Here is a 117,321-nt window from a genome sequence, read left to right as displayed (position 1 = left end):
GTCCTGTTGCATCATCTAGCTTTGACTTAGCTTCAGCAGGTGGACAGCCACCCTGACATTATTTTGTAGATACCTTGATAAACAGTTTTGGAATTTATTTTCCCCTCAATGGCAAGCTGTCCATTCCCAGAGACAGCAAAAACCCAAATAATGATGCTCCCTCCACAGTGCATCACCTTCCATATGTTTTCATGAGGGTATGCAGTGCCCTTTATACATCATATGTAGTGCTGTATGTTCTTCCTGAACAATTCCTTAGTTACATCAATCCATAAAACATTTTCCCAGTAGCATTGTGGAGTCAATGTACTCTCTGGCAAACTGAGAAGCAGCTTCCTCCGTAGTGTCCTGCCATGGACACTATGCTACATGCAACCACACACCCTAATTTGCGTATGGTAGACTCATTGTTAGATGTTATCAAGCCCCAATGATTCCTCTCTAAAATTCTTGATTTCTTTAATCTCTTACAGCCTTTGTTTTATTAAGCCATGTGTCATTAAGCCATCATCCTCATGACAAAACAGTTCTATATCCATCTTCAGTAGTATGGAAAATGTATCATCTACCTTACAGTTTTACATCATCAATAAAAGATTTCTGTTTATTGCACCGTATTTTTTTTTTTTATTAATTGCTAGCATTTATTGCTATTCATTCCTTCAGTATCTTCTTGTCTTACAGCATCTACCTAAGTAGATACAGCTATTTTCTTCTCTTGAGAATATGTGTTTTATGTGTTTGTGGCTAAGAAGCTGTTTAAAGTATTTTTTCATTAATTCACTATTTAAGTACAAGTAAAATTACTGCATTCTAAATTTTACTTGAGTAAAAGTCTAAAAGTATCTTCAGCAAAATGTACGTAAGGAAAATGACCCCTTTAAAATGGCCCCTTTCTTAGATTTATGTATTATACATATTATATTATTGCCTTATTATTGTTGATGCACTGACACGTAAGTAACATTTTGATGTTGCAGATGGTGGAGCTGGAGCTAATTTTTATTTATAATAATGTTTCATTTTACGTTTTGTGTGAAAACTTTTAATCTGCAAAGAAACTAGTATATACAATACTATAATATACTATAGCATACTATATGTATTATACTGTAGTTGTCAAATAAATGCAGCAGATTAAAAAGTACAATATTATCCACTGAAATGTAGTGGAGTATAATTTATCATAAAATAGAAAACCTCAAGTAAAGCACTTAAATAGAATAGAAGTAAATACTTCCACCACTGATGTTACACTTGTTACATATAAGGACTTGGGATGGGAGGCATGTATGTTGTTTGACCAACGGTGGGACAAAATGAAATGGGAATTACATCCATGTTGGACAAATCTGCACATCACAATTTACATCCAATGTCAGTTTTTGGAAAGTAAAGGTTGGTGGATGGACATGTAGCACATCTGACTTTGATGCAGAAAACTGGAGCTTGCTTCATATCACAGACTTGTAACCTTTACCAAACATTTTAGTTGTATACTAAGCAAAGTTTATTTGTCATAATGACACTTATTCCCTAACCTTAATGTTGATGTTCATTAAGTTATCCACTGCACCCTTGTTTCAACAGGTTCCACAGGTTTAGTCTGACTGCATGTTAGGTATCAGGTAGGTATTAGGTATGTGCCAGATACATGACTCATGCATCAAGAGGGTGGTGCCATGGTGGAATGCTGACATGTGAATTCACTGTTGATTGGCTGGATGGCTCTCCATTCACTTACTCTGCTGAATAACTAGACCTGCCACGGATTGGCTGAGTCTATTCTTCATGTACAGGTTTCATTGTATTGCCTTCACATGATGTTTTAAAGCTCTGTTAAAATAATTAATGCTCTAACGTGTAAAAATAACAGTACAACAGTGTCACACAAGAAACATTTGTTACTGTCTTGGCTTTTGTCTTTTAGAAGATAATACAGCTTAGATAAAGTGGAAATCTGTGTCTCAATCACATAACTCAGTAATTTGATAATAATTTAATAGTGTTAGTGGTCTACTGTTTTAAACACTTGATATTTTCTAAGAAATTTAAAATGTTTTCTATTGTTAGTCTAATTCGGCAGGACATGTTACTTGTGAGACTACTCACAAGTAAGTCTGGGTCTCAGTGGTATTCCCTGCAGACAAAGACACTTATAGAGTAGGAGGTGAAGGAAAAAACTGAAACTCATCACCCATGTTTTATAACTGTGCCATATGAGCAACATGACCTAGGGTGGGGCAGATTTGTTTTTACATATGTAAGATTTCCCAGAGCTGTTCTGGAGGCAGAATATGTGATTAGTTGAGTAGCATTTCAATGTATGAATCACTACAGAAACATCTGAGGCCTGGTGTAAACAGGGTAAGGTAAAGGACAATGAATTCAGTTCATTACTTACTTCTCACTTGCCAGGTTATTATGAACTGGAGAATTACTTCCTTAAGAGAGCATGAGTGTGCATACATTTTGGATGACATTTTAATAATATGTAAAACAAATAAAAAAAAAAATAACATTAGCCCTTATATGCTGGTAGAGTTATACACTGGGATTAAATGTGGGGGGTTTAAGACTTTAAAACTCTAATCTGTACATGTCATTTTATACCCTTTTCCACCAAAATGTCCACCAAGATTAGCGGATATAGACAGGTAAACCCGCTATTAAAAGCCGTTTGACCCCTTTACCACTGCCAGTTGAGTGTGCCTTTCTGTTCGGACTGAGGACATGCAGTTGCATGTTGCATGCTGACCCTGTTACCTTCATTAGCTAGTCAGTTTGAAATTTGGCATCAACCCTACGCGTTCATGAATGGCATGATTATTAATGAATAAACAAATATTTTGTCTTTAATATGCATGTACTGCACATCAACATAAAGCTGGCTCATGGACAAACTGTAATTCCTTATGCAGGACTGAAAGATTTTCCAGCGTGCAGTGAATAAATTGTTAAAATAAGTCAATGAAAATAAAATGTTTACCCATGTACTATGCTTTGTACATATCAGATTATTCATATTTTTCTTTGCTTTTATCTTACTTTATACTTTGAGCAAGCTCTGTTTTTGCACTTTAATTTCAAGTACACTAAGATAAACAAAGGAACATGGGGTGAAACTTCTTAAGCTAATGAAAAAGACTTGGAAAGGGGACCGACTTCAGCTGTCTTTTAGATATTCCAACATCCATGCTTAGCTGCTGAAAGTTTTGTATATACCCGGATTTTAAAATTGCAGACTTCTACACCTGAGTGGTAGTATCAGAAAAGACAAGGTGTGACTAAGGTATAACTGCACCTTAACCACAAGCAACAAGTCAGACTCCTTTAGTGACTAAATGTGATTTATGTTGCTCCACCCAATGTACCTGCTTCACATCTGATCACAAGGCTCACTTTTCTCTGACAGAGCTAAGGAGAAGTGAAAGGAGACAGGTGAGCTCAACCTGTTTTACATCTTCTTATGGTTGATCTTATTGTCTGACATACTCTGCTACTAATTTCATCTCTAGCTTAAAATCACTATGTTGCAATAAAATAGTCAATGCAATCTCATGTTTAGGAAAAATAATTCTCTAAGCAACTTATAAGAGTGAAAGATCATTTTAATTTTTAGTTTTATGCAAAAATCGAATTACAATGTACAATGTAAAACTAAGATATGTAAGATAGTAAATGAAGATAATACAAATTCTGAAATTACATGAAGAGATGCACACTTTCTTTGCATAGTAGAGTGTAGTTTGTATTGAAACCTACAGTTAAATTAATTATATTGGACTGCATTTATTTTCATAAAGATGAAAAAATGCTGATTCTGTGATTATTTTCTTCTCTCCAAGTATTCTTCTTCCTCTAAACGGCCGTTTAAATAATCTGAAGATCAAATACAGTAAACAAATGAAAAGTTGAGCGAAACACCATTGTCACAATGGGTAGCCCCAGAACTTCAGCACAAGTTCTGCTGCTCTCAGTACTTGGAGTCGGTAAGTGGGCCCCTTTTTCATTGCATTCTCCCAAAATTCAGATGACAATGACCCACTGTTGTGCTGGTGCACATTTAAATTACATGTTTTTTTTCACTCTCTCAGTATGTCTATTGACACTCATCTCTGCAATTGTAAGTCTGTTTGGTTTTATTGCAGCAGTAAAAGTAATATACTGAGTTTTATATGTCTCACTTGTACAAAATACTGAATCAATCTTCTGTTAATATTTTGTATTTCAGCCAAATACGACACTGGGTAAGGACACATTTTTTACCTTAATAAATTCTTAATTGTCACATTAAGTATGTAATCTAAGTGTAGTGAGTCAGTTAATTCTATGTTCAGTCAATTTTATTTTGATATTTTCAGGGCCAGATTCACTGTCATCTGAAAACAGGTTAGTATGCACATTTCTAAGACTGTTATTTAACATATAATCTAACACATTCACACATCAATGTATCAGCAGGAATATGATTTCAATTATAATTTACTTTAATGTTCAAGGATTAATTTTTCTTTTCATTTTCATTTTATTTTGATCTAAAAGCAAAACCAATCCCAGCAATGGTTACCATGAACCATGCCAAGCAGTAAATTTACCAGATGCCAGTCACAGAGTAAGTCTTTATGTTTTCACATCAGTAGTAAATTTAAAATCCCAAATGCACCCAATAATCTGTGTAAAATTTCAAAGTCACCACCAAGCAATGTTGACAAATGACACCCTCTTGTGTTCAGTTGCCAAAATTAACACATGCCATTTATCTTCCACTCTTTATAGATAGCTGCTGCAGTGGACACACTGGCAGGGGAGCTCTCCTGTAAAAGAAGAGAAAATGGAAGCTCGACAGAAGACATGTCCAGGGAGTTGGAGCAAAACCTCAGACAGATTGTGGAGTTGACTTTAAAAGTCTTCTCTGAGCTGGTAAAAAAAAATAAATAAATAAATGTTATTTTATAGATTTTCCAAAAATTTCCAATTCAATTTAGTGTTACTACTGACTGATTAAGGACAAAGACCCACTCACAAACATTCACCTCCTTCCTTTGGTGGGAATTACCAAAAATCAAAGATCAGTAAATGTCTACCCTACGTGGATTATCCAAGCTAGTTAATAACATTTTGTCTAAACAGTAACACCTATTTGGTTGAACATTTGTATGAATTTCCATTAAATTTTAGTAACATTCAAAAGATGCAAATTTGGCAAATATATAAATGTATCTTTTATCAGTGGTTCAGTTCAACTTTGTTTTATAACAGGGCACCAATGAGTCTGGATTCAGTGTTCTGGATATATTTGGCGTCTTGGACAGTCTAAGTCTGGGTAACCACAGTGACTCAAGATTTATCAGACTGTGGTTCTCCCTAAAGATGGCTCCTCTTTTGTCCCATGTTGACGAAAATTTCCTCACCCAGCTAAGCAGTCTGAACTTCAGCTGCAGTTCCTTCCAAGAATTGTAAGTGATGTCAATTTCATTTTACTGATGTATGCAGATCAAGTCTAACTATTATTAAATTAACTGAATAGTTGTTATTGTAGCTAAAATAATAAACATGCACTAAACACATATACACATATGCACAAACATTCACATGGGGCCCTTTTTGTCAGTCTTGGTCCTGCTGCAAAAAACTAAACTTTGCTCAAATGAGTGCAATTAAAAAGACGATTAAAAAGAGTAAAATATCAGAGGTGTTTAAGGGAAAAAATTAAAAATAGTAGTAGGAGACATGTTGAAAAACGTTCTACCTCTGAAGACCATGCATTAAAAATAGCACAGATGGGATAGATGTTAGATGTTACAAAAGCAGACATCACTTTCAGGGGCTGTTAAAAGAATGGGCAAAAAGGTGACTGTGGCTAGCTTTAGTCCATCTGGCCCTTACTCATGTTGTTTTAACATGTTATTTTGTAATCACTGTTACAGAAAAACATTTCTCAGACATGTGAAACCCTTTAGAGAAGGAGATCATACATGCAGTTGTTGCACACCTTGTAAATTAGCAGATTAGCCTGTCCATGTGATCACTCATTTTGTCATGATAAGCAATAACCTGGCAAAACAGGTACACAGAAAAAAAATCAGCATTGATCAAAACAAAAAAGCTTCAGAATCTGTGTGGTTCCACGAAAAGGGTGCCTGGTAAATAAAAATGTTATTTCTTGTAAACATGCATATTGTTGTTACTCCCTGATGATCTACATTTTTGTGATGGGAGACAAAAGAATAACAAAAACACATTTTCAAGGATTGGGGCTATGAACAATGAAGAGGAGACATCTCAAAAGATGAGGGGAAACCTGATCTACACACACTTCATTCAAGTCTACCTATCAAGAAAGAACTTACCAGGTAAAAAGATAAGGATGTGTGCTAAATGTGGTAGAGAAGATGAATGAAAATTTTATTAAAATGTTGTTGGAACTCTATACACATAATCTTTCTTTGTGTTTGATCTGACCATGTCATCTGGTCGAAATGTGACATCTTACATATCAGGGATCTTACATATTGCTGCTTGCAGCTACATTTTTGTTTGTTTTGTTTTTGAACCCTGAACTTCTCCACTACACATTTTGTATTTGATGGTCTCATAATGCCCACGTTTTTCCTTGTTATCTCTGACATGGGGACCAAAGGGAGGGCAGGAATACTTTTGTTTATACAATTGTTTGTATCATGTTGGAGAAATTGCAAAACCTAATAAACAGAAAAGTAAAAAGTAAAAAAGAAAAGTTACATGCACATTGCACACTTTAAGAATCACAGAAACAGGATGCAAATGTAAGAACCTCAGGGGTTGGTAAAAAAGGCAGGGTGTTAATTTAAAAAAGCCGGTTTGGAACACAGGAATCAGTCCAAAAAGGCAAACACATCCAAAAAACTCACAGTAAGGGAAAAATAGTTAGAAAAACACACAAAAGACAAAAATGAAGAAATTGCTGAAATGTATATACCACTCAAGACTGACCTTGTTAACATAAAGAAAGTTGTTTTGCTTTTTTTTTTCATTGTTGTTTCACGCTTTTTACTCTTCACTATTCTAAATTCATAGAACCAGGATGCACCGAACATGTCAATGGGAGTGCAGAATGGTTGCAGAGATACCTTGGAAAGTTTTCTGTCTTTGCAAGTCTTGAGGTTCTTAAAAAGATTAACACCAATTTCTCTGCAGTGAGTGACATGTTATTATTTTAATTGACAAACAGATGCATCAGAAATAACCAACTTTATGTATTTCTTAGACTGAAAGGGATGCTGCATTAGTGAAAACAAAATGCTTTCATGTTTTCAAAGACAGAGGTTTTGGGGCAACTCTCACCAAAGCAGAAGGCTGAGCTGATCCTGGATCCAGGCAGCGGTGCTTTGGACAATGAAACCATCGTAAGGGAGGTGTTCACAAGCTTGACGGAGTCCCCTGATGATGAGCAGCTCAATCAGTTTTTCCAGGCTTTCACAAAGATCAACCAGCAGGTGAACACTTAACTTTGAGATTATCGCCAAATCTTTCCACAAAGTTGCCTGACAAACAGGTCATGTAAAACTTGTCCTGGGCTCAGGGAATGTTTGCAGAAGCCAATTAGGGGCCAAGATTAGGCTCAGAATGACACATTTCTGATATGCTTGGTGAGTGAATTGCTGTCAGTGATGCTTTAATTATGTTCCTCGTGCACTGAAGTACAAAGCTGTCACCAAGCTTGCTCTCATCGCTTCAATGAGTTAGGAAAGGTAAAACGTGCTCTCAAACTGACACGCAAATCCTTTCATTTCCAGAGAAACACCACCCTCATCGTGAATCCAGATGTACGAGCCACCATCCTGAACCTGACCTTGACAGCCCTTGCTCCTGAATTTGAGGACTTTGAGCCGAAAGACTTTGAGCTGTGGTTCCAGGTCAATTTGGCCACTGTCTTGGCCAGCCTCTCTCCTGGCAGCTTGGTGGTGATCCCCGGCAACATCAGCTGTGCATCCTACGCAGCCATGTAAGAGATACTTCTCACGTCCAAAGTCAGGCGCTTTGGGTTTGCATGAGGTCAATCTGTTCCGCTCCAGACTAGTCACAATGATTTGTGTTTTCATCCTGCAGACTCACTGGTCTTCAGCAAAGTTTGAGGTCCCTGCCACTGCACGTTTCACAGGGTGTGAGATCAAGCGCAGAGTCACTCAAGAAGAGATTCACACGTACGTTGACGCACTTTTTCACAAAAATCCAATTACCGCTGCCGTGATGATAGCTGTGCTGATGCCATGCCTTCATTTCATTTTTCTCTCAAACAGGTTGCTCGTTTGCAGATTCCCTCTCGGTAAGTACATTTCTGTGGGAGTATTACATGGATTCAAAAACAATTGCATTTGATCAAGCTTTACGCGGCACAAGTTTGGCACATGAATGTTTTTAAGGAGGCTACGATAAGCGGCCTTTGTCACTAAACTAACAGTTATGCTTTGCTTGTGTACAGTGCAATGAGACCCCGGTTGATGGTAAGTGTGAAAAATACCGCACCTTCCTATTGTGATGACAAAATCGCATTCTGAAGGTACAATGTCTAATACTTGAATCTGGTCCTTTCACAGAGAACCTCATCTGTGCTGCAGTCAATAGGTAGGTGTATTGCAGTTTTAACTGGTGCTGAGTTTGCATAGGTTAAGTCTTTTTTGTTTTTTGTTTTTTGAACATGGGCTAACTAAGGTGACATCATTTTCCTCAGATCACAACAGGAACAAGCCCTGTCTACCGGCAATTCCTCTGAAGCCCTGTGCAATTTTACCATCACCGCGCATGCCTGTTCGTCGGTAAGATTCTTTTTTTGAATAGCTGCAAATCACACAGAAAGATTTGGATTTTGCTACATTGCCATTCTGAGACAAATCTCCGTGAGATCGGAGAGTATTTGCTTTACTTCTTGTCTGTTTTTTCCCAAGGCCACTCATCTTACTCCGAGCAACGTGGCAACACTGATGAAATGCTCACTGGAAAGCCAAAGGACATACACGGTAGAGGTGTGGAAGCTTTTCTTCCAAAAAGCTTCGACTGCAATAGACCAGGCTCTTGAATCATTCGCCACCATGGTAAATCCAATCCCACAACTTCACGAAATCTGCGTTTCCCCGTGTGAATTCTCTCTAAAGACAAAAGTTACTTTTCCAATCTTAGGCCCCCAACAACAGCAACCCATCCCTATCGCATGCTCTCGAGGCTCTTGGAGAGGTGAGAATTGCCAACTTCAGCCAGGCACAGCTGCAGAATAATGACTTTGTCATCAACTGGTTCCAGACAAAGATCCGTCCATTTTTGGCCTCTCCATCTCCCAACTTCCTATTCTGCCTGAGCTCCAAGAACTTCAGCTGCAATACGTACCAGACTGTGTAAGCAAATATGTGATACGGTGCTCCGCTGTGAGGCAGATTTTAGAGGCATCGGCAGTTTTATACTTGTTTAGATGTTAAAAGCGCTCTCTCGAATTTTAGCATCCGGGCATTGGACTTCCGCAGGACATCCATGGACCGAGAAAGGCAGCGAGCAGTCTTCACTCATTACATCAAACCGTTCCTTTCAAGAAATGACTCATCAGGTAAAGGCAGGCACTCAGGCTCAGTTTGGTAAAGTCTTGGTCGCATGTAGTGGTTGTACCCTGCCAATGTCTTTGTGTCTGTCTTCTTTGCAGATCCTGGCTGTGTCTCAACCACCGGAGGCAGTGAAGAGTGGCTACAGGCAAACCTTGCTGGCTTCTCTGGTTTTGCAACCCTGCAGGATTTGCAAGCCCTCAATCCCAACTTCTCGAGTGTGAGTGGCAACTGCAATTGTAGAATTCCTCCCCTCCCACACCGAAACGTCTTAGCTGCGGTTTTGCAATTACTGCTGTTTGACGGCATATTGATTTCCTTTCGTAGGCCGAAGCCTTGTCAGCGCTCACTCCTGCTCAGGTGGCGCAGCTAACACTGAGCTCAGGGGCCTCGAATGACACAGACCAAATCGACCGTGTGTTTGAGCGACTCGAGGAGGGCAATGCTCTGGAAAACGTGGATGAATTCCTGACACAGCTGGCAGCAAGTGGAAAGGTTGGCTACTCTCAACACTGGGGGAAGAGGGACAATCCTGGGCTTTTGACCTAGCATAGGCAGTACTTAGATGCGTATCTAAACCTCTACAGCAGTTGTAGGGGACTCATTCATGTCACATATTTGGTGACATCACTTGTAGTGTCCTATATGGTGTACTTGCAGCATGTGAACTGTTTAGTCTTTCAACCCTCCCATGTCGTCATTTGACAGGACCCTGATTTCCAACCTGCGGTGAGAGATCGTGTGATGAACAGGACCTTCACCATCATCAGTCCCCACTTCCAGCAATTCAAGACAGACGACTGGTCTGATTGGTTCCTTGTGAAACTGGTTCATTTCCTCCCCAGTTTCAGTGCAGTGATGCTCAAGAATGCAACCTCAAATATAAACTGCACAAACTACCATGTTGTGTGAGTAGCATTTCAAAAAACAAGCAAGTTGCACTGCAGCAAAGTAGGAAAACACTAATGAGGGACTGCGTACAAATGCTCCTTTTCGCCTTTTGCAGTGTTCGTGGAATGGGCAAAGCTTTCCCGGCCATACCGTTGCACAGACGACAAGGAATCACGGACGTTCTGCTAGGCTACCTGAGAAAATCTGCCAGCGTCATCAACGCGCCAGGTAGGGCCGACGATGTAAAATGCGCCACGTGGCTGCACGGGCTTGAAATTGTGAAAAAAATGTGCTGAAATGGCACTGAGAGGAAAAATTGGCACTCAACTTGTTGCATGTGTATCAGTGAAAAACAATGCTTGCTGAATGGTGCGTATGCTAACATCCATCCATGGTCCTCAGTTTGTAGGCAGGGAATTCAGAGTGATGCCCAGTGGCTTGAGGCAAACCTGGGTCCATTTTCCCCATATACAACATACGCCAACCTCAAAGTCTTCAACCTCTCTGGGGTAAGTCATCCATGTCACTACCAATCTCCCTTGAAAACTGCAGCGCAATATTGTGAACTTGGAAAGTCTGCACACAGTGGTGGTTTTGCCGTGTCAAAGAGAAAAGCAGGTTGTGTATCCTCTGGTTGTGTCACCAGGTGGCAGTTGTGGACTCCCTCTCACCAAAGCAGAAGGCTGAGCTGATCCTGGATCCAGGCAGCGGTGCTTTGGACAATGAAACCATCGTAAGGGAGGTGTTCACAAGCTTGACGGAGTCCCCTGATGATGAGCAGCTCAATCAGTTTTTCCAGGCTTTCACAAAGATCAACCAGCAGGTGAACACTTAACTTTGAGATTATCGCCAAATCTTTCCACAAAGTTGCCTGACAAACAGGTCATGTAAAACTTGTCCTGGGCTCAGGGAATGTTTGCAGAAGCCAATTAGGGGCCAAGATTAGGCTCAGAATGACACATTTCTGATATGCTTGGTGAGTGAATTGCTGTCAGTGATGCTTTAATTATGTTCCTCGTGCACTGAAGTACAAAGCTGTCACCAAGCTTGCTCTCATCGCTTCAATGAGTTAGGAAAGGTAAAACGTGCTCTCAAACTGACACGCAAATCCTTTCATTTCCAGAGAAACACCACCCTCATCGTGAATCCAGATGTACGAGCCACCATCCTGAACCTGACCTTGACAGCCCTTGCTCCTGAATTTGAGGACTTTGAGCCGAAAGACTTTGAGCTGTGGTTCCAGGTCAATTTGGCCACTGTCTTGGCCAGCCTCTCTCCTGGCAGCTTGGTGGTGATCCCCGGCAACATCAGCTGTGCATCCTACGCAGCCATGTAAGAGATACTTCTCACGTCCAAAGTCAGGCGCTTTGGGTTTGCATGAGGTCAATCTGTTCCGCTCCAGACTAGTCACAATGATTTGTGTTTTCATCCTGCAGACTCACTGGTCTTCAGCAAAGTTTGAGGTCCCTGCCACTGCACGTTTCACAGGGTGTGAGATCAAGCGCAGAGTCACTCAAGAAGAGATTCACACGTACGTTGACGCACTTTTTCACAAAAATCCAATTACCGCTGCCGTGATGATAGCTGTGCTGATGCCATGCCTTCATTTCATTTTTCTCTCAAACAGGTTGCTCGTTTGCAGATTCCCTCTCGGTAAGTACATTTCTGTGGGAGTATTACATGGATTCAAAAACAATTGCATTTGATCAAGCTTTACGCGGCACAAGTTTGGCACATGAATGTTTTTAAGGAGGCTACGATAAGCGGCCTTTGTCACTAAACTAACAGTTATGCTTTGCTTGTGTACAGTGCAATGAGACCCCGGTTGATGGTAAGTGTGAAAAATACCGCACCTTCCTATTGTGATGACAAAATCGCATTCTGAAGGTACAATGTCTAATACTTGAATCTGGTCCTTTCACAGAGAACCTCATCTGTGCTGCAGTCAATAGGTAGGTGTATTGCAGTTTTAACTGGTGCTGAGTTTGCATAGGTTAAGTCTTTTTTGTTTTTTGTTTTTTGAACATGGGCTAACTAAGGTGACATCATTTTCCTCAGATCACAACAGGAACAAGCCCTGTCTACCGGCAATTCCTCTGAAGCCCTGTGCAATTTTACCATCACCGCGCATGCCTGTTCGTCGGTAAGATTCTTTTTTTGAATAGCTGCAAATCACACAGAAAGATTTGGATTTTGCTACATTGCCATTCTGAGACAAATCTCCGTGAGATCGGAGAGTATTTGCTTTACTTCTTGTCTGTTTTTTCCCAAGGCCACTCATCTTACTCCGAGCAACGTGGCAACACTGATGCAATGCTCACTGGAAAGCCAAAGGACATACACGGTAGAGGTGTGGAAGCTTTTCTTCCAAAAAGCTTCGACTGCAATAGACCAGGCTCTTGAATCATTCGCCACCATGGTAAATCCAATCCCACAACTTCACGAAATCTGCGTTTCCCCGTGTGAATTCTCTCTAAAGACAAAAGTTACTTTTCCAATCTTAGGCCCCCAACAACAGCAACCCATCCCTATCGCATGCTCTCGAGGCTCTTGGAGAGGTGAGAATTGCCAACTTCAGCCAGGCACAGCTGCAGAATAATGACTTTGTCATCAACTGGTTCCAGACAAAGATCCGTCCATTTTTGGCCTCTCCATCTCCCAACTTCCTATTCTGCCTGAGCTCCAAGAACTTCAGCTGCAATACGTACCAGACTGTGTAAGCAAATATGTGATACGGTGCTCCGCTGTGAGGCAGATTTTAGAGGCATCGGCAGTTTTATACTTGTTTAGATGTTAAAAGCGCTCTCTCGAATTTTAGCATCCGGGCATTGGACTTCCGCAGGACATCCATGGACCGAGAAAGGCAGCGAGCAGTCTTCACTCATTACATCAAACCGTTCCTTTCAAGAAATGACTCATCAGGTAAAGGCAGGCACTCAGGCTCAGTTTGGTAAAGTCTTGGTCGCATGTAGTGGTTGTACCCTGCCAATGTCTTTGTGTCTGTCTTCTTTGCAGATCCTGGCTGTGTCTCAACCACCGGAGGCAGTGAAGAGTGGCTACAGGCAAACCTTGCTGGCTTCTCTGGTTTTGCAACCCTGCAGGATTTGCAAGCCCTCAATCCCAACTTCTCGAGTGTGAGTGGCAACTGCAATTGTAGAATTCCTCCCCTCCCACACCGAAACGTCTTAGCTGCGGTTTTGCAATTACTGCTGTTTGACGGCATATTGATTTCCTTTCGTAGGCCGAAGCCTTGTCAGCGCTCACTCCTGCTCAGGTGGCGCAGCTAACACTGAGCTCAGGGGCCTCGAATGACACAGACCAAATCGACCGTGTGTTTGAGCGACTCGAGGAGGGCAATGCTCTGGAAAACGTGGATGAATTCCTGACACAGCTGGCAGCAAGTGGAAAGGTTGGCTACTCTCAACACTGGGGGAAGAGGGACAATCCTGGGCTTTTGACCTAGCATAGGCAGTACTTAGATGCGTATCTAAACCTCTACAGCAGTTGTAGGGGACTCATTCATGTCACATATTTGGTGACATCACTTGTAGTGTCCTATATGGTGTACTTGCAGCATGTGAACTGTTTAGTCTTTCAACCCTCCCATGTCGTCATTTGACAGGACCCTGATTTCCAACCTGCGGTGAGAGATCGTGTGATGAACAGGACCTTCACCATCATCAGTCCCCACTTCCAGCAATTCAAGACAGACGACTGGTCTGATTGGTTCCTTGTGAAACTGGTTCATTTCCTCCCCAGTTTCAGTGCAGTGATGCTCAAGAATGCAACCTCAAATATAAACTGCACAAACTACCATGTTGTGTGAGTAGCATTTCAAAAAACAAGCAAGTTGCACTGCAGCAAAGTAGGAAAACACTAATGAGGGACTGCGTACAAATGCTCCTTTTCGCCTTTTGCAGTGTTCGTGGAATGGGCAAAGCTTTCCCGGCCATACCGTTGCACAGACGACAAGGAATCACGGACGTTCTGCTAGGCTACCTGAGAAAATCTGCCAGCGTCATCAACGCGCCAGGTAGGGCCGACGATGTAAAATGCGCCACGTGGCTGCACGGGCTTGAAATTGTGAAAAAAATGTGCTGAAATGGCACTGAGAGGAAAAATTGGCACTCAACTTGTTGCATGTGTATCAGTGAAAAACAATGCTTGCTGAATGGTGCGTATGCTAACATCCATCCATGGTCCTCAGTTTGTAGGCAGGGAATTCAGAGTGATGCCCAGTGGCTTGAGGCAAACCTGGGTCCATTTTCCCCATATACAACATACGCCGACCTCAAAGTCTTCAACCTCTCTGGGGTAAGTCATCCATGTCACTACCAATCTCCCTTGAAAACTGCAGCGCAATATTGTGAACTTGGAAAGTCTGCACACAGTGGTGGTTTTGCCGTGTCAAAGAGAAAAGCAGGTTGTGTATCCTCTGGTTGTGTCACCAGGTGGCAGTTGTGGACTCCCTCTCACCAAAGCAGAAGGCTGAGCTGATCCTGGATCCAGGCAGCGGTGCTTTGGACAATGAAACCATCGTAAGGGAGGTGTTCACAAGCTTGACGGAGTCCCCTGATGATGAGCAGCTCAATCAGTTTTTCCAGGCTTTCACAAAGATCAACCAGCAGGTGAACACTTAACTTTGAGATTATCGCCAAATCTTTCCACAAAGTTGCCTGACAAACAGGTCATGTAAAGCTTGTCCTGGGCTCAGGGAATGTTTGCAGAAGCCAATTAGGGGCCAAGATTAGGCTCAGAATGACACATTTCTGATATGCTTGGTGAGTGAATTGCTGTCAATGATGCTTTAATTATGTTCCTCGTGCACTGAAGTACAAAGCTGTCACCAAGCTTGCTCTCATCGCTTCAATGAGTTAGGAAAGGTAAAACGTGCTCTCAAACTGACACGCAAATCCTTTCATTTCCAGAGAAACACCACCCTCATCGTGAATCCAGATGTACGAGCCACCATCCTGAACCTGACCTTGACAGCCCTTGCTCCTGAATTTGAGGACTTTGAGCCGAAAGACTTTGAGCTGTGGTTCCAGGTCAATTTGGCCACTGTCTTGGCCAGCCTCTCTCCTGGCAGCTTGGTGGTGATCCCCGGCAACATCAGCTGTGCATCCTACGCAGCCATGTAAGAGATACTTCTCACGTCCAAAGTCAGGCGCTTTGGGTTTGCATGAGGTCAATCTGTTCCGCTCCAGACTAGTCACAATGATTTGTGTTTTCATCCTGCAGACTCACTGGTCTTCAGCAAAGTTTGAGGTCCCTGCCACTGCACGTTTCACAGGGTGTGAGATCAAGCGCAGAGTCACTCAAGAAGAGATTCACACGTACGTTGACGCACTTTTTCACAAAAATCCAATTACCGCTGCCGTGATGATAGCTGTGCTGATGCCATGCCTTCATTTCATTTTTCTCTCAAACAGGTTGCTCGTTTGCAGATTCCCTCTCGGTAAGTACATTTCTGTGGGAGTATTACATGGATTCAAAAACAATTGCATTTGATCAAGCTTTACGCGGCACAAGTTTGGCACATGAATGTTTTTAAGGAGGCTACGATAAGCGGCCTTTGTCACTAAACTAACAGTTATGCTTTGCTTGTGTACAGTGCAATGAGACCCCGGTTGATGGTAAGTGTGAAAAATACCGCACCTTCCTATTGTGATGACAAAATCGCATTCTGAAGGTACAATGTCTAATACTTGAATCTGGTCCTTTCACAGAGAACCTCATCTGTGCTGCAGTCAATAGGTAGGTGTATTGCAGTTTTAACTGGTGCTGAGTTTGCATAGGTTAAGTCTTTTTTGTTTTTTGTTTTTTGAACATGGGCTAACTAAGGTGACATCATTTTCCTCAGATCACAACAGGAACAAGCCCTGTCTACCGGCAATTCCTCTGAAGCCCTGTGCAATTTTACCATCACCGCGCATGCCTGTTCGTCGGTAAGATTCTTTTTTTGAATAGCTGCAAATCACACAGAAAGATTTGGATTTTGCTACATTGCCATTCTGAGACAAATCTCCGTGAGATCGGAGAGTTTTTGCTTTACTTCTTGTCTGTTTTTTCCCAAGGCCACTCATCTTACTCCGAGCAACGTGGCAACACTGATGAAATGCTCACTGGAAAGCCAAAGGACATACACGGTAGAGGTGTGGAAGCTTTTCTTCCAAAAAGCTTCGACTGCAATAGACCAGGCTCTTGAATCATTCGCCACCATGGTAAATCCAATCCCACAACTTCACGAAATCTGCGTTTCCCCGTGTGAATTCTCTCTAAAGACAAAAGTTACTTTTCCAATCTTAGGCCCCCAACAACAGCAACCCATCCCTATCGCATGCTCTCGAGGCTCTTGGAGAGGTGAGAATTGCCAACTTCAGCCAGGCACAGCTGCAGAATAATGACTTTGTCATCAACTGGTTCCAGACAAAGATCCGTCCATTTTTGGCCTCTCCATCTCCCAACTTCCTATTCTGCCTGAGCTCCAAGAACTTCAGCTGCAATACGTACCAGACTGTGTAAGCAAATATGTGATACGGTGCTCCGCTGTGAGGCAGATTTTAGAGGCATCGGCAGTTTTATACTTGTTTAGATGTTAAAAGCGCTCTCTCGAATTTTAGCATCCGGGCATTGGACTTCCGCAGGACATCCATGGACCGAGAAAGGCAGCGAGCAGTCTTCACTCATTACATCAAACCGTTCCTTTCAAGAAATGACTCATCAGGTAAAGGCAGGCACTCAGGCTCAGTTTGGTAAAGTCTTGGTCGCATGTAGTGGTTGTACCCTGCCAATGTCTTTGTGTCTGTCTTCTTTGCAGATCCTGGCTGTGTCTCAACCACCGGAGGCAGTGAAGAGTGGCTACAGGCAAACCTTGCTGGCTTCTCTGGTTTTGCAACCCTGCAGGATTTGCAAGCCCTCAATCCCAACTTCTCGAGTGTGAGTGGCAACTGCAATTGTAGAATTCCTCCCCTCCCACACCGAAACGTCTTAGCTGCGGTTTTGCAATTACTGCTGTTTGACGGCATATTGATTTCCTTTCGTAGGCCGAAGCCTTGTCAGCGCTCACTCCTGCTCAGGTGGCGCAGCTAACACTGAGCTCAGGGGCCTCGAATGACACAGACCAAATCGACCGTGTGTTTGAGCGACTCGAGGAGGGCAATGCTCTGGAAAACGTGGATGAATTCCTGACACAGCTGGCAGCAAGTGGAAAGGTTGGCTACTCTCAACACTGGGGGAAGAGGGACAATCCTGGGCTTTTGACCTAGCATAGGCAGTACTTAGATGCGTATCTAAACCTCTACAGCAGTTGTAGGGGACTCATTCATATCACATATTTGGTGACATCACTTGTAGTGTCCTATATGGTGTACTTGCAGCATGTGAACTGTTTAGTCTTTCAACCCTCCCATGTCGTCATTTGACAGGACCCTGATTTCCAACCTGCGGTGAGAGATCGTGTGATGAACAGGACCTTCACCATCATCAGTCCCCACTTCCAGCAATTCAAGACAGACGACTGGTCTGATTGGTTCCTTGTGAAACTGGTTCATTTCCTCCCCAGTTTCAGTGCAGTGATGCTCAAGAATGCAACCTCAAATATAAACTGCACAAACTACCATGTTGTGTGAGTAGCATTTCAAAAAACAAGCAAGTTGCACTGCAGCAAAGTAGGAAAACACTAATGAGGGACTGCGTACAAATGCTCCTTTTCGCCTTTTGCAGTGTTCGTGGAATGGGCAAAGCTTTCCCGGCCATACCGTTGCACAGACGACAAGGAATCACGGACGTTCTGCTAGGCTACCTGAGAAAATCTGCCAGCGTCATCAACGCGCCAGGTAGGGCCGACGATGTAAAATGCGCCACGTGGCTGCACGGGCTTGAAATTGTGAAAAAAATGTGCTGAAATGGCACTGAGAGGAAAAATTGGCACTCAACTTGTTGCATGTGTATCAGTGAAAAACAATGCTTGCTGAATGGTGCGTATGCTAACATCCATCCATGGTCCTCAGCTTGTAGGCAGGGAATTCAGAGTGATGCCCAGTGGCTTGAGGCAAACCTGGGTCCATTTTCCCCATATACAACATACGCCGACCTCAAAGTCTTCAACCTCTCTGGGGTAAGTCATCCATGTCACTACCAATCTCCCTTGAAAACTGCAGCGCAATATTGTGAACTTGGAAAGTCTGCACACAGTGGTGGTTTTGCCGTGTCAAAGAGAAAAGCAGGTTGTGTATCCTCTGGTTGTGTCACCAGGTGGCAGTTGTGGACTCCCTCTCACCAAAGCAGAAGGCTGAGCTGATCCTGGATCCAGGCAGCGGTGCTTTGGACAATGAAACCATCGTAAGGGAGGTGTTCACAAGCTTGACGGAGTCCCCTGATGATGAGCAGCTCAATCAGTTTTTCCAGGCTTTCACAAAGATCAACCAGCAGGTGAACACTTAACTTTGAGATTATCGCCAAATCTTTCCACAAAGTTGCCTGACAAACAGGTCATGTAAAGCTTGTCCTGGGCTCAGGGAATGTTTGCAGAAGCCAATTAGGGGCCAAGATTAGGCTCAGAATGACACATTTCTGATATGCTTGGTGAGTGAATTGCTGTCAGTGATGCTTTAATTATGTTCCTCGTGCACTGAAGTACAAAGCTGTCACCAAGCTTGCTCTCATCGCTTCAATGAGTTAGGAAAGGTAAAACGTGCTCTCAAACTGACACGCAAATCCTTTCATTTCCAGAGAAACACCACCCTCATCGTGAATCCAGATGTACGAGCCACCATCCTGAACCTGACCTTGACAGCCCTTGCTCCTGAATTTGAGGACTTTGAGCCGAAAGACTTTGAGCTGTGGTTCCAGGTCAATTTGGCCACTGTCTTGGCCAGCCTCTCTCCTGGCAGCTTGGTGGTGATCCCCGGCAACATCAGCTGTGCATCCTACGCAGCCATGTAAGAGATACTTCTCACGTCCAAAGTCAGGCGCTTTGGGTTTGCATGAGGTCAATCTGTTCCGCTCCAGACTAGTCACAATGATTTGTGTTTTCATCCTGCAGACTCACTGGTCTTCAGCAAAGTTTGAGGTCCCTGCCACTGCACGTTTCACAGGGTGTGAGATCAAGCGCAGAGTCACTCAAGAAGAGATTCACACGTACGTTGACGCACTTTTTCACAAAAATCCAATTACCGCTGCCGTGATGATAGCTGTGCTGATGCCATGCCTTCATTTCATTTTTCTCTCAAACAGGTTGCTCGTTTGCAGATTCCCTCTCGGTAAGTACATTTCTGTGGGAGTATTACATGGATTCAAAAACAATTGCATTTGATCAAGCTTTACGCGGCACAAGTTTGGCACATGAATGTTTTTAAGGAGGCTACGATAAGCGGCCTTTGTCACTAAACTAACAGTTATGCTTTGCTTGTGTACAGTGCAATGAGACCCCGGTTGATGGTAAGTGTGAAAAATACCGCACCTTCCTATTGTGATGACAAAATCGCATTCTGAAGGTACAATGTCTAATACTTGAATCTGGTCCTTTCACAGAGAACCTCATCTGTGCTGCAGTCAATAGGTAGGTGTATTGCAGTTTTAACTGGTGCTGAGTTTGCATAGGTTAAGTCTTTTTTGTTTTTTGTTTTTTGAACATGGGCTAACTAAGGTGACATCATTTTCCTCAGATCACAACAGGAACAAGCCCTGTCTACCGGCAATTCCTCTGAAGCCCTGTGCAATTTTACCATCACCGCGCATGCCTGTGCGTCGGTAAGATTCTTTTTTTGAATAGCTGCAAATCACACAGAAAGATTTGGATTTTGCTACATTGCCATTCTGAGACAAATCTCCGTGAGATCGGAGAGTTTTTGCTTTACTTCTTGTCTGTTTTTTCCCAAGGCCACTCATCTTACTCCGAGCAACGTGGCAACACTGATGAAATGCTCACTGGAAAGCCAAAGGACATACACGGTAGAGGTGTGGAAGCTTTTCTTCCAAAAAGCTTCGACTGCAATAGACCAGGCTCTTGAATCATTCGCCACCATGGTAAATCCAATCCCACAACTTCACGAAATCTGCGTTTCCCCGTGTGAATTCTCTCTAAAGACAAAAGTTACTTTTCCAATCTTAGGCCCCCAACAACAGCAACCCATCCCTATCGCATGCTCTCGAGGCTCTTGGAGAGGTGAGAATTGCCAACTTCAGCCAGGCACAGCTGCAGAATAATGACTTTGTCATCAACTGGTTCCAGACAAAGATCCGTCCATTTTTGGCCTCTCCATCTCCCAACTTCCTATTCTGCCTGAGCTCCAAGAACTTCAGCTGCAATACGTACCAGACTGTGTAAGCAAATATGTGATACGGTGCTCCGCTGTGAGGCAGATTTTAGAGGCATCGGCAGTTTTATACTTGTTTAGATGTTAAAAGCGCTCTCTCGAATTTTAGCATCCGGGCATTGGACTTCCGCAGGACATCCATGGACCGAGAAAGGCAGCGAGCAGTCTTCACTCATTACATCAAACCGTTCCTTTCAAGAAATGACTCATCAGGTAAAGGCAGGCACTCAGGCTCAGTTTGGTAAAGTCTTGGTCGCATGTAGTGGTTGTACCCTGCCAATGTCTTTGTGTCTGTCTTCTTTGCAGATCCTGGCTGTGTCTCAACCACCGGAGGCAGTGAAGAGTGGCTACAGGCAAACCTTGCTGGCTTCTCTGGTTTTGCAACCCTGCAGGATTTGCAAGCCCTCAATCCCAACTTCTCGAGTGTGAGTGGCAACTGCAATTGTAGAATTCCTCCCCTCCCACACCGAAACGTCTTAGCTGCGGTTTTGCAATTACTGCTGTTTGACGGCATATTGATTTCCTTTCGTAGGCCGAAGCCTTGTCAGCGCTCACTCCTGCTCAGGTGGCGCAGCTAACACTGAGCTCAGGGGCCTCGAATGACACAGACCAAATCGACCGTGTGTTTGAGCGACTCGAGGAGGGCAATGCTCTGGAAAACGTGGATGAATTCCTGACACAGCTGGCAGCAAGTGGAAAGGTTGGCTACTCTCAACACTGGGGGAAGAGGGACAATCCTGGGCTTTTGACCTAGCATAGGCAGTACTTAGATGCGTATCTAAACCTCTACAGCAGTTGTAGGGGACTCATTCATGTCACATATTTGGTGACATCACTTGTAGTGTCCTATATGGTGTACTTGCAGCATGTGAACTGTTTAGTCTTTCAACCCTCCCATGTCGTCATTTGACAGGACCCTGATTTCCAACCTGCGGTGAGAGATCGTGTGATGAACAGGACCTTCACCATCATCAGTCCCCACTTCCAGCAATTCAAGACAGACGACTGGTCTGATTGGTTCCTTGTGAAACTGGTTCATTTCCTCCCCAGTTTCAGTGCAGTGATGCTCAAGAATGCAACCTCAAATATAAACTGCACAAACTACCATGTTGTGTGAGTAGCATTTCAAAAAACAAGCAAGTTGCACTGCAGCAAAGTAGGAAAACACTAATGAGGGACTGCGTACAAATGCTCCTTTTCGCCTTTTGCAGTGTTCGTGGAATGGGCAAAGCTTTCCCGGCCATACCGTTGCACAGACGACAAGGAATCACGGACGTTCTGCTAGGCTACCTGAGAAAATCTGCCAGCGTCATCAACGCGCCAGGTAGGGCCGACGATGTAAAATGCGCCACGTGGCTGCACGGGCTTGAAATTGTGAAAAAAATGTGCTGAAATGGCACTGAGAGGAAAAATTGGCACTCAACTTGTTGCATGTGTATCAGTGAAAAACAATGCTTGCTGAATGGTGCGTATGCTAACATCCATCCATGGTCCTCAGTTTGTAGGCAGGGAATTCAGAGTGATGCCCAGTGGCTTGAGGCAAACCTGGGTCCATTTTCCCCATATACAACATACGCCGACCTCAAAGTCTTCAACCTCTCTGGGGTAAGTCATCCATGTCACTACCAATCTCCCTTGAAAACTGCAGCGCAATATTGTGAACTTGGAAAGTCTGCACACAGTGGTGGTTTTGCCGTGTCAAAGAGAAAAGCAGGTTGTGTATCCTCTGGTTGTGTCACCAGGTGGCAGTTGTGGACTCCCTCTCACCAAAGCAGAAGGCTGAGCTGATCCTGGATCCAGGCAGCGGTGCTTTGGACAATGAAACCATCGTAAGGGAGGTGTTCACAAGCTTGACGGAGTCCCCTGATGATGAGCAGCTCAATCAGTTTTTCCAGGCTTTCACAAAGATCAACCAGCAGGTGAACACTTAACTTTGAGATTATCGCCAAATCTTTCCACAAAGTTGCCTGACAAACAGGTCATGTAAAACTTGTCCTGGGCTCAGGGAATGTTTGCAGAAGCCAATTAGGGGCCAAGATTAGGCTCAGAATGACACATTTCTGATATGCTTGGTGAGTGAATTGCTGTCAGTGATGCTTTAATTATGTTCCTCGTGCACTGAAGTACAAAGCTGTCACCAAGCTTGCTCTCATCGCTTCAATGAGTTAGGAAAGGTAAAACGTGCTCTCGAACTGACACGCAAATCCTTTCATTTCCAGAGAAACACCACCCTCATCGTGAATCCAGATGTACGAGCCACCATCCTGAACCTGACCTTGACAGCCCTTGCTCCTGAATTTGAGGACTTTGAGCCGAAAGACTTTGAGCTGTGGTTCCAGGTCAATTTGGCCACTGTCTTGGCCAGCCTCTCTCCTGGCAGCTTGGTGGTGATCCCCGGCAACATCAGCTGTGCATCCTACGCAGCCATGTAAGAGATACTTCTCACGTCCAAAGTCAGGCGCTTTGGGTTTGCATGAGGTCAATCTGTTCCGCTCCAGACTAGTCACAATGATTTGTGTTTTCATCCTGCAGACTCACTGGTCTTCAGCAAAGTTTGAGGTCCCTGCCACTGCACGTTTCACAGGGTGTGAGATCAAGCGCAGAGTCACTCAAGAAGAGATTCACACGTACGTTGACGCACTTTTTCACAAAAATCCAATTACCGCTGCCGTGATGATAGCTGTGCTGATGCCATGCCTTCATTTCATTTTTCTCTCAAACAGGTTGCTCGTTTGCAGATTCCCTCTCGGTAAGTACATTTCTGTGGGAGTATTACATGGATTCAAAAACAATTGCATTTGATCAAGCTTTACGCGGCACAAGTTTGGCACATGAATGTTTTTAAGGAGGCTACGATAAGCGGCCTTTGTCACTAAACTAACAGTTATGCTTTGCTTGTGTACAGTGCAATGAGACCCCGGTTGATGGTAAGTGTGAAAAATACCGCACCTTCCTATTGTGATGACAAAATCGCATTCTGAAGGTACAATGTCTAATACTTGAATCTGGTCCTTTCACAGAGAACCTCATCTGTGCTGCAGTCAATAGGTAGGTGTATTGCAGTTTTAACTGGTGCTGAGTTTGCATAGGTTAAGTCTTTTTTGTTTTTTGAACATGGGCTAACTAAGGTGACATCATTTTCCTCAGATCACAACAGGAACAAGCCCTGTCTACCGGCAATTCCTCTGAAGCCCTGTGCAATTTTACCATCACCGCGCATGCCTGTTCGTCGGTAAGATTCTTTTTTTGAATAGCTGCAAATCACACAGAAAGATTTGGATTTTGCTACATTGCCATTCTGAGACAAATCTCCGTGAGATCGGAGAGTTTTTGCTTTACTTCTTGTCTGTTTTTTCCCAAGGCCACTCATCTTACTCCGAGCAACGTGGCAACACTGATGAAATGCTCACTGGAAAGCCAAAGGACATACACGGTAGAGGTGTGGAAGCTTTTCTTCCAAAAAGCTTCGACTGCAATAGACCAGGCTCTTGAATCATTCGCCACCATGGTAAATCCAATCCCACAACTTCACGAAATCTGCGTTTCCCCGTGTGAATTCTCTCTAAAGACAAAAGTTACTTTTCCAATCTTAGGCCCCCAACAACAGCAACCCATCCCTATCGCATGCTCTCGAGGCTCTTGGAGAGGTGAGAATTGCCAACTTCAGCCAGGCACAGCTGCAGAATAATGACTTTGTCATCAACTGGTTCCAGACAAAGATCCGTCCATTTTTGGCCTCTCCATCTCCCAACTTCCTATTCTGCCTGAGCTCCAAGAACTTCAGCTGCAATACGTACCAGACTGTGTAAGCAAATATGTGATACGGTGCTCCGCTGTGAGGCAGATTTTAGAGGCATCGGCAGTTTTATACTTGTTTAGATGTTAAAAGCGCTCTCTCGAATTTTAGCATCCGGGCATTGGACTTCCGCAGGACATCCATGGACCGAGAAAGGCAGCGAGCAGTCTTCACTCATTACATCAAACCGTTCCTTTCAAGAAATGACTCATCAGGTAAAGGCAGGCACTCAGGCTCAGTTTGGTAAAGTCTTGGTCGCATGTAGTGGTTGTACCCTGCCAATGTCTTTGTGTCTGTCTTCTTTGCAGATCCTGGCTGTGTCTCAACCACCGGAGGCAGTGAAGAGTGGCTACAGGCAAACCTTGCTGGCTTCTCTGGTTTTGCAACCCTGCAGGATTTGCAAGCCCTCAATCCCAACTTCTCGAGTGTGAGTGGCAACTGCAATTGTAGAATTCCTCCCCTCCCACACCGAAACGTCTTAGCTGCGGTTTTGCAATTACTGCTGTTTGACGGCATATTGATTTCCTTTCGTAGGCCGAAGCCTTGTCAGCGCTCACTCCTGCTCAGGTGGCGCAGCTAACACTGAGCTCAGGGGCCTCGAATGACACAGACCAAATCGACCGTGTGTTTGAGCGACTCGAGGAGGGCAATGCTCTGGAAAACGTGGATGAATTCCTGACACAGCTGGCAGCAAGTGGAAAGGTTGGCTACTCTCAACACTGGGGGAAGAGGGACAATCCTGGGCTTTTGACCTAGCATAGGCAGTACTTAGATGCGTATCTAAACCTCTACAGCAGTTGTAGGGGACTCATTCATGTCACATATTTGGTGACATCACTTGTAGTGTCCTATATGGTGTACTTGCAGCATGTGAACTGTTTAGTCTTTCAACCCTCCCATGTCGTCATTTGACAGGACCCTGATTTCCAACCTGCGGTGAGAGATCGTGTGATGAACAGGACCTTCACCATCATCAGTCCCCACTTCCAGCAATTCAAGACAGACGACTGGTCTGATTGGTTCCTTGTGAAACTGGTTCATTTCCTCCCCAGTTTCAGTGCAGTGATGCTCAAGAATGCAACCTCAAATATAAACTGCACAAACTACCATGTTGTGTGAGTAGCATTTCAAAAAACAAGCAAGTTGCACTGCAGCAAAGTAGGAAAACACTAATGAGGGACTGCGTACAAATGCTCCTTTTCGCCTTTTGCAGTGTTCGTGGAATGGGCAAAGCTTTCCCGGCCATACCGTTGCACAGACGACAAGGAATCACGGACGTTCTGCTAGGCTACCTGAGAAAATCTGCCAGCGTCATCAACGCGCCAGGTAGGGCCGACGATGTAAAATGCGCCACGTGGCTGCACGGGCTTGAAATTGTGAAAAAAATGTGCTGAAATGGCACTGAGAGGAAAAATTGGCACTCAACTTGTTGCATGTGTATCAGTGAAAAACAATGCTTGCTGAATGGTGCGTATGCTAACATCCATCCATGGTCCTCAGTTTGTAGGCAGGGAATTCAGAGTGATGCCCAGTGGCTTGAGGCAAACCTGGGTCCATTTTCCCCATATACAACATACGCCGACCTCAAAGTCTTCAACCTCTCTGGGGTAAGTCATCCATGTCACTACCAATCTCCCTTGAAAACTGCAGCGCAATATTGTGAACTTGGAAAGTCTGCACACAGTGGTGGTTTTGCCGTGTCAAAGAGAAAAGCAGGTTGTGTATCCTCTGGTTGTGTCACCAGGTGGCAGTTGTGGACTCCCTCTCACCAAAGCAGAAGGCTGAGCTGATCCTGGATCCAGGCAGCGGTGCTTTGGACAATGAAACCATCGTAAGGGAGGTGTTCACAAGCTTGACGGAGTCCCCTGATGATGAGCAGCTCAATCAGTTTTTCCAGGCTTTCACAAAGATCAACCAGCAGGTGAACACTTAACTTTGAGATTATCGCCAAATCTTTCCACAAAGTTGCCTGACAAACAGGTCATGTAAAACTTGTCCTGGGCTCAGGGAATGTTTGCAGAAGCCAATTAGGGGCCAAGATTAGGCTCAGAATGACACATTTCTGATATGCTTGGTGAGTGAATTGCTGTCAGTGATGCTTTAATTATGTTCCTCGTGCACTGAAGTACAAAGCTGTCACCAAGCTTGCTCTCATCGCTTCAATGAGTTAGGAAAGGTAAAACGTGCTCTCGAACTGACACGCAAATCCTTTCATTTCCAGAGAAACACCACCCTCATCGTGAATCCAGATGTACGAGCCACCATCCTGAACCTGACCTTGACAGCCCTTGCTCCTGAATTTGAGGACTTTGAGCCGAAAGACTTTGAGCTGTGGTTCCAGGTCAATTTGGCCACTGTCTTGGCCAGCCTCTCTCCTGGCAGCTTGGTGGTGATCCCCGGCAACATCAGCTGTGCATCCTACGCAGCCATGTAAGAGATACTTCTCACGTCCAAAGTCAGGCGCTTTGGGTTTGCATGAGGTCAATCTGTTCCGCTCCAGACTAGTCACAATGATTTGTGTTTTCATCCTGCAGACTCACTGGTCTTCAGCAAAGTTTGAGGTCCCTGCCACTGCACGTTTCACAGGGTGTGAGATCAAGCGCAGAGTCACTCAAGAAGAGATTCACACGTACGTTGACGCACTTTTTCACAAAAATCCAATTACCGCTGCCGTGATGATAGCTGTGCTGATGCCATGCCTTCATTTCATTTTTCTCTCAAACAGGTTGCTCGTTTGCAGATTCCCTCTCGGTAAGTACATTTCTGTGGGAGTATTACATGGATTCAAAAACAATTGCATTTGATCAAGCTTTACGCGGCACAAGTTTGGCACATGAATGTTTTTAAGGAGGCTACGATAAGCGGCCTTTGTCACTAAACTAACAGTTATGCTTTGCTTGTGTACAGTGCAATGAGACCCCGGTTGATGGTAAGTGTGAAAAATACCGCACCTTCCTATTGTGATGACAAAATCGCATTCTGAAGGTACAATGTCTAATACTTGAATCTGGTCCTTTCACAGAGAACCTCATCTGTGCTGCAGTCAATAGGTAGGTGTATTGCAGTTTTAACTGGTGCTGAGTTTGCATAGGTTAAGTCTTTTTTGTTTTTTGAACATGGGCTAACTAAGGTGACATCATTTTCCTCAGATCACAACAGGAACAAGCCCTGTCTACCGGCAATTCCTCTGAAGCCCTGTGCAATTTTACCATCACCGCGCATGCCTGTTCGTCGGTAAGATTCTTTTTTTGAATAGCTGCAAATCACACAGAAAGATTTGGATTTTGCTACATTGCCATTCTGAGACAAATCTCCGTGAGATCGGAGAGTTTTTGCTTTACTTCTTGTCTGTTTTTTCCCAAGGCCACTCATCTTACTCCGAGCAACGTGGCAACACTGATGAAATGCTCACTGGAAAGCCAAAGGACATACACGGTAGAGGTGTGGAAGCTTTTCTTCCAAAAAGCTTCGACTGCAATAGACCAGGCTCTTGAATCATTCGCCACCATGGTAAATCCAATCCCACAACTTCACGAAATCTGCGTTTCCCCGTGTGAATTCTCTCTAAAGACAAAAGTTACTTTTCCAATCTTAGGCCCCCAACAACAGCAACCCATCCCTATCGCATGCTCTCGAGGCTCTTGGAGAGGTGAGAATTGCCAACTTCAGCCAGGCACAGCTGCAGAATAATGACTTTGTCATCAACTGGTTCCAGACAAAGATCCGTCCATTTTTGGCCTCTCCATCTCCCAACTTCCTATTCTGCCTGAGCTCCAAGAACTTCAGCTGCAATACGTACCAGACTGTGTAAGCAAATATGTGATACGGTGCTCCGCTGTGAGGCAGATTTTAGAGGCATCGGCAGTTTTATACTTGTTTAGATGTTAAAAGCGCTCTCTCGAATTTTAGCATCCGGGCATTGGACTTCCGCAGGACATCCATGGACCGAGAAAGGCAGCGAGCAGTCTTCACTCATTACATCAAACCGTTCCTTTCAAGAAATGACTCATCAGGTAAAGGCAGGCACTCAGGCTCAGTTTGGTAAAGTCTTGGTCGCATGTAGTGGTTGTACCCTGCCAATGTCTTTGTGTCTGTCTTCTTTGCAGATCCTGGCTGTGTCTCAACCACCGGAGGCAGTGAAGAGTGGCTACAGGCAAACCTTGCTGGCTTCTCTGGTTTTGCAACCCTGCAGGATTTGCAAGCCCTCAATCCCAACTTCTCGAGTGTGAGTGGCAACTGCAATTGTAGAATTCCTCCCCTCCCACACCGAAACGTCTTAGCTGCGGTTTTGCAATTACTGCTGTTTGACGGCATATTGATTTCCTTTCGTAGGCCGAAGCCTTGTCAGCGCTCACTCCTGCTCAGGTGGCGCAGCTAACACTGAGCTCAGGGGCCTCGAATGACACAGACCAAATCGACCGTGTGTTTGAGCGACTCGAGGAGGGCAATGCTCTGGAAAACGTGGATGAATTCCTGACACAGCTGGCAGCAAGTGGAAAGGTTGGCTACTCTCAACACTGGGGGAAGAGGGACAATCCTGGGCTTTTGACCTAGCATAGGCAGTACTTAGATGCGTATCTAAACCTCTACAGCAGTTGTAGGGGACTCATTCATGTCACATATTTGGTGACATCACTTGTAGTGTCCTATATGGTGTACTTGCAGCATGTGAACTGTTTAGTCTTTCAACCCTCCCATGTCGTCATTTGACAGGACCCTGATTTCCAACCTGCGGTGAGAGATCGTGTGATGAACAGGACCTTCACCATCATCAGTCCCCACTTCCAGCAATTCAAGACAGACGACTGGTCTGATTGGTTCCTTGTGAAACTGGTTCATTTCCTCCCCAGTTTCAGTGCAGTGATGCTCAAGAATGCAACCTCAAATATAAACTGCACAAACTACCATGTTGTGTGAGTAGCATTTCAAAAAACAAGCAAGTTGCACTGCAGCAAAGTAGGAAAACACTAATGAGGGACTGCGTACAAATGCTCCTTTTCGCCTTTTGCAGTGTTCGTGGAATGGGCAAAGCTTTCCCGGCCATACCGTTGCACAGACGACAAGGAATCACGGACGTTCTGCTAGGCTACCTGAGAAAATCTGCCAGCGTCATCAACGCGCCAGGTAGGGCCGACGATGTAAAATGCGCCACGTGGCTGCACGGGCTTGAAATTGTGAAAAAAATGTGCTGAAATGGCACTGAGAGGAAAAATTGGCACTCAACTTGTTGCATGTGTATCAGTGAAAAACAATGCTTGCTGAATGGTGCGTATGCTAACATCCATCCATGGTCCTCAGTTTGTAGGCAGGGAATTCAGAGTGATGCCCAGTGGCTTGAGGCAAACCTGGGTCCATTTTCCCCATATACAACATACGCCGACCTCAAAGTCTTCAACCTCTCTGGGGTAAGTCATCCATGTCACTACCAATCTCCCTTGAAAACTGCAGCGCAATATTGTGAACTTGGAAAGTCTGCACACAGTGGTGGTTTTGCCGTGTCAAAGAGAAAAGCAGGTTGTGTATCCTCTGGTTGTGTCACCAGGTGGCAGTTGTGGACTCCCTCTCACCAAAGCAGAAGGCTGAGCTGATCCTGGATCCAGGCAGCGGTGCTTTGGACAATGAAACCATCGTAAGGGAGGTGTTCACAAGCTTGACGGAGTCCCCTGATGATGAGCAGCTCAATCAGTTTTTCCAGGCTTTCACAAAGATCAACCAGCAGGTGAACACTTAACTTTGAGATTATCGCCAAATCTTTCCACAAAGTTGCCTGACAAACAGGTCATGTAAAACTTGTCCTGGGCTCAGGGAATGTTTGCAGAAGCCAATTAGGGGCCAAGATTAGGCTCAGAATGACACATTTCTGATATGCTTGGTGAGTGAATTGCTGTCAGTGATGCTTTAATTATGTTCCTCGTGCACTGAAGTACAAAGCTGTCACCAAGCTTGCTCTCATCGCTTCAATGAGTTAGGAAAGGTAAAACGTGCTCTCGAACTGACACGCAAATCCTTTCATTTCCAGAGAAACACCACCCTCATCGTGAATCCAGATGTACGAGCCACCATCCTGAACCTGACCTTGACAGCCCTTGCTCCTGAATTTGAGGACTTTGAGCCGAAAGACTTTGAGCTGTGGTTCCAGGTCAATTTGGCCACTGTCTTGGCCAGCCTCTCTCCTGGCAGCTTGGTGGTGATCCCCGGCAACATCAGCTGTGCATCCTACGCAGCCATGTAAGAGATACTTCTCACGTCCAAAGTCAGGCGCTTTGGGTTTGCATGAGGTCAATCTGTTCCGCTCCAGACTAGTCACAATGATTTGTGTTTTCATCCTGCAGACTCACTGGTCTTCAGCAAAGTTTGAGGTCCCTGCCACTGCACGTTTCACAGGGTGTGAGATCAAGCGCAGAGTCACTCAAGAAGAGATTCACACGTACGTTGACGCACTTTTTCACAAAAATCCAATTACCGCTGCCGTGATGATAGCTGTGCTGATGCCATGCCTTCATTTCATTTTTCTCTCAAACAGGTTGCTCGTTTGCAGATTCCCTCTCGGTAAGTACATTTCTGTGGGAGTATTACATGGATTCAAAAACAATTGCATTTGATCAAGCTTTACGCGGCACAAGTTTGGCACATGAATGTTTTTAAGGAGGCTACGATAAGCGGCCTTTGTCACTAAACTAACAGTTATGCTTTGCTTGTGTACAGTGCAATGAGACCCCGGTTGATGGTAAGTGTGAAAAATACCGCACCTTCCTATTGTGATGACAAAATCGCATTCTGAAGGTACAATGTCTAATACTTGAATCTGGTCCTTTCACAGAGAACCTCATCTGTGCTGCAGTCAATAGGTAGGTGTATTGCAGTTTTAACTGGTGCTGAGTTTGCATAGGTTAAGTCTTTTTTGTTTTTTGTTTTTTGAACATGGGCTAACTAAGGTGACATCATTTTCCTCAGATCACAACAGGAACAAGCCCTGTCTACCGGCAATTCCTCTGAAGCCCTGTGCAATTTTACCATCACCGCGCATGCCTGTGCGTCGGTAAGATTCTTTTTTTGAATAGCTGCAAATCACACAGAAAGATTTGGATTTTGCTACATTGCCATTCTGAGACAAATCTCCGTGAGATCGGAGAGTTTTTGCTTTACTTCTTGTCTGTTTTTTCCCAAGGCCACTCATCTTACTCCGAGCAACGTGGCAACACTGATGAAATGCTCACTGGAAAGCCAAAGGACATACACGGTAGAGGTGTGGAAGCTTTTCTTCCAAAAAGCTTCGACTGCAATAGACCAGGCTCTTGAATCATTCGCCACCATGGTAAATCCAATCCCACAACTTCACGAAATCTGCGTTTCCCCGTGTGAATTCTCTCTAAAGACAAAAGTTACTTTTCCAATCTTAGGCCCCCAACAACAGCAACCCATCCCTATCGCATGCTCTCGAGGCTCTTGGAGAGGTGAGAATTGCCAACTTCAGCCAGGCACAGCTGCAGAATAATGACTTTGTCATCAACTGGTTCCAGACAAAGATCCGTCCATTTTTGGCCTCTCCATCTCCCAACTTCCTATTCTGCCTGAGCTCCAAGAACTTCAGCTGCAATACGTACCAGACTGTGTAAGCAAATATGTGATACGGTGCTCCGCTGTGAGGCAGATTTTAGAGGCATCGGCAGTTTTATACTTGTTTAGATGTTAAAAGCGCTCTCTCGAATTTTAGCATCCGGGCATTGGACTTCCGCAGGACATCCATGGACCGAGAAAGGCAGCGAGCAGTCTTCACTCATTACATCAAACCGTTCCTTTCAAGAAATGACTCATCAGGTAAAGGCAGGCACTCAGGCTCAGTTTGGTAAAGTCTTGGTCGCATGTAGTGGTTGTACCCTGCCAATGTCTTTGTGTCTGTCTTCTTTGCAGATCCTGGCTGTGTCTCAACCACCGGAGGCAGTGAAGAGTGGCTACAGGCAAACCTTGCTGGCTTCTCTGGTTTTGCAACCCTGCAGGATTTGCAAGCCCTCAATCCCAACTTCTCGAGTGTGAGTGGCAACTGCAATTGTAGAATTCCTCCCCTCCCACACCGAAACGTCTTAGCTGCGGTTTTGCAATTACTGCTGTTTGACGGCATATTGATTTCCTTTCGTAGGCCGAAGCCTTGTCAGCGCTCACTCCTGCTCAGGTGGCGCAGCTAACACTGAGCTCAGGGGCCTCGAATGACACAGACCAAATCGACCGTGTGTTTGAGCGACTCGAGGAGGGCAATGCTCTGGAAAACGTGGATGAATTCCTGACACAGCTGGCAGCAAGTGGAAAGGTTGGCTACTCTCAACACTGGGGGAAGAGGGACAATCCTGGGCTTTTGACCTAGCATAGGCAGTACTTAGATGCGTATCTAAACCTCTACAGCAGTTGTAGGGGACTCATTCATGTCACATATTTGGTGACATCACTTGTAGTGTCCTATATGGTGTACTTGCAGCATGTGAACTGTTTAGTCTTTCAACCCTCCCATGTCGTCATTTGACAGGACCCTGATTTCCAACCTGCGGTGAGAGATCGTGTGATGAACAGGACCTTCAACATCATCAGTCCCCACTTCCAGCAATTCAAGACAGACGACTGGTCTGATTGGTTCCTTGTGAAACTGGTTCATTTCCTCCCCAGTTTCAGTGCAGTGATGCTCAAGAATGCAACCTCAAATATAAACTGCACAAACTACCATGTTGTGTGAGTAGCATTTCAAAAAACAAGCAAGTTGCACTGCAGCAAAGTAGGAAAACACTAATGAGGGACTGCGTACAAATGCTCCTTTTCGCCTTTTGCAGTGTTCGTGGAATGGGCAAAGCTTTCCCGGCCATACCGTTGCACAGACGACAAGGAATCACGGACGTTCTGCTAGGCTACCTGAGAAAATCTGCCAGCGTCATCAACGCGCCAGGTAGGGCCGACGATGTAAAATGCGCCACGTGGCTGCACGGGCTTGAAATTGTGAAAAAAATGTGCTGAAATGGCACTGAGAGGAAAAATTGGCACTCAACTTGTTGCATGTGTATCAGTGAAAAACAATGCTTGCTGAATGGTGCGTATGCTAACATCCATCCATGGTCCTCAGTTTGTAGGCAGGGAATTCAGAGTGATGCCCAGTGGCTTGAGGCAAACCTGGGTCCATTTTCCCCATATACAACATACGCCGACCTCAAAGTCTTCAACCTCTCTGGGGTAAGTCATCCATGTCACTACCAATCTCCCTTGAAAACTGCAGCGCAATATTGTGAACTTGGAAAGTCTGCACACAGTGGTGGTTTTGCCGTGTCAAAGAGAAAAGCAGGTTGTGTATCCTCTGGTTGTGTCACCAGGTGGCAGTTGTGGACTCCCTCTCACCAAAGCAGAAGGCTGAGCTGATCCTGGATCCAGGCAGCGGTGCTTTGGACAATGAAACCATCGTAAGGGAGGTGTTCACAAGCTTGACGGAGTCCCCTGATGATGAGCAGCTCAATCAGTTTTTCCAGGCTTTCACAAAGATCAACCAGCAGGTGAACACTTAACTTTGAGATTATCGCCAAATCTTTCCACAAAGTTGCCTGACAAACAGGTCATGTAAAGCTTGTCCTGGGCTCAGGGAATGTTTGCAGAAGCCAATTAGGGGCCAAGATTAGGCTCAGAATGACACATTTCTGATATGCTTGGTGAGTGAATTGCTGTCAGTGATGCTTTAATTATGTTCCTCGTGCACTGAAGTACAAAGCTGTCACCAAGCTTGCTCTCATCGCTTCAATGAGTTAGGAAAGGTAAAACGTGCTCTCGAACTGACACGCAAATCCTTTCATTTCCAGAGAAACACCACCCTCATCGTGAATCCAGATGTACGAGCCACCATCCTGAACCTGACCTTGACAGCCCTTGCTCCTGAATTTGAGGACTTTGAGCCGAAAGACTTTGAGCTGTGGTTCCAGGTCAATTTGGCCACTGTCTTGGCCAGCCTCTCTCCTGGCAGCTTGGTGGTGATCCCCGGCAACATCAGCTGTGCATCCTACGCAGCCATGTAAGAGATACTTCTCACGTCCAAAGTCAGGCGCTTTGGGTTTGCATGAGGTCAATCTGTTCCGCTCCAGACTAGTCACAATGATTTGTGTTTTCATCCTGCAGACTCACTGGTCTTCAGCAAAGTTTGAGGTCCCTGCCACTGCACGTTTCACAGGGTGTGAGATCAAGCGCAGAGTCACTCAAGAAGAGATTCACACGTACGTTGACGCACTTTTTCACAAAAATCCAATTACCGCTGCCGTGATGATAGCTGTGCTGATGCCATGCCTTCATTTCATTTTTCTCTCAAACAGGTTGCTCGTTTGCAGATTCCCTCTCGGTAAGTACATTTCTGTGGGAGTATTACATGGATTCAAAAACAATTGCATTTGATCAAGCTTTACGCGGCACAAGTTTGGCACATGAATGTTTTTAAGGAGGCTACGATAAGCGGCCTTTGTCACTAAACTAACAGTTATGCTTTGCTTGTGTACAGTGCAATGAGACCCCGGTTGATGGTAAGTGTGAAAAATACCGCACCTTCCTATTGTGATGACAAAATCGCATTCTGAAGGTACAATGTCTAATACTTGAATCTGGTCCTTTCACAGAGAACCTCATCTGTGCTGCAGTCAATAGGTAGGTGTATTGCAGTTTTAACTGGTGCTGAGTTTGCATAGGTTAAGTCTTTTTTGTTTTTTGTTTTTTGAACATGGGCTAACTAAGGTGACATCATTTTCCTCAGATCACAACAGGAACAAGCCCTGTCTACCGGCAATTCCTCTGAAGCCCTGTGCAATTTTACCATCACCGCGCATGCCTGTTCGTCGGTAAGATTCTTTTTTTGAATAGCTGCAAATCACACAGAAAGATTTGGATTTTGCTACATTGCCATTCTGAGACAAATCTCCGTGAGATCGGAGAGTTTTTGCTTTACTTCTTGTCTGTTTTTTCCCAAGGCCACTCATCTTACTCCGAGCAACGTGGCAACACTGATGAAATGCTCACTGGAAAGCCAAAGGACATACACGGTAGAGGTGTGGAAGCTTTTCTTCCAAAAAGCTTCGACTGCAATAGACCAGGCTCTTGAATCATTCGCCACCATGGTAAATCCAATCCCACAACTTCACGAAATCTGCGTTTCCCCGTGTGAATTCTCTCTAAAGACAAAAGTTACTTTTCCAATCTTAGGCCCCCAACAACAGCAACCCATCCCTATCGCATGCTCTCGAGGCTCTTGGAGAGGTGAGAATTGCCAACTTCAGCCAGGCACAGCTGCAGAATAATGACTTTGTCATCAACTGGTTCCAGACAAAGATCCGTCCATTTTTGGCCTCTCCATCTCCCAACTTCCTATTCTGCCTGAGCTCCAAGAACTTCAGCTGCAATACGTACCAGACTGTGTAAGCAAATATGTGATACGGTGCTCCGCTGTGAGGCAGATTTTAGAGGCATCGGCAGTTTTATACTTGTTTAGATGTTAAAAGCGCTCTCTCGAATTTTAGCATCCGGGCATTGGACTTCCGCAGGACATCCATGGACCGAGAAAGGCAGCGAGCAGTCTTCACTCATTACATCAAACCGTTCCTTTCAAGAAATGACTCATCAGGTAAAGGCAGGCACTCAGGCTCAGTTTGGTAAAGTCTTGGTCGCATGTAGTGGTTGTACCCTGCCAATGTCTTTGTGTCTGTCTTCTTTGCAGATCCTGGCTGTGTCTCAACCACCGGAGGCAGTGAAGAGTGGCTACAGGCAAACCTTGCTGGCTTCTCTGGTTTTGCAACCCTGCAGGATTTGCAAGCCCTCAATCCCAACTTCTCGAGTGTGAGTGGCAACTGCAATTGTAGAATTCCTCCCCTCCCACACCGAAACGTCTTAGCTGCGGTTTTGCAATTACTGCTGTTTGACGGCATATTGATTTCCTTTCGTAGGCCGAAGCCTTGTCAGCGCTCACTCCTGCTCAGGTGGCGCAGCTAACACTGAGCTCAGGGGCCTCGAATGACACAGACCAAATCGACCGTGTGTTTGAGCGACTCGAGGAGGGCAATGCTCTGGAAAACGTGGATGAATTCCTGACACAGCTGGCAGCAAGTGGAAAGGTTGGCTACTCTCAACACTGGGGGAAGAGGGACAATCCTGGGCTTTTGACCTAGCATAGGCAGTACTTAGATGCGTATCTAAACCTCTACAGCAGTTGTAGGGGACTCATTCATGTCACATATTTGGTGACATCACTTGTAGTGTCCTATATGGTGTACTTGCAGCATGTGAACTGTTTAGTCTTTCAACCCTCCCATGTCGTCATTTGACAGGACCCTGATTTCCAACCTGCGGTGAGAGATCGTGTGATGAACAGGACCTTCACCATCATCAGTCCCCACTTCCAGCAATTCAAGACAGACGACTGGTCTGATTGGTTCCTTGTGAAACTGGTTCATTTCCTCCCCAGTTTCAGTGCAGTGATGCTCAAGAATGCAACCTCAAATATAAACTGCACAAACTACCATGTTGTGTGAGTAGCATTTCAAAAAACAAGCAAGTTGCACTGCAGCAAAGTAGGAAAACACTAATGAGGGACTGCGTACAAATGCTCCTTTTCGCCTTTTGCAGTGTTCGTGGAATGGGCAAAGCTTTCCCGGCCATACCGTTGCACAGACGACAAGGAATCACGGACGTTCTGCTAGGCTACCTGAGAAAATCTGCCAGCGTCATCAACGCGCCAGGTAGGGCCGACGATGTAAAATGCGCCACGTGGCTGCACGGGCTTGAAATTGTGAAAAAAATGTGCTGAAATGGCACTGAGAGGAAAAATTGGCACTCAACTTGTTGCATGTGTATCAGTGAAAAACAATGCTTGCTGAATGGTGCGTATGCTAACATCCATCCATGGTCCTCAGTTTGTAGGCAGGGAATTCAGAGTGATGCCCAGTGGCTTGAGGCAAACCTGGGTCCATTTTCCCCATATACAACATACGCCGACCTCAAAGTCTTCAACCTCTCTGGGGTAAGTCATCCATGTCACTACCAATCTCCCTTGAAAACTGCAGCGCAATATTGTGAACTTGGAAAGTCTGCACACAGTGGTGGTTTTGCCGTGTCAAAGAGAAAAGCAGGTTGTGTATCCTCTGGTTGTGTCACCAGGTGGCAGTTGTGGACTCCCTCTCACCAAAGCAGAAGGCTGAGCTGATCCTGGATCCAGGCAGCGGTGCTTTGGACAATGAAACCATCGTAAGGGAGGTGTTCACAAGCTTGACGGAGTCCCCTGATGATGAGCAGCTCAATCAGTTTTTCCAGGCTTTCACAAAGATCAACCAGCAGGTGAACACTTAACTTTGAGATTATCGCCAAATCTTTCCACAAAGTTGCCTGACAAACAGGTCATGTAAAACTTGTCCTGGGCTCAGGGAATGTTTGCAGAAGCCAATTAGGGGCCAAGATTAGGCTCAGAATGACACATTTCTGATATGCTTGGTGAGTGAATTGCTGTCAGTGATGCTTTAATTATGTTCCTCGTGCACTGAAGTACAAAGCTGTCACCAAGCTTGCTCTCATCGCTTCAATGAGTTAGGAAAGGTAAAACGTGCTCTCGAACTGACACGCAAATCCTTTCATTTCCAGAGAAACACCACCCTCATCGTGAATCCAGATGTACGAGCCACCATCCTGAACCTGACCTTGACAGCCCTTGCTCCTGAATTTGAGGACTTTGAGCCGAAAGACTTTGAGCTGTGGTTCCAGGTCAATTTGGCCACTGTCTTGGCCAGCCTCTCTCCTGGCAGCTTGGTGGTGATCCCCGGCAACATCAGCTGTGCATCCTACGCAGCCATGTAAGAGATACTTCTCACGTCCAAAGTCAGGCGCTTTGGGTTTGCATGAGGTCAATCTGTTCCGCTCCAGACTAGTCACAATGATTTGTGTTTTCATCCTGCAGACTCACTGGTCTTCAGCAAAGTTTGAGGTCCCTGCCACTGCACGTTTCACAGGGTGTGAGATCAAGCGCAGAGTCACTCAAGAAGAGATTCACACGTACGTTGACGCACTTTTTCACAAAAATCCAATTACCGCTGCCGTGATGATAGCTGTGCTGATGCCATGCCTTCATTTCATTTTTCTCTCAAACAGGTTGCTCGTTTGCAGATTCCCTCTCGGTAAGTACATTTCTGTGGGAGTATTACATGGATTCAAAAACAATTGCATTTGATCAAGCTTTACGCGGCACAAGTTTGGCACATGAATGTTTTTAAGGAGGCTACGATAAGCGGCCTTTGTCACTAAACTAACAGTTATGCTTTGCTTGTGTACAGTGCAATGAGACCCCGGTTGATGGTAAGTGTGAAAAATACCGCACCTTCCTATTGTGATGACAAAATCGCATTCTGAAGGTACAATGTCTAATACTTGAATCTGGTCCTTTCACAGAGAACCTCATCTGTGCTGCAGTCAATAGGTAGGTGTATTGCAGTTTTAACTGGTGCTGAGTTTGCATAGGTTAAGTCTTTTTTGTTTTTTGTTTTTTGAACATGGGCTAACTAAGGTGACATCATTTTCCTCAGATCACAACAGGAACAAGCCCTGTCTACCGGCAATTCCTCTGAAGCCCTGTGCAATTTTACCATCACCGCGCATGCCTGTTCGTCGGTAAGATTCTTTTTTTGAATAGCTGCAAATCACACAGAAAGATTTGGATTTTGCTACATTGCCATTCTGAGACAAATCTCCGTGAGATCGGAGAGTTTTTGCTTTACTTCTTGTCTGTTTTTTCCCAAGGCCACTCATCTTACTCCGAGCAACGTGGCAACACTGATGAAATGCTCACTGGAAAGCCAAAGGACATACACGGTAGAGGTGTGGAAGCTTTTCTTCCAAAAAGCTTCGACTGCAATAGACCAGGCTCTTGAATCATTCGCCACCATGGTAAATCCAATCCCACAACTTCACGAAATCTGCGTTTCCCCGTGTGAATTCTCTCTAAAGACAAAAGTTACTTTTCCAATCTTAGGCCCCCAACAACAGCAACCCATCCCTATCGCATGCTCTCGAGGCTCTTGGAGAGGTGAGAATTGCCAACTTCAGCCAGGCACAGCTGCAGAATAATGACTTTGTCATCAACTGGTTCCAGACAAAGATCCGTCCATTTTTGGCCTCTCCATCTCCCAACTTCCTATTCTGCCTGAGCTCCAAGAACTTCAGCTGCAATACGTACCAGACTGTGTAAGCAAATATGTGATACGGTGCTCCGCTGTGAGGCAGATTTTAGAGGCATCGGCAGTTTTATACTTGTTTAGATGTTAAAAGCGCTCTCTCGAATTTTAGCATCCGGGCATTGGACTTCCGCAGGACATCCATGGACCGAGAAAGGCAGCGAGCAGTCTTCACTCATTACATCAAACCGTTCCTTTCAAGAAATGACTCATCAGGTAAAGGCAGGCACTCAGGCTCAGTTTGGTAAAGTCTTGGTCGCATGTAGTGGTTGTACCCTGCCAATGTCTTTGTGTCTGTCTTCTTTGCAGATCCTGGCTGTGTCTCAACCACCGGAGGCAGTGAAGAGTGGCTACAGGCAAACCTTGCTGGCTTCTCTGGTTTTGCAACCCTGCAGGATTTGCAAGCCCTCAATCCCAACTTCTCGAGTGTGAGTGGCAACTGCAATTGTAGAATTCCTCCCCTCCCACACCGAAACGTCTTAGCTGCGGTTTTGCAATTACTGCTGTTTGACGGCATATTGATTTCCTTTCGTAGGCCGAAGCCTTGTCAGCGCTCACTCCTGCTCAGGTGGCGCAGCTAACACTGAGCTCAGGGGCCTCGAATGACACAGACCAAATCGACCGTGTGTTTGAGCGACTCGAGGAGGGCAATGCTCTGGAAAACGTGGATGAATTCCTGACACAGCTGGCAGCAAGTGGAAAGGTTGGCTACTCTCAACACTGCGGGAAGAGGGACAATCCTGGGCTTTTGACCTAGCATAGGCAGTACTTAGATGCGTATCTAAACCTCTACAGCAGTTGTAGGGGACTCATTCATGTCACATATTTGGTGACATCACTTGTAGTGTCCTATATGGTGTACTTGCAGCATGTGAACTGTTTAGTCTTTCAACCCTCCCATGTCGTCATTTGACAGGACCCTGATTTCCAACCTGCGGTGAGAGATCGTGTGATGAACAGGACCTTCACCATCATCAGTCCCCACTTCCAGCAATTCAAGACAGACGACTGGTCTGATTGGTTCCTTGTGAAACTGGTTCATTTCCTCCCCAGTTTCAGTGCAGTGATGCTCAAGAATGCAACCTCAAATATAAACTGCACAAACTACCATGTTGTGTGAGTAGCATTTCAAAAAACAAGCAAGTTGCACTGCAGCAAAGTAGGAAAACACTAATGAGGGACTGCGTACAAATGCTCCTTTTCGCCTTTTGCAGTGTTCGTGGAATGGGCAAAGCTTTCCCGGCCATACCGTTGCACAGACGACAAGGAATCACGGACGTTCTGCTAGGCTACCTGAGAAAATCTGCCAGCGTCATCAACGCGCCAGGTAGGGCCGACGATGTAAAATGCGCCACGTGGCTGCACGGGCTTGAAATTGTGAAAAAAATGTGCTGAAATGGCACTGAGAGGAAAAATTGGCACTCAACTTGTTGCATGTGTATCAGTGAAAAACAATGCTTGCTGAATGGTGCGTATGCTAACATCCATCCATGGTCCTCAGTTTGTAGGCAGGGAATTCAGAGTGATGCCCAGTGGCTTGAGGCAAACCTGGGTCCATTTTCCCCATATACAACATACGCCGACCTCAAAGTCTTCAACCTCTCTGGGGTAAGTCATCCATGTCACTACCAATCTCCCTTGAAAACTGCAGCGCAATATTGTGAACTTGGAAAGTCTGCACACAGTGGTGGTTTTGCCGTGTCAAAGAGAAAAGCAGGTTGTGTATCCTCTGGTTGTGTCACCAGGTGGCAGTTGTGGACTCCCTCTCACCAAAGCAGAAGGCTGAGCTGATCCTGGATCCAGGCAGCGGTGCTTTGGACAATGAAACCATCGTAAGGGAGGTGTTCACAAGCTTGACGGAGTCCCCTGATGATGAGCAGCTCAATCAGTTTTTCCAGGCTTTCACAAAGATCAACCAGCAGGTGAACACTTAACTTTGAGATTATCGCCAAATCTTTCCACAAAGTTGCCTGACAAACAGGTCATGTAAAGCTTGTCCTGGGCTCAGGGAATGTTTGCAGAAGCCAATTAGGGGCCAAGATTAGGCTCAGAATGACACATTTCTGATATGCTTGGTGAGTGAATTGCTGTCAGTGATGCTTTAATTATGTTCCTCGTGCACTGAAGTACAAAGCTGTCACCAAGCTTGCTCTCATCGCTTCAATGAGTTAGGAAAGGTAAAACGTGCTCTCAAACTGACACGCAAATCCTTTCATTTCCAGAGAAACACCACCCTCATCGTGAATCCAGATGTACGAGCCACCATCCTGAACCTGACCTTGACAGCCCTTGCTCCTGAATTTGAGGACTTTGAGCCGAAAGACTTTGAGCTGTGGTTCCAGGTCAATTTGGCCACTGTCTTGGCCAGCCTCTCTCCTGGCAGCTTGGTGGTGATCCCCGGCAACATCAGCTGTGCATCCTACGCAGCCATGTAAGAGATACTTCTCACGTCCAAAGTCAGGCACTTTGGGTTTGCATGAGGTCAATCTGTTCCGCTCCAGACTAGTCACAATGATTTGTGTTTTCATCCTGCAGACTCACTGGTCTTCAGCAAAGTTTGAGGTCCCTGCCACTGCACGTTTCACAGGGTGTGAGATCAAGCGCAGAGTCACTCAAGAAGAGATTCACACGTACGTTGACGCACTTTTTCACAAAAATCCAATTACCGCTGCCGTGATGATAGCTGTGCTGATGCCATGCCTTCATTTCATTTTTCTCTCAAACAGGTTGCTCGTTTGCAGATTCCCTCTCGGTAAGTACATTTCTGTGGGAGTATTACATGGATTCAAAAACAATTGCATTTGATCAAGCTTTACGCGGCACAAGTTTGGCACATGAATGTTTTTAAGGAGGCTACGATAAGCGGCCTTTGTCACTAAACTAACAGTTATGCTTTGCTTGTGTACAGTGCAATGAGACCCCGGTTGATGGTAAGTGTGAAAAATACCGCACCTTCCTATTGTGATGACAAAATCGCATTCTGAAGGTACAATGTCTAATACTTGAATCTGGTCCTTTCACAGAGAACCTCATCTGTGCTGCAGTCAATAGGTAGGTGTATTGCAGTTTTAACTGGTGCTGAGTTTGCATAGGTTAAGTCTTTTTTGTTTTTTGAACATGGGCTAACTAAGGTGACATCATTTTCCTCAGATCACAACAGGAACAAGCCCTGTCTACCGGCAATTCCTCTGAAGCCCTGTGCAATTTTACCATCACCGCGCATGCCTGTTCGTCGGTAAGATTCTTTTTTTGAATAGCTGCAAATCACACAGAAAGATTTGGATTTTGCTACATTGCCATTCTGAGACAAATCTCCGTGAGATCGGAGAGTTTTTGCTTTACTTCTTGTCTGTTTTTTCCCAAGGCCACTCATCTTACTCCGAGCAACGTGGCAACACTGATGAAATGCTCACTGGAAAGCCAAAGGACATACACGGTAGAGGTGTGGAAGCTTTTCTTCCAAAAAGCTTCGACTGCAATAGACCAGGCTCTTGAATCATTCGCCACCATGGTAAATCCAATCCCACAACTTCACGAAATCTGCGTTTCCCCGTGTGAATTCTCTCTAAAGACAAAAGTTACTTTTCCAATCTTAGGCCCCCAACAACAGCAACCCATCCCTATCGCATGCTCTCGAGGCTCTTGGAGAGGTGAGAATTGCCAACTTCAGCCAGGCACAGCTGCAGAATAATGACTTTGTCATCAACTGGTTCCAGACAAAGATCCGTCCATTTTTGGCCTCTCCATCTCCCAACTTCCTATTCTGCCTGAGCTCCAAGAACTTCAGCTGCAATACGTACCAGACTGTGTAAGCAAATATGTGATACGGTGCTCCGCTGTGAGGCAGATTTTAGAGGCATCGGCAGTTTTATACTTGTTTAGATGTTAAAAGCGCTCTCTCGAATTTTAGCATCCGGGCATTGGACTTCCGCAGGACATCCATGGACCGAGAAAGGCAGCGAGCAGTCTTCACTCATTACATCAAACCGTTCCTTTCAAGAAATGACTCATCAGGTAAAGGCAGGCACTCAGGCTCAGTTTGGTAAAGTCTTGGTCGCATGTAGTGGTTGTACCCTGCCAATGTCTTTGTGTCTGTCTTCTTTGCAGATCCTGGCTGTGTCTCAACCACCGGAGGCAGTGAAGAGTGGCTACAGGCAAACCTTGCTGGCTTCTCTGGTTTTGCAACCCTGCAGGATTTGCAAGCCCTCAATCCCAACTTCTCGAGTGTGAGTGGCAACTGCAATTGTAGAATTCCTCCCCTCCCACACCGAAACATCTTAGCTGCGGTTTTGCAATTACTGCTGTTTGACGGCATATTGATTTCCTTTCGTAGGCCGAAGCCTTGTCAGCGCTCACTCCTGCTCAGGTGGCGCAGCTAACACTGAGCTCAGGGGCCTCGAATGACACAGACCAAATCGACCGTGTGTTTGAGCGACTCGAGGAGGGCAATGCTCTGGAAAACGTGGATGAATTCCTGACACAGCTGGCAGCAAGTGGAAAGGTTGGCTACTCTCAACACTGGGGGAAGAGGGACAATCCTGGGCTTTTGACCTAGCATAGGCAGTACTTAGATGCGTATCTAAACCTCTACAGCAGTTGTAGGGGACTCATTCATGTCACATATTTGGTGACATCACTTGTAGTGTCCTATATGGTGTACTTGCAGCATGTGAACTGTTTAGTCTTTCAACCCTCCCATGTCGTCATTTGACAGGACCCTGATTTCCAACCTGCGGTGAGAGATCGTGTGATGAACAGGACCTTCACCATCATCAGTCCCCACTTCCAGCAATTCAAGACAGACGACTGGTCTGATTGGTTCCTTGTGAAACTGGTTCATTTCCTCCCCAGTTTCAGTGCAGTGATGCTCAAGAATGCAACCTCAAATATAAACTGCACAAACTACCATGTTGTGTGAGTAGCATTTCAAAAAACAAGCAAGTTGCACTGCAGCAAAGTAGGAAAACACTAATGAGGGACTGCGTACAAATGCTCCTTTTCGCCTTTTGCAGTGTTCGTGGAATGGGCAAAGCTTTCCCGGCCATACCGTTGCACAGACGACAAGGAATCACGGACGTTCTGCTAGGCTACCTGAGAAAATCTGCCAGCGTCATCAACGCGCCAGGTAGGGCCGACGATGTAAAATGCGCCACGTGGCTGCACGGGCTTGAAATTGTGAAAAAAATGTGCTGAAATGGCACTGAGAGGAAAAATTGGCACTCAACTTGTTGCATGTGTATCAGTGAAAAACAATGCTTGCTGAATGGTGCGTATGCTAACATCCATCCATGGTCCTCAGTTTGTAGGCAGGGAATTCAGAGTGATGCCCAGTGGCTTGAGGCAAACCTGGGTCCATTTTCCCCATATACAACATACGCCGACCTCAAAGTCTTCAACCTCTCTGGGGTAAGTCATCCATGTCACTACCAATCTCCCTTGAAAACTGCAGCGCAATATTGTGAACTTGGAAAGTCTGCACACAGTGGTGGTTTTGCCGTGTCAAAGAGAAAAGCAGGTTGTGTATCCTCTGGTTGTGTCACCAGGTGGCAGTTGTGGACTCCCTCTCACCAAAGCAGAAGGCTGAGCTGATCCTGGATCCAGGCAGCGGTGCTTTGGACAATGAAACCATCGTAAGGGAGGTGTTCACAAGCTTGACGGAGTCCCCTGATGATGAGCAGCTCAATCAGTTTTTCCAGGCTTTCACAAAGATCAACCAGCAGGTGAACACTTAACTTTGAGATTATCGCCAAATCTTTCCACAAAGTTGCCTGACAAACAGGTCATGTAAAACTTGTCCTGGGCTCAGGGAATGTTTGCAGAAGCCAATTAGGGGCCAAGATTAGGCTCAGAATGACACATTTCTGATATGCTTGGTGAGTGAATTGCTGTCAGTGATGCTTTAATTATGTTCCTCGTGCACTGAAGTACAAAGCTGTCACCAAGCTTGCTCTCATCGCTTCAATGAGTTAGGAAAGGTAAAACGTGCTCTCGAACTGACACGCAAATCCTTTCATTTCCAGAGAAACACCACCCTCATCGTGAATCCAGATGTACGAGCCACCATCCTGAACCTTACCTTGACAGCCCTTGCTCCTGAATTTGAGGACTTTGAGCCGAAAGACTTTGAGCTGTGGTTCCAGGTCAATTTGGCCACTGTCTTGGCCAGCCTCTCTCCTGGCAGCTTGGTGGTGATCCCCGGCAACATCAGCTGTGCATCCTACGCAGCCATGTAAGAGATACTTCTCACGTCCAAAGTCAGGCGTTTTGGGTTTGCATGAGGTCAATCTGTTCCGCTCCAGACTAGTCACAATGATTTGTGTTTTCATCCTGCAGACTCACTGGTCTTCAGCAAAGTTTGAGGTCCCTGCCACTGCACGTTTCACAGGGTGTGAGATCAAGCGCAGAGTCACTCAAGAAGAGATTCACACGTACGTTGACGCACTTTTTCACAAAAATCCAATTACCGCTGCCGTGATGATAGCTGTGCTGATGCCATGCCTTCATTTCATTTTTCTCTCAAACAGGTTGCTCGTTTGCAGATTCCCTCTCGGTAAGTACATTTCTGTGGGAGTATTACATGGATTCAAAAACAATTGCATTTGATCAAGCTTTACGCGGCACAAGTTTGGCACATGAATGTTTTTAAGGAGGCTACGATAAGCGGCCTTTGTCACTAAACTAACAGTTATGCTTTGCTTGTGTACAGTGCAATGAGACCCCGGTTGATGGTAAGTGTGAAAAATACCGCACCTTCCTATTGTGATGACAAAATCGCATTCTGAAGGTACAATGTCTAATACTTGAATCTGGTCCTTTCACAGAGAACCTCATCTGTGCTGCAGTCAATAGGTAGGTGTATTGCAGTTTTAACTGGTGCTGAGTTTGCATAGGTTAAGTCTTTTTTGTTTTTTGTTTTTTGAACATGGGCTAACTAAGGTGACATCATTTTCCTCAGATCACAACAGGAACAAGCCCTGTCTACCGGCAATTCCTCTGAAGCCCTGTGCAATTTTACCATCTCCGCGCATGCCTGTTCGTCGGTAAGATTCTTTTTTTGAATAGCTGCAAATCACACAGAAAGATTTGGATTTTGCTACATTGCCATTCTGAGACAAATCTCCGTGAGATCGGAGAGTTTTTGCTTTACTTCTTGTCTGTTTTTTCCCAAGGCCACTCATCTTACTCCGAGCAACGTGGCAACACTGATGAAATGCTCACTGGAAAGCCAAAGGACATACACGGTAGAGGTGTGGAAGCTTTTCTTCCAAAAAGCTTCGACTGCAATAGACCAGGCTCTTGAATCATTCGCCACCATGGTAAATCCAATCCCACAACTTCACGAAATCTGCGTTTCCCCGTGTGAATTCTCTCTAAAGACAAAAGTTACTTTTCCAATCTTAGGCCCCCAACAACAGCAACCCATCCCTATCGCATGCTCTCGAGGCTCTTGGAGAGGTGAGAATTGCCAACTTCAGCCAGGCACAGCTGCAGAATAATGACTTTGTCATCAACTGGTTCCAGACAAAGATCCGTCCATTTTTGGCCTCTCCATCTCCCAACTTCCTATTCTGCCTGAGCTCCAAGAACTTCAGCTGCAATACGTACCAGACTGTGTAAGCAAATATGTGATACGGTGCTCCGCTGTGAGGCAGATTTTAGAGGCATCGGCAGTTTTATACTTGTTTAGATGTTAAAAGCGCTCTCTCGAATTTTAGCATCCGGGCATTGGACTTCCGCAGGACATCCATGGACCGAGAAAGGCAGCGAGCAGTCTTCACTCATTACATCAAACCGTTCCTTTCAAGAAATGACTCATCAGGTAAAGGCAGGCACTCAGGCTCAGTTTGGTAAAGTCTTGGTCGCATGTAGTGGTTGTACCCTGCCAATGTCTTTGTGTCTGTCTTCTTTGCAGATCCTGGCTGTGTCTCAACCACCGGAGGCAGTGAAGAGTGGCTACAGGCAAACCTTGCTGGCTTCTCTGGTTTTGCAACCCTGCAGGATTTGCAAGCCCTCAATCCCAACTTCTCGAGTGTGAGTGGCAACTGCAATTGTAGAATTCCTCCCCTCCCACACCGAAACGTCTTAGCTGCGGTTTTGCAATTACTGCTGTTTGACGGCATATTGATTTCCTTTCGTAGGCCGAAGCCTTGTCAGCGCTCACTCCTGCTCAGGTGGCGCAGCTAACACTGAGCTCAGGGGCCTCGAATGACACAGACCAAATCGACCGTGTGTTTGAGCGACTCGAGGAGGGCAATGCTCTGGAAAACGTGGATGAATTCCTGACACAGCTGGCAGCAAGTGGAAAGGTTGGCTACTCTCAACACTGGGGGAAGAGGGACAATCCTGGGCTTTTGACCTAGCATAGGCAGTACTTAGATGCGTATCTAAACCTCTACAGCAGTTGTAGGGGACTCATTCATGTCACATATTTGGTGACATCACTTGTAGTGTCCTATATGGTGTACTTGCAGCATGTGAACTGTTTAGTCTTTCAACCCTCCCATGTCGTCATTTGACAGGACCCTGATTTCCAACCTGCGGTGAGAGATCGTGTGATGAACAGGACCTTCACCATCATCAGTCCCCACTTCCAGCAATTCAAGACAGACGACTGGTCTGATTGGTTCCTTGTGAAACTGGTTCATTTCCTCCCCAGTTTCAGTGCAGTGATGCTCAAGAATGCAACCTCAAATATAAACTGCACAAACTACCATGTTGTGTGAGTAGCATTTCAAAAAACAAGCAAGTTGCACTGCAGCAAAGTAGGAAAACACTAATGAGGGACTGCGTACAAATGCTCCTTTTCGCCTTTTGCAGTGTTCGTGGAATGGGCAAAGCTTTCCCGGCCATACCGTTGCACAGACGACAAGGAATCACGGACGTTCTGCTAGGCTACCTGAGAAAATCTGCCAGCGTCATCAACGCGCCAGGTAGGGCCGACGATGTAAAATGCGCCACGTGGCTGCACGGGCTTGAAATTGTGAAAAAAATGTGCTGAAATGGCACTGAGAGGAAAAATTGGCACTCAACTTGTTGCATGTGTATCAGTGAAAAACAATGCTTGCTGAATGGTGCGTATGCTAACATCCATCCATGGTCCTCAGTTTGTAGGCAGGGAATTCAGAGTGATGCCCAGTGGCTTGAGGCAAACCTGGGTCCATTTTCCCCATATACAACATACGCCGACCTCAAAGTCTTCAACCTCTCTGGGGTAAGTCATCCATGTCACTACCAATCTCCCTTGAAAACTGCAGCGCAATATTGTGAACTTGGAAAGTCTGCACACAGTGGTGGTTTTGCCGTGTCAAAGAGAAAAGCAGGTTGTGTATCCTCTGGTTGTGTCACCAGGTGGCAGTTGTGGACTCCCTCTCACCAAAGCAGAAGGCTGAGCTGATCCTGGATCCAGGCAGCGGTGCTTTGGACAATGAAACCATCGTAAGGGAGGTGTTCACAAGCTTGACGGAGTCCCCTGATGATGAGCAGCTCAATCAGTTTTTCCAGGCTTTCACAAAGATCAACCAGCAGGTGAACACTTAACTTTGAGATTATCGCCAAATCTTTCCACAAAGTTGCCTGACAAACAGGTCATGTAAAGCTTGTCCTGGGCTCAGGGAATGTTTGCAGAAGCCAATTAGGGGCCAAGATTAGGCTCAGAATGACACATTTCTGATATGCTTGGTGAGTGAATTGCTGTCAGTGATGCTTTAATTATGTTCCTCGTGCACTGAAGTACAAAGCTGTCACCAAGCTTGCTCTCATCGCTTCAATGAGTTAGGAAAGGTAAAACGTGCTCTCAAACTGACACGCAAATCCTTTCATTTCCAGAGAAACACCACCCTCATCGTGAATCCAGATGTACGAGCCACCATCCTGAACCTGACCTTGACAGCCCTTGCTCCTGAATTTGAGGACTTTGAGCCGAAAGACTTTGAGCTGTGGTTCCAGGTCAATTTGGCCACTGTCTTGGCCAGCCTCTCTCCTGGCAGCTTGGTGGTGATCCCCGGCAACATCAGCTGTGCATCCTACGCAGCCATGTAAGAGATACTTCTCACGTCCAAAGTCAGGCGCTTTGGGTTTGCATGAGGTCAATCTGTTCCGCTCCAGACTAGTCACAATGATTTGTGTTTTCATCCTGCAGACTCACTGGTCTTCAGCAAAGTTTGAGGTCCCTGCCACTGCACGTTTCACAGGGTGTGAGATCAAGCGCAGAGTCACTCAAGAAGAGATTCACACGTACGTTGACGCACTTTTTCACAAAAATCCAATTACCGCTGCCGTGATGATAGCTGTGCTGATGCCATGCCTTCATTTCATTTTTCTCTCAAACAGGTTGCTCGTTTGCAGATTCCCTCTCGGTAAGTACATTTCTGTGGGAGTATTACATGGATTCAAAAACAATTGCATTTGATCAAGCTTTACGCGGCACAAGTTTGGCACATGAATGTTTTTAAGGAGGCTACGATAAGCGGCCTTTGTCACTAAACTAACAGTTATGCTTTGCTTGTGTACAGTGCAATGAGACCCCGGTTGATGGTAAGTGTGAAAAATACCGCACCTTCCTATTGTGATGACAAAATCGCATTCTGAAGGTACAATGTCTAATACTTGAATCTGGTCCTTTCACAGAGAACCTCATCTGTGCTGCAGTCAATAGGTAGGTGTATTGCAGTTTTAACTGGTGCTGAGTTTGCATAGGTTAAGTCTTTTTTGTTTTTTGTTTTTTGAACATGGGCTAACTAAGGTGACATCATTTTCCTCAGATCACAACAGGAACAAGCCCTGTCTACCGGCAATTCCTCTGAAGCCCTGTGCAATTTTACCATCTCCGCGCATGCCTGTTCGTCGGTAAGATTCTTTTTTTGAATAGCTGCAAATCACACAGAAAGATTTGGATTTTGCTACATTGCCATTCTGAGACAAATCTCCGTGAGATCGGAGAGTTTTTGCTTTACTTCTTGTCTGTTTTTTCCCAAGGCCACTCATCTTACTCCGAGCAACGTGGCAACACTGATGAAATGCTCACTGGAAAGCCAAAGGACATACACGGTAGAGGTGTGGAAGCTTTTCTTCCAAAAAGCTTCGACTGCAATAGACCAGGCTCTTGAATCATTCGCCACCATGGTAAATCCAATCCCACAACTTCACGAAATCTGCGTTTCCCCGTGTGAATTCTCTCTAAAGACAAAAGTTACTTTTCCAATCTTAGGCCCCCAACAACAGCAACCCATCCCTATCGCATGCTCTCGAGGCTCTTGGAGAGGTGAGAATTGCCAACTTCAGCCAGGCACAGCTGCAGAATAATGACTTTGTCATCAACTGGTTCCAGACAAAGATCCGTCCATTTTTGGCCTCTCCATCTCCCAACTTCCTATTCTGCCTGAGCTCCAAGAACTTCAGCTGCAATACGTACCAGACTGTGTAAGCAAATATGTGATACGGTGCTCCGCTGTGAGGCAGATTTTAGAGGCATCGGCAGTTTTATACTTGTTTAGATGTTAAAAGCGCTCTCTCGAATTTTAGCATCCGGGCATTGGACTTCCGCAGGACATCCATGGACCGAGAAAGGCAGCGAGCAGTCTTCACTCATTACATCAAACCGTTCCTTTCAAGAAATGACTCATCAGGTAAAGGCAGGCACTCAGGCTCAGTTTGGTAAAGTCTTGGTCGCATGTAGTGGTTGTACCCTGCCAATGTCTTTGTGTCTGTCTTCTTTGCAGATCCTGGCTGTGTCTCAACCACCGGAGGCAGTGAAGAGTGGCTACAGGCAAACCTTGCTGGCTTCTCTGGTTTTGCAACCCTGCAGGATTTGCAAGCCCTCAATCCCAACTTCTCGAGTGTGAGTGGCAACTGCAATTGTAGAATTCCTCCCCTCCCACACCGAAACGTCTTAGCTGCGGTTTTGCAATTACTGCTGTTTGACGGCATATTGATTTCCTTTCGTAGGCCGAAGCCTTGTCAGCGCTCACTCCTGCTCAGGTGGCGCAGCTAACACTGAGCTCAGGGGCCTCGAATGACACAGACCAAATCGACCGTGTGTTTGAGCGACTCGAGGAGGGCAATGCTCTGGAAAACGTGGATGAATTCCTGACACAGCTGGCAGCAAGTGGAAAGGTTGGCTACTCTCAACACTGGGGGAAGAGGGACAATCCTGGGCTTTTGACCTAGCATAGGCAGTACTTAGATGCGTATCTAAACCTCTACAGCAGTTGTAGGGGACTCATTCATGTCACATATTTGGTGACATCACTTGTAGTGTCCTATATGGTGTACTTGCAGCATGTGAACTGTTTAGTCTTTCAACCCTCCCATGTCGTCATTTGACAGGACCCTGATTTCCAACCTGCGGTGAGAGATCGTGTGATGAACAGGACCTTCACCATCATCAGTCCCCACTTCCAGCAATTCAAGACAGACGACTGGTCTGATTGGTTCCTTGTGAAACTGGTTCATTTCCTCCCCAGTTTCAGTGCAGTGATGCTCAAGAATGCAACCTCAAATATAAACTGCACAAACTACCATGTTGTGTGAGTAGCATTTCAAAAAACAAGCAAGTTGCACTGCAGCAAAGTAGGAAAACACTAATGAGGGACTGCGTACAAATGCTCCTTTTCGCCTTTTGCAGTGTTCGTGGAATGGGCAAAGCTTTCCCGGCCATACCGTTGCACAGACGACAAGGAATCACGGACGTTCTGCTAGGCTACCTGAGAAAATCTGCCAGCGTCATCAACGCGCCAGGTAGGGCCGACGATGTAAAATGCGCCACGTGGCTGCACGGGCTTGAAATTGTGAAAAAAATGTGCTGAAATGGCACTGAGAGGAAAAATTGGCACTCAACTTGTTGCATGTGTATCAGTGAAAAACAATGCTTGCTGAATGGTGCGTATGCTAACATCCATCCATGGTCCTCAGTTTGTAGGCAGGGAATTCAGAGTGATGCCCAGTGGCTTGAGGCAAACCTGGGTCCATTTTCCCCATATACAACATACGCCGACCTCAAAGTCTTCAACCTCTCTGGGGTAAGTCATCCATGTCACTACCAATCTCCCTTGAAAACTGCAGCGCAATATTGTGAACTTGGAAAGTCTGCACACAGTGGTGGTTTTGCCGTGTCAAAGAGAAAAGCAGGTTGTGTATCCTCTGGTTGTGTCACCAGGTGGCAGTTGTGGACTCCCTCTCACCAAAGCAGAAGGCTGAGCTGATCCTGGATCCAGGCAGCGGTGCTTTGGACAATGAAACCATCGTAAGGGAGGTGTTCACAAGCTTGACGGAGTCCCCTGATGATGAGCAGCTCAATCAGTTTTTCCAGGCTTTCACAAAGATCAACCAGCAGGTGAACACTTAACTTTGAGATTATCGCCAAATCTTTCCACAAAGTTGCCTGACAAACAGGTCATGTAAAGCTTGTCCTGGGCTCAGGGAATGTTTGCAGAAGCCAATTAGGGGCCAAGATTAGGCTCAGAATGACACATTTCTGATATGCTTGGTGAGTGAATTGCTGTCAGTGATGCTTTAATTATGTTCCTCGTGCACTGAAGTACAAAGCTGTCACCAAGCTTGCTCTCATCGCTTCAATGAGTTAGGAAAGGTAAAACGTGCTCTCAAACTGACACGCAAATCCTTTCATTTCCAGAGAAACACCACCCTCATCGTGAATCCAGATGTACGAGCCACCATCCTGAACCTGACCTTGACAGCCCTTGCTCCTGAATTTGAGGACTTTGAGCCGAAAGACTTTGAGCTGTGGTTCCAGGTCAATTTGGCCACTGTCTTGGCCAGCCTCTCTCCTGGCAGCTTGGTGGTGATCCCCGGCAACATCAGCTGTGCATCCTACGCAGCCATGTAAGAGATACTTCTCACGTCCAAAGTCAGGCGCTTTGGGTTTGCATGAGGTCAATCTGTTCCGCTCCAGACTAGTCACAATGATTTGTGTTTTCATCCTGCAGACTCACTGGTCTTCAGCAAAGTTTGAGGTCCCTGCCACTGCACGTTTCACAGGGTGTGAGATCAAGCGCAGAGTCACTCAAGAAGAGATTCACACGTACGTTGACGCACTTTTTCACAAAAATCCAATTACCGCTGCCGTGATGATAGCTGTGCTGATGCCATGCCTTCATTTCATTTTTCTCTCAAACAGGTTGCTCGTTTGCAGATTCCCTCTCGGTAAGTACATTTCTGTGGGAGTATTACATGGATTCAAAAACAATTGCATTTGATCAAGCTTTACGCGGCACAAGTTTGGCACATGAATGTTTTTAAGGAGGCTACGATAAGCGGCCTTTGTCACTAAACTAACAGTTATGCTTTGCTTGTGTACAGTGCAATGAGACCCCGGTTGATGGTAAGTGTGAAAAATACCGCACCTTCCTATTGTGATGACAAAATCGCATTCTGAAGGTACAATGTCTAATACTTGAATCTGGTCCTTTCACAGAGAACCTCATCTGTGCTGCAGTCAATAGGTAGGTGTATTGCAGTTTTAACTGGTGCTGAGTTTGCATAGGTTAAGTCTTTTTTGTTTTTTGTTTTTTGAACATGGGCTAACTAAGGTGACATCATTTTCCTCAGATCACAACAGGAACAAGCCCTGTCTACCGGCAATTCCTCTGAAGCCCTGTGCAATTTTACCATCACCGCGCATGCCTGTTCGTCGGTAAGATTCTTTTTTTGAATAGCTGCAAATCACACAGAAAGATTTGGATTTTGCTACATTGCCATTCTGAGACAAATCTCCGTGAGATCGGAGAGTTTTTGCTTTACTTCTTGTCTGTTTTTTCCCAAGGCCACTCATCTTACTCCGAGCAACGTGGCAACACTGATGAAATGCTCACTGGAAAGCCAAAGGACATACACGGTAGAGGTGTGGAAGCTTTTCTTCCAAAAAGCTTCGACTGCAATAGACCAGGCTCTTGAATCATTCGCCACCATGGTAAATCCAATCCCACAACTTCACGAAATCTGCGTTTCCCCGTGTGAATTCTCTCTAAAGACAAAAGTTACTTTTCCAATCTTAGGCCCCCAACAACAGCAACCCATCCCTATCGCATGCTCTCGAGGCTCTTGGAGAGGTGAGAATTGCCAACTTCAGCCAGGCACAGCTGCAGAATAATGACTTTGTCATCAACTGGTTCCAGACAAAGATCCGTCCATTTTTGGCCTCTCCATCTCCCAACTTCCTATTCTGCCTGAGCTCCAAGAACTTCAGCTGCAATACGTACCAGACTGTGTAAGCAAATATGTGATACGGTGCTCCGCTGTGAGGCAGATTTTAGAGGCATCGGCAGTTTTATACTTGTTTAGATGTTAAAAGCGCTCTCTCGAATTTTAGCATCCGGGCATTGGACTTCCGCAGGACATCCATGGACCGAGAAAGGCAGCGAGCAGTCTTCACTCATTACATCAAACCGTTCCTTTCAAGAAATGACTCATCAGGTAAAGGCAGGCACTCAGGCTCAGTTTGGTAAAGTCTTGGTCGCATGTAGTGGTTGTACCCTGCCAATGTCTTTGTGTCTGTCTTCTTTGCAGATCCTGGCTGTGTCTCAACCACCGGAGGCAGTGAAGAGTGGCTACAGGCAAACCTTGCTGGCTTCTCTGGTTTTGCAACCCTGCAGGATTTGCAAGCCCTCAATCCCAACTTCTCGAGTGTGAGTGGCAACTGCAATTGTAGAATTCCTCCCCTCCCACACCGAAACGTCTTAGCTGCGGTTTTGCAATTACTGCTGTTTGACGGCATATTGATTTCCTTTCGTAGGCCGAAGCCTTGTCAGCGCTCACTCCTGCTCAGGTGGCGCAGCTAACACTGAGCTCAGGGGCCTCGAATGACACAGACCAAATCGACCGTGTGTTTGAGCGACTCGAGGAGGGCAATGCTCTGGAAAACGTGGATGAATTCCTGACACAGCTGGCAGCAAGTGGAAAGGTTGGCTACTCTCAACACTGGGGGAAGAGGGACAATCCTGGGCTTTTGACCTAGCATAGGCAGTACTTAGATGCGTATCTAAACCTCTACAGCAGTTGTAGGGGACTCATTCATGTCACATATTTGGTGACATCACTTGTAGTGTCCTATATGGTGTACTTGCAGCATGTGAACTGTTTAGTCTTTCAACCCTCCCATGTCGTCATTTGACAGGACCCTGATTTCCAACCTGCGGTGAGAGATCGTGTGATGAACAGGACCTTCACCATCATCAGTCCCCACTTCCAGCAATTCAAGACAGACGACTGGTCTGATTGGTTCCTTGTGAAACTGGTTCATTTCCTCCCCAGTTTCAGTGCAGTGATGCTCAAGAATGCAACCTCAAATATAAACTGCACAAACTACCATGTTGTGTGAGTAGCATTTCAAAAAACAAGCAAGTTGCACTGCAGCAAAGTAGGAAAACACTAATGAGGGACTGCGTACAAATGCTCCTTTTCGCCTTTTGCAGTGTTCGTGGAATGGGCAAAGCTTTCCCGGCCATACCGTTGCACAGACGACAAGGAATCACGGACGTTCTGCTAGGCTACCTGAGAAAATCTGCCAGCGTCATCAACGCGCCAGGTAGGGCCGACGATGTAAAATGCGCCACGTGGCTGCACGGGCTTGAAATTGTGAAAAAAATGTGCTGAAATGGCACTGAGAGGAAAAATTGGCACTCAACTTGTTGCATGTGTATCAGTGAAAAACAATGCTTGCTGAATGGTGCGTATGCTAACATCCATCCATGGTCCTCAGTTTGTAGGCAGGGAATTCAGAGTGATGCCCAGTGGCTTGAGGCAAACCTGGGTCCATTTTCCCCATATACAACATACGCCGACCTCAAAGTCTTCAACCTCTCTGGGGTAAGTCATCCATGTCACTACCAATCTCCCTTGAAAACTGCAGCGCAATATTGTGAACTTGGAAAGTCTGCACACAGTGGTGGTTTTGCCGTGTCAAAGAGAAAAGCAGGTTGTGTATCCTCTGGTTGTGTCACCAGGTGGCAGTTGTGGACTCCCTCTCACCAAAGCAGAAGGCTGAGCTGATCCTGGATCCAGGCAGCGGTGCTTTGGACAATGAAACCATCGTAAGGGAGGTGTTCACAAGCTTGACGGAGTCCCCTGATGATGAGCAGCTCAATCAGTTTTTCCAGGCTTTCACAAAGATCAACCAGCAGGTGAACACTTAACTTTGAGATTATCGCCAAATCTTTCCACAAAGTTGCCTGACAAACAGGTCATGTAAAGCTTGTCCTGGGCTCAGGGAATGTTTGCAGAAGCCAATTAGGGGCCAAGATTAGGCTCAGAATGACACATTTCTGATATGCTTGGTGAGTGAATTGCTGTCAGTGATGCTTTAATTATGTTCCTCGTGCACTGAAGTACAAAGCTGTCACCAAGCTTGCTCTCATCGCTTCAATGAGTTAGGAAAGGTAAAACGTGCTCTCAAACTGACACGCAAATCCTTTCATTTCCAGAGAAACACCACCCTCATCGTGAATCCAGATGTACGAGCCACCATCCTGAACCTGACCTTGACAGCCCTTGCTCCTGAATTTGAGGACTTTGAGCCGAAAGACTTTGAGCTGTGGTTCCAGGTCAATTTGGCCACTGTCTTGGCCAGCCTCTCTCCTGGCAGCTTGGTGGTGATCCCCGGCAACATCAGCTGTGCATCCTACGCAGCCATGTAAGAGATACTTCTCACGTCCAAAGTCAGGCGCTTTGGGTTTGCATGAGGTCAATCTGTTCCGCTCCAGACTAGTCACAATGATTTGTGTTTTCATCCTGCAGACTCACTGGTCTTCAGCAAAGTTTGAGGTCCCTGCCACTGCACGTTTCACAGGGTGTGAGATCAAGCGCAGAGTCACTCAAGAAGAGATTCACACGTACGTTGACGCACTTTTTCACAAAAATCCAATTACCGCTGCCGTGATGATAGCTGTGCTGATGCCATGCCTTCATTTCATTTTTCTCTCAAACAGGTTGCTCGTTTGCAGATTCCCTCTCGGTAAGTACATTTCTGTGGGAGTATTACATGGATTCAAAAACAATTGCATTTGATCAAGCTTTACGCGGCACAAGTTTGGCACATGAATGTTTTTAAGGAGGCTACGATAAGCGGCCTTTGTCACTAAACTAACAGTTATGCTTTGCTTGTGTACAGTGCAATGAGACCCCGGTTGATGGTAAGTGTGAAAAATACCGCACCTTCCTATTGTGATGACAAAATCGCATTCTGAAGGTACAATGTCTAATACTTGAATCTGGTCCTTTCACAGAGAACCTCATCTGTGCTGCAGTCAATAGGTAGGTGTATTGCAGTTTTAACTGGTGCTGAGTTTGCATAGGTTAAGTCTTTTTTGTTTTTTGTTTTTTGAACATGGGCTAACTAAGGTGACATCATTTTCCTCAGATCACAACAGGAACAAGCCCTGTCTACCGGCAATTCCTCTGAAGCCCTGTGCAATTTTACCATCACCGCGCATGCCTGTTCGTCGGTAAGATTCTTTTTTTGAATAGCTGCAAATCACACAGAAAGATTTGGATTTTGCTACATTGCCATTCTGAGACAAATCTCCGTGAGATCGGAGAGTTTTTGCTTTACTTCTTGTCTGTTTTTTCCCAAGGCCACTCATCTTACTCCGAGCAACGTGGCAACACTGATGAAATGCTCACTGGAAAGCCAAAGGACATACACGGTAGAGGTGTGGAAGCTTTTCTTCCAAAAAGCTTCGACTGCAATAGACCAGGCTCTTGAATCATTCGCCACCATGGTAAATCCAATCCCACAACTTCACGAAATCTGCGTTTCCCCGTGTGAATTCTCTCTAAAGACAAAAGTTACTTTTCCAATCTTAGGCCCCCAACAACAGCAACCCATCCCTATCGCATGCTCTCGAGGCTCTTGGAGAGGTGAGAATTGCCAACTTCAGCCAGGCACAGCTGCAGAATAATGACTTTGTCATCAACTGGTTCCAGACAAAGATCCGTCCATTTTTGGCCTCTCCATCTCCCAACTTCCTATTCTGCCTGAGCTCCAAGAACTTCAGCTGCAATACGTACCAGACTGTGTAAGCAAATATGTGATACGGTGCTCCGCTGTGAGGCAGATTTTAGAGGCATCGGCAGTTTTATACTTGTTTAGATGTTAAAAGCGCTCTCTCGAATTTTAGCATCCGGGCACTGGACTTCCGCAGGACATCCATGGACCGAGAAAGGCAGCGAGCAGTCTTCACTCATTACATCAAACCGTTCCTTTCAAGAAATGACTCATCAGGTAAAGGCAGGCACTCAGGCTCAGTTTGGTAAAGTCTTGGTCGCATGTAGTGGTTGTACCCTGCCAATGTCTTTGTGTCTGTCTTCTTTGCAGATCCTGGCTGTGTCTCAACCACCGGAGGCAGTGAAGAGTGGCTACAGGCAAACCTTGCTGGCTTCTCTGGTTTTGCAACCCTGCAGGATTTGCAAGCCCTCAATCCCAACTTCTCGAGTGTGAGTGGCAACTGCAATTGTAGAATTCCTCCCCTCCCACACCGAAACGTCTTAGCTGCGGTTTTGCAATTACTGCTGTTTGACGGCATATTGATTTCCTTTCGTAGGCCGAAGCCTTGTCAGCGCTCACTCCTGCTCAGGTGGCGCAGCTAACACTGAGCTCAGGGGCCTCGAATGACACAGACCAAATCGACCGTGTGTTTGAGCGACTCGAGGAGGGCAATGCTCTGGAAAACGTGGATGAATTCCTGACACAGCTGGCAGCAAGTGGAAAGGTTGGCTACTCTCAACACTGGGGGAAGAGGGACAATCCTGGGCTTTTGACCTAGCATAGGCAGTACTTAGATGCGTATCTAAACCTCTACAGCAGTTGTAGGGGACTCATTCATGTCACATATTTGGTGACATCACTTGTAGTGTCCTATATGGTGTACTTGCAGCATGTGAACTGTTTAGTCTTTCAACCCTCCCATGTCGTCATTTGACAGGACCCTGATTTCCAACCTGCGGTGAGAGATCGTGTGATGAACAGGACCTTCACCATCATCAGTCCCCACTTCCAGCAATTCAAGACAGACGACTGGTCTGATTGGTTCCTTGTGAAACTGGTTCATTTCCTCCCCAGTTTCAGTGCAGTGATGCTCAAGAATGCAACCTCAAATATAAACTGCACAAACTACCATGTTGTGTGAGTAGCATTTCAAAAAACAAGCAAGTTGCACTGCAGCAAAGTAGGAAAACACTAATGAGGGACTGCGTACAAATGCTCCTTTTCGCCTTTTGCAGTGTTCGTGGAATGGGCAAAGCTTTCCCGGCCATACCGTTGCACAGACGACAAGGAATCACGGACGTTCTGCTAGGCTACCTGAGAAAATCTGCCAGCGTCATCAACGCGCCAGGTAGGGCCGACGATGTAAAATGCGCCACGTGGCTGCACGGGCTTGAAATTGTGAAAAAAATGTGCTGAAATGGCACTGAGAGGAAAAATTGGCACTCAACTTGTTGCATGTGTATCAGTGAAAAACAATGCTTGCTGAATGGTGCGTATGCTAACATCCATCCATGGTCCTCAGTTTGTAGGCAGGGAATTCAGAGTGATGCCCAGTGGCTTGAGGCAAACCTGGGTCCATTTTCCCCATATACAACATACGCCGACCTCAAAGTCTTCAACCTCTCTGGGGTAAGTCATCCATGTCACTACCAATCTCCCTTGAAAACTGCAGCGCAATATTGTGAACTTGGAAAGTCTGCACACAGTGGTGGTTTTGCCGTGTCAAAGAGAAAAGCAGGTTGTGTATCCTCTGGTTGTGTCACCAGGTGGCAGTTGTGGACTCCCTCTCACCAAAGCAGAAGGCTGAGCTGATCCTGGATCCAGGCAGCGGTGCTTTGGACAATGAAACCATCGTAAGGGAGGTGTTCACAAGCTTGACGGAGTCCCCTGATGATGAGCAGCTCAATCAGTTTTTCCAGGCTTTCACAAAGATCAACCAGCAGGTGAACACTTAACTTTGAGATTATCGCCAAATCTTTCCACAAAGTTGCCTGACAAACAGGTCATGTAAAACTTGTCCTGGGCTCAGGGAATGTTTGCAGAAGCCAATTAGGGGCCAAGATTAGGCTCAGAATGACACATTTCTGATATGCTTGGTGAGTGAATTGCTGTCAGTGATGCTTTAATTATGTTCCTCGTGCACTGAAGTACAAAGCTGTCACCAAGCTTGCTCTCATCGCTTCAATGAGTTAGGAAAGGTAAAACGTGCTCTCGAACTGACACGCAAATCCTTTCATTTCCAGAGAAACACCACCCTCATCGTGAATCCAGATGTACGAGCCACCATCCTGAACCTGACCTTGACAGCCCTTGCTCCTGAATTTGAGGACTTTGAGCCGAAAGACTTTGAGCTGTGGTTCCAGGTCAATTTGGCCACTGTCTTGGCCAGCCTCTCTCCTGGCAGCTTGGTGGTGATCCCCGGCAACATCAGCTGTGCATCCTACGCAGCCATGTAAGAGATACTTCTCACGTCCAAAGTCAGGCGCTTTGGGTTTGCATGAGGTCAATCTGTTCCGCTCCAGACTAGTCACAATGATTTGTGTTTTCATCCTGCAGACTCACTGGTCTTCAGCAAAGTTTGAGGTCCCTGCCACTGCACGTTTCACAGGGTGTGAGATCAAGCGCAGAGTCACTCAAGAAGAGATTCACACGTACGTTGACGCACTTTTTCACAAAAATCCAATTACCGCTGCCGTGATGATAGCTGTGCTGATGCCATGCCTTCATTTCATTTTTCTCTCAAACAGGTTGCTCGTTTGCAGATTCCCTCTCGGTAAGTACATTTCTGTGGGAGTATTACATGGATTCAAAAACAATTGCATTTGATCAAGCTTTACGCGGCACAAGTTTGGCACAAGAATGTTTTTAAGGAGGCTACGATAAGCGGCCTTTGTCACTAAACTAACAGTTATGCTTTGCTTGTGCACAGTGCAATGAGACCCCGGTTGATGGTAAGTGTGAAAAATACCGCACCTTCCTATTGTGATGACAAAATCGCATTCTGAAGGTACAATGTCTAATACTTGAATCTGGTCCTTTCACAGAGAACCTCATCTGTGCTGCAGTCAATAGGTAGGTGTATTGCAGTTTTAACTGGTGCTGAGTTTGCATAGGTTAAGTCTTTTTTGTTTTTTGTTTTTTGAACATGGGCTAACTAAGGTGACATCATTTTCCTCAGATCACAACAGGAACAAGCCCTGTCTACCGGCAATTCCTCTGAAGCCCTGTGCAATTTTACCATCACCGCGCATGCCTGTTCGTCGGTAAGATTCTTTTTTTGAATAGCTGCAAATCACACAGAAAGATTTGGATTTTGCTACATTGCCATTCTGAGACAAATCTCCGTGAGATCGGAGAGTTTTTGCTTTACTTCTTGTCTGTTTTTTCCCAAGGCCACTCATCTTACTCCGAGCAACGTGGCAACACTGATGAAATGCTCACTGGAAAGCCAAAGGACATACACGGTAGAGGTGTGGAAGCTTTTCTTCCAAAAAGCTTCGACTGCAATAGACCAGGCTCTTGAATCATTCGCCACCATGGTAAATCCAATCCCACAACTTCACGAAATCTGCGTTTCCCCGTGTGAATTCTCTCTAAAGACAAAAGTTACTTTTCCAATCTTAGGCCCCCAACAACAGCAACCCATCCCTATCGCATGCTCTCGAGGCTCTTGGAGAGGTGAGAATTGCCAACTTCAGCCAGGCACAGCTGCAGAATAATGACTTTGTCATCAACTGGTTCCAGACAAAGATCCGTCCATTTTTGGCCTCTCCATCTCCCAACTTCCTATTCTGCCTGAGCTCCAAGAACTTCAGCTGCAATACGTACCAGACTGTGTAAGCAAATATGTGATACGGTGCTCCGCTGTGAGGCAGATTTTAGAGGCATCAGCAGTTTTATACTTGTTTAGATGTTAAAAGCGCTCTCTTGAATTTTAGCATCCGGGCATTGGACTTCCGCAGGACATCCATGGACCGAGAAAGGCAGCGAGCAGTCTTCACTCATTACATCAAACCGTTCCTTTCAAGAAATGACTCATCAGGTAAAGGCAGGCACTCAGGCTCAGTTTGGTAAAGTCTTGGTCGCATGTAGTGGTTGTACCCTGCCAATGTCTTTGTGTCTGTCTTCTTTGCAGATCCTGGCTGTGTCTCAACCACCGGAGGCAGTGAAGAGTGGCTACAGGCAAACCTTGCTGGCTTCTCTGGTTTTGCAACCCTGCAGGATTTGCAAGCCCTCAATCCCAACTTCTCGAGTGTGAGTGGCAACTGCAATTGTAGAATTCCTCCCCTCCCACACCGAAACGTCTTAGCTGCGGTTTTGCAATTACTGCTGTTTGACGGCATATTGATTTCCTTTCGTAGGCCGAAGCCTTGTCAGCGCTCACTCCTGCTCAGGTGGCGCAGCTAACACTGAGCTCAGGGGCCTCGAATGACACAGACCAAATCGACCGTGTGTTTGAGCGACTCGAGGAGGGCAATGCTCTGGAAAACGTGGATGAATTCCTGACACAGCTGGCAGCAAGTGGAAAGGTTGGCTACTCTCAACACTGGGGGAAGAGGGACAATCCTGGGCTTTTGACCTAGCATAGGCAGTACTTAGATGCGTATCTAAACCTCTACAGCAGTTGTAGGGGACTCATTCATGTCACATATTTGGTGACATCACTTGTAGTGTCCTATATGGTGTACTTGCAGCATGTGAACTGTTTAGTCTTTCAACCCTCCCATGTCGTCATTTGACAGGACCCTGATTTCCAACCTGCGGTGAGAGATCGTGTGATGAACAGGACCTTCACCATCATCAGTCCCCACTTCCAGCAATTCAAGACAGACGACTGGTCTGATTGGTTCCTTGTGAAACTGGTTCATTTCCTCCCCAGTTTCAGTGCAGTGATGCTCAAGAATGCAACCTCAAATATAAACTGCACAAACTACCATGTTGTGTGAGTAGCATTTCAAAAAACAAGCAAGTTGCACTGCAGCAAAGTAGGAAAACACTAATGAGGGACTGCGTACAAATGCTCCTTTTCGCCTTTTGCAGTGTTCGTGGAATGGGCAAAGCTTTCCCGGCCATACCGTTGCACAGACGACAAGGAATCACGGACGTTCTGCTAGGCTACCTGAGAAAATCTGCCAGCGTCATCAACCCGCCAGGTAGGGCCGACGATGTAAAATGCGCCACGTGGCTGCACGGGCTTGAAATTGTGAAAAAAATGTGCTGAAATGGCACTGAGAGGAAAAATTGGCACTCAACTTGTTGCATGTGTATCAGTGAAAAACAATGCTTGCTGAATGGTGCGTATGCTAACATCCATCCATGGTCCTCAGTTTGTAGGCAGGGAATTCAGAGTGATGCCCAGTGGCTTGAGGCAAACCTGGGTCCATTTTCCCCATATACAACATACGCCGACCTCAAAGTCTTCAACCTCTCTGGGGTAAGTCATCCATGTCACTACCAATCTCCCTTGAAAACTGCAGCGCAATATTGTGAACTTGGAAAGTCTGCACACAGTTGCGGCTTTGCCGTGTCAAAGCCAAAAGCAGTTTGTATATCCTCTGATTTTGTTATCATGATTCAATTCATCTATTATTTAATTAATAGGTCTTGTAAGGTTTCCCTTTTTCACACAGCTAGCAAGTTAGAATGTGAACGTGAATCCCCACTTTTTGTTCTCGAGTCTGGCAGCTAATTTTAACAAGATAACAAATTGCCTCATGGTTTTTGGTAATTTTTTCATTTTTGGTTAAAACACCAAAATATTTCTGCTGTCCTAGTTTCTTTGGGGTTGTGTTTATCCTGTCAGCATGGGTTTTATTGCTAGTGTCCTTCTCATTAATTAGCTCACTTTATTGGTCAATGGAGTATGCAAACTGTAACTTTTGAATTCAAATATGTCATTAGTTTAAGAGATAAGAGAGACAAGTGGAAACTGTTAATGAACAAGCTGAGAGCACAAGCAAATGAATGAGAGTCCATCAAACAAAATGGCAACTTAACAGGGAAGTTGGAGCAGTCATGAGAGAAAGCAAGTGAATAAAGGAAAGAAAAGTTTTATCACCTCGGTGACATTTAAAGTAGAAATCAATCATTATCAAACATTTACCAGATTATTTACAGTAGAGACAGTGGTCTCCTTTTCCTTCTACTTGTTCTTCTCCATATGTCCTTTTTATTTATTGATTACATCAAACTAAAATAAACTTACAAAATGACATCTAAGTCAATGAATGACAGGATGACAGTTTTTTGTTTATTTAAGGCTGTCAAAGTTAACGCGTTATTAACGTGTTAACGGGTCCTGTTTTAAAAAGAAAGTGCCTGCTCTCCAGGGCCACATTGCTGCCCAGGACCCGCGTTATTAACGCATTAACGCAACATGCCTTTAACGGGATTAATTTTTTTAACGTGATTAACGCTTGTGACATTTGAACCTTGGGCCACTCCGTAGCTCGGGAAATCAGGAAGCAATGCACCGAGGTCGTTGCCGTCGTGAGCAGTAATGGATAAAAAAGATATTTTGAATGGCAAGTTCAGCTTCAAAGTCTTGCCAGATGGCTCTCTTGACAGGACAAAAGTAATTTGTATTTATTGTCGCGGTGAATTTATGTACCACCGGAGTACGTCTAGTCTCAAATACCACCTGTCGGCCAAGCACACAGCGGATGCAGAGAGCCCGGCGCCCCCTCCTCGCATGAAGCAAACCATATTTATTTCAGCATCTTGTTTTACAATGCAGTTTGCAGTTTAACTGTTAGTTACTTGAACTGAGAGTATTTCTCATTGTAGCAATAAATAAACATGATTTTTTTGCATAAAGTGTTTGTCTATTCTCATGTTGAAAAGAGTATTACAATCAGTTTAAGGTACATTTAGAACAGATTAAAAATATGCAATTAATCATGATTAACTATGATCATTCATGCGATTAATCGCGATTAAATATTTTAATCGACTGACAGCCCTAGTTTTTTTGTTTAAATTGTGCTTCAAATGCCATTACTGTTTTTAATCCATTATGGGACTCATTTGCCTGATCCTCACAGTTGTTCAAATGTCATGGAAACTCAAACAGTTATCCAACTTTTTGTTCCTCTTTTAGGTGCTAAGTATAGCCTTTGAAAAGCACTTGTAGACCATGGTTGTCCAGGGTCTATACATTATAAATGGTATGACACATATTTAGACTAATTCCTGCTTTGCAGAGCATAGATAGATAGATAGATAGATAGATAGATATTTTATTAACTTTGGAAAATTATGCTATACCATACTACTATTTCAAGAGCTCAGTAATGTATTCAGTTAGTAGTCTTAACAAATTCTTGTGTATGAGTGTGCGAGGATTAGTTGCCTTTACTGCCCCAATAGAGGGCTTTGTTTAGGATTATAGGGTTGCAAAGAGTAATGCTTGTCTGTTGAAAGTAATTTGAGAAAGATTTTGTTAAAATTTGATATTTGTTAAATATAATTCTTGTCTTATAATCTTCTCTTAGGTGACTGTACTAGACTCTCTTTCTTCAAGACAAAAAGCTGAACTGCTTCTTGAACCAAACAACTTGTCAAATGAAACCGTTGTGAGACTTGTGTTGACAGAACTTACTGTATCAACACGTGTGACAGACCTTGGCTCTTTCTTTGACAAATTTGTTAGTGGTGCTGCAGAGGTAAATATCTTCATCACATTTAGCTTGTTAATTTTTTCACTAGAAAATGCCTCCTAATAAATTTTTGTCATTTTTTTCTAGCAAAACTTGACAACCATCGAGCCAAGAGTGCGTGACACCATCCTAAATCTGACACTAATGGGACTTGGCCCTAAACTATCCATGCTAGATGCAGAGGGATTCAAGTTATGGTTCCAGGAATACCTTCCTCTGTTCCTTCCAAGCATTGATTCCAGCACATTTGAAATTATTCCAGTAAATATCAGCTGTGACTCCTATCAGGCGATGTGAGTTAAAACTATCATGTCTGACTCTCATGCTGACCAGAAGCGTTAAAAAGGGAATGGAAATAGAGAATGGGAATATTGTCTTGCACATTTCAGTGAATTAAAAAATATTTATTATCTTCACAGTGTCAAGGGATGCGACAATGTTTTCACTCTTCTCTCTGAGAGGCAAACCCAACAGGTTTTCACATTTGCAATGGACTATCTTAGGAGAAATTTCTCCTCAGGTAACTGTGATGGCATAATGGCATAATATTGCATTTGCTTGTACTTGTGCATGGTGTATACATTTATACTGCAACATTTGGTATGGCATGTTCAATTTCAAAATTCACCACTTTGATTCCTAGGTTTCTCCTGTGTTGAATCTATAAATGATGACAGACGTTGGCTTGAAGACAACTTTGGTCGATTCCGTGTGCATGCCTCCTATATCGATTTTGTGACCTTGAAGAACAATTTCAATGGAGTAAGTGTTGGATTTTAGTCCTTTCGTTTTCAGTAGTCAGTTTCATGTTCACACTGGCCTATTACAAATAAATTGGAGTTTTAGTGACCATTATCCTCCATTATCAATGCTACATGAACCCACATGTACAAATCAAGTCATTCAGCACTTTACTGAACCTTATGTGAACATTAATATTATCTGGTATTATTAAGAGGATGAAGCAATAACTGAAAGTTCCCACACTGACATGGTAACAAGCCATGACCAAGATGACCATTGCCATGATAGATTTAATAGTGTTTTAACTTTTGAATTTATGCTTAAAGCCCAGACAACAAAATGTACTTAAAAGTCAGTTTGAGCCAGTTATTTGATAAGGGTTTGATTCTAAGATGATCCAAATCTAACAGGCAAATGGGCAAAGGCACCACAATTGGTTGAAATCTGTCCATTTTATCATGTTACAGGTTTAAAATATTTGCTGTTTGTTTGGTGTTTTAGAATGATACACTCTAATAATACCCAATAATATTGTTTGCATGTTCCTTTTAGTTCTAAATATATCCAACAAGTGTCTGTGTTTTAATTATATGGGTTTATGTGTTGATGTCATAAATTACCTAAAAAATGTCCTAATTTCAGCCAACCCAGGACCCAACACCTAGCAAAAATTGCTTGCCAGAACCAACCCAAAATTTTAAGCCAGCGGTTTAAAGTTAAAACTCTCTCTCATGATATCCACCTTCCTTACTTTTCTATTTGTCTTTCTTACATGCTCTTTAAGCTCCAAGACAGGAATACTTTGCTGCTGTGTTATCGTATAATCATCATTTATGTAAACCATGAGGCCAACAGTGGTAGAGCTATACCACTCGCTAAGCATCAGCCTATTAGCCAACCATTGCATGCAAAAATCTTCAGGGCAAAATCTTCAAACACCCCACTGACAAAGCACACAACAATCATAACAACAAACCAGCAAACAATTGACAAGCAGCGTATACTGACACTCCATGTCTTGATGTGAGAGTAACAAATGCTCACAGAACAGAAACTCTTTATCTTTGCCAGTATGCAAATTTCTTTCATATTATACTCTGTATTTTCCAAGAATAACTAAAAGACACAACCAAAATGATTATCATGTTTTTAAGTTGCAATCTGTTGGATCACAGTCACATACGTATGAGAATCTGTGAGCATGTGTTTGTGTTTTTACATGAAGCTTGGACAGAAATTATGCTGCATTCAACGTGGTGCATGTGTGTAAGACACTTGTCTGTAAGGTGCGTGTGTCCACTTACTGAATTGTTGCTTATCCCTTTTAGGTGGAGGTTGCAGATCTTCTAACTGTCAGTCAGCTGGCTGAGCTTGCAGTGGCTCCATCACAGCTACAGACGATGCAACAAGTGACAAGAGTCATGACAGTCATCAATCCTGTTGACTTTGGTGCTTTCTTTGATAGAGTCTCACCAGCCATTCAGGTAAACATCTACTGATACTTTACTTTTTCTCAATAATACTCACACTGCTGGTTACAGTTGTAAATTTATATGAAATCGTAACTTTTCCAAATGAAATTAAAAACCTATTTTTTGCAACATTTAATTCATTACAGTGAATAAGGTGTGCCAAGTTAAAACCGATACAGTCAAATTCAACAACTCTGCAATTCCTTCATTAAGGTTCAGAAAATGTGGTTTAAAGAGGTGTTAAGTCAACCTAATGGTCAAATTTGTGATGCTGTTACACGTGAAAGTATAAAATAAGCTAATCTTAGCTAATCTAGGTGCCACCTTCTATCTACAAACATGGAGACACATTGAGCAGCAACATCCACCAGAAAGAATTACACTCAGTTAACTCATGTTGCAGGCAAACGTTTGATAGCAAGTCAACTGGCTGGGTTCTCCTGCTGGCTGGTCATTTTACACAAATATTTAATATTTTGATTAACAACTAAGTGAAGTTGAGATACACTTTTTTTGCAACATTATACTCTGAAATATCAATTACACAAACCTGTAATGAAATAATGCAATGTAATACAACAGCTCTGCAAGAAATCCTAGCTTCATAAAGGTGATGATAAACTGTTTCAGGGAGGTTTTGAATTTGATTAATATGAATTTTGAAGGCATAAGTTACTAAATCATATTTCGAGTGTACTAATACTTTTCCCAGCCATTGATATCAGAAAGCAAAACATGAGCACATTTTAGCTGTAATGCTTTTGCTTGTTGAACAAGTTAGCAAACAATAGGCTAAGGCTAGACAGCGAATTGATTAGTCTGCAGCAATTTAAACAGGTTTAGATAGTGCGATCATATTATAGTCCAGCTGGAATTGAAATGCACATTTTTGCAACACCATATACACTCCAATGGCGATGAATTAGGTACACCTAGCTAAAACTATGCAGGTTAATTCAACAGCTGTGCAGGTTTATAATGAATTGTTTTAGAGGGGTGATAGTAATATTTTGTCCACCTCACTGACAGTATATTACACTTCATTTTTGTAGCAGTGACATGAGTAAAGCACAACAGCAAATTTTAGCTTTCCAATGGACACATCCTGGCTTGCTAAACAAGCTAGCACACACAACAAGAAATAAAATAACATTTTAACTAGCCAGCTGCTGTATGCAGTATTTAAAAAAGCTTCAAACTTGTCTGGCTTTGAATGGAGTTGTCTCATTTCTTCAGAACACTCACACTGTTTTTGGGTTGTAACCAAGTTAGGCCACTCAACATTCACCTTCCCAGAGTTTTGTCTCTTCAGTTCAGTGGTGTAATCCATTTTGGTTTGTTTACTGTTGATTAGCTAAAACACGATAAGACAGTAGTTTGCTTTCGTTTCATTTTTCCTTCAGTAATCTGCATTTGCCCATTTTAAATGCGCAAAGAGCTAGTGTTAAGTCTATGACCCTTCTCTGGCTATGATTGGCTTACCCTGATGTTCCTATCCTATTCCCACCAGGCTCTCTCCTGATGCCTAAAACTAACCAACCCAACCCACAAAACTATGCCAGTTAGAGACAGAGTAGTGCAGATCATGACTTCGCCAGCCTGGGAAAAAGTAATACAGACAGAGAACGCACAGGGTGACTTTTTTTTGACACTTGTTGAGTTAACTGTCAGATTTCCCAACCCATTTTTTACAAAAAAAAGAAAAAAAAAGAAAAAGAAATAGTTCAAGTGCAAGTTCTGTCACAAAACTATGTTGTCATATATCCTTGGGCATTTTTAAGTGGTTAAACAGAAATTCTGGAGCTTTCTTAATGGGTATATGGCGTATACTGCATATCATGTAGACTACACCACTGTTTCAGTTGGATTTTAAAGGTAACAAAGGAACACATATCTTAGTTGGCTTTATCACATTTGACTCATAAATTTTAACATGATTCAAATGTAATATTTTTACTTTCATGTAAACCATTTAATTTCAGACTTCAAATTCTTATTAACACTACGTAAAAATCCCCTAGATCCACCAAGCCAACTACACAGAGGAGGTGAAATCCGCCTTTCTACAGGCAGTATTTGAGAGAGGGAATCTGTCTTCTCCAGCTGTCAGTGACATGGAGTTCCAGCTGTGGCTCAGGGTTCGGCTGAGCCCTCTCCTGGTCAATCTCTCTCCCAGACTGGTGACACCTTTATTTGACATTGGGAAGAACAGGAGTTGCAACAGCAGCCAAGAGATGTAAGTATTTCTGTGGTGGTGGTCATTATCATTGAGATGTATGTATTTTCTTAATTTCATCCAACTAATATTCATGTGAATTTAGGATGATGTTACTGGACACACTGCACATGACACTCAGCAACAGCACCCAAAGGGAGATCTACAAAAACACCCTCCTCTTCCTCCAAGGTCTGTATGAGAGAAAATATTACAGATAATCTTACAGATTACTGGTTACCTAGAGAACTACTATGACAATGCTTATTTATAACAAATGAAAATTTGTTGTGAAATGATTGTTCTGTTTCAGCTGTATCAGAATATAGAGTGATTTCATTTGTATTTAAAACAGGTCCAACGCCACTCAAGTGTTACAGTGGTGGAAGCTTCTACGTCTATCTCAGAAACACTTTCCTCAGCTTTGGCTTTCCAGATTTGTCCATGTTCACATCTCTTCTGCCACAGATTCGCAAATCAGAGGTGAGAAATATCTACTTACTTTATGCCTTTTTTAAAGTTCACACATAGAAGCAGAAGTTGAAACACATTTGTTGTTTTCAACAGTTGGATTGAGTATCATTTGATCTATGAGAAAATGCCTACTGATGATGTGCTCTCCCAGTAGGAATACAGCAGTGCTATCAAAATATTCTTCTGAAAGTTGTAATTTTAAAATCTTTTTCCCCCCTTTTTTTTCTTCAGCTCCTAAGTACCATCAGCACCTCAGAGCTGCGTCAGTTCCTCAGTCAGCCCAATGTGATTGATAACAACTCTGACATATGTATCATCTTCAACAACTACAACAACACTTCTGCCTTCCTAGAAACGGTATGTCCCATGTCTGAATGTTACCAAGTAACATACATTATTATTGATGACACACACCACTTTTAAAAGTTTACATGTAACTTGTTAGTAGTACGTTGTAATCTTATCACGTCTTATATGTATTTCTCTCAGTGAATTCAAGCAGCCATGAGAGCGCATATAACTCAAAACAAAACTATTGCTCCCTGCTTAATGAATATTATCAAGGAGCACATAAAACCCCTAGAACAGGGGTCGGTTCCGGAGCCGCATGTGGCTCTTTCATCCCTCTGCTGTGGCTCCCTGTGGCTTTGGAAAATAAATAATGAGTATTTAATTAAAATGTATTTTATTTTAGTTCGTTAGTTTTTTAAATGTAATTCTAAATTTGAAGATTATGGTGATCTTGTAACATTAAAATAAAACGTGTTTAATTTTTTGTCGCTCAAAATATGCGTCACAACCGCCAATGTGTGACACCCGCCGGCACGCGATCTATTGAGCTTTTCGACCCCCGGTAATTTCATTTTCTCTGTAGCAGTTCATTGATTTCATAGATGCAACGCACTATAGTTTTTCTTATACATAGCATAAAGGTAAAAAACGATATATGTAGTGTTATCTTCATTTTAGATGTCAAAAGGGTTTTGTGGCTCCCAGTGTTTTCTTTTCTGTGGGAAACGGGTCCAAATGGCTCTTTGAGTGTTTAAGGTTGCAAAATTAAGGTTTCAAAGGAAATTTTCTGAGTGTACATCTACCTAATCTATGGGAGGCAACAAGCATGTTGCAGTTTCCCTTGAATGCAAACAAAGCCTCTCATGTATAACTTAATATTATTGATTTCTCTAAGATGAACATGTGCTAAGATGCTAATAGCAAATATCCTACAACTAAAATAAACAACCATGACCAAGAAATAACCAACAAAAATGCAGGAAGGAAACATAGTCTGAACTGTCACCAGTAATGAATGAAAGTACAAGCAGCACAGCAGCAGATGTGTAGCCTAGCATTCATTTATCATGGCAAGCTGATGTCCAGTGAGTAGACCTCCGAGAGGGTGGACACAGTTCTACGGCAAACACAGAAAAATGTGGCTTCTATTCAACCTGTTTAAATTACTGTCTCTCATTAAATATGTAAATTCATGTGCCATTAGGAGGATGTTCCAGACAATGTGAAGATGGTGATCCTCCCCTGTGTATGGTCTTTGGCCCTGAGCAGCAACAGCAAATCTGAGGTTGATTCCTGGTTTGACCTACGTTTGAGGAACTACCTTAAATTCCTCAGCAAGAGCCTCATCAGCTCCACCGAAGTGCAGAATTCTTCATGTCTTGCCTTCCAGAAACTGTAAGCCTATTTTTCACAGTGTAAGAAAGCTCAGTGCCAAATGGACAATTACAGATAGATTAAATGATACAAACATTCTGTGGTTTTCCTCTTAATTAGGGTCTCTGTAATGGCAACTAACTTCACATACAACAGCTCTGAGTTTGGACGGGCTGATGTATACACCACCATCAGGACCTACCTGAGAACTGGTAAGATACATTTTTGAGAAAATGTTTAATGCATGCTGCAGATGTATTGTAGGTTTTCAAAGTAATAATTTAATCTGAGTGTGCAGCATGAATCTACAGAATGTCACCTAGGTCTAGTGCAGCTTTAAATGTTCTAAAACAAATATTTCATCTAAAAACAAGAAAAAAACACTTTCAGTCTCAGCTTTTATTATTTTACCAATTGTTTTTTCCCTGTTTCCATAGGTTCTGGAGCCAGATGCTACAATGCCAGTGATGCAGAACTAAACTCAACCTCCTGGTTTGTCAATTACATCGGCAGTTTTGTGACATTCATCACCCTGGACGATATTACCACCTTCATCTCCACCAGTCAAGTATGTCAAAAGGCGGTGATGAAGAAGCTAATGGCTAAAGCTAAGCCTCTCCAAAAATATTATGATTATTTCATTTTCCAATTGCTATTTGTATGCAAAAGATGCCATAGGTTATTATGGTGAGAGAGAGAATGAGCAAGCAAGACAGAAGGAAGATACTAGAAGCCTCTAGTCATTGATTATAACCGCTAGTTCACACAAAGATGCATGGTGCACAGGTGGGATTCTGGCTGCTGCTTTGGTTCATTTTATCAACAAGAGCAAAGGAAATACTTGCAGGGAATGTGCAGAAATAATAGAGTAATGCTTACAAAAAAACAAAAACACAACAAGTGGTGTGTCTGAATTGGCATCACAAATAACTTTTAACGTGGTTAAAGCAGGAACGCTGGTGAAGAAGTCTGCATTTATCTATAAATTAAATCAAGTGATTTTTTTACAGCACCTGCACTGTTGTACTGTATGAGGAGCTTCTCCTTCATTATATGAAATATGCCATTGTGACTGGCTCAGCTGTTAGCTGTCAGCTGTCAGAGCAATGACACCAGTGATAGGCTGAGATTGTATTTTATTACACATCATGTTAGCCTCCCCCCAGCATGATAGTCTATTATGGCACCACATCAAGTTTATGCTTAAACTTCAACAAAATATATAGTAGCCTATAGTTGTCACTTTAATTGGACCTGCCATAGCTTTAATATTTGTAATCTAGTTTTGTTTAAGTCTGTTAAATCATTTTACAATTTAATTATTACAGTTAAACTGAGAAAACCAACAACATTTTAAAAAAGCAATTAACTGACTTATTTATTTCTATATTTTTAAGACTGAAGTGTTCTTGGAGGACCAAGCCAACCTGGAGCTGTTTAACAACACAGCAATCCCAGAAAATGTCACCAACTATTACATCTCACAGCTATTTGCATTCAACCCAACTTTCAACCCAGTGAAGTGAGTATCCACAAATTTTACAAAATACGTCAAATCACACATATGCGTTTGTGGGTCTTTCTATACGTTATAATGCTTTAAATTGGTATTTAGATGAGGTTGAAGGATATGTCTCTTTCCATGTAGGCTTCCAGGCCTCTTCCTGTGCTCTTTTGAGGTCCCAAGTGAAGCATATTCTTCTGTGAATGAAGCAGATACCTTACTCATCTTGAGTGAGATGAAGAAATTCTGCAACACAACCATGGACCCAGAGGTACCAGCTCCTAAAGACTTTGCAGAGAAACAAAGTTTGAGTTTCACTTTTTTAAAATTGTCTTTTTCATAGATAATACACAAAAACAAACAAAATAATAAATGCACTAGTTATAGAGTTATGCATTTGAAACTTTGACTTACATTTTTTTGTATATTGTAAAGACCATAATTTTATTTCACATCCTTTGGTCAGTCCAATACAGAGTTAAAATGTGTCTGTGTATTTTGTGACAGGCTGGGCTCAACTTTTAAGCTTTATGAAGTGTTGAGGTTTGAATTAGTTTGGTGGGCTGAATTGGGTTTACAGGGTCTGACTGTGTAGTTTTGGGGACTGTAAAGAGTCCTCGGGTAAGAAAGAATGAGATGTGTTAGCACTATGATATAATGACAGCCTGAGGAGAGCTTTTCTATCTTTCATCCTGTGTATTATAGAGTCAGAACCAGTCTGCTTTGATTCTGAATAGGACTAGGATTAGACAAAGACAGACAGAATGTCTGTATAAAGGAGTATTTGCAAAAGGGCATCTTAGAGTTCCCCAAAGATGCAGCCTATTACTGAGTTACTGAGCCAGAAAAACTGAAAGGTGCCACCATGTCTCTGAGTACCTTAGAAATCCTTTATGGATGCGTTATGATATTATCAAAATCAATTAGATGATTGAAACTGATTTCTTAAGAACATGAAATAGTGGAGATATTATGGTTTCATGTCCAACATGAGGCTTGGTTGTTGTTGATTCTGCTTGGCCAAAAGCTGAGTAATTTATAAAATACTTTAGGTGTGAAACGATAATGAAATGCATTAAATTATTTGCAGCAAAGAACAGTAAACAGTCTTTATGCAGGTTTTCTTTTGCAACCTTGCTCACCATTTAAACATGTGCCTTTCTGATAATGCTTAAAAAGATACTGTGCATGATCGTGAGGTAGGGTTGCCGTCACAGAAATAACTTAAGAGAGACAAGAGCTTAAGCAGTATAAGATCTTTATCACTAATAACAAAGACCTGAGTTAGTAGAGCAAGTGGTAAGAGGTGAAGAGAGGACAGTTTTCTCCATGTTGCACACTCATACACACTATAGTGATACTTACTCTCTGTTAATTGATGTTAATTAATATATGGGCATACATGATTACTCCATATAAATATATGTTTACACATTACATATGATTACATATACATGATTACATGTGATTATGTCATGTGTGTTATGTCTTCACATTTTTCTCTGACATATCATAAAAGCTATAAAAGAGGTAAATGTCCTCAGTTAATATTTTTTTTTTGTGACTGGTGTATTTCTTTCTATAGGTGTCTGCTGCTCTGGCATCCAACATCCAGACTGTCACAGGAGAGACATTTGCAACTCTTGGCAGTGCCAGCGCAGGCCTGACCAGCAGCCAAATCACTTCAGTTGCCCCATCGGTGCTGCTTTCTTCTTTACCCACCCTGGGCACAGTTGACACCTGGAACCAAGAGCAAGCCACCACAATCGTCCAATCCATTAGTGCAACAGACTTCCAGGTGAAGGCCTGTCCATCTAGCACAGCTGATTATCATGTGAAATATTTAATGCTTTGAAGCACGCACCTGCCAGTTTTCTGTATTAATTTGAGTGTGTTTTTATTAAATATAAAATGTCCCTGAAGTACTTTGTATATTTACTGACCATGGCTTTGATCATTGCAATTTTTGTAAATAGCTCAACACTGGATCCTCCCTGGAATCCCTTGGCACACTTGTTACTGGAGTTCCTGCAAAGTCAATAGAAGATGCTCCAGCCTCTGAGCTACTCAGCATCTCCAAGAGCCCCACCTTTGTTTCCAACATGCTGGCAGCCCCAACAGTTGTCCAACAGACCTTCGTCAAAAAGGTACAATCACTTTCTGATTCTGCCACAACATACAATACAGTCCGGGTTTGATTCTCACATCACTGACTCAACTATCTGCAGGCATGGCTCTCTGTTATTTATAAAAATCTTTTTGAGGGAATCAGGGAGCAAAAGCAATATATTGAAGTATTTGAACATTTGACATCAGGGAGACATTGCTGATCTAAGATTGAGATAAAAACGCATTTGATACCAAATTGCCTATTTTACTGTGTTACCATACAAAGTACATACAAGTTTGTATTTCTATGTATAATTTTTATATTCTTATAGAAACCAAACCTGCACCCATGCAATTGAATACAAAAAGAATAGTTTTGAATGTGTTCCCTCTGAATTCTTATGTGATCTTGGTTTTAAATGCATTTAATCTCCTGGTAGATCATATCTGTGGACACAAACCCAGCCAAAGTGGTGCTGAATGTCCCCGATGCTATGGCAACCGAGATCCCACCATCCCTGCTGGTGTTTTCTGAGGAGACTGTGGACATTAGTGTGATCAACAGAAAGAAATGGACGCAGGATCAGGTCAGTAAATGGTTTATACACAGAAGAGAGTGAAGTGAAGTTTGGTTTTTGAAGTTTGATGCTGATATAGTTTGACTGAAATCTCAGAGTTGATTTTGGTGAAATTCAATTTACACATTTAGCACATAGTGTGAATCCACATTGAAATCAAAATGAGTTAAATTATTTTAGAATTATCATAGCAGTCCAGAGATACTTAGCAACAACCCATAAAACCTCTGATATATTTACATTGTACCATGGGGGAGTAAAGTGAGGTATGAGGTAGCATGAAGTTAGCTTTAATAGTTGAAAACACACAGCCAAAGCTCAGAGTAACTGACTTCTGACTCTAAACCTGGTCCCTTTACATTAGCAGGTGAAAGCTATTGAAATAGGTTGACATGCTTAGGTAAGAAATAACTTTCAACTTGCATTGAATTGTTCTGATTTTGTTTTTTTGTTTTTGTTCCTCTAGGCCGCCATGTTCTTTGGGACACTGGCTAAAACAAACTTTGACATTGAGCAGTAAGTGAACAAGTACCATAACTATTTATTTGTTGTTGTTTTTATCCCAAGATTATTCTATTAACTTTCTTTGTGGTTTTTTCATTCTCTCTCACAGGCTTTCTCCGTCTGTGCTGCAAGGCTTCACATGTACGTCAGTACAAAGAATGACAACAACCCGGATCCAGGGTCTAATCCGTGCTTGCAGACCGAGGAGAGGCAGGGCCAAGGTGGCACTGAAGGAAACACAGGTAAAGTCCAATGAAATCTTTGTGAAACTAAACTTAATTCAAACAATTTACTTTGGCTTGTTGTTGAAGTAGGATGTGAAATACTGGAGTTAAAGGTTTAAAAATGTTTAAAAATCATTTTCTACAGCTTACTTGCATGTACAACTTGCTCAATGGAAACATCTCCCAGAACTTCAAAGATTATCCCTCAGACATGCTTCTCTACTTAAAGTAAGTCTGTCTCCAAGCATTTTGTTAGACTGACCTCCTTAGTTGCCACTGACTTTCCATCTTCATGTCAATTTATTACAGCAACAAAGATGTCAGTAGGACCAACTGCAGGTCATATTTTACTGCTGTGGGTGCTTCAGACTTCTCTGTGGCCTCCAGCATTCTGAACAAGGACACACTGCTGCTTAATGAAGCCAGGACCTGCTTGGTGAGTGACATTAAAATTATGGTTTACCACAGCCAACAAAAAACATTAAATGCAGTAGAAGAATCTTTCATGTAAAAAAAAAAAAAAATCAGTTAGCGATGGCATATACCAAAAGTAAAGATACACATAAAGAATTTTATGTAGATGCATGCAATACACATTAAATTATTCAAGATATGTATTGCAAAGTATGTAAAATCAAGCAAACTACTCTGAAAAGTAGTCTAGGAAATGAATTATCATGGATATGAATGGTACATTGTGTGTCACACTGTTGCACGTTTTTAAAATAAATACTGTTTTCTGGACCATATAGGGCATAAATGGCTTGAGTCTGAGCAGAGACAATGTGGAGGTCCTGGGGAACATGGGTTGTACACTGAACAGCTCTTACATCCAGAACGCTGATCCTCTCATCCTGGAAAAACTCAAAGCCTGCAAAGACTTCTCTGACAGCCAGGTGGCTGCCATGGAGACGCTGCTGCTCTCTGGGAAAACACCTTACGGGTACAGGAATTAAATCATATTAAGAGCCATTCAGGCTACACTAAGGATAAGGATAAGCAATATTCTATGTTTCTCGTATTGTCAATAAATAAAAGCTCAAAACCAGCAATTAATTGATCAGTTGTTTTCTGTGTTGCCAAAACCTGACACAGGTTATTCCTCTGCAGCATAGAATTCCAGTTTGGGCTGAAAACTAGTAAAAACACATCAGTGACTCATACTGTTTAACTGTGTGACATGTTCCTTCATTACCATGAACACACACACACACACACACACACACACACTGTGGTTTATTTTGAGTCAGTCCCACATACACTACTGTAAATACTAACAAATGCACAAAATGCTGAAAATTGCCACAAACAAATACAGGAGATGCAGGAGAAAATAGACTTGAATGCCAGAAAATATTGAGAGATAGACAAGCACATTGTCTGTTTTGGTCTTTTGTGGGCTTTTATGTTAATAAGAAAAAAAGCCTGTAACTGTGCTAAATACAACATTTTATCATCTACACAACATCACAATTTTTTTTCTGGAGGTACTTTGAGTGGTCTTTAATGTCCATGCAATAAAAATATTAAATCCTCTTCTATTAAGTGGGTAGCAAGCCAGACTATGAGAATATAAATCTTTGTCTATGTTTTCAGAAATGTCACTACCTGGAACGAGCAAACACTGGAGAACCTTGGGATCCTTCCTCTATATTTCACAAGAAACATCTGGGGACAGTTCAAAAGAGTATGCTGTACTCTTTATGGTGTTTGGTGTTTTAGTAATGATACAGTTTTATGATAAAGTACCATGTAAGAGATAACTCATCCATTTTCCACTTTGTATAAAAAACATTTTCTGTAATGTTTTTTTTTTTTTTTTTTTTTTTGCAGAGTACAAAGAGAAGGTTCCTTAAGACCTTTATGCCCGGCCTGAGGAAAACAAAGACAAAGAAGCGAAAGCTCCAGCGGCTGTTTCGAGAGATCAGTTCCCACAAGATGAAACGAGGAGCAGGTAAAAGTAAATTTTTTGTGTTCAGTTTTACTATGTAGCTGCTGATAATGGAGCTGGAACAACTAGTCCATCAATAGGACTGTCTATTGAGAGGAGATTAATTGGCAGCCATGCTGATAATTGAATAATCAAAAGCAAGGCAATGTAACTTTTGCTGAACAGTGGGCTGCATATCTATATAAAGTTTGCTGACAGTAGCAATAAGACCTCTGAGTATGAAAGTGAACAAGCATGTTTTATTGCTTATGAACTCAACTTTTCATTTTTAAAGAGCAGAATTTTGGTATTTCTTCTTTTTAAAGTATGTAGTCTTACTCAATAGCACCCCAGTGTACTCAGTGTTGCATAGCATAAACTTTAAGCAACACCACTTCAAGTGTGAAGTGTACCAAATTAGCTATTTTAAGTACCTATTTGTTATGTTCTATTTGATGTACTGACATGACTACAGTATCACTGGATAACTTACTAAGGAGCTTCTTCTTTGATTCCTAAGCAGAGTTATCGACATTTATTTGCAGTTGTGTTATGTCTGTGAGTTTGGGTTTTACTGAATCATGGTTCAGATTTTTGACATAAAAATTGTGAGTTTCAGATGTTTTTGGTATAAAATGTTTTGGGATATTGATATTTGATTACTTGTTAAATTATTTTATTCGTCTGATTTGGTTTGGAGATCTTTTTTTTAAAGTAACATTTCAGACAAAACAAACACTTCAGCATAACCTCAAACTCTAAACATGGAATGCAGCCCTGGCTAACACAGTACGATATTTTACAAAACTAGTGAGTGTGTAAGTGAGTGGCACTTGCATGTCTGCATTCAACTTTTTTCTCTCATTGGCTCTCTCACGATTATTCACAAAAGGCTGCACCGTGGGCAACATCACCCAAGTGACAGTCAGCGACGCCTCCTTCCCCTTTGGCTACGACCAGACGCAGTTTGACCTCTGCCTGGACGTCCCTGTTCTGAAGGACAATCTCAACTCCATTTGCGAGAAAGTGGATGATGAGGACTTCCAGAAAATCATTCTGAAGAAACTCAACCAGGTAAATTTTGTATATGGAATGTGGGGTTTCCAGGAATATTATTGTCTGCTTAGTATGAAACATAGAATAGACAGATAGATAAAAGAGATTTAAAAAATGCATCAAATTACAGTATAGATATTAGGCATTAAAATAGACATAGTGCAATAAACAAGGGCCTCACTGGTTAATGAAACTTTTGGGAATTTCCAGGAATTTTGAGAGATGCCCTGACAAGGAGGGTTACAGGAATACACCAGAATATGTTTTATGATTTTAGACATAGCTGAACAAACCAAGAAGTTATCCTGATACAGCAGTCATCATGTCATGTGACCCTAGCAATGTGATTGTGGTAATGTTTATACTTGGATATTTCTATTAATTTCTATCCATATTCTCTGTTCTTCCAGGCATTCCCATCCGGTGTTTCTGATAATGAAGTCCAAGTGCTCGGATCAGTGTCGCGTGTGGCATCACTTGAGGACATCTCAAAGTGGAACATCACCACAGTTGATACCCTGGCAGCACTCATGAAAGCTGAGGATGGATCATGGGAGGCAGCAAAGGTATAATGTTGAGGGATTCTCAAAACCATGCAGCCTTATAAACTGAGTTATAACAGATCCCCATATCTTTATACATTTGCTCACTCAAGGTGTTTTCTTTAATGTTGTCTAGAGCAAAGCGATCATCACCAAGTATCTGAATACTTCTGACAACAAGCTTGGCAGCACTGAGCTCGACAGCATTGACTCCAACCTGTGCTCATTAGACACCAGCACACTGAAGAGCATCAGCCCAGACAGTATCAGGTAGGTTTTCAGCATGTAGCTCAAAGATGCCTAAGCACAGCCACTTGTGAGTGATGATTTAGACATAACACTACATATTACCTTTTTCTTGCATCTTGTCAGAAATGCCAAACCTCTGAATGTGGCGTCATGTTCGTCTGAGCAGAAGAGAATCCTGTATGAGATCAGTAACACTTCTTTCAGCTCACAGCGTGCAAGTCCGGCCACCTTTTACAATTTGATTAAGAGCTATATAGGTAAGAATGCATGTTACCTGTCTTTCTGGCTGTTTCTCTATCTCTGATAAAATTCCTCTCAAATTTCGGGTTTTCCTCTCTGCTCTGACAGGTGGAGCGCCTCTGTCAGATATAGAAGCACTATCAACTCAGAACATCAACATGGATATAGACGCTTTCCGGAGCCTCGACCCAAACGTGATTGCTGTAAGGATGCTTGTTAAAGAGTTGATTACAGAGTGTTTTATTCTTTTGCAAATATACTGCAACTGAGCTAAGGCTATGCCTTAGGATATCTTACTTGTAAACACTGTCATGTGTTTTGGGGTCTGGGGTCCAGGGTAAGTACAGCCTGAAGGATATTAGATAAGACTTCTGAATCCAGAATTAAAATAATAGTTCAACATATTTAATTTCTTGCCAGGAGTTAAATGAGAAAATTGATACCACTCTCATACTTATCCATTAAATATAAGGCTACAGCTGGTTAGCACAGCTTAGCATAAAGAACTCAAACAGAGGGAAACAACTAGCCTGGTTCTTTCCAAAGGTGAAAAAATCTGCCTACCATGACCTGTTAAAGATCACTAGGTAACATGTTATATCTTGTCTCTTTTAATCTGTACAAAAACTCTACAAGTATTAGTATAGTAAAAGAATAAGTATTAAAATGGCAGTTTGTTGTTTTACAAATGCTGTAGCATTGGCTGTAGCATTATATCTAACACCTTCTTAATAATACAAGGCTAGTTTACTTTTGTCTTGTCATGGTTTAGTGAGGTCTTTAAAATTACCACAGACTTCAAGTTATACAGTATGTGAGTCTCAGTAATTTGTCTTCTTGCTAAATGTGTGATAATAATAATTTTAAAAAATAATTTTCCTTCGGGGGCAGTAACCAATCCTAAGTGAAGGCCCAAAGCTGTCAGCTGCAGGGCTTAAATGTAATGACCATTTCTAACCACTTTCAAAACATTATCAGTAGTTTATACCAAAAGTGTCTCTAGAAAAAGACATGCAACAGATTTATTTTAAATCTATGATATTTTCATTGTTCCTCATTGTCTAGTGTGTAAAAACCAGACCAGTTCTCATCACTGTTTCATCTGAAATGCATAGGGTTTGACTGTGACTGATGTCCAAGGCCTCATGGGCAGCCAACTGCAAGATCTGAAGGTGTTTGAGAACGACCCTGTGATTCAGAGCTGGGTGAACAGGCAGGTGCAATCAGACCTGAACAAGCTGGGTCTGAACTTAATCACCAACAGAAGTGACCCAACCACTGTACCATCCAGCTCCAACAGCAACACAAATCCTACTACATTCGCATCTGCATCTGCATCTGCATCTGCATCTGCATCTGCATCACCATCAGCATCTGCATCTGCATCAGCATCAGCATCAGCATCAGCATCAACCAGCTCTGTGACAGCAGCACAGGGTAAAAATGCATTTCTTATTAAATGAATGTAGGCTTGGTGCTTACACAGTATTGCTAGTAGTAGTAAGCTATTTGCATTATATCGATTAAGAAAATTAGACTGTGGCAGCTGTACAGCTGCTACACAATTAGACAATTAATCATTAAAAACGGAGGGCTAAAACTTTCTGCGTTCCATCTAATTTTGTTATGTCTTACCTTTGTAACTATTTGAAAACAGGTTAAAAAAAAACATTTTCCCTTATGCCTCATAAAGTTGGGTCAGAATAACAACAAGAACACATTTATAGACAATTTTTTAAACAAATGACCTGCAGCCCCACAAGCTAGCACATTAAACAATAAATAACTGAGTTTCTGGACTAATAGTGTCATTGCTTGTGGAGTGTCCTCAGATTGCTCCATGGTTTTCAGCCACAAGAGGACGCAAGTGCACCACAGCCTGTGAACATTTCAGTGAACAATAAGTGAAGAGTATTCATAACAGTTTCATGATTATACACCTTGTATTTATTTAGCATGGCCACCATAACTGGACAATATGCCACATGATTAGGTGTTTGTTCATGCATCATTTGAATTCACATTCAGTTAATGATATGCAGTAAAGTGGTTTGACTGCAGATTAAGTAATACTGCTTGGTATTGTCTTATATAACAGTGCACCATCTAACTAGATTCAATCTCATCCACAGGAAACACAAGTGGCTCAAGTGCAACCCTGACAAACGGTGAGAAGCTACAACTTGTTTCTAATTTACAGTACCAGTTTACTCACTCTAGATAGATAGATAGATAGATATAATTCAGAAACTCTAAACTATTTGTTTAATCTTATGAAGGGTGGCACAAATATAAAGTCTGATCTGCTTTTCAACCATGAGAACAGTAGCAAGAGTTGTTAAGAAAATAATAAGATTTAGCTTCAGTGACATATGTCAATCCAGTCTAATTATATGATTTTTGCTTCTCCTAGCTTCAACCACAAGTGGGGGAACAGAGCTTGCAAAACACCCAACATCCATATTCCTGATTGCTATCCTGACAAGTGTGCTGCAAATACTACAACAACTAACCTAAATACATGTGTGACTTTAGCATACTAATCAATAATCAGTAATTATTCAATGATTTTTTCTTTAATGATCTTGAGTGTGATTCATTAATGTTATTGCCAATGTTATTTATTCAAGCCTAAAGAAAACCGCTTTATTGCAACTGCTTCACTTCTGCTTCACTCTATCTGTTCCTGGTGTACAACTATATTTGACAACAATCATTGGAATCAAAATCTATTACTATTTTAAGTTGTGATTTGGATTTTACTCTACATGCTTGATTTTTGAAATTATGTACTGCTAATAATAATATTTATTATTTAAACTGCATGAAAAATAAATCCTTTAAAGTTACTGAATTGTAATTTAAACTATTACTATTCCTTAAATTAATAAATACACACTAATATATTGATGCTTGTGTTTCTTTCTAGTGAAGTAGATTATAAATATTTTTTCTGGATTTTGCCCACCACATCTCTACACTCTTGAATAGCCTTCAAAGTAGTAGCATGTATATTGAAAAAACAATATCCATAACATTATCTTCCTCGCTAAGTTTTGACTCAAAATAAGACTATATATCTTTATATGGGACAGAAAGAACAGATTAATCCTAACTTCTATCTAGAAAATTGACTACACATCTCTAAAGCCATGATTTGTGTGTATGCCATGTTTAATAAGCTCATTTCACAAGGAAAATGTCTTGCCACATTTCAAGATATCTGCAAGGCGTTTTTAAGGAATGATATACACCAACTGTTTGGATAATGTCTTTATTTTCTAAAGTACAATGTGATTTTAAAAAATAGAAAAAGTCTATTCCCACCTAAAACAGAAAAAAATGTATTAACCCACTTAAAATGTAAAATATCCCATCTGAGACAGTGGCTAAAAACAAGAATCAATAGCCACACTAGCAGCACTATGAGACAGCACTTAGAGCTTTAAGGGAAGTGTCAATGTCACCATGCTAACATGCCCACACTGTCAGTGCTAGCATGCTGATATTTGGCAGGTATAAGGTTTGCTATGGCCACTATCTTAGTTTGGCACATTAGCATGTTAGCACTAGTAGTTTGGTGCATTTCTAATTACCACTAATCTAAAAGATAAGAGAGTATTGGACAGAGTAAATTTCAACTAACTGATGGCACCAGATGAAAAGTTAGGAGATCACTAAAGGGATTGCAATTCACCCTGAAGGGGCATGAATGTCTATACCAAATTCCATGGCAAACATCCAATAGTTGTCAAGAAATAACATTCAAAACCATCAAAATTTGGAGGATCACCAAAGTCATGTAGGCTTCATCCTCTGTACCAGTGATAGATGTACCAAATTTTATGAAATTATTTCAGTAACTGTTGAGATGTTTAAGTTTGGATTAAAGTGATGGACAACACACTGCTTGAATGGCTAAAAAAGAAAAAAGCTTATTCTCACCTCACAGTAAAAAAGAAAATGCAGTAACCCACTTAAAATTAATGAAGTACCCAACTACGTCTACGTCTGTTACACTGTGTGTGTTTGTCCCACTGGTCCACTCTACTTTCCGGTAGAGTAAAGTAAATGCCCCGTAGGTTCCAATCCATATAATACCTAATTTGCAGCACAGTGTATTTTGTATTTATTTTTCTTTCACATCATCATTTGCTGTAATTCCAAATGAATCCTCCAGCTCATCTTCTCTGCCAGGTTAGGTGTACATTGAAAGGTACATCCACTGTAAATAAAGACAGGACAGATTATTCATGTGCTTCAGCCTACTTGTAGCACTGCTTCAAATCATGATCATTTTATCACAGAAAACTGAAAATGTAGGGGGATGATATCTGAAACATAGCTTAAACTAAACTATCTAAAAATTTTAAGTAATGTTCAAGAAATGTTGAATGTTGACATGAAACTCTGAAAAGCTTTTATTACCTCTGATTCGTGAAGAGTCATGGTCATTCTGTCAGACAACTGGCTGAAGATTTCTATTGAAAAAGATACAAATTCTTATTACTCCAGAAACTGTGAGGGCAAGAAGTGAGAATCAGATGTAACTGTCACAAGCAGTAGCAGCTGTTCAAACCATCACTGTCATCAGTATGACCGCTTCAGCATGACTTATCTTTGCCAGTTGCTGTACTGCCTAACCCGTATGTGAAATAATGTTGTGCTGCCAACAGAATGCAATAGACACCCATTAACAAAGAGTAACCTTGCCTTGCTAACACAACACTTACTCAAAATTCCACAAATGGCAAGTTAAAGGACTTTATTGGGTGGTGAGGGAGACTGAACCTTTTATTTCACTTTATTAAAAAACAAGACCCTCCGCAGCATGATTAATGTTGCACCTCCCTTTGACTTAGGCCAGGAACACACTGCCTGCATTGCGTGTGCGTGGCAACTGCTGTTGCTGATCTGCTGCAGAGAAGCACGTGTGAGTGTTCACACCAGCTGTGTGTCTGCTGTGTCACTACTTCTGCCAGCTCTGTCTTTCTACATAGAGTTTGCAGGTTACTGGAATGTTGGATTTCTTTTCATTTTAAATTAATTTCTGATTTATTTTTTTGACAGGAAATGTCACTAAAATGCTATTGTCTCCACATGCAGCTGCTAAAGTGGTTAAAAAAAATATTTATATTTATTAGTGTCTGTGTCATATTCAGATTCAGCCTAGACATTTAAAACTATACTGAAAGGTGTCAGTTTGGTATAATGTTGCTGGTATAATGTTCATATTACTATCTTCTCTCATGACCCACACGTGTCATGCCTGAAAAATAGGCGAGATGTCACAAGGGCATTGTGTCTGCTCTAACCAGTTAACATGGGTGTGTTCCTGGCCTTAGAGAAAAAACTGTAACACATTTCAAAAAACATGTCATGTTTAATCATGTACCACACTTTAAAACCTAATAGTGTAATGGAACCTCTAATATGCACGACACAGGCACACATTAATACGAAGCTGACAAATACAAACTCAGGATAAGAAAATGACAGTATCCTCCCCCTTTTCTCAACCCTAAAGTACAGCTGAGGTTGATGAATGTCAGCTCTTCAGGTGTTTTATCGTGAACCAAAATAATGGACAAATGGAAATTTCATATCACTGAAAACTAAAATGTGAACTTCATGGTGGCCCTAGAGAAAAGGTCAGTGGACAGACACTATCCACGTTTTGTTCATAGAATAACTTAATGAATAAATGAGTTATTGTCTGAATCCACAGATGTTTTCCATCTCAAACGTTTTTATTACTAATTAACGTAGCACTATCTTTGTCTGTCTTTATCCAAATCTTCACAGTCTTGCACACTGAATTGTCCTGTTGTCTGCTGGTCTTTACCTGCCCACTAGCAGCCACCACTCAGTATTCCCCCCTGCCCATTACCTGACCAATCACCTCACTACCCAGCTGCATTTCATCACCAGTTAAACTCAGTCTATATACAGGGCAGTCCATCCTTGGTTTCGGTCTTCATTTAACATATAGTCAGTTCACTACTAGTAAACTGCTTGTTCTACCTTAATGCTTTCGATTACGTTTCTGTTGCAGATAACCCTGTCTGAATGTGGAGAAAAGTTGTTTTAACTATAGGACTGTTACAGAGATTCCAACTGCTTTTGCATTTACAGTGATAGAAACATGTTTTTCTTCAGGTTTTCATTCTAAAATGTTTGAATGAGTATTTCACTCCAAGGAGGCACCACTGACCATGACAGTAGATGTGCAGATTTACTTACGGTTCATGCAGTCAAAGCGCAGTACTAGACTGATGAAACTCTCCAGTGTTATGTGTCCAGAGGAAGCACCGTAGCGCAGAGCCATCAGATTCAGCATGTCATCACTGATCCTCTTTCCTGAACAACACACACAGGGCAAGAGTTCAGGCAACATCTTATTTAAGCAACGAACTATTATTTTCATTGATTCACCTACCGATTATTTCTTATTTTTCGAAGCCATGACTGTCACACTTTCATAGCTCTCTGGGACACTTGAATAGCACAGAGCCATGGTTAATGTATTAGTAATGCCTGTGCTTTTCCTGACAAATCCAAATGTCTGCTGTGAAAGACATCTAATGTGCTGCGACTGTCCATGTTTGCATGTGAATAATTCAAAATGTAAATGGGCTCTGGCTAAGTAATAAATTGTGTTCAGTTGTGTAATAAGTTGTGATCATCGTGTCCCTCATCTGTTTAAATCAGTCTGTCAAACACAAAAGCAGATGATGACAGCACAAAATCGAAATACAGATGACATGCTGTACAACCAGTTTTTAATTGAAAGTTTTGGAGTTTTGGAGGAACGACATGAAACCATTAACATTAACATAACATTAAGATTGTTCCTACTACATGTTTAATCTTTTCTTCCACAGCAGTGGAAATTTTGCGTGCATGAATAACTCTTGATGCATTTCATTCTTCATTGTTGTGATTAAAACCCTGTGCATGCACAAAAGGAGTCTAAATGTATAAAGACACATTGTCATTGTTGTGATGCACCTCCCTTATGTAGAAACCCTCCTTGCTCTTCACATGAGAAATAAATATTTCTACTTTGGAACAGCACAGCCTGTTCTTGTTCAAATTGAAGCAATTATGTTTTTTGAGGTTTATGTGGTTACTGGCTTCCAGCCACAGCTTTTTCTTCCTTGTTAAATGGTTTACATAACCTTTTCTCACTGTATTAGTTGAGGTATTATAAGAATTTCAACACATGTATGAATATCATAGTACAATATGTAACGTGTAATGGATTATGTGACATATTTCCATGGAAGAACTTTGTTATTCTTCTTTTCCACTCTATTAACCATTGCATGACCCCACAGATCTTTATCATTTGAGTTTGAATGTACAACCTTTACTTTTTGCAACTTTGTTGTATTGGTCCTTTTATTTGAGAATAAGATCTGAGTACTTCCACCACAGCTGGTGTGTACTATTTATTTGGTACCTGGCTTCATAGCTTTCCTTTGCATTAAAAAAAATCTAGCTTTTGTATTTGCTGTTTTTGTGCATCGTTCATTTAATTTAAAATGAGGGGTATAACTCCCAAGATGGTTAAATTAAATGTCCATAGTTGACGAAAAGACCTGGTTTGTTGTCTACCTGAGGCCATGATTGCATTCCTGAGCTCACTCAGTGACAGTGTTCCTGTTTGTGAAACATCAGTGCGAAAGAAAATGTCCTGGGTAAAGAGAAGACATTTAGTTATGTGAAACTCAACACAGGAAGAACCATGATCATCACACAAACCATGATGAGGAATATCATTCTGATCTAAAACAAGATGTATCCTAACCCTATATTAGTCTGTAATCAGTCATAATTTGTTTTATTATCAAATTTTTAATGTTCATTTGGTTCCTTTTACCTTGTATGTGACGACCTTCTTCCACAGACGTACAAATTCCTCACCATTCAGTTTGCCAGTGATAGATGTCTTTAACCCATCATTAAGGTATTAAATCACAACATGTTGTTTCACATCTTACCATGACCTTTAAAACTTTTCGTGACTGTTAAATCAACAAAAGGGCAGGCAGGTTTTGGCATGTAAACCATGCGGAGACTACATAGCGATCGGAGACTAGATAGGCAAGCGGAGCCAAACAACTGGCTACACCACCAACTGCCTGACCTGAGTCAGGTGCAGCTTGGCAAACACACATCTGTAGCTGGCTGTAGCTAATCACATGTCAAAGATCCCAGGACAATCTAGAAATACGCAAACATTAACGTCCAAAAAAATCCTGATCTCTTCTCTGCTTGACAAGCCTCAGGATTTGTCAACTGAACATGGCCATGTCCACAGAAATGAGAGAAATGATAAATGCAGCAGGAGAGAAGTGTTCAATTCCCATGTAAAAGTAGCAGTTTTTGTTGTTTCTATTATCCATGACAGTTTGACAAGGTTAACTACATTGTTATTATTGTAACCATGATAACAGAGATTGTCTAATGTTGAGGAAGTATTTTAACCCAAATCAAATCTTTTCCTAAACCTAACCTTGTAGTGTTAGTGCCTAAATCTAACAAGCCATGACCATTATTATAGTAATCATGGCAACGAAGGTAAGTTTGCTGCTATCAGTACAGTCTGCATGTTCATTATTGTAACCATGACAACCAAGGTCTGGTATGCCTGCTGCCATAGGGGCGCTATTTCAGCAGACACTCCTATGGGACGTATCAGGGGGTTAAAAAAAACGACCTATATTGTTGTTCAGGTTGGAGGACTGGTTGAAGAGGATACATCCATCAGAGCAACCATGCTGCGACAGGCATCAATGCTGAAGCCTCCAGATTTCAAGTCTCCTAAACAAAAATAAAATAAATAGCAGGACACTCAGTTTGGCCAAACCCAGGAACATAGTGGTGCCACAAAAGATTATTATATTTGAATATTTTTGTAACTAGAGTTTTGCAGTTCGAACCTTTCAGGATTTTGTCATTTAGAATCTTCTGTAGCTGCTCAGCATCCACTTCTTCATACTGGAAATGAAATGAAAAGAATGATAGACTCACATGATGATTGTCACTCATGATTTACATTGAGGGTGAACAATAACATGCTAGACTTTATAGCTGTTGTTAAAAGCATGTTTCTGTGATAAAATTCTGGGTATTTTTTAGCCTCCAGTAACTTCTTGGGATCTAGTCTACACTGGTGGAGATTGCAGTTGGGTCCAACTGCTACTGCACCTGTGAGAGTGTTATAAATCTTTTCATCTAACTCTAGGCAAGAAAACAAATAATCATATTTCCCGAAATGTTGAGCTGTTGCTTTAAGACACACAAATTACCTTGTCAGAGTATTGACGGAAGAAGGTTCTCTTATCATCGTCATCTGTTCCATTTTCGGTTGGTGAATGCTGCAGAAGAGTGAGTACTTTCAGCTTCAGATGAATTCATGCACTGGGCAATATGTATGTGTCATATACTATCAGTGTATTCAGTAGAATAAACAACATAGAACAAAACAGCTATACTGAAATAATATGAACAATCTACAATATATTTTAAAATCTTGCACACCTCTTCTTCTTCCACGTGGTTGTGGTTATGGCCACCAGAATTTTCACTGAGAGGACAGACAAGAAACATCAGCATTACTCGTGGCCAGTGACAGGAAGTAACACATTACTTAGCAATGTGGTAACTTGATTACTTTTTTCAAAAAAACGTAGTTTAAGGGTTTGGAAAACCAGAAATTAGATGATTAGTTAATATTAGTTTGGTCTCTGTGCTCGCTGTGTACAGACTGGTCCAGGACCTGCTAACGTTAGCTTGTTAGCCAGCACCTGGACAGCTAACTTTACCCCTTCTATGAGTATTCATATAGTTTAATTAAGAATTGGATGGTTGGATTTGAACAGCTTTACTGTGAAGTCAGGATTTCCGGCGTGTGGCACTGAGGCTAAGATAGCTCAGGCTAAGCTAGCTACTAGATGGTCAGTGAATGCCTCCAAATTGTAGGACAATTACAAGAAAGTCTATTTAGTTATTTCTACACATTAAATATGAAAGATGAAAGAATGGATGAGTGGGTGTAGAAGCCTGAGTTGTTTAAAAGCACCTGTGATGAGGCTGTGCTGGGCAACAATGTTGCTAATGTGTAATTGACTGCAGTTTTCAAGCCAAACATTGCTTATGGCAGAAGTGCCTTTTTTCAGTTAAAAGGCTGTAGTACATGTTCTGTAGTGCCTAGATTAACCAATCTTACATCTACAAAATTGCAAATGCTAATTAGTGAGTTCTGAGTGACTTACTGGATGTGGGTCTCTGCCTTGGACAGGATGGTCAGAATGAAGGAGGCTGTCTCATTGGGATTGAAGGTGGATGGCACAATCAGGTATTCACCAGGCTTTAGCATAAGCAACTCCATCACCTCACGTGCATTCATGTAGGTTTTAGATTGGGCCACAGGTCTGTTTCTTCTGAAGAAGGAGGCTGGGAACTTCCCCTTCTCACCCTTATACTGCAATGCCAGTAATAAGTAGATGTTTTATTTCTATGCAGCTTATCTCAATCTCCAGTATAGATGAGCAATGTGTACTGAAGACTGGGCTAAAAATGTTACTTACTTCATCAGTCACCTTGGATGAAATCCGAAGAAAACAAGTTTATGTTGGGGATAAAACAAAACAATTAGTTAAAGTGAAATCATAATATTATGGGGAGATTAAATAATGCAAATACAAACAAAAAAATTCAAGCAAAAGCAAAATTTACCTCAAATACTGAGAATCCAATGTGGAGATTTTGGACCAGGCGTCTGTTCCTCTTGTCAGGCTTTTGCATGAGAGACACCAGCATGTTGTTTTCACCCTGTGTCTCAGAACATTCACTGAGTAATTTGTCGATCTTGACCCGATACTGTGGATTAGTCCAGAAGGTGTCTGGGGGACAAAAAGGAAAATTTCACATTATACTATTTTGCCAAGGGTAGGCTGAGTCAGCTGATTAATTTAAGAACGTAAAAACTAATTTGTATACTTGTGTAACAATGATAAACTGAAAAACAGAACAGGCTAATCAAACAGACATCACATTAATGCTCTTAGTCACAATGTGGGATTGGGTGAACGGTAAATACTTGAAATGCAAGCTTATTGATGGTTTCACTTCTTCCATGACATTTGTTGTAATAACTGGAATATAGAATATCACTAGCCTTATTCTTTTCCTGACACATCAGTATCATGGACACTCATTTGATCTGTATTGAGGCTGTCAGTAATGAAGAATGTGAAATACAATTTTACAGCCGGTTCCTTCCAAATTCTGCTCTCTCTGAAATTGAGTCTAGGGTGTGCCACTGGAATAGTAATAGACCTTAAAGAAGTTATTATTATCAGTTAATAAAGTCGTGTCACTCTTTCAAAAAAGTGATTTTAAATTTATCACTTAGATTAAATTTATTAAAAATATCATTCAATTCACTTTTTTTTTTTTACCCCAATTTCTTATTCTCTTAAGTCTTTTGGGTGTCTGTACATCATATTCCATCTCACATTTGTCTCTTGCATTAATGTTTACAATTTTTTGTTTTGTGATTGGTTTGAGGTATTTTGGGGGCATGTAGGTCTTGTTTAGATAGTATTAACCAGGTTTTCAAACTGTGAGTTGCAGAGACAGTTTTGCATAATTTCAGATATTCTGAAAGTACCAAGGTTATTCATGCATCCTCCAGCAGTGGTTCCTGCAACCCATCTGCCCTCATAGTAGGAGGTCTTCCAATGGCAAGAGGAGCTTCCATCAAGGAAGTCAGGACACAGGCAGCAGATGTCAAGATCTGTGTAGAACTTACAGAAGTCTTGCAGGGTCATCCTATCGACAACAGCGATTCATTTAGATAAGTATTGTTGTTTTTCTGAATATGATGATGAAAGGTATGAAACCATTAATATGGGATTCACTTCATCCATAAGATAAAAACATGAATTCCATATCAGTCAGTTGAGGTAATGCATGCGTAATTGTTTTAAAGATGTTAGTGAAATGATAAATGAATTATAATTTAAAATTATGTGTCATGAGTATATGCACATAGTACCTGATACATTTTTCATTTTCAAAAATGAAATGAAACTTTGCTTTCAAAATGCTTACCAAAACTCCCCATCATCACCCACTGAAAGGCACAACTCTCGATCTTGAGGACTCACAGTATGCCACAAAGGTGACCTTCAGAGACAGTTTTTTCAGAGAAGAAGGGGGAGAAGAAAGAAATATTGTTATTAATTGTTCTTAACATTAAGACTACTCATGTCTGCAAATGTCACCAGGTCACAGCAGCTTTTTGTCTGTTGTGCCACCCAGCTTGTTTCAACAGCTTCACACTTCCAATCCACATGCCACTATATGCTAACTTAAAGGACAGACTCCCCAGGCAAGGCTTTCCAAAAATTAAACCATCACTATGTAACTCAAACAGGAGAAAAATAACACCTGTCTCTGCTTTGCTGAAAGTGGATACAAGCAAGTGACCCAGTAGTTTTTAGTTTTTAGTGACCGCATCAAGGCAGTGAAATCACATGTACTCTATAGTAGAGCTGCTGAGCAACCAACAGATCACAGTGTGGTTGTACAGGGTGAATAGTGTTAAGCTGAAAAAACATTTGGCTTTAGTTTTGACATATTCTGTTGATAACATGTCAACAAGCTGTAATTGCTGTCCAATAAATCTTGGCTTGCCCACTCCAAACATCCATTTATAGATAAGTAATGTGAAGACTCATCTCAGACATGAACTGGATACATCCTTTTGACATGTCTGCTGGTTAAGAATTAGGTAAGGTTTGAGCAAGAAAAAATTAACAACTGTTACAATGGCCTCCAAGATATTAACCATTGAGATTTATCTCAACCTGTCAAAACTTGGTCTTCCTGATTGTGTTTCTTAGCTGGCAGATCCAGTTTATGATAGTGCAAAGGTGATCACCTGAAGAAAACTACAGTGATGCTTCTTGTGATCCTAATGTCCTAAAACCGTTTCTACATGATTTACAAAGACATGATTATTTAATATACCACTGTGGAGATTATCATCAAGAAGAGCACACAATTTGTTGACAAAGGATCCTTAATATATTGCCTTTGTGACAGTGAATACATCTGCAATGTGCTAATTTGTCATGGGTAAATAGTCTTAATATCTTATCTCATGAGGTGGCAAATCAAAACCATTTCTTCATGAAACATTAGCTGGATGGGAATTATTCTTACCGATCACTCCAGTCACCATTCCACTCTTTTTTGCCCCAGGGGTTCCACAAACGCACCAGGCTTACAAGTTGCCCTTGACTCATCACCTGACCAGCAATCATCACCAGAGAAAGAGACCCAGTATTGTTTACATAAATTACAGAAGTCTGTATGTTATAATGCCTTAAAAGCAAATGCAGTTCTTCACCTGTTTCACACCTGTGACACTATAGGCATGGCCTTGGACCAATCCATTTGGTAGTACAGTGTTGGCAGACGTCTCCTACAAGATAGAGGTATATTATCTTTTCAAGGAGTCTTGGTCTTGTGTAACACATAATAACAACTTAAAGATTTTAAACAATAATATAGCAACGGACAGCTATTTTCTATGTAAAGATACATGGAGTAATCGTGTCCTAATCAGAGAAGGAAGTCACACAAGTTCTATGTGTATTGTAATCTGATCGTACTCTTAGTTTTGGTATCTGATCCAGATGTGTGTGCATGTTAGTGCATGTGAGTCCCTCCCTGTTAAACCCTTGGTCCTCCCTATGTTCATAAACACACAATGACCGCTCAGACGAGATGACACAATTGTCAGGTGAAGGTGACTTTCCAGAGTTGGAGGCTACCGGTGGTAATCCTAGTACCATCAGTGTCTCTACCAGCCCTCTCGGTGTGCCTGTAATTTGTGGAAAAGTCCAAGGCCGAATTTCTTTCACAGTCCAACCATGTACCAGAGCCAATACTTTGGTTTTGATTTTGCTTTTCTGAGACTGAGAAACCTGTGAGCTGCTAAGGGGCTCCATCTTGACTCAGAGTTGGATTTTATTCTCCTCAATGTGTAAGTAACTTCATGGCTACTAAATGTTGTATGTCTGTTTTCATTAGTGACCAGCTACAGTAGCATGATAATGTTAGCGAACTTGCTGTTACCAATATTATGTGAATTATACAAAACAATCAGGGGGGACAACTGTTTCTCCGGGGGGCGTGGAGAAACTGTGCACTGTCAGTGTTGTTTTGTGGAGCGACCTTAAACTTACCACATAGCAAAATGATTTCAGTGTCAAATGGTGCTGTTAGGGACTGTATAAGCTGCTCATACACTATTATGTTTTTCTGGGAGATTTAAAAAAAATGCAAGTGTGCTATGATGTTATGATATTGACAGAGACACAGCTCAACTCTGGTGTACTTTGGCCCAATTTAACCCCAACTTTTAATAAATTAAATTAACTGAAAGCCAAATTTGATTTTGTCTTCATTCTTAATCACTGAACTGGCAACAGTGGACTCTACGTAGGTAAAATTTTAGAAAGAGTTAAACATCAATGTGTAGTAAAGAACTACCTCTTCTTCCCAAGTAACATCAGATTGCAACTCAACCTGGTGCCAGACACGCCCATTTTTGTGCATGAAAATAAATGTACCTAAAATAAAAAGGAACAAATAAAATAATAGAAAATAATAGAAAATAAAAAGAATAAAAAGGAAGAACCAATTCTGTCAAGAGCTGTTACATTCCCATTTACCAATACACCAACTTGATGACATAAACATGAAACATTTTGTAAAATGAGCATGTTATAATGTGAAAACTGAATGTGACAGCTGCATCCTCTGCATTAACAGCTTTCACATGTCAGTAAAGTGCACTCATCCAAAACACTGACCCCACCCTCTCATTATTATAAATGTCAAACATGTCTCAAGCCTCTAGCACTTAACCTTTTCATTCAGGGAAAACCTCTTCGTCTCTTTTTTCATGTTAGGAGCATGTAGTATCATGAGCTCAAGTATGTGCTTTTTTCACTAAATTTCAAGAGACCAGACTAAGACTACTGAGATTCTGCAGAGATTAAGATAAATTAACTTCTTATAGGGATTAGAACCTGTGCAAACAGGTGATTGCTCAGTCCTGGAGCATCAAAAGAAATTTGCATGAAAATGAAATCTTCTTGTGTGCTGCATGTCATGCCACCGATGTATTGAGCCTGCTAGCATTTACACTGAGGTTCAATCACAATGCCTGGAATCTTGGCACTTCTCCAGTCTTTCATTCTATATGTATGAACAAACTTTGTAACTATAAGCTAAGAACATCTTAGCCTTAAAATGCTTTCATGAATAGTCTTGAAAGACTTGACAGACATCCTAAAGAGTTTCAGCACAGTTTATGCTAGCAGAAAGAGCCTGCTTTGTGGTTTTGTGTGGTATATTCATACTTACCCCCTGAGCTGTACCACAACCCATCAGGGACTTGGATTGGCCAGCTCTGCACATCAGATCCCACAGGTTTGGAGGAGGATCTGACAGCTGGATGCAAATGTGGACACCACCAGTGAAGTCCACCAAAGCCTCAGCAGGAGTTCCAGCATTCATGTCTGAGTAGGAACCACACACCCTGACAATAGGACAGTGCGTGTTGAATTGGTTTCACAGACTTTCTGAAAATAAGACCAATCTTACTCTGAAAAGGGACATTTTATGTCTGAGAGACAATGCTTTGTTTTTCCATACTTGGCATAGGCTTTCTCCAGCAAAGCAGGCCAGAATTCAGTTGGGTCTTTGGAATGGACGAAGATTAGTCTGCCATTAATTGTTGGTAGCTTGTCATCAATGACAACATCCACCCACCTTCCAAACCTCCAGAACTGAACAGTTGAGAAAGGAGAGAAGAGGTTTATAGCAAAATATACATAGATATGTGCCATTTAACAGAACCCACTAACAGAAATTACTGTTGGCAGATTGTTGGTTTACCCTGAAGTGGAACAGCCCGCAATATTCTTCATCAAATTTTTGGTCTGGAGGAACAACTTGTCCAAGGATGTGATTCTGAAACGTCAGAGCTCCAATAGACGCAAGAAACCAACAGTTTCCTGAGTAAAAAAGGGTAATTGAGTCGTCAGAACAGTGTGCAATGCAGGCACGACAGTAAAGTTTGTAGACTGGTTTATAGTTTATAGAAATGATCAAGAATTCCAACAGAACCAAGAGGTAGAAAACACTTTGGTACAGTGGTTGCAGTAGCTTGCCTCTGGGCACTCTCTGGGCGAGCACTCACCAGCATTAATTTTAAGACTTGATTTGCTAGCATATGAACAGTGCTGTAATTCTTTGAATTGATCAAAAGTATGCAGAAATGTACAGTGTGAGAAAGAAATAATGTGTTTTTTGAACATTAAAGCATTAAACCCCACTGTATTAGGACCCCCAAGCATGAACCTCAAAATGAGCTAAATATGTCCCTTTTTTTTCTTTGTGGCCAAGGTGACAGAGCATGAGGAATGGAGATAGAAAAACAGGCTTGCAGAGTTTGCATTGTTTTCTATCACTACTGGGCCAACCAATAACAGCACAGCCCAGTGTTGGTTTGGTGATTTTCAGGTTTCAACATGCCTAAGTGTGTTTAAAAGTGGACTAAAGTGGGTTTGTTTAGGCTTGAAGTTAAAGTTACAGTTGTTCATATTACTGCAGAAACTGTATGTTGCAACAGTTGTTTTCTAGATTTGATGATATATTTTAAAATGTAGCAAGATTAGAACTAGAACTGCTCTCTAGCTCCTCTTATGATGTGGAGCTCACTGCCCTACTTTTGTCTGTTTTCTGTCTGTTGTCTGCCTGCTTCTCTTTGTGAAAATGTATGATTATGGATAAAACAGTTTCCCTACCAACAATGCCTTGACCAAAGTCAAATCTGGAGACCCCATCAACAACAAAAGATGGATTGGGAACAAGTTTCTGAAACAGAGGAATAGTTGACAACAGAAAACTTATACATTACTATATGTTATGTTTTTTATAAAATAATACTGAACCAAAAGATTCAGTGATGATTATGTGAAAGGGTTGCTAGTGCTGCCAGTATGGCTCTGTGCAAATTTTTGGAAGCAGCTGCTTGCAAAGGAGCTAACACATGCTAACTGTACCTCCCTCTCCAGCATTAACAGAAAGGAGAATTACATAAACAAGTGAATTAGTTGAATACTTAGCAAATCCGAGGAGGTGACAGACTAAACCAGGTCTAAAACACGAGTTAATAGTTGCTTTACATTTAATGTGTGGCCAGAGGGAGAAATCTAAATGCATAACTATGTTGGCTTGTTTCTGCTTGATGTGTAAGCTGCCATATTTACCATGTTTATTGATTTCAAAACCTTTAAAAGCACAGATTTTGTGAGCATGGCTGCTGTGTCACTTTGGGTTTAGTTAGGTTTGTAAAAACATGCACATACCAAAACATACCTCAAAACGGCTAACAACAAAACAGCTGGACTGTAATTATAACTCAGTCAGTTGAGCACTTCTGGTTGAGACTATGACAACTAACATGTATGTTTAACCATCAAATTAGTGTTATATGGGATCCCATCTTTTTAGCTACCAAAACACTCACCATTGGTCTCAGCCATTCAACTTGGGCTAGGTCAGAGGGCGTCAGTAACCCTTGGCCGATGGAGTTCCTATCAGGGGGGAACATCTCATCGATGTACCTTACACGTCGGATGAGACAGTACTGTTTTAGCTGCTGAAAATCTTGGTTGAAGAAATTCTCAGGGTTGGTGATGGTCCCATAACCATCTTTCTTATGACGTGCATTGATGATGTTCATACACACACCAGGGGGGGGCATTGCTGCAGTGGTTGAGTTCTGTTCAGAAAAAGTTGATTTTGAAAAATCTTGATATTAAACAAATATTTTGCAGACAAAGAAGCTTCAGCTTAAATCCTTGCGTTTAAATCACCTCCAAAGCAAATGTCTAACTATCACAGCAAGCTCTGATACTGCATTTGACTACACATTCAGTTCAGGACCAAGAATCCTTAGTCCTCTTCTATTGCAATTGTATTTATTGAAATGTATTTTGTATTTTTGTATTCTATGCCTTGTACTTGCATTTTATCTTTTACTGCATGCTGTAAGGTGTCCTTGAGTGACTTGAAAGGTGCATATAAATAAAATGTATATTATTATTATTATTATTATTATTATTATTATTATTATTATTATTATTATTATTATTATTATTATTATTATTTATACAAAATAATTATATCAACAAGCATAATTATTCAGACAGCACCCAAATTTACCTTGCTCTGTCACCCAGTTACTGCAGTCCTATAGATTCTCATTGCAAGGGAATTGAGCAAGTAAATGACTGGATGTGTCTGAATTTCCTCCAGCTAATAATAGACAAAACTGAGATAACTGTCTTAGATGCACAAGAAGGAAGGCTGAGACTCAGCATTCATCTGTACTCTTTATCATGTCCAGACAGGACTTAAAGAATGTTATCGCGGGCTTTTATTTCCAGCAGGTTCGGTTACTTTTCTCAGGTCTCAGGCCCCCTCTGTCCCCAGAGTTTACACTAAACATGGAGGAGCAGCATTTAATTACTGAGAACCACAGAGCTTGAACAAGCTCCCAGAGGATAGTAGACCTGCAACAGGTTTGACCTTCTTAAATCCAGGTCAAAAAGTTGGATGTTCTGCACTGCCTTGACTGAAACATTAAGATTTACCATGTTGCCCACCAATCCTATATTTATGTATGTCTCCATTCTTAACTTTTTTCTTTTCTTTTTTTTTTTATCACTAAATTTTTTTAGTGCTTTTTTTCTTTTTACTGCTGTGTCTTAATGTATTATAGGAAGCACTTAAAACTTGTTTTGTGTATTACACTGTTTTGGTCGACCTGTTGGGTGTCAAAGACATAAAATAAGATCTCTGAATAATTCATTGCACATGCTGGTTATACATAACTACAATAGCATGTTATACAATAACTTTATGTTCATGAATTATCATTCTTCGACAGAAGAAAAATAGGGTCTCCTAATTAGTCAGTGTATGTAGTTGTTCATCTCTGTGCTTAAAGAAATTCCATTTATTTTTATTCAATCACAACATTACAACAAAATATGCATAGACTCATAGTTCTAGGAGCGCCAGCCGCAGCAGCAGATAACACTGACAGTACATTTGCTTGTTATATTTCCTGCACTGCATTTACATCAAACAGCTTACCTCAAAAAGACAACAGCTCAACTCAAAAATACAGCACCTCAATTCAATAAGACAACTCCTCAACTCAAGAAGACAATACTACAAGATGTATAAGTGTAAGTTGGGCTGGTTAAAATGTTACTGGCATATAAAGATCTTAATCTTACCTCACCGGCCACAGAAAGTGTTGACTCTAGGTGTACCAGCAGGTATAAGTGAAGAAGCTTCAGGTCTTTTATAGTTGCTGCAAACGCCTGAGGGCCCTTCTGTCACCGTGTAATGTTCATTTATGAAACTCTACCGGAGTATTTACCTGGTGCAGTGGCCCTCCAACTGCAGACAGGTTTAGACAAATAGACCTGCATATACAGAGAGAGAGAGAGAGAGGGCGAGAGAGAGACAGGGAGGGTGTGTGTCCTCATAAATACAACACTCCCATTAGCTTGAATTAAAAGACACTTAATGTGTAAATTAATAGATTCATGGTGCACTGGCTTGTTCACATGTTCAGGACATAAAACTGTTAAAGGAACTGTTTGCAGTGAAAGTCAACCACTACTGTCTCTGCATGTAATGACATGCAACTCCCCTCTTAGAGCTGCTGGCTGCCTTAGATTGACAGAACCACTATTTCATGAGACCTACAAAGAACTTCTAAAATGTCACTTATGTAATGAAGATTCATCCATTATTTGTACCTTTTCCAATTGTTGGTGAGGGGTGTGGTAGATGGAATGCATTCCAGCATGCATCAGGTAGGAGGCAGGACACACCCCTGCTGACCCTTGACAAACTACATGGTTGTCACAGGGCTAACCCTCACACTGACAGACAGACATTCACATGCACATTGACACCTAACGTCAGTGTTCCAGTTCACCTCACCTGCATATCAAATAGTTTTTTTCTTTTTTTTCAATAGTGTTGTTTTTTCTACACAAAAGTGATACTTTTTGTGCTTGGATGATTAAACGTATTTACCATAGATGCATTATTGTACAAATTTTGTAATTTAAAAAAATAAATAAATAAATTTTTGAATCAGTTTTTGTCTAATCACAATTTTTGTCAGAGTGAAAAGTGCTGAGTATCTTGTTGCTGTCTCAGTCTGTAGCATATCAACAGGCCAAAACCCATTACTTTGTGCAGTGAGAAACTGCATGCATATTATGACAGTAAGATTCCCAGGTTAAACCTTTAACTATTTACTATTTTGAACTAACTATTTTCAGCCAAAAGAGGGCAGAAGTGCAGCACAAATTTATGTTCAAAACAGGTCTGTGAACATCCGAGGGGTAACAACAAGCCTTCATGCAAACATAATGAATAATACACTTTATTTATCCTGATCTGGCTGACATGCTTCTAATTGGGTAATCATTATTTCTACAATTATATAACATTCAGTCTTTGTTTGCAGCATCTGTTAGTTTGAAAGAGAAACCTCACACTTCTCTAGTTAACTTAAAGGAAGAGTTCCATGTAGTTTAGCTTTAAACTTTTTACTGTGAAACTACCTGCTTGAACAATCTCATGGAGAAAGACATTCATTAGCCATTATCAGATTTAATCATTTCATTTATCACATGTTAATGATTAACTTTTACTATTAATAAGTAATTGAAATTTGCAGGAAACATGGTGAGAAAGAGAAGGATGACATCCAATAAGTTTTTCTTCATTACTATTTTTATTTTAAAAAAATGAAAACTGGTCTACATGGTTTTTGTAAATAAACTGAGCGTTTCATGCGTTGAAATCTGAAATGTGTTTGTGTCATTTTTACATTTTGTAAAGCACAGATATTGATTCTGCAAATAATACAAAATAAGTAGTATTTCAATCTGTTATTTCACCATGTAGGCATGTACGAAGATTCCTACTCCAGTCTGACACAAAGCTTACAAAAGTCAATCAGGTATATCTAATTTACAAAAAAGAAAATGCTGTTTAGTTACAGTTCATACTGTGTAATGGCTCATTCACAGAGAGATACATGTTTTATCCATTATGCAATTTGGCAAATGAAAAGAAAACATTCTTGTGAGATATGTACTTGTGTAATTCCAGTTGAATTTTGCAGGCCATCTTCAGCTTAAGTGTACATCGAAATATACATCCACTAGAAATAAATAGATAAAGAGATGGGTTATTAATGCAGTGAAAGATGACGCAGAAAATATATTATGTTCAGTTGTGTCATTTCTATCTAAGCCAAGTTTTTTTCCAGCAGCTGAGGTGTGTCAAAAGTGTTAACCATGAGCTACTGATAATTTTGTATTACCTCTGACTCTCGGAGATTCATGGCTTCTCCATCAGACAGTTGTTTGAAGATTTCTGTTGAGCAAGCACACAAAAAAACTGTCTCAACTATTACTGTAGGAAAACCCTCAATCTTTCCAGTATGAGGATATGTAAATGTAACTTCTTTGGAAGGCAAATGTAGTAGTAGACAGTTATGTGTATTACTTTTATAAACTATTGTCATCATTTGTCCCACATGACTTGACTTACTGAGCATGCAGTCCAAACGAAGGATGAGACTGATGAAACTCTCCAATGTCATGTGCCCAGAGGAGGCACCGTAACGCAGAGCCATCAGATTCAGCATGTCATCACTGACCGTCATTCCTGACAAACATACATTACAGGGTAAAGATTCAGGAGTATTTTCAGAATTAGTTTTTTGTCTTATAATATAATATCTTGGCGCTGATATCACATAACTTTCACAAGATGAATTAGAGTGGGAATTTGTCTTGGGAAGATTAGTGCCAGGTAGCCATGTTTCTGGCCCACTGGCGAATGTGTGTCCAATACTCAATCTTCATTTAGCTCTATTTTTGGTCTCCATCAGTTCCTAAGTTAAATATATCTCACTTTAGCTGCTAAATACTCCACAATGTTGCAGTTAATTGCTAACGTTTTCAGTCTACTGTTTGGCGTTAAGCAGGTAGTGTGCAGGGTCTTTTTAGAGCTTTTTGCAGAAATCAGTGGCCTGTTAAAAACATTGCTATGAGAGCAGTGAACCAAAGAATTAAACTTGCGGACTGTAAAACCAAAACAATGAACTGAAACAGGTTGTAAGGGCTCTGGCACACTGGATGTGTTGCATGTGTATGGTGGCTGCAGAACATCTTGCTTTTCATTTTGGCGCAAGCTGAAAAATGTAAAATTAGATCACTTTACATAATTGAGGCACAATTACATTTGTTATTTTTGTAAAGGCATACTAACCTAAAAACCTGTTACTGAATCATGAGAAAGTCTCAGAGTGACAGAGACACAGAGCGTCACTGTAACCATAGTAACTCACTCACACACCTGATTGCGGCACACAACGTGAGAGGAGCATCATGGGAATACATGATAGAACAGATTTGTGGATATTTCTCACTTTGCTCTAATGGTCTGAAGAACTTGCTGCTGCTCTGTCTGTCTGTCTGTGTGCCGTCAGCAACCTTAAACCCACCACCGGTAAACTGATTTTACTGAATGTCACGCGGTGATCATATTGAAGGAGACAGAGTTCTGGTGGGCTCTGGTCAAATTTAACCCCTGTGAGCCACTGATGGAGTGAAGCAGGTAGACGAGACATCAAGGTTAAGAAATGGTATGGTCCACTTTAGGGGTGTCTGAAATTGTTTTTTCCAGAAAGGAATCATCTAAATATAATGTAATATTTACAATTACGGGTAAGAAGTATATATAAATGTTTCAACCCCCACAGACCTGTTATTTACCTCTTTTGGGGGGTTCCAAGCCTTAATCAGGGGGGATCAAACCCCCTCAATCCCTCCTGTCATTCGAACCCTGCTTCCACTATAGTTTTATATGTCTAGACTGAATCTGAATATGACACAAACATTAAATCAAATTAAATGTATTTTTTAAAAAACATTTTAGCGGTTGTATGTGGAGACAGTGGCATTTTAGTGACAATTTCTGGCAAAAATAAAGCAAATTACAATAAATGCAACACACACGCAGCCATGTGAATGCACACACATGTTGTTCCGCTGCAGATCAGCAATGGAAACCGCGATGCAAACACCATGCATCCTGTGTCCCCAGTGTAAGGCTTGGAATAAAGGGAAACTGTAGAGTGAGGTTGTCACTGCTAATGATTATCCGCAGGTTGTTTTTTTTTTAGCCAAGACATAATTTTTTTAGGTAAGATGCTGTAAATTCAGTAATTTTGGAATTCAGTAATCACAATAACAACAACAACAACAACAATAATGATAATAATAATAATAATAATAATAATGAAAAAATAAAAGCGGCATTTGTACCATCCGATGAATTTATAATCAAGAGAATAAATGAATCCAAGGCCGGTCTACCTGAAGCCACAAATGCATTCCTTAGTTCCCTCAGTGACAGCGTCCCAGTTCGAGAAACATCAGTGTTGAAGAAAATGTCCTGGTAAAAGTAGAAAACACTAATAATAATAAGGAAGTCTTAATGGTAGAATGAATAGGCTGTTGGATTTAAATATCACTAAATAATAATACATAATACAAGGACTAACAAGATCTATTTACCTTGTATGTGATGACTTTCCTCCACAGACGGACAAATTCCTCACTATTGAGTTTGCCGGAGATTGATGTCTTTTTAACTCAGCATTAAGGTAACAAAGCCACGCATCTTGGCCTGTAATGTTATATATAAAAGGGCACAGGTACGGATTTCAGGCACACTAAGTATGTTTTTATGTAAATACAACCACAATGTAAGATTTTCTAAGAAAATGACTCTGTTATTAAATGGTGTATGTTCATCATCAAATCATTTTGAATTTTATATGCATCACAAAAGGATACATCCATCAGAGCAACCATGCTGCGACAGACATCAATGCTGAAGCCTCCAGATTTCAAGTCTCCTAAATTTAACAGAAAATTTAGAGTCAGCAACACAGCAATCTCACACATCACTAAAAACGGATTGTTACAATGGATTTTAATGTTGATTGAGCTCTTATACTGTAGCTTGATGGAGTTTTTTATAGTCCAAACCTTTCAGAATGTTTTCATTTAGGAGCATCTGGAGCTGCTCAGCATCCACTTCCTCATACTGACAATGAAAGGAAAACAAAATTAACAAACTCTATAACAAGCTGGACATACATACATACATACATACATACATACATTAAACATAATATGGCCTTGAAATTGATATGGCTAACATATTATCTAATAGTTCCCTATAGAGCAGCATTATCATTCATTTGTCGTGTTTTTTTCCATCTGATGACTAGAAATCCAAACCTCACTCTCTCACTGTCTCTTTAGCAGCTAAATAATGCAATGGTAAGCTGCTAATTTTGTCTATTTAACTAAAAAGGACTGGAAAATGTGTTGATGAGAACAGTGAGATTGAACCAAAACAGGAAAGTCGAGGGCTGTAAAACCAAAACAATGAGCTGAAAGTCTGCTAAAACACATGGTAGGGCTAATAATTTTCTGTGCTTATGTCACTATGAGTGATGTTCATATCATAAAACAGGGGTCTCCAGCCTTTTTTCCTCTGAGATCTACTTTGACAAATTGAAAGGGGCTGATTTAGTTGCATTTGGAGTAGATTTACTGGGTGAAGTTGTGTTGCTATGCATCTATGACTATATTCTCAGAAACTTTGGGTGAGCTACTCTAAAACAGGGTGTGAGCTACTGGTAGCTTGCAAGCTACCTGTTGGAGACCCCTGTTATAAAAGTATAATTAATGCAGCTTTAAACTATGTGTAAATTGGTAGACACAGCAAATGAAGGAAACTGTTTAATACAAGGTTCCAAGTCATAATTAAACTCAGTAGCTGCAATTATGTAACTAAGATATATTAATGAGAAATTACCTTGTCCGAGTACTGGCGGAAAATAGTCTTCTTATTTTCATCTTCCTGTACATTTTGGCTCTGCTTGAGCTGGACATAACAGGTACAAAGTCATTTTTCCCTTAATGAAATGCAACTGGAAAAACATGTTTCACATAATACTGGCAATAAAATATTGTTAAAAACATGTAACACAATATCAAAATAATAAGAACACCAAAAATACTGTGAGATTGTTAAATTTTGCACACCTTTTGAACTGGCTCCTGATTATGTAAACCTGAATTCTCGCTGTGGGGGATGACCAAAGACATCCGACATGGGATTAGTGTATTTTTTTTATTTCTAGATGAGAGATATGACAGACAAACTGTGAGACAAAAGGGTGTGTGCATACTAGCCATGGGTCTCTGCTTTGGAGTGGATCATCAGGATGAAGGAGGCTGTCTCATTGGGACTGAAGGTTGACGGCACAATCAGGTACTCAGCAGGCTTTAGCTTTAGGAACACCATCACATCACGGGCATTCATGTAGGTTTTAGTTTGGGCCACAGGTGAGTGGGTGCTGAAGAAAGAGGCTGGGAACTTCCCCTTCTGCGTCTTGTACTGTAATGATGAGCATATATTTCAGTTCTCTTCAGCTTATACCATTTAAAAGAGTAACACAGTGTAGATGGAGAAACTGTAGAGTGAACAGTGAGATAAAAGTGTTTCTTACTTGTCCAGTCACCTTGAGGGAAATCAGTATATGGTGAGTTCATGTTGGGGACAAAAGGCAATTAATTAAATTAATAACTTACAAATATTCAATTAAGATAATGATATTACATATACATATACAGTCACGCACGAGACTGCCCTGCTAGCCAGATGTTGTCTAACCTATAAAGACTTTGGACGTCCATTTACTGTGTTTACTTTCAGTATTACTGCAATCCTCCTTCAGTTCCTTGGAATGTGATCCCATAAAAAACCTGAGATGTTTCTGTATCTGTCTCTGGTTGATGTTTGAAGTCTTCTAAAGCTGATTCATTCACTTATTTATTCACTTAGAAATAAATGAATTCTTACAATTACTCTTATAGAGTAAGCTCTATGTCTGTCATACCCACACACTGTGAAAAAATAATAAAGAGCAATGTTTACTTCAAAAACAGAGAATCCAATGTGGAGAGTCTGGATTAGGCGTCGGTTTCTCTTGTCAGGCTTTTGCATGAGAGATACCAACATGTTTTTTCCACCATCTTTCTCTGAATATTGACCATCAATCTTGACCCGATACTGTGGATTAGTCCAGAAACTGTCTGGTAAACAAAGAAAAAAAACAAAGTTTATTTGTCATTTGAGATAAAATCAAATGTTTTGTTGTATTAGTATGAAGTTGAATGGAAGGCTAGAGGAACATCAGTCTCATCGAGTTGGAACACATCTCAAAATATCAATTTATCTATTATAGCTTGTAGCTATAATAGATTTTAATATGTTTACTTGCTGTGTATATAACATGCAAAGTTGAATGAGTTGAAGTTGTATGAAGTCTATCACACTACATTGTGAAAGAAGGTTTTTTTAATGCAAATTTTAACCATTCTACTTTTACTGCATGTCACCCAGTGGCTCATACAAGATAAGGCACTGTGTAAAACCACGTTACAGTGATGCCCTGTCTTATCTCAGCTTAACCACTTAACACTGTGGAGTTTTCCTTGGTATGGCCTTCAGTCGTATTTAACAAGGAAGAGCTCTGCTACAATATTTCGTTTTTGAACCCCTGACGATGCTCAAAGTGTGAACCTGTAATGTTGTGCTTGACTGTTGCCTGTGATCATGCAATACCTGCTTTTTGGGCAATATTTGACTAAATTTACAATGTTACTGTTAAGGACTACCATTGCTGCAACAAATGTGACAACAGACTTTCACACATCAAAAGGTAAATAGGGAGCATTAGGTTAGCTCTTAAGTAGCTTACCCACACAATAATTAACTTGTCATGTTGTCACAGTTAAAGGTCAATCAGTTAAGTGTCTGTATGAGTTTCAATAACTTAGATACTTCTGTATTAACAGTCATTTGTTTTCCATTACATTAATGTGTTTTTGTGTAGCAAGCTGATTATTCCAAATTATATTACATAGTTTGTCAAAATCAGCTCCCAGAACAGCATAGCAAAAGGTTTTTAATTCAATTATTAAGTCCAGATAGCCTGGACTTACCTTTGTGATTCATGCATCCTCCAGCAGTGGTTCCTGCAACCCATCTGCCCTCATATGTGTAGGTTTTCCAATTAGAAGAGGAGTTTCCATCGAGGAAGTCTGGACTCATGCAGCAGATGTCAAGATCTGTGTAGAACTTACAGAAGTCTTCCATGGTCATCCTGTCAAAAAAAAAGATTAAATTAGGTAACACACGAATTGTTATTATTTCTTCTCTTGCATGTGATGCTGAAATATGAAAAGACAATACAAGACTGATAAAGAATAAATCTTGTATTTACAGTTGGGGTAAAAGTACCACAGAAACTCAGAAACTATTTTCCACCTTCAAAACTTTACTCAATCCTCCAACACTCCTACCAGATACAAATCTCTCAGCAAATATATTTGCTGTCTTCTCTACTGAAAAGGGGGTGGCAATACGTTTCCCACAAAACTCCGCCAAGCCGTATCTCCCTGGCTTTAACAGTGGCCACTCCACTAAAATGGCTCTGTTGTCTGTGACAGAAACCCCAAGGGCAGTTAAAGCTGCAGCTCAGTCCTGGGCTCATATCTTGTTGGACCTATCAACATCCTTTGATACAGTGAACTGCCGCATCCTTTTTTCTATACCCTTGGACATGGGCTTTCTTGGTTTGAATCCTATCTCATTGGGTGCTCCTTCAGTGTGTCATGGCAAAGACAAATGTCCTTATCCCATCCCCAGCTTCCCACCAAGGTCATGAGAAGCTTGGGTGTCGTGTTTAATGACCAACTATCCTTCTCTGTTACATGTTACATCCGTCTCCCTGTCATGCCACTTTGCAGTATACACCGTAAGGAAAATCAGGCTTTACCTGCCTTTGTACGCCACCCAACTCCAGGCCATGGTTATCTCTTGCCTTGACTACTGCAATGCTCTTCTTCACACAGTGAAACCTTACAGGTAGTCCAGAATGCAGCAGCCTCACTATTCATTGACATACACTGACTACCCATGGCCGCCTGAATGAAATTCAAGACACTAATGCTTGCTTTCAGAAAAAAATTTACTTGACAACTATCAGCACCCTTTTAGAGAGAGTTCACAGTTCTGTGTTCATAAATTTTAGTTTCTACAATGTGCATTGTATCTGAAAATGTGCTCACAGAAAAGCATATCTAAGATGTTTTACCTTACATCACACTAAAATCATGAATATATTCTCACCACCACACTAACATATATTTAAAATATAAACTGTATCATGATCTCTTGAATACAGAAATGTGTCATCATGTTTTGCTCTTTAATACATCATAAGTCATCATTTTCTATTTGTTGTCTTTGTAAAGCACAGCTGTTAACATCTTATGTTTCCGATCCACTGCTTTGTAATTGTTTCTGTGTGTGTGAGTGGCACAGAAATAATTCTGCTGCTTAGAGAAGTTACCCACATTGTAATTTGCTTACCAGAACTCTCCATCGTCATCCACTGACAGGCATGTCTCACGATCCTGAGCACTCACAGTTTGCCACAGAGATGACCTTGAAGACAATTCATCCCAAGGTCAATTCAATCATTTAAAGAAGAAACTAAATTATATATTATTTGGTTTTCACCCTTAATGTGCCTGCGGTTTAGAAATGGTGCCTCTCAACTTTCATCTCAACATGTATGCAAATTCAAGTCATTGCAGTTGGTATGTTCTGTGTCAGAAAAGTTAGCGTTAAGCTGCCTTTAAGGGACGACTTAACAGTGGATAACTTCACTGTCATTGCCAAAACCAGTTAAGAATAGCTAGAGGCACATTTTTCAAAAGACAGCATAACAGGCTTTTCCTGGCTCTTGGCCAAATGATCTTTTAAGTATTACCTACAGGAAAGTATAGTAAATACCAATGACAAGACTATAATTTCAAAAAGCAAAAAAGTGTGTTTGTGTGTGTGTGTTTGACAATAAATACATTTTCCCTTATTTTGCTATTAGAAAATAATCTCAACATTTCTGCAACAGCAAGTAAGACCTATAGAATTTCTTTGAAAGACAGTCACTGAGTGGAAGTTGTTCTTACCGATCGCTCCAGTCTCCCTTCCACTCTCCTTTACCCCATGGGTTCCACAAACGCACCAGGTTTACTAGTTTTCCTAGGCTCATCATCTGGCCAGAAATCATCACAGATGCAGGGACCATGATAATTATTAACATGAGATTATTAGATATTAGATTTACTTCAAGTTCCAAGTGCAATGTTTAAAGTGTACTTCTTCACCTGTTTGATACCTGTGACAGTGTAGGCATGGCCTTGAACCAATCCATTTGGTATTACAGTGTTGGCGGAGGTCTCCTACAAGTCAAAAACATTTGTCACTGCATAAGTTGACTGATCTATGGTTTAAAACAATAACACACCTCTATTTATACATACACTCTTGACAGACAACCACAGCCTACAAGATGAGGGTCCCATGAGTGAAGAGGGTAGCTGAGATAGCACTATCCCCAGAAAGCTAATTTGCTAGCATGTTTACTGTTGGCAGACCACTAAGACCAAATTGGCTGTGGGTGTTGTTTTGTGAGTCCTTGTGCTCCAATTCTTTACAATGCATACATTTAAGTAGGAACCGATGGCTAAAAATGATATGTGTTGACTTATTGCAATAGCAGAGCTGTTAATAGAGCATTGACTTCTTTATTCATCTGATATTTTTCCAGCAATTGTCGCAACTCAGAGAGAAACAGATTGTCTGTGTTTTTCGAAACTAAGTAAGAAGAATTAGTTAGAAGGTTAGTCAATTAAAATGGGTTGATTGTGGTAGGGTTATACTTTCTCCATGCTTCATTTATATAAGAAGAATAATTAAAAATATTTTGAGAAAATTTGGATATGCTGGCAATTTCTCTATTGGAGACATCCACCAATTTGATGTTACCATGTGTTTCCATCTGTAAACCATTAATTTTAGTGAAAGCTTTCTTTAATAATTTAATCGACCAGGTTTTCTCTGCCTATTTGGACGCACTGAATCTAAAACATTAACTACAGTACTTCTCTTCAGTTGAGAAATATAGCCTACTTTAAATTTAAAAAATTTAAAAATCTGTCTTTTTGTCCAAGTTGAAGTTTATTATTTAAGTTGAAGTTGAAGTTTATTGTTGTACATATAAATAGACTATGTGCATTTTGCAAAAAAGGTGAAAAGGGAATTTGTAGTGTTGGATTTGTGTGGCATATTAGCACTTACCCCCTGAGCTGTACCACAACCCATCAGTGAGCTGGATCTGCCAGCTCTATACATCAACTCCCACAGGTTTGGAGGAGGATCTGACAGCTGGATGCACATGTGGACCCCACCAGTAAAATCCATCATAGCCTCTGCAGGAGTTCCAGTACTCATGTCGGTATAGGAACCACACACCCTGACACAAGTAGATGTGATATTGTTTGTAATACTCCACAAATAAGGCAAAACTTATTTATGTCTGAAAAAGAGTACACCTTTCTTTTCATACTTGGCATAGGCTTTCTCCAGCAATGCAGGCCAGAACTCATTTGGATCTTTGGAGTGGACGAAAATTAGTCTGCCATTGATTGTTGGTAGCTTGTCATCAATGACAACATCTACCCACCTTCCAAACCTCCAGAACTGAATGGTTCAAAGAGAAGAGATTATAAATATAAAAAATTAGATCCATTAACAGCCAATTGACAATTCAAATGAAAGTAAAACATGAGACTGTATGTTTAATGATTAAAGTTCTGTGTCCATACATTGTCAGTAATTATTTTAGGTGGTCAGAAATCATACTGCTAATCCTATTAAGTTAAGAGTTTCACTAAATAATTTTCTCCCAAGTGACAGTGAAGTGCAATATATCTAGTTGTTTTAGCTCTGTACTCCAGAACACTGGATGAAACAAGGATTGCAAGGTTGAATTGCTGACTTGTAGCTTTAAACTGAGGCTGATTACATTCACATTGGATTAACAGCATCGCTTACAAACATACCTAGAATTAAGGGAACACAGTGGTGTCGTTTTTGTGAACAATCATATTTACATTCAGTATTGTACTATTATGTGTATCCTTGAGACCTAATAAATGCATTTACAGCACTTGCTCTCTAATAAAACATTAATACATTTTAGAATTATTTTGAAGCCTGCACCTTTACCTGTGTGCTAGCTAGTACATGCTAGTAAAGCATTAAATACAAACAGAGCTCTGAATTCTCCACACCTCATTAATATAGATCCTGTCACTGTATTTAATATGGCTTTGGCTGTTTTGGAGCCAATGACTAGCCATAGACATCAGTAGACACTTCATGCATTGCAGTTATCTCAATGTAAATATACAACTAAAGAATAATAACTTGTGTCACTGGTGTGTGTATTTACCCTGAAGTGAAACAGCCCACAGTACTTCTCATCAAATGTTTGCTCAAGAGGGACAACTTGCCCGAGGACATGATTCTGGAATGTCAGAGCGCCGATAGACGCAAGAAACCAGCAGTTTCCTGAGTAAAAACATGTTTATTTGGGTGTCAGAAAGACATCTAAGCACAACGGTGAAATATTATGAATGAAGACATTTCCCTACCAAGTAGTCCTTGACCAAAGTCAAATCTGGAGACCCCATCAAGTACAAAGGATGGATTGGGAGCAATTTTCTGTAAATGAATAAATAAAGCTTAGTTATAGTATACTTTAGTCATCAATACTTACATGCCCATGTGTACATTGAATTTGTACTGTGATCATTTCTCTTGTTCAAACTGGTGAAGAAGAGATCCCCTGCTAGGACAAATTAAATGTAAGATTTTGGGGACAAAAAATTGCATTCAACTGAGGCTAATATGAGAGTTCAGGGGTCAACACGGCTGAGTCAGTGACTCAAATGTGACCTCAATTCTGAAGGTGTTAATGACTCCACAAGAGGTTAAATACCTGAAACTCCTCACCAGTCAGTTAGGAAGAGGCTTTTGAATGAGAGGTGAAACATCCTCAAGAACATGATACCATAACCCAGGTGACTGAGAATCTTTACAGACAAAGCCTTCTTTTGTCTTCTTCATGTTACTGTCCCTCCTATGAGAGTTTTCTTCCTTTCAGTGTGCTTTTATTTTGTAAGCCTCACTCACACACACAGAGTTCAGGTTATAACAAAATGAAATGAACCTGTCACTTATGAATGCAGTAAAGGACTGTACAAAAAATATTAGAGCGAGATGGCAGGGTCAGCCATCCCTTGATTTATTGCATTAAAAAAATAGATCAAATACGTTAGTTAAAATACACAATATTCAGTGTCATACATCTTGATTGTTATAGTTATGTTACATTTATAGTCAATTCATAATTTAACTGTATATAAAATATAAATATATATAAAAAATATATAAATATATCAAATATAAAATACAAATAGAACATCATATTTTCACAGCGCCACAGATGTTTCACATTCAGTTCATTCAACTTAACAAGATTAAAGTTATTTTTTACAAGAGCAAAGTCAAATTTGTTATAGGTTTAATGTAATCAAACATGAATTTGTATTTTTCGCAAGTGATCTGACCACACATACTTTTCTGTTCTAGCACATTTAGCTAAACTGCTACCAAGACACTTTGTTTAGCTTTGTTTAATATATTACCTTAACCATATCAGCTAAACCTCAGGGTGTACAAATATGTTCATAGAGGAGCACATGTCACACACTTCTCTCTCACCCTCTTCCAAACATTCAGGATCACTGGATGTAATTAAATTGTGTTTAGGTATTTGTTCCATTAAAACATGTAAGTGTGGATAAGACTTCCTTAAATTCTTCATGTGTTGCCCATTTGAGCAGTTGATGGCAAAACAAATCGATACTGGGAAAAGGCATAATTTCTTTTTCTTCCCTAAGAAATCTTTTTTTTTTACAGTCCCTAAACATACATCATAGCAATAGCATGTTGACAATTATCTAGTTTATTTCTTGCAACTGGTTTTCATTCAAAAATCAGGAACTCTTTAAGTGTTTCTGGACATTCATTTACTCAAGTCAGAGTAAGTCTAACTTCACGCAGCAGCTGCTGTGGTGTGTCAGTCATTCAAAATGTATTTAGACACAGGGAGACACAGGGAGAAAATGTAAACTTGTCAGCCAAGTTCAGTTTGAACGTCAGTGTGAGTTGAAAGTGGTAAACACTGAATCACTGCAAGATGCTATTGTAAATTTTAATCTTAGCTGAATCAGCTGATTCAACATAAATATTTGGGATGATGTGGGATATTCCCTGCAGTTTAACACTTTCAAAAAACACTCACCGCTGGTCTCAGCCACACCACGCGGGCCATGTCAGAAGGTGTCAGCAACCCTTGGCCGATGGAGTTACTGTCAGGTGGGAACGTCTCATCGATGTACCTTACGCCCCTTATGAGACAGTACTGTTTTAGCTGCTCGTAGTCTTGGTTTAAGAATCTCTCAGGATTAGCAACGCTCCCATAACCGTTCTGCTTGTGACGAGCCTCCATGATGTTCAGACACACTCCTGGAGGAGGCATTGCTGCGGTGTTCTGGCTCTGTTAAGGAAAAAGACGATACACAACTATTTTGATATTCACAAGGATTTTGCATGCAAGTTTGAGAGATACTAATGAATTAGAAATTATAGGAAAAACCAAGTGTCAAGTTTTGGTTTGGGTTGAGATCAGAGCCTAGACTTCTAAAATGACACTTTAAAATGCGCTAGAGAGCCAAGTCAGGAATAAAAACCGAATTTAAGCCACATTTTATAGGTAATTTTTTAAAAATGTTTTTGGTTTGTTTTTTGTGTGAAATCCCTAACACTTCAAGATGCAATTAACATGAATTAGCAATAAAACTACTTTATAATATGAGATTATATAATAGAAAAAAGAAAATAAGTGAAAACTAAATTAGAGCAAACTGTACCATATTGACAGGTGCTGTCAATGAAAATGCATGTAATATGATTCCAAATTAAGTCAATAGCAGCTTGTTGTCTGCAAAAATAAGGAAAAGTAATGTAATATCCAGGCAAATTTTTAAATGCCAATGTGTGTGATTACCTTAAGATACCTCTGAAGTTCCCTTAAATCTAAGACCATTTTAACAACTCATAAGAAATTTGATTTAAAGAAAAAACTTTAATGCTTAATTTTGTGAGGTAACATAAAAGGGATTTTTTTCAGCTATCACTTAAATCCAAAATTTCACTTTTAACAATTTGATAAATACAGGCACCTGTGATTGCAAAGACCATCAAAAGTCATATTATTTTTATACTCATCACCGCATTCAGTGACCCTTTGTGCCCTATATGGAAGCATCTGCATTTATTTTATTCTCTCCACTAATTAATTCAGGTTTTTCCTTTAATTTGTTTTTCATCTGTATCAGATAATAATAAAAACAGTAATAGTATATTTAGGGGGTCAAAGGTATCTTTACAACATATCGCTGTTCAGTGTGAAGTACAAAACCATTTTTAAAAAGGACTTTGTCACTATAGGGACCATAAACACACATGTAAACTAGAACATTTTAACAACAGCTGCCTTGTTTCTTGCAGAAAAAAATCACTGCACTGGGCTGGGCATTATAGCAATATGCAGCAAGTTGCTAAATTGTTAGATATGAATTAACAAGTTTAAATTGTTGGTCTTTGAAGAACTTACCTCACTGGCTTGAGAAAGAAGATCTGTCGTGTAATAAGTAGGTGAGGTGGATCAGCAAGTAAGGTGAGAAGAGAGGCTTAGACACTTTTATAATACCTGTAAATGCCTCAAGCTACCTTGGTGTCATTGTGTTTCTCGCTAAGATATGTAAATATCTTTGAACAGACCCCGCCTGTGGTCACCTGCAGTGTTACCTTGTGCCTCACTTGGCTTCTATAACACAGACAGAGGGAAGAACAAGGAGAGAGAGATATTAGTTCATATGTGTGAAGTGAAGCATGCTTGACCTGGTTTATTTTGGTGTTTATTATATGCACATTTATCCTCACAGCACCAGAGTGGTCGTTAATGAGTAGTCAAGACATAAAGTTGTCACATTTGGAACACTGGCTGCTCATAGTATTAATGCGACACACTGCATCTGG

General features: G+C 41.8%; 14 protein-coding genes and 2 long non-coding RNA genes across 22 annotated transcripts; 14 read left to right on the top strand and 2 right to left on the bottom strand.

Annotated features, from left to right (window-relative positions):
• The first annotated feature begins 10,959 nt into the window (after window positions 1-10,959).
• On the top strand, window positions 10,960-12,655 carry LOC139614244 (uncharacterized). Its single transcript, XR_011686945.1, has 3 exons — window positions 10,960-11,283; window positions 11,584-11,792; window positions 11,897-12,655. It is a non-coding gene; the product is annotated as an uncharacterized lncRNA (long non-coding RNA).
• Window positions 12,656-12,781: 126 nt separating this feature from the next.
• On the top strand, window positions 12,782-18,466 carry LOC139614253 (uncharacterized). 3 transcript variants are annotated; one of them, XM_071471441.1, is made up of 8 exons: window positions 12,782-13,869; window positions 14,083-14,282; window positions 14,381-14,493; window positions 14,668-14,774; window positions 14,912-15,088; window positions 15,389-15,597; window positions 15,702-17,674; window positions 17,888-18,466. In XM_071471441.1, the coding sequence occupies exons 2-7, from the start codon at window positions 14,119-14,121 to the stop codon at window positions 15,841-15,843; spliced, it is 912 nt and encodes a 303-aa protein (XP_071327542.1). In that variant the 5' UTR covers window positions 12,782-13,869; window positions 14,083-14,118; the 3' UTR covers window positions 15,844-17,674; window positions 17,888-18,466. The 3 variants fall into 3 exon arrangements, with proteins under 3 accessions (XP_071327542.1, XP_071327541.1, XP_071327543.1); XM_071471440.1 differs by having other exon boundaries at window positions 12,782-14,282; window positions 15,702-16,408; window positions 16,538-17,674; XM_071471442.1 differs by having other exon boundaries at window positions 12,782-14,282; window positions 17,888-18,087; window positions 18,186-18,466.
• Window positions 18,467-18,479: 13 nt separating this feature from the next.
• Window positions 18,480-20,174, top strand: LOC139614252 (uncharacterized). 2 transcript variants are annotated; one of them, XR_011686950.1, is made up of 3 exons: window positions 18,480-18,579; window positions 18,717-18,893; window positions 19,194-20,174. It is a non-coding gene; the product is annotated as an uncharacterized lncRNA (long non-coding RNA). The 2 variants fall into 2 exon arrangements; XR_011686951.1 differs by lacking the exon at window positions 18,480-18,579 and having other exon boundaries at window positions 18,590-18,893; window positions 19,194-19,402; window positions 19,507-20,174.
• Window positions 20,175-20,230: 56 nt separating this feature from the next.
• LOC139614226 (uncharacterized) lies at window positions 20,231-23,453 on the top strand. Its single transcript, XM_071471411.1, has 7 exons — window positions 20,231-21,479; window positions 21,693-21,892; window positions 21,991-22,103; window positions 22,278-22,384; window positions 22,522-22,698; window positions 22,999-23,207; window positions 23,312-23,453. Exons 2-7 carry the CDS (start codon window positions 21,729-21,731, stop codon window positions 23,451-23,453), a joined length of 912 nt encoding a protein of 303 aa, XP_071327512.1. The 5' UTR covers window positions 20,231-21,479; window positions 21,693-21,728.
• Window positions 23,454-25,147: 1,694 nt separating this feature from the next.
• LOC139614225 (uncharacterized) lies at window positions 25,148-27,672 on the top strand. The gene is made up of 7 exons (XM_071471410.1): window positions 25,148-25,277; window positions 25,491-25,690; window positions 25,789-25,901; window positions 26,076-26,182; window positions 26,320-26,496; window positions 26,797-27,005; window positions 27,110-27,672. The coding sequence occupies exons 2-7, from the start codon at window positions 25,527-25,529 to the stop codon at window positions 27,249-27,251; spliced, it is 912 nt and encodes a 303-aa protein (XP_071327511.1). The 5' UTR covers window positions 25,148-25,277; window positions 25,491-25,526; the 3' UTR covers window positions 27,252-27,672.
• Window positions 27,673-28,945: 1,273 nt separating this feature from the next.
• On the top strand, window positions 28,946-31,575 carry LOC139614227 (uncharacterized). Its single transcript, XM_071471413.1, has 7 exons — window positions 28,946-29,075; window positions 29,289-29,488; window positions 29,587-29,699; window positions 29,874-29,980; window positions 30,118-30,294; window positions 30,595-30,803; window positions 30,908-31,575. Exons 2-7 carry the CDS (start codon window positions 29,325-29,327, stop codon window positions 31,047-31,049), a joined length of 912 nt encoding a protein of 303 aa, XP_071327514.1. The 5' UTR covers window positions 28,946-29,075; window positions 29,289-29,324; the 3' UTR covers window positions 31,050-31,575.
• Window positions 31,576-33,157: 1,582 nt separating this feature from the next.
• On the top strand, window positions 33,158-34,869 carry LOC139614234 (uncharacterized). Its single transcript, XM_071471429.1, has 6 exons — window positions 33,158-33,293; window positions 33,392-33,504; window positions 33,679-33,785; window positions 33,923-34,099; window positions 34,400-34,608; window positions 34,713-34,869. The coding sequence occupies exons 1-6, from the start codon at window positions 33,244-33,246 to the stop codon at window positions 34,852-34,854; spliced, it is 798 nt and encodes a 265-aa protein (XP_071327530.1). The 5' UTR covers window positions 33,158-33,243; the 3' UTR covers window positions 34,855-34,869.
• A 1,686-nt stretch (window positions 34,870-36,555) lies between these two features.
• On the top strand, window positions 36,556-38,674 carry LOC139614232 (uncharacterized). The gene is made up of 7 exons (XM_071471427.1): window positions 36,556-36,685; window positions 36,899-37,098; window positions 37,197-37,309; window positions 37,484-37,590; window positions 37,728-37,904; window positions 38,205-38,413; window positions 38,518-38,674. The coding sequence occupies exons 2-7, from the start codon at window positions 36,935-36,937 to the stop codon at window positions 38,657-38,659; spliced, it is 912 nt and encodes a 303-aa protein (XP_071327528.1). The 5' UTR covers window positions 36,556-36,685; window positions 36,899-36,934; the 3' UTR covers window positions 38,660-38,674.
• Window positions 38,675-40,360: 1,686 nt separating this feature from the next.
• On the top strand, window positions 40,361-44,038 carry LOC139614233 (uncharacterized). Of its 2 annotated transcripts, XR_011686938.1 has the most exons (8): window positions 40,361-40,490; window positions 40,704-40,903; window positions 41,002-41,114; window positions 41,289-41,395; window positions 41,533-41,709; window positions 42,010-42,218; window positions 42,323-43,022; window positions 43,152-44,038. XR_011686938.1 is itself a non-coding variant. In XM_071471428.1 (7 exons), exons 2-7 carry the CDS (start codon window positions 40,740-40,742, stop codon window positions 42,462-42,464), a joined length of 912 nt encoding a protein of 303 aa, XP_071327529.1. In that variant the 5' UTR covers window positions 40,361-40,490; window positions 40,704-40,739; the 3' UTR covers window positions 42,465-44,038. The 2 variants fall into 2 exon arrangements, 1 of the variants encoding a protein (XP_071327529.1); XM_071471428.1 differs by having other exon boundaries at window positions 42,323-44,038.
• Window positions 44,039-46,837: 2,799 nt separating this feature from the next.
• On the top strand, window positions 46,838-50,588 carry LOC139614166 (uncharacterized). Its single transcript, XM_071471334.1, has 7 exons — window positions 46,838-48,093; window positions 48,307-48,506; window positions 48,605-48,717; window positions 48,892-48,998; window positions 49,136-49,312; window positions 49,613-49,821; window positions 49,926-50,588. The coding sequence occupies exons 2-7, from the start codon at window positions 48,343-48,345 to the stop codon at window positions 50,065-50,067; spliced, it is 912 nt and encodes a 303-aa protein (XP_071327435.1). The 5' UTR covers window positions 46,838-48,093; window positions 48,307-48,342; the 3' UTR covers window positions 50,068-50,588.
• Window positions 50,589-50,642: 54 nt separating this feature from the next.
• On the top strand, window positions 50,643-53,887 carry LOC139614241 (uncharacterized). Its single transcript, XM_071471433.1, has 7 exons — window positions 50,643-51,898; window positions 52,112-52,311; window positions 52,410-52,522; window positions 52,697-52,803; window positions 52,941-53,117; window positions 53,418-53,626; window positions 53,731-53,887. The coding sequence occupies exons 2-7, from the start codon at window positions 52,148-52,150 to the stop codon at window positions 53,870-53,872; spliced, it is 912 nt and encodes a 303-aa protein (XP_071327534.1). The 5' UTR covers window positions 50,643-51,898; window positions 52,112-52,147; the 3' UTR covers window positions 53,873-53,887.
• A 1,686-nt stretch (window positions 53,888-55,573) lies between these two features.
• On the top strand, window positions 55,574-58,801 carry LOC139614240 (uncharacterized). Of its 2 annotated transcripts, none has more exons than XM_071471432.1 (7): window positions 55,574-55,703; window positions 55,917-56,116; window positions 56,215-56,327; window positions 56,502-56,608; window positions 56,746-56,922; window positions 57,223-57,431; window positions 57,536-58,801. In XM_071471432.1, the coding sequence occupies exons 2-7, from the start codon at window positions 55,953-55,955 to the stop codon at window positions 57,675-57,677; spliced, it is 912 nt and encodes a 303-aa protein (XP_071327533.1). In that variant the 5' UTR covers window positions 55,574-55,703; window positions 55,917-55,952; the 3' UTR covers window positions 57,678-58,801. The 2 variants fall into 2 exon arrangements, 1 of the variants encoding a protein (XP_071327533.1); XR_011686942.1 differs by lacking the exon at window positions 55,574-55,703 and having other exon boundaries at window positions 55,953-56,116; window positions 57,536-58,242; window positions 58,372-58,801.
• Window positions 58,802-58,956: 155 nt separating this feature from the next.
• Window positions 58,957-61,618, top strand: LOC139614178 (uncharacterized). 2 transcript variants are annotated; one of them, XM_071471350.1, is made up of 7 exons: window positions 58,957-59,508; window positions 59,722-59,921; window positions 60,020-60,132; window positions 60,307-60,413; window positions 60,551-60,727; window positions 61,028-61,236; window positions 61,341-61,618. In XM_071471350.1, exons 2-7 carry the CDS (start codon window positions 59,758-59,760, stop codon window positions 61,480-61,482), a joined length of 912 nt encoding a protein of 303 aa, XP_071327451.1. In that variant the 5' UTR covers window positions 58,957-59,508; window positions 59,722-59,757; the 3' UTR covers window positions 61,483-61,618. The 2 variants fall into 2 exon arrangements, with proteins under 2 accessions (XP_071327451.1, XP_071327450.1); XM_071471349.1 differs by having other exon boundaries at window positions 58,957-59,921.
• Window positions 61,619-63,947: 2,329 nt separating this feature from the next.
• Window positions 63,948-84,854, top strand: LOC139614131 (uncharacterized). The gene is made up of 33 exons (XM_071471298.1): window positions 63,948-64,218; window positions 66,278-66,448; window positions 66,530-66,735; window positions 66,862-66,962; window positions 67,086-67,204; window positions 68,515-68,670; window positions 70,680-70,894; window positions 70,980-71,065; window positions 71,229-71,356; window positions 71,579-71,704; window positions 72,843-73,033; window positions 73,133-73,224; window positions 73,450-73,580; window positions 74,410-74,534; window positions 74,661-74,787; window positions 76,102-76,314; window positions 76,493-76,663; window positions 77,066-77,212; window positions 77,670-77,719; window positions 77,817-77,949; window positions 78,077-78,159; window positions 78,241-78,367; window positions 78,684-78,874; window positions 79,528-79,618; window positions 79,765-79,885; window positions 80,754-80,935; window positions 81,328-81,483; window positions 81,596-81,729; window positions 81,832-81,965; window positions 82,057-82,151; window positions 83,064-83,385; window positions 84,081-84,116; window positions 84,362-84,854. Exons 1-33 carry the CDS (start codon window positions 64,045-64,047, stop codon window positions 84,463-84,465), a joined length of 4,638 nt encoding a protein of 1,545 aa, XP_071327399.1. The 5' UTR covers window positions 63,948-64,044; the 3' UTR covers window positions 84,466-84,854.
• A 352-nt stretch (window positions 84,855-85,206) lies between these two features.
• Window positions 85,207-101,543, bottom strand: LOC139614132 (calpain-9-like). The gene is made up of 21 exons (XM_071471299.1): window positions 101,355-101,543; window positions 99,575-99,829; window positions 98,850-98,919; window positions 97,939-98,057; window positions 97,696-97,829; window positions 97,405-97,579; window positions 95,378-95,452; window positions 95,191-95,276; window positions 94,075-94,149; window positions 93,632-93,792; window positions 92,686-92,861; window positions 92,232-92,440; window positions 91,498-91,543; window positions 91,266-91,334; window positions 90,897-90,954; window positions 90,716-90,777; window positions 89,834-89,902; window positions 89,569-89,647; window positions 88,192-88,308; window positions 86,377-86,429; window positions 85,207-86,173 (listed from the first exon to the last, which is right to left on the bottom strand). Exons 2-21 carry the CDS (start codon window positions 99,809-99,811, stop codon window positions 86,147-86,149), a joined length of 2,097 nt encoding a protein of 698 aa, XP_071327400.1. The 5' UTR covers window positions 99,812-99,829; window positions 101,355-101,543; the 3' UTR covers window positions 85,207-86,146.
• Window positions 101,544-102,858: 1,315 nt separating this feature from the next.
• Window positions 102,859-117,073, bottom strand: LOC139614133 (calpain-1 catalytic subunit-like). Its single transcript, XM_071471300.1, has 21 exons — window positions 116,897-117,073; window positions 115,523-115,777; window positions 113,808-113,877; window positions 113,606-113,724; window positions 112,718-112,851; window positions 112,450-112,624; window positions 111,477-111,551; window positions 111,279-111,364; window positions 110,677-110,751; window positions 109,245-109,405; window positions 108,165-108,332; window positions 107,426-107,636; window positions 107,280-107,319; window positions 107,050-107,118; window positions 106,212-106,269; window positions 106,017-106,078; window positions 105,735-105,803; window positions 105,534-105,612; window positions 103,702-103,818; window positions 103,472-103,524; window positions 102,859-103,309 (listed from the first exon to the last, which is right to left on the bottom strand). Exons 2-21 carry the CDS (start codon window positions 115,757-115,759, stop codon window positions 103,283-103,285), a joined length of 2,085 nt encoding a protein of 694 aa, XP_071327401.1. The 5' UTR covers window positions 115,760-115,777; window positions 116,897-117,073; the 3' UTR covers window positions 102,859-103,282.
• Between the last annotated feature and the right edge of the window lie 248 nt (window positions 117,074-117,321).

This window comes from Trachinotus anak, unplaced genomic scaffold, assembly GCF_046630095.1.
Source record: "Trachinotus anak isolate AG129_WGS33_773 ecotype Australia unplaced genomic scaffold, CSIRO_AGI_Tana_v1 ptg000033l, whole genome shotgun sequence".
Lineage (NCBI taxonomy): Eukaryota > Metazoa > Chordata > Actinopteri > Carangiformes > Carangidae > Trachinotus > Trachinotus anak.
The sequence above is the reverse complement of the archived record's forward strand: the minus strand, read 5'-3'. Positions and strand labels throughout refer to the sequence as shown.

Coding starts and splice junctions, on each gene's coding strand:
- LOC139614253 (XM_071471441.1), top strand. CDS start 14,119: ATGAACAGGACCTTCACCATCATCAGTCCCCACTTCCAGCAATTCAAG. Junction 14,283..14,380: donor TGCACAAACTACCATGTTGT/GTGAGTAGCATT, acceptor CGCCTTTTGCAG/TGTTCGTGGAATGGGCAAAG. Junction 15,089..15,388: donor TCACAAAGATCAACCAGCAG/GTGAACACTTAA, acceptor TTTCATTTCCAG/AGAAACACCACCCTCATCGT.
- LOC139614226 (XM_071471411.1), top strand. CDS start 21,729: ATGAACAGGACCTTCACCATCATCAGTCCCCACTTCCAGCAATTCAAG. Junction 22,699..22,998: donor TCACAAAGATCAACCAGCAG/GTGAACACTTAA, acceptor TTTCATTTCCAG/AGAAACACCACCCTCATCGT. Junction 23,208..23,311: donor TGTGCATCCTACGCAGCCAT/GTAAGAGATACT, acceptor TTCATCCTGCAG/ACTCACTGGTCTTCAGCAAA.
- LOC139614225 (XM_071471410.1), top strand. CDS start 25,527: ATGAACAGGACCTTCACCATCATCAGTCCCCACTTCCAGCAATTCAAG. Junction 26,183..26,319: donor AAGTCTTCAACCTCTCTGGG/GTAAGTCATCCA, acceptor TTGTGTCACCAG/GTGGCAGTTGTGGACTCCCT. Junction 26,497..26,796: donor TCACAAAGATCAACCAGCAG/GTGAACACTTAA, acceptor TTTCATTTCCAG/AGAAACACCACCCTCATCGT.
- LOC139614227 (XM_071471413.1), top strand. CDS start 29,325: ATGAACAGGACCTTCACCATCATCAGTCCCCACTTCCAGCAATTCAAG. Junction 29,489..29,586: donor TGCACAAACTACCATGTTGT/GTGAGTAGCATT, acceptor CGCCTTTTGCAG/TGTTCGTGGAATGGGCAAAG. Junction 29,700..29,873: donor CAGCGTCATCAACGCGCCAG/GTAGGGCCGACG, acceptor CATGGTCCTCAG/TTTGTAGGCAGGGAATTCAG.
- LOC139614234 (XM_071471429.1), top strand. CDS start 33,244: ATGCTCAAGAATGCAACCTCAAATATAAACTGCACAAACTACCATGTT. Junction 33,294..33,391: donor TGCACAAACTACCATGTTGT/GTGAGTAGCATT, acceptor CGCCTTTTGCAG/TGTTCGTGGAATGGGCAAAG. Junction 33,786..33,922: donor AAGTCTTCAACCTCTCTGGG/GTAAGTCATCCA, acceptor TTGTGTCACCAG/GTGGCAGTTGTGGACTCCCT.
- LOC139614232 (XM_071471427.1), top strand. CDS start 36,935: ATGAACAGGACCTTCACCATCATCAGTCCCCACTTCCAGCAATTCAAG. Junction 37,591..37,727: donor AAGTCTTCAACCTCTCTGGG/GTAAGTCATCCA, acceptor TTGTGTCACCAG/GTGGCAGTTGTGGACTCCCT. Junction 37,905..38,204: donor TCACAAAGATCAACCAGCAG/GTGAACACTTAA, acceptor TTTCATTTCCAG/AGAAACACCACCCTCATCGT.
- LOC139614233 (XM_071471428.1), top strand. CDS start 40,740: ATGAACAGGACCTTCACCATCATCAGTCCCCACTTCCAGCAATTCAAG. Junction 40,904..41,001: donor TGCACAAACTACCATGTTGT/GTGAGTAGCATT, acceptor CGCCTTTTGCAG/TGTTCGTGGAATGGGCAAAG. Junction 41,396..41,532: donor AAGTCTTCAACCTCTCTGGG/GTAAGTCATCCA, acceptor TTGTGTCACCAG/GTGGCAGTTGTGGACTCCCT.
- LOC139614166 (XM_071471334.1), top strand. CDS start 48,343: ATGAACAGGACCTTCACCATCATCAGTCCCCACTTCCAGCAATTCAAG. Junction 49,313..49,612: donor TCACAAAGATCAACCAGCAG/GTGAACACTTAA, acceptor TTTCATTTCCAG/AGAAACACCACCCTCATCGT. Junction 49,822..49,925: donor TGTGCATCCTACGCAGCCAT/GTAAGAGATACT, acceptor TTCATCCTGCAG/ACTCACTGGTCTTCAGCAAA.
- LOC139614241 (XM_071471433.1), top strand. CDS start 52,148: ATGAACAGGACCTTCACCATCATCAGTCCCCACTTCCAGCAATTCAAG. Junction 52,523..52,696: donor CAGCGTCATCAACGCGCCAG/GTAGGGCCGACG, acceptor CATGGTCCTCAG/TTTGTAGGCAGGGAATTCAG. Junction 53,627..53,730: donor TGTGCATCCTACGCAGCCAT/GTAAGAGATACT, acceptor TTCATCCTGCAG/ACTCACTGGTCTTCAGCAAA.
- LOC139614240 (XM_071471432.1), top strand. CDS start 55,953: ATGAACAGGACCTTCACCATCATCAGTCCCCACTTCCAGCAATTCAAG. Junction 56,117..56,214: donor TGCACAAACTACCATGTTGT/GTGAGTAGCATT, acceptor CGCCTTTTGCAG/TGTTCGTGGAATGGGCAAAG. Junction 56,923..57,222: donor TCACAAAGATCAACCAGCAG/GTGAACACTTAA, acceptor TTTCATTTCCAG/AGAAACACCACCCTCATCGT.
- LOC139614178 (XM_071471350.1), top strand. CDS start 59,758: ATGAACAGGACCTTCACCATCATCAGTCCCCACTTCCAGCAATTCAAG. Junction 59,922..60,019: donor TGCACAAACTACCATGTTGT/GTGAGTAGCATT, acceptor CGCCTTTTGCAG/TGTTCGTGGAATGGGCAAAG. Junction 60,414..60,550: donor AAGTCTTCAACCTCTCTGGG/GTAAGTCATCCA, acceptor TTGTGTCACCAG/GTGGCAGTTGTGGACTCCCT.
- LOC139614131 (XM_071471298.1), top strand. CDS start 64,045: ATGTGTATCAGTGAAAAACAATGCTTGCTGAATGGTGCGTATGCTAAC. Junction 66,449..66,529: donor TTGTTAGTGGTGCTGCAGAG/GTAAATATCTTC, acceptor ATTTTTTTCTAG/CAAAACTTGACAACCATCGA. Junction 81,484..81,595: donor GATCATGGGAGGCAGCAAAG/GTATAATGTTGA, acceptor AATGTTGTCTAG/AGCAAAGCGATCATCACCAA.
- LOC139614132 (XM_071471299.1), bottom strand. CDS start 99,811: ATGCCCCCCCCTGGTGTGTGTATGAACATCATCAATGCACGTCATAAG. Junction 97,580..97,695: donor CTGGAGAAAGCCTATGCCAA/GTATGGAAAAAC, acceptor TCCTATTGTCAG/GGTGTGTGGTTCCTACTCAG. Junction 91,544..92,231: donor AAGGCAGAGACCCACATCCA/GTAAGTCACTCA, acceptor CTGTCCTCTCAG/TGAAAATTCTGGTGGCCATA.
- LOC139614133 (XM_071471300.1), bottom strand. CDS start 115,759: ATGCCTCCTCCAGGAGTGTGTCTGAACATCATGGAGGCTCGTCACAAG. Junction 113,725..113,807: donor CTTTGGTCAAGGACTACTTG/GTAGGGAAATGT, acceptor GTTTTTACTCAG/GAAACTGCTGGTTTCTTGCG. Junction 103,525..103,701: donor TCGTTTGGACTGCATGCTCA/GTAAGTCAAGTC, acceptor CTTGCTCAACAG/AAATCTTCAAACAACTGTCT.